Source organism: Brienomyrus brachyistius, unplaced genomic scaffold (assembly GCF_023856365.1).
Source record: "Brienomyrus brachyistius isolate T26 unplaced genomic scaffold, BBRACH_0.4 scaffold100, whole genome shotgun sequence".
Classification (NCBI taxonomy): Eukaryota; Metazoa; Chordata; class Actinopteri; order Osteoglossiformes; family Mormyridae; genus Brienomyrus; species Brienomyrus brachyistius.
In genome coordinates, this window is record NW_026042375.1 from 27796 (window position 1) to 170898 (window position 143103).

At 43.3% G+C, this 143103-nt stretch overlaps 7 protein-coding genes and 1 long non-coding RNA gene across 35 annotated transcripts; 6 read left to right on the forward strand and 2 right to left on the reverse strand.

Annotated features, from left to right (window-relative positions):
* The first annotated feature begins 6322 nt into the window (after positions 1–6322).
* Positions 6323–32620, forward strand: LOC125727508 (protein kinase C-binding protein 1-like). 13 transcript variants are annotated; one of them, XM_049004296.1, is made up of 21 exons: positions 6328–6939; positions 8418–8483; positions 12194–12264; positions 12802–12953; positions 16268–16486; positions 17530–17643; positions 17939–18034; positions 18132–18219; positions 18351–18406; positions 19202–19279; positions 19787–19902; positions 21589–22067; positions 22487–22594; positions 22993–23148; positions 24911–25474; positions 26734–27156; positions 27484–27686; positions 28209–28289; positions 29551–29629; positions 30065–30304; positions 30520–32620. In XM_049004296.1, exons 3-21 carry the CDS (start codon positions 12240–12242, stop codon positions 30702–30704), a joined length of 3462 nt encoding a protein of 1153 aa, XP_048860253.1. In that variant the 5' UTR covers positions 6328–6939; positions 8418–8483; positions 12194–12239; the 3' UTR covers positions 30705–32620. The 13 variants fall into 13 exon arrangements, 12 of the variants coding, with proteins under 12 accessions (XP_048860257.1, XP_048860250.1, XP_048860251.1 ...); XM_049004300.1 differs by lacking the exon at positions 8418–8483 and having other exon boundaries at positions 6323–6939; positions 16343–16486; positions 17942–18034; XM_049004293.1 differs by lacking the exon at positions 8418–8483 and having other exon boundaries at positions 6324–6939.
* Positions 32621–36369: 3749 nt separating this feature from the next.
* Positions 36370–68159, forward strand: LOC125727505 (death-inducer obliterator 1-like). 8 transcript variants are annotated; one of them, XM_049004282.1, is made up of 17 exons: positions 36370–36504; positions 41961–42109; positions 50595–50699; positions 50923–51736; positions 51881–52199; positions 52287–52493; positions 53246–53477; positions 57808–58402; positions 58545–58704; positions 58969–59085; positions 59229–59381; positions 59934–60144; positions 60558–61065; positions 61183–61336; positions 61533–61622; positions 61738–61933; positions 63997–68159. In XM_049004282.1, exons 3-17 carry the CDS (start codon positions 50624–50626, stop codon positions 67512–67514), a joined length of 7350 nt encoding a protein of 2449 aa, XP_048860239.1. In that variant the 5' UTR covers positions 36370–36504; positions 41961–42109; positions 50595–50623; the 3' UTR covers positions 67515–68159. The 8 variants fall into 8 exon arrangements, with proteins under 8 accessions (XP_048860239.1, XP_048860242.1, XP_048860241.1 ...); XM_049004285.1 differs by having other exon boundaries at positions 50926–51736; XM_049004284.1 differs by having other exon boundaries at positions 41961–42062.
* Positions 42117–49305, forward strand: LOC125727506 (uncharacterized). Its single transcript, XR_007388786.1, has 2 exons — positions 42117–47609; positions 48279–49305. It is a non-coding gene; the product is annotated as an uncharacterized LOC125727506 (long non-coding RNA).
* A 1112-nt stretch (positions 68160–69271) lies between the features above and the next one.
* On the forward strand, positions 69272–74017 carry LOC125727516 (transcription factor-like 5 protein). The gene is given in 7 exon segments (XM_049004312.1): positions 69272–70019; positions 70021–70390; positions 70467–70605; positions 71085–71220; positions 71339–71543; positions 71902–72043; positions 72201–74017. Coding segments are annotated over 7 exon segments (1353 nt in total). The 5' UTR covers positions 69272–69781; the 3' UTR covers positions 72324–74017.
* Positions 74018–76308: 2291 nt separating this feature from the next.
* Positions 76309–98083, reverse strand: LOC125727514 (opioid growth factor receptor-like protein 1). 3 transcript variants are annotated; one of them, XM_049004307.1, is made up of 9 exons: positions 97964–98083; positions 82180–82879; positions 80254–80322; positions 79431–79454; positions 79275–79326; positions 79109–79187; positions 78769–78835; positions 78538–78686; positions 76309–77911 (listed from the first exon to the last, which is right to left on the reverse strand). In XM_049004307.1, exons 2-9 carry the CDS (start codon positions 82429–82431, stop codon positions 76678–76680), a joined length of 1926 nt encoding a protein of 641 aa, XP_048860264.1. In that variant the 5' UTR covers positions 82432–82879; positions 97964–98083; the 3' UTR covers positions 76309–76677. The 3 variants fall into 3 exon arrangements, with proteins under 3 accessions (XP_048860264.1, XP_048860265.1, XP_048860267.1); XM_049004310.1 differs by lacking the exon at positions 78538–78686 and having other exon boundaries at positions 77773–77911; XM_049004308.1 differs by lacking the exons at positions 78538–78686; positions 79275–79326; positions 79431–79454; ... (1 more) ...; positions 82180–82879; positions 97964–98083 and having other exon boundaries at positions 79109–79152.
* On the forward strand, positions 97503–101270 carry LOC125727515 (potassium channel subfamily K member 15-like). The gene is made up of 3 exons (XM_049004311.1): positions 97503–97724; positions 97867–98192; positions 98835–101270. Exons 2-3 carry the CDS (start codon positions 97910–97912, stop codon positions 99773–99775), a joined length of 1224 nt encoding a protein of 407 aa, XP_048860268.1. The 5' UTR covers positions 97503–97724; positions 97867–97909; the 3' UTR covers positions 99776–101270.
* A 9353-nt stretch (positions 101271–110623) lies between these two features.
* On the forward strand, positions 110624–123418 carry LOC125727527 (acidic mammalian chitinase-like). 7 transcript variants are annotated; one of them, XM_049004326.1, is made up of 11 exons: positions 112144–112246; positions 112457–112486; positions 112643–112844; positions 113044–113100; positions 113201–113366; positions 113529–113653; positions 113746–113869; positions 113989–114171; positions 114260–114382; positions 114594–114732; positions 123069–123418. In XM_049004326.1, exons 1-11 carry the CDS (start codon positions 112222–112224, stop codon positions 123374–123376), a joined length of 1482 nt encoding a protein of 493 aa, XP_048860283.1. In that variant the 5' UTR covers positions 112144–112221; the 3' UTR covers positions 123377–123418. The 7 variants fall into 7 exon arrangements, with proteins under 7 accessions (XP_048860287.1, XP_048860286.1, XP_048860285.1 ...); XM_049004325.1 differs by lacking the exons at positions 113044–113100; positions 113201–113366; positions 113529–113653; ... (2 more) ...; positions 114260–114382; positions 114594–114732 and adding exons at positions 121286–121342; positions 121443–121608; positions 121771–121895; ... (2 more) ...; positions 122502–122624; positions 122836–122974; XM_049004324.1 differs by lacking the exon at positions 123069–123418 and adding an exon at positions 114827–115149.
* Positions 123419–133036: 9618 nt separating this feature from the next.
* Positions 133037–142506, reverse strand: slc6a14 (solute carrier family 6 member 14). The gene is made up of 14 exons (XM_049004277.1): positions 142355–142506; positions 140280–140503; positions 139419–139550; positions 139143–139304; positions 138894–139005; positions 137698–137830; positions 136825–136965; positions 135958–136186; positions 135403–135528; positions 134902–135020; positions 134624–134723; positions 134433–134542; positions 134010–134177; positions 133037–133386 (listed from the first exon to the last, which is right to left on the reverse strand). Exons 1-14 carry the CDS (start codon positions 142504–142506, stop codon positions 133195–133197), a joined length of 2100 nt encoding a protein of 699 aa, XP_048860234.1. The 3' UTR covers positions 133037–133194.
* Positions 142507–143103: the final 597 nt, after the last annotated feature.

A 143103-nucleotide genomic window follows, 5' to 3' on the forward strand; every position in this document is an offset into this window, starting at 1 on the left:
CACAGCTAAATTGAACATGAATAAACACAGCACACGACAAATGATTTTCCTCATCAAAAACCAAAGGCAGCACTTGAACAATGCGAAATAACTTCAAATACAAAGGTATAAATTCTATCTTAAAATTTGAATTTAACAAAAAGCTACATTTCTCACCATCACGGCATAACCTAAACCAAGGTTTGACGCTGCCTAGTCTATCTCAGGATGATGTCTAGCAGCATGTTCCCTTATGCTCGCCGTATTGCCACAATACCTAACTTTCGCAGGACAAAGATTGCATACAATATGGCTCACGTCCGACTCCTCTTTATCATTTATATTTTGAAAGCCAGAGTTCTTCCATACGACTGTGCAGAAGCAGCATGAATCTCTGCTATGTTCTCCGCCATTCCTGTTATTGCTAAACAAAGCCAGAAAATAATTGACTCCTACTACATGGGTTGCCTGTCAGTGTGGGAATAGCACGGCACCTGTAGGATTATAGAGGACCTGCAACGTTTCTCCACCTCGAATCCAAACATCCATCCATCCGTTTTCCAAACCACTTATCCTACTGGGTCGCAGGGGGTCCGGAGCCTATCCCGGAATCAATGGGCACGAGGCAGGGAACAACCCAGGATGGGGGGCCAGCCCATCGCAAGGCACACTCACTCACCAGTCACTCACACATGCACACCTACGGGCAATTTAGCAACTCCAATTAGCCTCAGCATGTTTTCTAACTGTGGGGGGAAGCCAGAGTACCCTGAGGAAACCCCACAACGACATGGGGAGAACATGCAAACTCCGCACACATGTGACCCAGGCAGAGACTCGAACCTGGGTCCCTGAGGTGTGAGGCAACAGTGCTAACCACTGCACCACCATGCCGCCCCGCCGCAAATCCAAACATATATAAATTTTTTAAAAATCGGGTTAGTGTGGCGATGCATAAATTGCCACACAGAAGAATCGAGATACATAAATGAATCGATTTTTACCGCCATCTCTATTGGCCACTGCGGCATTAACCATGTTTGTGTGACACCAATGACACTTGGGGGCCCCCTATTGGCCCGAAACAGTCACTGCACTTTTATACATTTTTGCATTGCATGCAGTCAGGTCAAGCAGCCATGTGCGCAGACAGCAGCGGCTCTCCATCGCAGGTGGCACCACGCTGGTCCTGCTGCTGCAGCTCTGATTCCAAGTAGAGCTTTTTACAAACAGAAGATCACAGAAAGGCCAAATTCAGCAGCAGGATTCATGAATTTTATGATTTCTAGTGCAGGGGAACATTTGCAGAAGGCCGTGCTACGGTAACACTGAGATAATATCATCTGAATGATAAAAACATTTTGCATTGTGCCAGAATTAGGTGATTCAGTGTTTAAGATTTGATTTAATGTAACTTGATGGGAGTTTTTTCAGAAACCGGGTTAACTAAACTAAAAAATCCTTGCCAAGATATGTGTAATACATGTATGTATCAACCACGATACAACAGCATGCAGAGGCGTTCATGTAATATGGATGACTTCCTTAAAATGACAATCATTTCCTTAACTCCAGAGCAGAAATATGATCAGTCTGCACCAATGCAGTCTTTATAGTTGTTTTAATCCACTTGGTTCAGATTTAATTGTAAGACAGCTAGGCTCCACGATGACAATCTCAAATGACAGGCTCTTTCTGCAGCAGAGGCCCCAGGATTGGCCCCCTGAGGGCCCCATGCTGTGTTGACATGCTCTCAAGCTTCTAATTGCTTTACCGGAGAAACAGGGGTCTCAGGTCTGACTCCTACAGAATGCAGTCTGTCCTACTACAGGCAGTTCACTGGTTAAGAACGTCCGACTCACAGACAACTCTTACTTATAAACAGACTACCATAAAGTCAATTATATTAAAAATTCAGGTTTCATGTAATGGAAAAAAGGTTCATTTTATTAAGTATACTTCTTGGGACTAAATTGGCCCACTTTTAGTTTATTAAAGTATATATTTTAAGTGTATTTATTTAGTAATATTAGTTATTTGTAATTTTATACTTGAAATTGCTACAGACGGCACAGTAGTGATATGACTACATGTAGATTACACTAATAAAAATCTGCAAAACATACTTACAGATCTCATTGATTACCTGAGGGCTGCCTGTGGGCTATCTTCCTCACCCATGTGGGGGCTATTTTATGAGGATGTGAATATGCCATTGTAGTTCTTACAGGTTTTTTTGTGTTATAGATAGATATACTTTTTATATACTAAGTGAGAAATGTTTATTTCACTAGTGTGTATGAATTAGGCAGATTAATACTGCAGCAGTATAAGGTGACTGTGCTCAGGGCTGGTGTTGAGTCCATCTCCTGGTGACATGGAGCTTGATTCACTCACATCAGCAGCCAAGGAAGTACTGGTGACAAGCATGCAGCACACAGGCAAAACAGCTGCTAAATTCTGGCCCTTCATTCGCTCTGACTGGTCATGGGCACGTCGTGGGGTTTATGGAATGACTGTGTTATCAAAACGTGTTTCCATAAAATACCATAAAAGCAATCCCAGTATCTAACTATTAAAGAAATCAGTAACTGAGATCAGATCATATGGTGGTATGCTAGTACAGTTCAAGTTACTTAACCCTCGGCAAGACCTTGTGCTAACCCGGATGGGGACGCCAGGTACAGATTACCATAAACGCTTTGTGATGTCTATCTCTGGATTTGATTTTGTTTTGATGTCTGGTTTTGCACACGGGCTTTGGATTTCAGCCAAGTCACCAGCATTGCTCTGCATGGCACACAGAACAGCGCCGGGCCCCTTGAAAGAACGAGCCCAGTAAAGCCTACCTATCTTTAAACATCGCATACATTTTTACAATGCATAATAAGCAAAAACGCAGTATTAATTAAGAAAGGGTTTCAAAAAGAGCCAATCAAATATTTCAGTACCATCTCCGGAGTATTACCGTTAAAAACCCAGAAACCGTGGTAATAATACTTATCTCACGTAATAAATTGCAGTGTCACCCTGCTTTACTCCAGCTGATTTACCTGCTATTTATTATTTTGCGGCACTTTATCTTTCGCTTTTAAAAAAATCAAAGGCTTGCAATAAACCAGGAGCCCATTTTTCTATGCCATCTCACTTGATATCGCAGGAGATGCAGAAGTTTGTTATACCGCTATAAGGTTAAAATAACCAACAGACGATATCGCATGCTGGACTTCATTAGTCACGTCAGATGCCGGTCCCAGGCAGGGTACCGGGCCAACATAGCATCGCTGATTTTGGGTCGCGGACTCGTAACTTGACACCAGTCGGAATTTTTTTTTTTTTTAACAAAATACACATTTACTATCAAACACATGCCTGCATATCAGATACTGTGAATCTTGATTGCCATGTGACCAATTGTTTTTTAATTGTCTTTACAGCTTTCTGATTAACAAACGGCTGAATTAACAGAACACTCAATCCGGTTTTGGAAACATACAAAGTTTTTTTTTTGCCTGAGAATTTGCATCTGTCAATGTACAGAGTATCGGTTTTCACAAAGTTTGCTGCTGTCAAAAGGCTTTTATTGACATCCCCACATATGAATGGTCTCAGGAAGCTTTACTGTTGGCATGACACAGGGCTGATGGTAGTGCTCACCTTTTCTTCTCCAGACAATCTTTCTTCCGGATGCCCCAAACAATCGGAAAGGGGTCCTTCATCGAAAATGGCTTTACCCCAGTCCTCAGAAGTCCAGTCCCTGTACCTTTTGCAGAATATCAGTCTGCCCCTGATGTTTTTCTTGGATAGAAGTGGCTTCTTTGCCGCCCTTCTTGACACCAGGCCGACCTCCAAAAGCCTTCGCCTCATTGTGCCTGCAGATGCAGTCACACCTGCCTGCTGCCATTCCTTACCAAGCTCTGCACTGGTGGTGCCCTGGGCTGGAGTTTTGAGTAATTTGAGAAATTAAATTAGAAATATCTTGCCCAAACTGTTTAACAACTGTACAACAACAAAACAGATGGACGATTGTTTCAGGGCCACGTTCACAAAAGGGACAGCTAACAGCAACGTTTGATTTGAATTTTGTAAGGTAATCTCTTACAGGATATATTCTGTGCATTAATTTAAAGGATACTTACTTAATCTTGTTTGTGACAAAGCATTTATATGGTATAGGCCCGGGGGGGGGGGCTATATCATTTACCTCGGGCTTGTCTCTTGTCTATTTTTTCAAGGAAGATTGGCATGGGGCTAAAATACTTGGGACTAAAGCCACAAGTGATCGGACCTAATGACACCCATGGGTCAGACCTTTTTCCATACAATACCATCTACAATTAGATTCCAATGCGATATTACTTATGGTAATGTTTAGGGCAGTAGCCATGATTAGCGAGGTCCAACGTGTAGGTGTGCCTGCAATGGATTGTGGTTAATGGAGTTGCCGAAAAAATACTGAAGCCTTGACCTCAGTGTCCTCAGTGGTGGGTAGGGGCATGGTAACTTTACACCTTCCAACATAACATAAGAGTGAAACAGAGTAACAAGGAGGTGATTGTTGAAAATGGACTCTTGATTGCTACCTGTATGACAAAGTTTAGGAATATTGCACTAAAGACTTTAGTATAATCCCACCCTTTGGCCAAACAATCCTTACAGATGTAGAGGAAACTGGTGATGATTATAACATGGGTTACTTGTAACAAAGTCTATTTCTTAAATCAGGAGTAAGGTATAAATCACACAATTCACTCTGCACACGCTCAGTTTAGTCTTTATTTCACTTGTGAAGAAGGAGCGTCCTGTAACAAACACACTCAGATTTGTAAGGAAAAAGAAATTTGGCGTAAGTACGTACTTTTTACTTAATTTATTTTCGTGATAGCACTGCAAACTTTGCACTTACATTTTTAATATGTACCTATGTAAGTATCTTTTATACAAGTTGTCGGTGCTAATATCGTTTCTCTTTTTACATTATTTATAATATTTCATCTAATCCGGGGCCGTGTTACAACTATCACTGACTTTGCCATAAATTGTAACATTGTTTGAGGCTAAAGCATCCATTGTCTGTTTGTGATACAGAGATAAAAGCTGTGCTGGTTTGATCACATGCCGGTTGTTTGTAACAAATCTTGAATGCAAATCCGAAATACAGGTGAAAATGTAAAAGATGATACAAAATGACTTTCTGACCTTCTGGAAGGTGAATCAATAGGTTGTTGCAAAATAGCAGACCTAAGTTATACTGTACAGGCTATTAGATAATGTGACTTCATTACGGATTATTATTCATACATACAAAGAGGCATCCAAAAATCTCTCAAGAATCAAATCTAACAAAATCAGTATGTAATAAATTTCAAGGCTTCTGATATATTAGCATATACAGAGCTGGCCTGGGACCCACTGTTACAGACCCCACACGCTGACTCTTTGCAACTCTTGATTCATCCTCTAGATGTCTCCATTACTCTTAAAATCTGTATTAGTGAAAGACGCCTTGAAACGTCTTTAGTTGGCCGGTTAACTGCAGACAATCGCGTGAAAAGGTCTGTTTGCAAAATTCTAGTATCATCACGGTATGGTAATGAGTCGAAAAAGTGATGTGACTGAGGAGGGTCCCCACACGTTAGAGCACTGACCCTTGACCCTGGGAAATACTATTTTTGGTGGCAGCAGTATTATACTGCTTTAGTGTCGTAATGTTATTAAGCCAACCTTGAAGCAGTGTCTTTTATCTGAGACGTCGACAGCAAGCATGTATATTGAAGCAAAATTGCAGTAAAGTAAAAACATTTTTAGAACAAAGTGAGTTGCTGATTTATGGGGTTTCATTTTTATCTCAAAACATCTTCTAAAAAAATATGATTGTTCTAAACATTTATTTGACGCTGGTTTGCTGTACGATGAAAGCAGAACAATGTTTTAAACATGTTTAAAAATATTTTTATTTGAAATATATCGTGTCAATAAGTGGACATTTTACGTCAGAGTTAAATATAAAAATTTGTCCTAATTAACCTTTTAATAATTTATGTTTCATTTAACCCTTGTAAGATAAATTGCAAAGTGTGCTACCCTTGTGTAAAAGAGTAGCATAAAAAGATAAATCTCATTTGGATTAATGTGTTAATATATGTCAGGATGAAGGCAAAATAGTATGAGCATGAAAATAGCATTGTTACTAGAACAACACAAGGAATATATGTTAAAATTGTGCAGTTCTTAAAATATTGCACAAAGAAGCTTTTTAAAATATGCATGATACATTTATTTGACAATTGTAATTTTTTGTAGTAACATTTATATATGTATTTTGCGTATCATTCTTAGATTTATTTGATGTTAAGATCAGCCAGCAAAGGGCACCGATAGAAACTGAAAGATGTGGAAGGTGCTTTTATCTAGTCGCTGGTCACTTTTTCTTTTGTCCGGTTTTACTTGTTTGTGAGAATGATCATCTGTGGACAGCTGACAGACAGGGAGGGATTTCTGAAACAAAGGCCTTTCCCTCGGCAAGAGGGCTGCGAGCCAGACAGCCATGTTTTTATGCCCTTTTAAAAGAAAACCCCTGGACGAATATCACGTAAAACACGTGTTGTGAGCTTATGCTGAGGTTTTATTGCGTTCTGCGCATTCATCCGAGTGCAGGAACGCTTTAAAGTGTGTATTTTGTGGCTCGGGCCTAGCTCCTTTTTGTGTGTCCATAGAGCTGCTCCTGCCTGACTGCGCTGAACAAAGATAATCACTCAGGAAATGTCTCAGCCAATCGGGTGCACCCTTACATCCTGCCTGTGAAAGGAGGCCACTCAGGATCCGGCTTCTATCAGACAGCCCCGATCGCCAAGCCTGGAGTGCCGAGCCCTGCTCAGTCTGTGGACTGTGAGGCCGTCCTCCATGTTTTTTTTTCTATAAGCATTGACATAACACTGTGCTAGCCATGCATCCACAGAGGTAAGCTTGATTTCTATTTCCTTTTCTTGCTATTCATGTGTTGCTTGTCTGCTGCAGAGATACAGTCTGATACTTGTGGAGGAGATGGCAGGAGTAGCCAGCAAGGCCCACAGCTGAGTGGCAGGCCCGGCCAGGGCTGGGCCAGAGACAGAGGCAGAGGCAGAGGAAGGTTCTCTCTCCTGCTGGAAGCCTGTTCCTCTGATCACATGGGGGCTCAGACCGTCTCCATATTGAGTTGCAGGTGTGGCCTTAGCAGATCCATTAAAAATATATTTTAAATTATGGCTGGGGGGGAGTTCTTTAAGAACACTAATGTGTTTAACATGTTGACCATTACTGGTTTGACCTTTTTTTTTTTTATTACTGGGGGTTGGGAAATTTGAGGGGTGGTACAGATGGGGGTGGGGTAGGAGTTTGGGGTGGCTCACATAGTCCACTGTGTTGTGGACCTGTGTTACAGTGTGGGAGCAGCCCCCCCCTCCCCCTCTCCCCCACCCCGCCCCCCTCCGGGGAAAGGAGGCCTAACTTATCACTGCTTCCCACAATGCCACTTCAGCGAGGGGCTAGGGTGGGGGTGCAGCAGGAATGTGGGGGGGTGGGGCATCTTCAACTAATAGTCAAAAAAGCAATTTGATACTTTTTCTTATGTAATGACATGAAAATAAAAACCATTAAGCGTATTTAAGAATATAGGAATCTTTCAGCTGAGGGTGCTGGGCTGTCCTGGTGCCGACTCTCCTGCTAGCGGCCTCTGCTCTTACAGAATGTACCTCCACTTTCGCTCTGACAGCTCCCCAGCGTGTAACGCTCATTCCTGTAACAACACGCGACCGCTCAGACTGTGACCTAAGGCCTCATTTCGGCCGCACACAAGACGGCAGCTGGCACAGGGGGCTGTGGTGGGGCATGGTGAGCCGGCACTCGCCCCGGGACTCCTGCACACGCACACGCAGGCCGTCCTGGGTGTGAGCGGCTTGTCCTTTTCAACGTCAGACGCTGGTTTTTCATCTCAGAGGGACTCGACCGTGTAAGGAGCCTGCAGTGGCAGCCATTTCTGTTTTCAGTAGCTGCAGTGTGGTACCGCCCCAGCAGCTTCTACCCAGCCGCGATCCGTAACCTCTAGCTGGCCGTAGCGAGGTTCTGGGAGCTCAGGGACCTTCTTAGGTCTCCCTCGCACAGGGATCAGTCCCTCTTAGTGCTTCTGAATGTCTGTCCTCTGTCACAAACTGTTCGCTTGCGTTACAGTTACTTACAGATCTGCTCCTTCCCGGCTACACCTTATGCATTATGAACGACCATCTTTGTTCTTTGATTGGCTGCTGTGTTGGAGCTGTGCCAAGTCACCGTGCTGACAAGTCGGCCATTTGCTTGAATTTAGAGATTTCATCTGCAGTTTTGTCCGTCTGGAGGGGAGGCTCCCATGCTCGTCCTGCCAGGACGGGTTATTTGTTCTCTGAATTGTTGTTTTTTTTTTGTAGCTGAGATTCTTGACACCCTGTGCCTTGACAGTACATTGCCAGTTGAGCCCTTCAGACCAGGCGAAGGTAACCATTTCCACGCATACGGAGTGTGACGGTACGGCGGTGCTAATGACTTTGTTTTGAACCCAGTGGCCTAACACTGCCATCAGGCTACTTTCATTTTTAATCACTTTCATGGCACGGAGGGGGAGGAAGGCAGCGAGTGCTGTGTCCTTTCAGCGTCTGCAGCACATTGTTCTCACTCCCGGCCGCGGTTTCTGCTGAGGAAGACCTGGCAGCCGGTCGAGGCGGCCTTAAGCGGCTGTGCGAGCCACCGCAGTCGCTGCTGGACGAGATTGCTGCATAGATGGCCGCCAGCATTTACGCAGCCCTTCCCCTGCAAGCTCTTACTGCAGCACCGGTCCTCGCATGTTTTTATTCTTTATTTTCACTTTGGCTGTGAGGATTTTTGTGTTTTTATTTATTTTTTTTTATGTCCTGGGGAGAAATCCCCCTGCACTGCAGCAAAATGCCTGAGAGGGAGTTGGGTTAGAGGGGAGCAATGTGGCACAGCTCGGTCGGCCAATCAGATGTGTCCGTGTGGCGTCTGGGCCAATCGCAGCCACAGCCGAGGTTAAAGATTGACAATTGCAGTGGAGCAGCCGGGAGAGCAAGGCCCTTCTGGAAAATTCCGCACCCATCTTTGTCTCATCCTAGGCTGCCCTAAAATTTTAACGGTCCACGGCTGAAGAATTTGTCGTATATGTTCTGTGCTTTAAGATAAGGTATGCTGCTACGTGTTGTTTTATGTGCGGTGAAGGGTTTGTTAGCTGAGGAACAGGAAGGGAGAGAAGGGATAATAGTAATGGCTTCTTCATTTTTTTTCCTGTAAATGGCAGGGTTTGTGGGGTACACAGTCTGGCATGTGCACTGAAGCTTCGTAGCTCTCTTTACCTGTTGTCAGATGGGGGGATTCGCTGTGTTTACAGGCTGAAGGACGGGGGGGGGGGGGGGGGGGGAGGCCTTGTGGCAGGGTGCGTCGGTGTTGCTGCCCTCTCTCACGGACACAGCCTCCCCATGGCTGGGCCCGGCGGTTGGGGGTAATCGCCTAGGGGGGGCTGAGAGCGCGAAGGTATTTCGGGGGGGGGTCCGGGGCCTTCTCGAGCTACCAGGTGGAGATGAAACTATGGCCTCCAGGCCGGAGCGTGGGTGGGGGGGGCGTCGACCTGCGATCACGCTGCGTGGGTTCGCACGGCAAGCCACATTTCAGTGGGAGGGGGGTGTGGGGTAGGGACCTGTTTGTCAACTTTTAAAGCACGCAGGCTTCCTTATTGGAAAGTCCCTCTGAGAAGGCAGCACAGCGGGCTGTAGCGTCAGCAGGGGTGGGGCGAGGGCGGGGGCAGGGGAGGCCCGGCTGAAAAGGCCTGCATTCCTGCCTGCGGGGCAATCTGCTGCATTTTTTCCTTGTTCTTTTTTTTTGTTGCTGCAATGGGCATGGTGACCTTGCGGTTGCCATGGCAGCGGGGCTGCGGGAGGAGTCGGCCGCGTTTACCCTCGTCCCCTGGGCCCTGCTGTCCCCGTTCTGCCCCCGCTGGAGCCCTGGTATTGTTTGTGCGCGTGGTGGCAGTGGGTGCGCGTGCCTGTGTGTTGGGGGTGGTGATGGGGGGGTGCGCATCGGCTGAGGGGGTCATGTTTCCCCCCGCAGCTGAACCCCGGCGCAGATGGGGGTGGGGGGGCTTCCTCGGCCTTGGGGCCTTGGCACAGCGCTTCAGCAAAGCAGGCTCATAAAAATAGTTTGGCCTAAAAAAACGCCCTGAAGTGCTCTGAGTTCGTTTGGATCTGTGCACTCAACACTTTCGTGGAATAAGAGCAGGTGAGGTGCCCCCCAATGCGAGTGAGTATAACTGTGGCAGTCAGAGGTTTATTCCTTATAAACTTGGTTGTGTTTCATGGAGGAATCACCAACTGTACATTCCAGTGAGTGAGGCTTCGAGTGTTGAGCGTGGCTGTGTTTACGCAAGCTTTTCCCCTGCAAAGGCCTGGCTGCCGCAATAACACAGAGTAATAAGAAACAGGCGTTTTTTCAAGCACACTCGAGATGAGAAGCTGCCATGCAGGGAAGCCCCTTCCTGTGAGTTATTACATTTAGTTATTTGTATTTCAGAGACCTTGTATTGCAATTTAAGTAAAATTTGTATTTTAAAGACATGAAGTACATTTTCGGACTTTCAGTTATAAACCCTTTTATAGTACTTGGTGGTTTACGTGGGTGGTCCAGTGGGTAGCACTGTGGCTTTGTGCCTTGAGGTTGGGGGTTCAAACCCTGCCTGTGTTGTATGCGTGGACTTTGCAGGCTCTCCCGGTGCTATTTGTGGCTCCTGCAGATATTCAGCTCTCCTCCTCGGGCTCAGAATGAACCGTTGGTTTTTGACACAAAACGTTGAATCCCCCATTCGCACTGAATGTGCTTTGAAGTGTGAAGTTAAGCTGTAGTTTTGCTTGGTCAGTGTCGGAGGGTGAAGTGCAGGGTTCCGAAACCTCTCCCAAGTATGCCATTGAAGTTTCCATAGGAGCAGTTTCCATAGAAACACGTTACCAGAGAAACCAAGTTAGCTATGTATAATCTTTCACACGTTGGTTTGCTTTTTAGAGTTCTGCGCTGTCAAATGTTTCCCAGCCAACACAAGCTCTTGTCTTATGTTGTAACAGATATGTTCCAACCTGATGGGAAGTGAAATTCAGCATTTTTTCAGCAAATTTAGTGATGACCAAAAACAACATATCTAGGTTATAATTTCAAAGTTGTTTGGTTGCTTGGATCTCTATACCGACGCCATCCAGGATGCTGCTTCCTTCAGAGCTCTTCTTGCTGACCTCGTGTGAAAGGACAGCGTCCTTGGGGACAAGCCCTTCCAGGGGACAGACTCAGCTAGCACTGATGCGAGGCTCTAACAGATCACTGTTAATCTGAAACACTAAGCTTCTCTATGGAAAGCGGACAAGTGCGTTTCTCTTTCCAAGCACGTTTGCTGAAAAAAAATGTGTGGACAAGATTTACTGTTAGTCAGATTAATTACAAAACAAAAATACAATAAAAAAATTATCTTCACATAAGATTTTAAAATATAATTTTATAAATGTTACTTCAAGTATAGGATGAGTATAAATGAGTATATCCGTGCATGTTTATGCTGAAGAAACACCAACTCAAAATGACGTTATATTGTATGTGTGTTATATGCTGAAAAATCAGGTGAAAAGTTCTTTTTATTCTCAGTTTATATCTTTTTCACAGGAAGCGCTAAAAAAAGGGATCTGAAAAAAATGTTCTGTGAACAAATTTTACGTTCTGGGCCAGCGTCTGTGGGAAAGTGATGTTATAATGTTCAGCTCTGAATATCAAAGCCGGGCCTCGTCTCCATGCCAGAGGGATGTTCAGTGCATTGCTATGGAGATCACTCATGACTCTGGCACTTAGTCATCTGCGGGCACTTGCGATACCTGATGGGCGTTGATGGGAGTTGAATGTTCTGAGGGACCGCAGATGGACAGAGCGGCTCGCATCCGTTAGCACGCAGTTAGCACCGTTAGGTGAGGGTCGCAGTGAATGTTGACGCAGCTGTGAATCGGCATGGAAACGGTTAAGTGCGGAGGTAGACCCAGACGCAGTGCTCCCCCGGGACTCGCCGTGCTGCTGTCGTCACAGCCGTTTACAGTAGAGCAGTAGGGCAGTTTGCTGCCCCACCACCCCCAGCCCCAGCCCCACCCCCACCACTCTTTCTTGTCTGTGACAGCTTGGCTGAGGAGGAGATTAAAACGGAGTCTGATGTGGTCGAGGGGATGGACATTTCCACACGGTCCAAAGGTAAGGAGTGCAGTGGCACCTCTGCAGGCTCCGGTGCTTCTCCGTGGACTGTGCCGTTTTGGACAGGGTGTCGTTCTGGGTTGACAAGCTTTATGGCTCATTTTTATTGTTAGTGCCAGGATTCCGGACAGGCGATAAGAACTTAAAATGCCTGAGCTGCAGAGGACCTAAGTGATTCAACAAAAAAAAAAACAATTCAATCTTCTGAGCTAAAAAAATAACTGCAGCCGATAACAGTGGGGTACACACTCTATAGTTTGCTGTGTGTTGTTTCCCACCACAGCCAAGCCCATCGGTACTTAAGCTTCTGTTGAGACACACTGGTAGGAAAAAAATGTTCCTTGGTTTGCTCATTCTTTTAGAAACTGGAACTATACATAGAATGACCTAAGGTGGTGGAAAGCCTATTTCCTCCCATGTGACCTCACCATTCTATTCTGGATCAGTCTCACCAATGCTCGGCTTGTGTGCATGGATGGATGCATTATGTGATCCTGTCAGCACAGACATGACGCTTCTTCCGATTTGTCTATACAGTCTCAGATCCCGTGTCAGCTGAGCGGGCTGCTCAGAAGCGGAAACTACCTAGTCCTCCCCACTCTTCCAATGGACACTCCCCCTCTGAGGCCTCTCCAAGCCCTGTGAAGAAGAAGAAGAAACCAGGCCTGGTGAACAGCAGCAAAGAGCAGGTATGTCCCCTCACACAGTTACACCGTCAGGGATACTGGCAAACTATACAACACACAGCAAGGCCACCAGGGATACAGGTAAACTACCCCACACACAGCAAGACCATGAGAGACACAGGCAAACTACCCAACACATAGCAAGACCATCAGGGATACAGGTAAACTACCCCTCACACAACTACACCATCAGAGATACAGGTAAACTACCCCTCACACAACTACACCATCAGGGATACAGGTAAACTACCCCTCACACAACTACACCATCAGGGATACAGGTAAACTACCCTTCACACAACTACACCATCAGAGATACAGGTAAGCTACCCCTCACACAACTACACCATCAGAGATACAGGTAAACTACCCCTCACACAACTACACCATCAGGGATACAAGTAAACTACCCCTCACACAACTACACCATCAGGGATACAGGTAAACTACCCCTCACACAACTACACCATCAGGGATACAGGTAAACTACCCTTCACACAACTATACCATCAGTGATATAGGTAAACTACACATCTCACAGATATATTGTCTGGGATACAGGTAAATTAACCCTCACACAGCTACAGGGATACAGGCACTCTCCTTTCCTTACACTCAGGGTAACTGCACTGATTGCTCCCTACTGTAGACCTGTTTTACTGTTTTTAAATTCTTCTGCTACCTGATGCCTTTCTTTTGTGCAGACCTACCTGATTTTGTAAGCACATAAAAATGTGAGCATATCTGTTTTGAATTAAATATAGGAGGACTAAATGCTCAGCTTTTTTAACATGTCAGCAACAATTTATACAGAGCTGTGCGAAAGTCTTAGGAAGTCAAAAAATGTTTAAAGCTAATTATCTGGGTAGTAAGTGTACATTTGCTTTGAAAAAAAACTATTTAACATTAGGATATATGCAAATTAAGAGTAACACAATGAAAACTAGTAAAAACCCCATGAGTTTGTTAAATTTCACCACCAGTTAGCTTAATGAATTAACTTACTAAAAAAGTAAAAAAGATAAGAGCTGTACGAGGTGTATAGTGGTTGAGTCAAAAAATACATGGCTGCACTGGACAGCTGCTGTAAATACTGGGTGATTTCAGCAGAAGTTTTGAAATGGCTAAGCTGACACACCTCGACAGACATAATAGCATAATTTTACACCAAAATGAAGAATTAAGCATCACTTTCATTTGCTGCCTAAGACTTTTGCACAGTCCTATAACTACATCATTGTGCCAGATTTAAAAAAATGTTGATCAGCTACTTGCAACAAAAACTCTACATTTGCAAGAATTATTTATTGTTATCCATAACAATAGCACATATTTTCTTCACATTCAGTCACTGTTCTGTGTCTAGACTCTAACTGACTCTACAGTCTTTGGCCTCATCCGGTCACCTGACACGCAGATCTATCGTGTGCTGGTAACCCCATGACAGAGCAGGAGGCCCCATTAGGCTTGTCCAAAAAAACATAACGTTCTTGAACCAAACAATTTTTTTTTCGCCCTGCTACTAAGTGTTCTAGGTCTAAAATCAATTTCTGTCATTTTTGTTGGTGTTCATTCTGAGGTCCCTCAAAGACAATTTTCAGTGATACCCCTTTACAATTTAAATTGAGGTCAGTCTTGGGATGAATATGCATTCTAAAATTTTTGTTACATTAAATTTAATGCATAAATGTATAAGATCCGTTCTTACTCAGTTTCATATGTTACACATTAAAAGAGAGAGCTAAGGATCATGCACTGATTACAGTGTGTAAGGATCATGCACTGATTACAGTGTGTAAGGATCATGCACTGATTACAGTGTGTAAGGATCATGCACTGATTACAGTGTGTAAGGATCATGCACTGATTACAGTGGGTTGCCACACCCACCACACAGCAAACCACCTCAGGGATGAGAACCTGAGTGCAGCCCTGTGGCTGGTGATACCTCAGCACCACACTAGTCCGAATGGACCAGTGTGAGTTTTTTTCCAGTGGCTGGAGTGCCAATCCTGCCACCAACCCCCAACTTAATCCCTGTAAGTTGGAGGACCTCCTTATAGAGTTGGATGTAGGTTACCGTCATACCCAGGATGAAGCAGTTGCAGGTTAAGGGCCTTGCTCCAGGGCCCAATAGAATAGAATCACTCTGGGCATTTACAGGATTCGAACCTGCTGGCACAGATCCGTAGCTTCAGAGCCACCACTCTGTGCTAACTGTGTTAAAATCTTCAAATTTAAGGTAGAAAACAAGACTTATCATGGTAATGTCATAACAAAACCAAGCCTGATCGACCAAACCTGCACTTTAACATAGTCACAGGTGAATATGTTACTGTTGAATTACACTGAATTTTATTAGTGTGAAGCACCGCGGCTTATGAGTCATCGCCGTGCCTTTGTTCAGGTTCTTCTGTAATAGTCATGTCAATTTTCTGTTCTAATTCAAAATCTTGCACATTTTTCTGCCAATTACATGTCAAATCTGATCAAACTGAGTAAGAATACATCTTACAAAGTCAGAAAAAGACACAAACATTAAATGTCGACGTAACAAACATTTTAGAATGTTTAGAATCCCTAGACTGGGCTCCACTTGAATTGTAATGGCGTTACCAAAGAAAACCGTCTTTGAGGGACTTCAGAACGAACAGCAAAAAATGTAAAAATATATATTTTTAGACCATGCACACTTAATAGGATGGAAAAAAATCAATTTGGTTGGTTTCAAGAACTTTGTATATTTTTTGGACAACTCTAGGGCCCCATACACACAGATACACACCCCTGCTGTGAGAGTGCACGTGACCTGGGTCTGTTTGCTCCACTGTTAATAGATTAGTGAATATGCCCCCTGCTGGGATGCTGTACTCCCTGCCCATTGTTTTTCACTAGTGTTTTCAGTGTCATTATCGGTGATGCCTTAGACTGTCCTGAGCTGATGTGCAGCTGGCACAGAACAGCCACCTCAGTCTGCGCAGTCGAACACGAGCTGGCTAATGGTCACATGATCCGGTCAGGCTGCTGCCAAACAGCTCTGGGGTGAGCTGAGCAGCCTGGCTTTTCCACCCACCCACCCCCCCTCCCCCGCCCTGCTCTGGTTAATTATGTAATCATCTGGCGTGACCTTTTGATGCTGAGGGTCATGCAGGAATTTCTGATTCTGTTTTTTTTTTCCGTTCCTTTTCGGATGCAGCGGATCCCAAGTTTGGGTCGCGTCCCGCTAAGTGCTTTGCTGCCCTGAACACCATGCTTTGTCTCACCCTGTGTGTCTCTGTTCCCCCCCCCCCCTCTCTGTTCCTCTCCCTGCACTCCAGCCTGGCCTCAGACATGGCCCATTTTACTATGCCAAGCAGCCACTCACCACAGACCCTGTTGATGTTGTGCCGCAGGACGGCCGGAATGATTTCTACTGCTGGCTGTGCCACCGGGAGGGCCAGGTGCTGTGCTGCGAGCTTTGCCCGCGGGTCTACCATGCCCGCTGCCTGCGGCTGGCCGCCGAGCCCGAGGGTGACTGGTTCTGCCCCGAGTGCGAGGTACCCGGTGCCCCTGCTCTGGCCCTGGGCCACGGGGGGTGGGGTGGGGAGGGGGGCGGTTGGCACAGAAGGACACGTGGTGGGGTAGCAGCTAGGATAGACTACGCTTTAGTGTGTAAAAGGTCAGTCTCTGCCATCGCTCTGCCACAAAGGAGAGTCACCATTGAGAGTCTGATACCGTACAAAAACGAGTGTGATTCGGGCAGCATCAGTGGCGTGACGACGGGTTCCTCAGAACGGCCAGTCCCGTCCCGACAGCCTCGGGTATGTCGACAAGCGCTATTCTCGCTAACGGTAGACAGCGTCGCTTTTTTATATGGACGTTGTAATGCACGTTTAAGTAGGGCACCGGCTAGCAACATAAAACATGATTAATTACAAAAAAAATGAAAACAGCGATCATTCCGGAACGTGTAAGTTAAAGATGGTTTCGTGACCACCTGCAGCCATCTGTGAACGCCGCCCTGTGATGCAGGAAGCTGCATCTGTGCCACATTCCAAACAGAATCTCGCGTTTTCGGTTCTGCTTTTATCAGGGTCACCTGCTTATCATTCAATGTTCGTTCCAGAGCTCTGCTGATGGAGACACTAACCTGAGCTTGGTGAGGCAAATTGGCTGGAAGTGCAAAATGCGAGTTATTTTGGATAATGTGTCATTCTAGTTTAGTCTAGCACTACTGGACTCAAGTTAAGTGAGCGTTATTCTTATAAACAGCAAGTGACAAAGGGAGGGTTATCACACTTTTTAAAGTGCAAAACACAGGACCGTGTGAAACGGGGGACTGGACACAAGGGTTTATATACATACATTACAGTTTATATATATCATGATTGCAATGTGCATGTCAACAATAAACAGTACAGCAGCAGCTCAACGGGGATGAATAAACATAGTAGCTAAAAGCTAATGATGAATAGCTAAATAATATAGAGTGAGCAGTGCCAGTCTGGGGGGGGCTTGGCTTGACCATTAGCATTTTAGCATTAGCTGAGGCCTACCCGGTGTGAAGCGGCAGCTCCGTGGCGTCTGGTCTCGCCTGCAGAAAATCACAGTGGCCGAGTGCATCGAGACCCAGAGCAAGGCCATGACCATGTTGACCACGGAGCAGCTCTCCTACCTGCTCAAGTTCGCGTTGCAGAAGATGAAGCAGCCAGGGGTGAGTGCATGAGGGGAGCCCCTCAGGGAAGCCCCGACGCCCGGGTGCGATTGTGGGGAGAGGCTGGGCTGGACCTCGAGATGTGTGCTGTGTAGAGAAGAGCACCTTTTATTGACCTTCTGTATGCTTAACCAGAGCAGTAACTCTAACCCCAACCACAAAGGCAGAATGTCGGCCTTCTTAGTGACGTGGCCCGTGCCTCTTGCTCGGGCTGTATCTGCCCAAAGATCATACTGGGTAACCAGGGGTTTCGCCTGCCTCGGCTGAAATCCACTCTGTCCTCTCGTCCCTGGAGCAGACCGAGCCGTTTCAGAAGCCCGTGTCCCTGGAGCAGCACCCGGACTATGCCGAGTACATCTTCCACCCGATGGACCTCTGCACGCTAGAGAAGGTAGGCAGGAGCGGGCCGGGCTGTTCATTGGGCATTCTAGAGCCGTTTGATGATCACATGACAGGTGTTATATGATGGTGGACTTTCCATTTGGCAGAACGTCAAAAAGAAAATGTACGGGTGTACAGAGGCATTCCTGGCTGATGTTAAATGGATCCTGCATAACTGTATCATTTACAATGGCGGTGAGTCGATCCGAGGTGTCCAGGCGGCTTGGGTGTCATCATTCTCAGTGTCATTGCTATTATTATCTGCTTCATATTATTGTCGGGCTCAATTTCATTCATTTGATTGATTAAAATTGCCCTCATCCTAGGTAACCACAAACTGACGGCCACAGCGAAAGTCATAGTGAAAATCTGTGAACATGAAGTAAGCATCCTCACGCTCTGCAGGTCTTTATGTGAGCCCATCACTGCTGACCGCGCTGCCTAGTAAAGGTTTCCTTGTTGAGCTGTTTCATGGTCAAGAGCAGTCAGGAGGTCATTACAATGGTCCGGTCAATTTACAATGGTAAATGCATGCATTGTTTTCTCTAGGTCTTACTTAGGACCACAGCCTCTGACTATTTTCATACATATTTTCAAGATGATAAAATGGTACCTTAGTTATGATTTTGACAGGGTTGCTGAAGATAAGGTCATCGTCCATTATTACAAGATTTGTAACTTGACCTGTTCTCTGTAGAGCCTTAGTGCCCAGCGAAGCATTGAGTCCAGTCTACCAAAAAGCATCATTTCAGTCTCACCTGTTATACCTTAGCCATGCATATAACAAAAAAACTATTAATTGAGTTTGGATTTTACAAGATCAGACTCATGCATAAATGACTGATAAATGTTCATATTTATCCAACCCAACTAATATCTTTAGCTCTTCTCGTTGTGTATCCTGGATGCTCCTCTCGGCCTTTGGTTGAGTAGCTCTCTAGTTAGCTTCTTGCTATGCCGTAGCCTGCTGTCCGGCTATCGCTACGCTAACTGTCACACGTAACCGCTCTCACTGGAATCTCAGCCTAGACTTATGCTTAAGCTAGCTCCTTGTCAGCTATGTGCTTGTGATGTAATATCCGCCTCACTCCTTTGTCACTTTGGACAAAACTGCTTGCTAAATAGATGTATGTAACATAATTTTTCATACTGTTGAGTAGCCCGTCTCTATCCACAGATGAATGAAATCGAAGTTTGTCCGGAGTGTTACCTGTCGGCTTGCCAGAAAAGGGACAACTGGTTTTGTGAGCCATGTGTAAGCTTTCCCGGCCGACACCTGCCGCGCCGTGCGAGTTCAGCCAAAGGGGTCACCGCAGCTGCCAGGGCTTTCCCATCTGTGTCTCACCCCTACCTGCTTCCCCGGGGATGCTGTCAGATCATCCTTTACAACTTTAGGGTCCTTTACGTGTTTAGAGTTAAGATAAGATACTTTATTGTCACTGCACACAAAGCAGTGAAATGTCATTCAGCAGCTCACCAGGCAGAAGGACAGCATATACAGACAAGGACAGTAGATATATCCACACATGGACTCAGAAATACACAATGCTCAAAGAACTATGAAGCCGGAAATATGCAAACAGCAGGAAGAATTAACTGGATCCATGGATTCTATTACATATTGGTGTGAGGGACGCATGTCATTACAGAGACAACTGGTAATGTTTACAAAGACAGGAGATGACTACTCTTGCTAATAGCATTGCATGTGACACGTTATCTAAGCCGTGCTCTAATCCTGACAATGTGCCATGTCTTTTAGAGTAACCCACACCCACTGGTCTGGGCCAAGCTGAAGGGCTTCCCCTTTTGGCCAGCAAAGGCACTGCGGGACAAAGATGGACAAGTGGACGCCCGATTCTTTGGACAGCATGACAGGTGAACAGCTACACGTCCTGTTGGTTCACAGCTTCACGTCCTGTTGGTTCACAGCCTCACATCCTGTTGGTTCGGATTGGCACGCCACTTGCCATGTGATCTTTGAGTAATATAAACATCATGCACAGCTGGATCACGGCATGATCTTCTCTGATACATTTCATGTTTATCATTTCTGCCAGTCTCTTTAGGCTTAAGGTCTGCCTCCTGACCTGACACAGTAATCCAGCAGTGTCCTAACAGGCTCACCCCCTAGAGGGATTCTCCTCTGTAATCCTAAACAAGCTACCTTATCTCAATCCCTGCTGTAGGTTAAATGGAACGTATAAATGTATATGTGGTACCAATTGCAGTTCAAATAGAGTAAGTATCATATTTACTATGATATTAGACCTTTTCAACATATAACAGAACCAAGCACATCCATCCATCCTCCATGCATTTTCCAACTATTTATCTATTGGAGGGTCATTCGGAGGCCTGCAGGCTTTCCCACCAGCACAGAACACAAGGCTGGGGTACAGCCTGGACAACATGTCAGTAGAACCAAATTAATATTAAATCGAATTAGGGTACAATCATTTAGTAAATAGGGGATTTATTGTAGTTTTGGCCTAACCCTGTAATTTGCCCTTCTTTATGATCTGTTAGACAGTATAATGGATTTTTCCAATAATCCATAAAATTTACATAAATTCCATTAGGATGAAGTACGGCCAAGCAAAGGTCATTTTTGTGAGTGAGCGAAAACAGAGATAAACCTTATTCTGTGTGACCAAGAAGCAGAAGCAGCACTACCGCTGTTTATCTAATATGCTCGGCCGTTTACTTTCCACAGCCTGGCGTTAATGCCTTTCAGTTTAATGAGATACACATTCAGGAGAATATGGTTTGTGTCACACAGTGGACCTTTCCATGTGACCGGGGGGGAGGGCTGGAATAACCGCGTAAAATTTTTTGGTTCCCTTGGCGAGCGGAGTGTAGCATTTCAGATTTTAGTAGAGTTTAGGGCGCTAAAATGGCACAGAAAAAAAGATACGAGAACCGTGAGATATACAAAGATCACTGCGAGTGGTTGCCTTAAACATGCATGGTGTCTGCCATGGAGGTACTGTACATATACTTTATGCATTTATGAGCTACTAAACTTTTTCTGTATTTGTGACTTTTGCAAAACTCCCAAAAGATTCCCATTTAATTTAGTTTTTGTTTGACTGATTAGTTGTCATTGTTGACATGTCACAGCACACAATGCACAACAATGAAATGCGTCCTCTGCATTTAACCCATATGAGACATCATTACATAGCAGGGGGCAGCTATTATTTAGCACCTGGGGAGCAGTACATTCCTTAGGGTACCTCCGTGGTTGGGGATTTCAACCAGCATCCTTTTGATCAGAAGCATGCTTCCCTAACCATTAGGCCACCACTGCCTCAAAATTGAGGCGCCCAACGTGGGGCTTGAGCCTACAACCTCGAGATGAAGGATCTATGCTTTACTGACTGAGCTAGCCAGGTTGTGGAAGGGTTGACTGTATATCTTAAGATAAGTAATAAGGCCATAGAGATGGCTGTGGCATCGGTGTGTAAATAAAATGTGATCTGTCTGAATATTAAGTGGTGTGTGATCTCTGCGGTCTTCCGACAGTGAGCTTCATACATCGTTTCCCTGTCCTCCTTTCAGGGCCTGGGTCCCCATTAACAACTGCTACCTCATGTCTAAGGAGATCCCTTTTTCTGTGAAGAAGACCAAGAGCATCTTCAACAGCGCCATGCAGGAGATGGAGATCTACGTGGAGACCTTCCGCAAGAAGTTTGGTGTCTTCAACTATGCCCCCTTCAGGACGCCCTACACTCCTGACAACCAATTTCAGATGCTGCTGGACCCCTCGAACCCGGCAGCAGGCTCGGTGCGACCTGAGCGGCAAGAGAAGATCAAGCTCAGCTTCGACATGAGTGCTTCCCCCAAGGTGCTCCCGGGTCGAGCCACGGCGCCCGCATCGGCAGGGCGTCGGGTCTCGCCCACCGATGCGCCACGTTCACCTGCGAGCACCAACTCATCTGCCCACACTGGCTCAGATGGGGAACAGGAGGTGCCAGAGAAGTGTAGCAGGGGCCCCTCCGGCCTGTACAGCACTGGCGAGGAGAGCATGGACTGCTCAGGTAGATACCAATCTCATACCTCGCAATCACAGCCCTGTCTGTCCTCCCATCCACCCATCCATCTACCATCTTATTATTTACTCATTTTTTATTAATTAAAAACACTGAATTTTATCAGACACTTACAGGATTTACAGCATTGTTTTGTGTAGAAGATACTTTATTCCCCAGAGCAGGAAAAAAAAGAATGTCATTTTTTAATTGGCATTTTACCTGCTTAGACACTTGCATCCTGGAAGGCATCTCACCATCTGGCTACAGTGTGACTTGGAAACAGATGATGTTAAATTAGAACTGGAAACCAGCGATAAAGTCAGGAAATTGTGTGATTGCAAATAAGTGGTACAACATCCCCACCCGACCGCCCAGGTCAGCTTATTCTCAGTTTCATGTCATATTTTTTGTCTTTAATGCCACAGCATCTCCAGCTGCAACTAAATCCTTCTCACCGCATGGTCCCCCGATGCCCACGGCCTCCAAACCGGAGAGGATCTCAGCCGCGGGGAGTATACTGAACCTCAACCTGGGTGAGCCTCCAGCCCTCAACCCAACCTGATGACTCTTGCCTCACCCTCAACATGCCCTTTCTCTACACCATCACTCCTCCATCACATCATTGCCATAAACTTCTTCTCATGCCATTATTGCTACAAGATAGCGGACTCTCACTGACTCCTGACAGTCTTCTGTCCAGAGGAACCTGCATAGCTTTCTGTGCCTAATCTGCAGGGCAGCTGCACTGAATTACTTTGGGTTCAGTGCCTTTGATGCAGGAGAAGGCTTCCATTTGGTACCAGAACCAGCAGCCTGTTGATCTCCTTAAAACTTAAGCCTACATGAGGGTCTGCCTGACCTCTTCCAGCCAGCTTGAGATGGGATGGTGCACTTCTGGTCTGAAGCCACCGTGGGCCGGGGTGTTTTGCAGATCGCAGTAAGGCCGAGATGGACCTGAAAGAGCTGAGTGAGACGGTGCAGCAGCAGCAATCCCTACCAGTAGTCCTGACCTCTCCGAAGAGGCAAATCAGGAGTCGCTTCCAGCTGAACCTGGACAAGACCATTGAGAGCTGCAAAGCACAACTGGGTTTGTATGGGACCAAGCAGATTTGACATCCTCACTGTTATTATCGTTCGCTGGTAACCATATACACACATAGACATTTCTCCAGGCTTCCCAATGGCATGTTCGTTGTAATGATGCCTTTTTACAAGCTGTATGATCTTCTCCGATGCACTCGATCTTTTTTTATTATATGTGAAGTAATGTAGCTTCAACCTGGCCTTTTTGCTTCAGGGAAGTTCAGTTTAGGGTTAGGAATCGAGTTGTTTGTTTTCCTAGAGATCAATACTCTTCCTGTCCTGGTTCCTCGCAGCCATAAAGAGTCAGAGAAAATACCATATTCTGAACAATTCCGATCTTTGGTCATAGAGATACCCCAGTATTTTTAAGGATGTTTTTCTAGGTTAAAGTTGCAGTCTTCAAAGTGTTTCTTGACTGCTGGACCCTTTATGATTGATGGCTGTTCCAATACCTGTCTATGACATCAAGGTCCTCATCATGAACGCTAAAGTTAGCTGTGGTTCCTGTGATTACAACCTGTTTCCCTCACGTTCAGCCATACTCCCATCTCTTTAGTCTATTCTTTAACCTTCTTCTTAAGCATTTGCAGATTGTCTTCTTGATAAGTGTAGTGTACCGTCCACAGTTCCAGTAAAGCTTCTCTCATTATATGTTCTGTGTTCTGGTGCAATAGGTATTGTGATAGTATATAACTAATTTGTTGATCTGTTGATCTTGATTTGTTGAACCAGTCAGTGTCTTGCTACTCCATTGTCCAGTGCAGAGTGTAGGAAATGCTCTGGTTGACTGATTTAATAGAAAAAAGTTACATTCTCTGATAAAATGTACAGCATAAAGGTCTTTTCTCATGCTTATAGTTGACTACTTATGCTAATAGAGCTGGAGTATTGCTGTTACACTGTACTTATACTAACAGAGCTGGACCATTGCCAGTACAATGTACTAATGCTAATAGAACTGGAGTATTGCCATTCTACTGTACTCATTCTAATAGAGCTAGAGTATGGATGTTACCATGTACTCATACTAACATAGCTGGAACATTGCCATTACAAGGTAATAATGCTAATAGAAATGGAGTACTGCCATTATACTGTACTCATGCTGACAGAGTTGGAGTATTGCTGTTACATTGTACCCATACTAACCGAGCTGGAGCATTGCCATTACAATGTAATAATGCTAATAGAACTGGAGTATTGCCATTATACTGTACTCATGCTAATCCAGGTGAAATATTGCTATTAAACGCTACTCATGCTAACAGAGTTAGAGCATTGTACTCGTGCTAATAGATTTGGAGTATTGCTACTGCACTGTACTCATGCTCATAGGGGTGGAGTATTGCTGTTACACTGTACTCATGCTAACACAGCAGGAGTATTACTGTTACACTCTACTCAAGATGAGCTAGAGTATTGCTGTTACACTGTATTCATGCTAATACAGCTGCTGTATTGCTATAACACCATACTTATGCTAATAGAGCAGGTGTATTCGTGTCACATTGTATTCATGCTAAAAGAGTTGGAGTATTACTGCTACACTGTACTTATGTTAATAGAGCTGGAGTATTGTCGTTACACTGTACTCATGCTGAGCTGGAGAATTGCTGCTACATTGTACTCTACTTTAATAGAACTGGATACTATAGTGTTTCAGGCTAAGGACCTACTTCAGTGGTTTATCTGTATTCATATTATAAGTGTAGGGCTCTTTTCCTGCACCTGTTCACTGGCTTAATCATCCTCCTGTTTCTCTTCAGGAATAGACGAGATCTCCGAGGATGTGTACAAAGGTGTGGACCACAGTGACTCGGAAGACTCAGAGAATTCCGATTCCAGTGACCCCGAGGATGGGAGTGACGAGGACCAGAAAGCAAAAGATGGCCGGGACGAGGCTGAAGACAAGGACGGAGATGGAAGAGATGGCAAACGGAAGGCTAGGGTACCGTCGGCGAGTGAAGAGAAAGAGAGCAGCACAGATGCCAAGGCGGGATTGACTGCGGGTGAGAAGGTGGCAGGTGCGGCCGGCACTGCCGAGCCTCCAGGGAAGGAGCTGCCGGGCACCGACACCGATAAGGAGCCTCTGGAGAAGTGCGGGTCGGTGTCGGGCACGGCCACACCCCCGTCGAAGGACAAGCCTCGGGTAAAAGAGGAAGGCAAGCAGCCTACAACCCCCAACCCAGAACCAGAGCCCGACTCGGACTCGGAGCAAGAGCTGGTTATTGACCTCGGGGATGAGCAGGCTGGTGGGGAGCGCAAGAAGAACAGGAAGGAGCCCGGGACCACCTCCACACCCAAGGAACCCAGCGCACCTCCTCCAGAGAGTAAGGCTCCTCTCCAGTCACTCTCCACATTGGCCTAAGCTGTAGACATTTACATTACATTTATTTTATTTAGCAGACACTCTTGTCCAAAGCAACACACGAGAGGGGCAAATAGCACACTGCAAACATACAGCTGTCAAGGAGTCTACATTAGTGCAGCTAGACTTAGCTTCTAAAGAATGTCCCGGTACAAGTGTAAGAAGTACTGGAGCAGGAGCTATACAACTATCTTCCAAACAAAGCAAGAACTTATTAACACCCAGAAAAGCTGTAGAACTGCAGGGAGTACCTGGATTGTAATCTTTATTGTGCATCATCCATTATTCTTTGTGGGAGACCAGCTCAATGGACTGAGCCATCAAAACACGGAACCCAGGCTGAAACGTGTCCCCAGGGCCATCTCTGCTAGTCATTTTATTTGAGTGTGGATATGCTCCAGGTCCTGTGTCCCACAGGTACATTTTTGAGTCTGGCCTTTTATGCAGGTGGTATCGGGGCGTACGGTCTGTACTTCCTCAGGAATGGCTCCGGACCATTTCCCTGATTGGATAAGTGGACGTTGAAGCTGGATCCAAGAGTACTTTATGTTGTTCTCTGCCCATTTATGTAACTCAGCCTATTCCTTACAGCAGGGGGCAGGTTTTTGAGAACCAGTTTTAAATTAGCACCTCTGACAGATGACACTTTAGGTCAGGTGACTTTCATCCCTTCACCCATCGTCCATTCTACATATCAGATACAGAATTACAGTGAGCGTGGACCCTATTCCGGGAAGCACGGGGCACAATGGCCAGGGGCACAATGGCAGGTTGGGTTCCAGTCCATAATAGGGCACACACTCCCACACTACAGCTAATTTTAGTAACACTAATTTGCCTAAATGCACGCTTTTTGGATTGTGAAAGGAAACCGGAGTATTGGAGAGGAAACCCATGCAAACCCGGATAGAACATGCAAACTTGACATTGACACAGCTGGCTGCAGGCCCCCCAACCCCCCAGAGGTGCAAAGCTGCCCTCTGAGTCACCCTGCAATGCAAAAGAGTGACCCGCTGTTCTGCCGTGCCACCCACTGAGCCGCTGTGCCACCCAATGAGCTGCCATGCTGCCCAAAGAGCTGCTGTGGCACCCAATGAGTTGCCCAATTAGCCACCGTGTCGCCCAATAAGCTGACCGCGGAGCTAATGAAATGTTAATTAGAAGGAACTGTCGATGGCTGTTGGCCACGGCCAATTTACAGTGTTGATGTTCTGATTTTAGGTAAATCTACAGCGCCTTCCAGTGTGACTGCTCCTCCTCCATCCGACTCCACCCCTTCGACACCCAGCGTGAAGGACCCTGCTCAATCACCGGTCGCTGTCCCACTCAGCATGGTCTCCTTCACTCCGGGACCGGCAGCACCCCCACTGCCCGCACCCAGCACGACGCCCACAACCACCGCCGCGCCTGTTAAGAAGCAGCGCCCCCTGCTGCCCCGCGAGACCGCCCCCGTGGTGCAGCGTGCTGTGGTCTGGAACGCCCCTAGCAAGTTCCAGACATCCTCACAGAAATGGCACATGCAGAGGGTACAGAGGCAGCAGCAGAGCCAGCAACCGGCTGCTCAGACGCAGGCGCAGAGCCCGTCATCAGTGCTACAGCCATCTTCTGCAAGCACGAGATACCAGACTCGGCAGGCCGTGAAAGGTGTGTCCCCCTAGGTGGATGTTTGCGGCGGTTGTCAGTGAGGTGCACTAAAACTTTCAGTCTCACACCTAGGTTAAGAGGACTGCATACTGACCCTGCGGGCCAGGGGGGGGTCAAGTTACCTTAGAGACTCTGTCCCATGTGCTGTAGTCAGCATGGTGCAGTAACACTGACCATAAGCGACCCATAAATAACAATGCACTATAACCAGCCGACTTTCCATCCCACAGCTGAAACACTGGAGTGATTGTTTGAATGTCCGATCCCCTTTGCCACAGTGGCCATGAGTACTCTCTAATTGTTGGGTTTTTTTGATAATGCTGCCAGCTGTCCAGCAGAAGGACTCCCCCCAAGGCACGTCCAGCTCAGTGGTGCCCCTAGTGACGGCAGCTCCAGCCGTCCCTGCAAGCGCAGCCCCCGCTGTCTCTGCTAGCAGCCCCTCGTCGCTCTCGTCCTCGACCACTGGAGACTTCCAGATCGCCACTACCTCGGCCGATATAGCAGCTGACATAGCCAAGTATACCACCAAGGTGAGTGGCTTCCGATCATGATAGGAAGAGAGGTAAGGAGCAATGCACTGATTACAGTGGGCTGCTGCACCCACCACACGACAAACCACTTTAGGGATGAGATTCTGAGTGCAGCCCTGTGGCTGGTGATACCTCAGCACCACATTAGTCCAATGGAACAGTGCGAGGTTTTTTCCAGTGGCTGGAGTGCCAATCCTTCCACCAACCCCCAAGTTAATCCCTATAAGTTGGAGGACTTCCTTATAGAGTTGGATGTAGATTGATGTCATACCCAGGACGAAGCAATTGCAGGTTAAGGGTCTTGCTCAAGGGCCCAACAGAATAGAATCACTATGGGCATTTACAGGATTTGAACCAGTAACCTTCCAGTTGCTAGCACAGATCCCTAACCTCAGAGCCACCACTCCGTCCCAGGATCATTCTGATCATGGACGTGACAAATATTCAGCCGCCTGCTTTCCTAACCACTGCGTACCATAGTGCCGAGCTACAAATCTCTGACATCAGAAATCTGCTTTTCAGATAATGGACGCCATTAAAGGGACAATGACGGAGATGTACAACGACCTGTCGAAAAGCACATCAGGAAACACTATCGCTGAGGTGAGCGTCAGCAGCAGCACTGTTTATCACCACACACGTTGGTGAGGGCCCCCTATTGGCCACAAACAGTCACTGCACTGCATATTAAACACATTCTTTAGTAGATGGTAAAGCGTCATGTTTTGCTAACCAGCTAGCTAGCTGTAATCTAACTCTACTCACTTGCTAGCTAGCTAACTGAAATGTTACAAGCAACCAGAGGTCTGCGCGGGATGGAATTTTAAATCCCACTCCCACCCGTATCTTATAAGTCCCATCTCACCGCAAAGGAAAAATATGTTTTCTTTCACTGTGTTTCATTTCAGTTTAAGGATAAAAACAAATATACTTTCCTTTCTGGCTGCTGTGCCAGCAAGGTGCTGTGTTCATGGGACCACCGGGACATGGACAAGTGTCAAAAGGTGGTAGATCAGCACAAACAAAATCCACGCATTTGTGTGTTGTTTCACTTTTTAGTGCAGTTATCACTTTTGATTCAGTTGCACTTGGCACTTGGCATGAATATCATGGATGTCAGTGCAGTCTGCCTCTTCCCTTCAATACTCAATGCACATGCCATTTTAGCCCTGAAGCGCCAGACTTGTTCTCAGTCTACAGTAACACTTTGTTGCATTTGTCACAATGGGCAAAAGGCGTGGTTGCCATTATCATCACTGACAAATATCCAATTTCCCCTTAATTGGATTAATAGTTTGATAATTACCTTTCCTTAAACTGCAATTTACATCCTTAGGCACTAAAATTTTGTGTCCTAGGTCTGCCATCATTAGCCGACCGCCAAGAGTGTGATGAGGGACTTCTTTACGGAAGTGCCAGGATAGGCCGACTGTGTAAAACCTAAACATAAATTAGACGGATTAGTCTATTTTGGTTTTATTCAGTGAATGTTTAAGTGTAACTTTCTGTACACTCACAAAAATGAATAACAATAGTAATTTAACACAAAAAAATATCTGCGCAATACTTATTTATTTAAATTAAATTCGTCGCGAGTCATTTCAATTGTCCCACTCCCGCAGTCAGAAATGAAAATCTGTCTCGCGGGCCCCTCTATTGCTGCGGGTCCCGCGGGAGTGCAGACCTCTACATGCAGCAATGAAGTGATCATATCCCCAAAGTGACTTTCCGATTGGGGCCCCACCAGTGACAAATCCGTCCCTAAGTGTCAGGTCAGTGGGAATCTGGCCCCTGAACTTCGTGTGCCGTTTTAATGCATGACTCCGACTGAACTGCTCCTGCTCCAATCTAATCCTATCTACAGATCCGGCGCTTAAGGATCGAAATAGAAAAATTACAGTGGTTACATCAGCAGGAGCTGTCCGAGATGAAGCATAACCTCGGTACGTCACTTTCTACAGTTCTTAGCAGTTCTTAAGAATAAAATAGATCACAGGTTTCTTGTTAAAAGACCATCTGTGTGTGTGTGTGTGTCTGTGTGCATGTATAATTAAATTATGTGGACCAAGTGTCCCCACAATGTGATTAAAAACTTATTTTGACCTTTTGGGGACATTTTTTCAGTCCCTACAAGGGGAAACTCGATTTAATGAAAATTTTATTTAATGTGACTGCAGTAAAAAAAAAAAACTAAAAATGCCAAAAATCTATTTTGTTTGATTACTTATGGTTAAGGTTAGCACTGGGTAGAGTTTAAGGTTGTCATTGTTGGGATTAGGGTTATGCCCAAAGAAATGAATGCACGGTCGCCGCAATGATATGAATACAAACGTGTGCGTGTGTGTGTGTGTGTGTGTGTGTGTGTGTGTGCACACCAGAGCTCACCATGGCTGAGATGCGGCAGAGCCTGGAGCAGGAGCGCGAGCGCCTCATAGCGGAGGTGAAGAAGCAGATGGAGCTGGAGAGACAGCAGGCCGTGGATGAGACCAAGAAGAAGCAGTGGTGTGCCAGCTGCAAGAAGGAGGCCATCTTCTACTGCTGCTGGAACACCAGCTACTGCGACTACCCCTGCCAGCAGGCTCACTGGCCGGAGCACATGAAGTCCTGCACGCAATCAGGTACAGTCCACTGCGATTTTAATACTTTAACGTTAATGTTATCACACAAACAGCCATTAGAATGACAGCAAAGCATTCTGTAGCTTTGTACAGTTGCACAGTCAGTATGACACACACTTTCATGTGCATAAACCCCCCGTTGGTGAGTCAGTGACTCTCCGCTGTGTCTCTATGACTCTGGCCCTGTTTCTAACCTTCAGCTTCCTCTTCCTCAGCGGCGGCCTCGCAACAGGAATCGGAGCCGGAGGTGGCGGCAGATGGAGGTGGCAAGGCATCCGTCCAGGCGGCCAGCGGGCAGGCGTCTCCGGGGGAGGGCGGGGCAGCGGCGCCCCCCCTGCCAGACAAGGACTCAAGCACAGAGCGGGGGAAAGACAGTGGCACCCCTGTCGCAGGTTCATAACCCGCAGGAGGGGCCAACTCCGGTGTGACGTGGCCTGTCTGTGATTTCGTCACAAAAGCATTACACGTGGACGGTCCCCGCACACGCTGGGGTGGGGTGGCACTTTTTAAATGTAAGTATTAAGAACTATTGAATCCTTCCACGGCTCCTCCCCCGTTACCAGCATTTTGGGACACACCCACATTCCCACGTATCCTCACACAAGCACACGTGTGGTGGACACCGCTCAATCAGGCCTCAACATTCTCCCGAGGAAGGACGAGGCCCTTGGCTAGACACCACAGCGGACACCGAGGGCCACAGCACGTCTCAGCGGTTTTCTGGAAGGAGATGGAAGCTTCTTCGGCTCTGTTCCCCTTGACGACAGTTTAACGAATGCTTACCACCATCTCATCCCCAGCAATAACTTCAGTATTTCAGGAAGAAAAAAAAACCTTCAAAAGGAAACTTCCCCGGTTCCTTAAATGTTCTTCAGTTTTGTATAAAAGTCTTTTTCTCTCATGTGGTATTGTTAACTTGCTGGAATAGTGAAAACTGAAGTCTGTGATTTGTTAATATCCCCGAAGACCACTCCCCTCCCCCGCTCTATCGCATTACTGAATGACCCACGCGGGTGACAGGGACTGTGCAGTTATCAGTGACAGTGTGGAAAGTCGGGGTGTCTTTATGGAGACGATCCCACTCTTGTCAGTCTCTCTCTCTCTGAAAAATAAGCTATCTATGGGTGAATGCATTTGACGTGCATGGCAGGTTCTGTGTTTATGTAGCAAAGATCAGTCCCACAAATTCATTTGCTTCACAGGACCGGGAATCAAGTTGTGATGAGATGCTACAACAGCCAAGGAGGGAAAACCAGTTTCCAGGGGACTTACCCACACTGTCATCCACCACAGACATCATTCGATAAAACACAACAAGAAAAGAGGACAAGAGAGATAAATGTATAACATATACCGATGACTGTACAGATACACAAACCTCATGTTTACTCATTAGATCTTTTTAATTTATATGGGAAAGAGGCACATGTTAAAATATCTCTGGGTATTGTTATCATGTAAAAATTCCTTCTGCATAGGAAATGCTGAAGTGGTAACTAACATATACACAAGGAAATGAGAGGGGATGCTGTACGCCATTTTGAGGTTTACAACATGCTTACCTGATTCCAACTCTTTTGTATTATTACTTCCATATATATATAATTGTCTTTCATTCATATCCTCATTTCATATGATTTAGTAGAGATATGTTTGGAACTATATCTTAAATTACACATAGAGTATAAAAGACTTTAAAGTGTACAAATAACTACAAGCCTTTCAAAGAGAAAGTGAACAATTATTATTCTTATCGTGTTTTTTCATTGCATAAAACACGAGTCTGCCTTTAAACTGGACGTAAAAACTGCATTTTAAGTGCTGGAACAAGGATTCTCGTGTTACTAACATTTTTCTAGGCAAACCTGTCGATGGCGCTGTCTAGCCACGGAGAACATGATTAGACAGACCATCGGGTGGACATCGGATGGGTTGCCTCCAGCGTGGCACCAGGAAAGGACAGGGAATCCAGACTTACTCTGGAAGCCTCTATATCAATGGTTAACACTGTGCTTTGTCTCATTTAGCCTCTCAGCTGTATCATTAAGGAAGACCTTACATACGTGCAAAGGTATGACTCCTATAGAGATAATCGCAATCGAGAAGGAAGAAGAGAGACTGTGTCACTTGTGAGCAAGTTTGTCTCACGGTTTGTTGTTTACATACTGTAAATAAATACCCGGGATTTAGAAAGTGTCAGTCTGACTACCACAGCCTTTTTCTAACTACCGTGAATCTTTATTATACATGTAAGTTTGCACTTTCATGTTAAATTGCCTGGAGCTCGTTGACGTATAAAGCATATTGTAAAATTTTCATGGACAATCGTTTGTGTTTTTGTCACTATGACATGCATCATATTATCTCAGTTATAACTGTTTTAAATTCATGTTGACAACACATAACATAAAAAGTAAAGCAACTAGCCGCTTGACACAATTGCATGTACAGCGTAATCAGGAGGTCATTCTGTTCCTGCACCAAATGCTGCGAAGGCGGGCGAGGTTTTGTGACAGATAATCGTTTATGAGTCAAACAAAAGACTCTATATGAATTTACCAATATAGCTAAATGCGTAGCATCCCGTGAATATTTGGGCCAACAGCCCTCCGGTTGAAGCCTCCCCAACAATTACAATGCATGCTCAGGCAAACTATACCAGTCTCCAGTTCCAGTAAATATAGGTCATGGTCCTAAAAATAACTGACAATAGCTAATATCTCGCAGAATCATGCCGCTTGTCAACTAAATAACAAGCCCTTCGCAATTCCACCTTTATTCAATTCTGTGATATTAGGAATGGAATTTTTGTTAAAAGATAAAAAAACAGGTCGAACTATACACGAAATCTGTTCTTCCCGAGACTGGCAGCCGGAAGCTCGCGCAGAGTTTTGCTGCTGCTTAAGCTGGACATACTGTATCAGCTGGAAATTATAAAGAAGCGTGCATTTATGTTCGTGATCGCCTTTATTTCTTTGTCTCTACTATTTGTGAGACATGCATATCACTTAGGGGTGCAGTATAAACAAGAAACCTGACGCCCCGACCACTTTGGGCTTGAAACCTAACGCTTTTTCTATGTCGGCAGAAAGACCCACGCTGTCTGAACAAAGGCCTTGCACTGCCATCTGCAGGTACAGAGATAGGGACTCCCTCACGTTCAGTTCAATCTTTCATGTATTACTACATACCTATATACAGGTATTTCTCTGTAGCAGTCTATTGCGTTTATTGTGAATTGTGAATGAAAGCTTGACTGAAGCAGAATCATTACGCAAAATGCGCCGATGTGACGCTAATATACCCCACACATACATAAGCGATGCATGTAAGATTTGTTACGTATCCGTCGACAGATATTAAGTATTAATCCCAGTTCATGATAAAATAATAGCATCCATTAATACCAGCACTCAATGGAACTGCACTGCCGCGTGCCTCTGCAATGATGTTTGGATATTTTCGTGACTTTTCAAGAAAATAAGATTAAGCCGATTTTACGTAGCGTTTAGTAGCGACATTAGGACATGTTCTTTCGGTTGGCCATAAAGCCCAGCGTAACGGGCCAGTGTTATGGCGCAAAGTCACGCTTATTGTCTTGAAAGTACTGTGGACGTTCGGGTGATTTTAAATCTATATAACGTGCACCACACAATTTCCACGAAACCTAGCCTCTTATCTCATTGGTTCAAGTTACAATTGTTAATTATATTATTTACACGAGGATTTTCTAGCGCTACTTTGTAATTATACACAATCATGATATGAAAAAAAAACTTTTTATTTATTGTTATCATGTATTAGTACCGTCACTTCTGTTAATGTCAATGACATCTATTGCAGGGGTAGGCAGCCCTGATCCTGGAGTGCTGGTATCCAGCATGATTTGCATCGTACCTGGTTTTTGATTAACCACAATTGATCTCAGGCGGATAGTAACGTAACTATCAGGTAGGATAGAAAACCTGCTCGATACTGGCAGTCCAGGTAAGTTCCCTTTTGTAGGCAACAGTAAGCTGGCTGCGATGGACAGCCACCTGTTGCGGCGCCCAGGGAACTGGGGGTTAAGGGCCTTGCTCAAGGCCCCGCAGACGTGCTGAAGCTGGGTTCGAACTGGTGACCTTCTGATCACAAAAATAAAAAAATGTTAATATAACTGGTACGCAAGCACCTTTAAAAGCAATACTGCGGCAATCGATTAACGTAACAGCGCAAATACGTATTTTATGACCATTAGCGCAGATATGACAAGAAGTTACCATGTATTTTAACCTCTATACCGCAAATGAATTATGCATTGGCATATAAAGGTTATAATGCACGATGATTTGCACATAAACTTGCGTTCCAGTTATGTCCATCCATCTGTTCATTTTCCAAACTGCTTATCCGTCAGGGTCACAGGGAGTCCGGAGCCTATCCCGGGAACTATGGGCACAAGGCAGGGAACAACCCAGGACACCAGTTATGTCAATCCCTGTGTGTGTGTGTGTATGTATATACAAATAAAAAACACACACACTACATTGCCAAAACCATTGGGACACCTGTCTTTACACACACATGAACTTTAATGACATCCCATTCTTTAAACATAGGCTTTAAAATGGAGTTGGCCCAGCCTTTGCAGCTATAACAGCTTCAACTGCATTTGAGGTCATGCACTGCTGTTGGACAAGAAGGCCTAGGTTGCAGTTTCCACTCTATCTCCTCCCAAAGGTGTTCTATCGGGTTGAGGTCAGGGCTCTATGCAGGCCAGTCAAGTTCCTCCACACCAGACTCACTCATGCTTGTTCTTATGGACCTTGCTTTGTGCACTGGTCATGTTGGAACAGGAAGGGGCCATCCCCAAACTGTTCCCACAAAGCTAAGAGCATGAAATTGTCCAAAATGGCTCCAAATGCTACAGCATTAAGAATTTCTTTCACTGGAACCAAGGGGCCAAGCCCAGCCCCTAAAAAACAACCCCACAACATAATCCCCCCGCCCCCCAAACTTTACACTTGCCAGTCAGGCAAGTACCATTCTTCTGGCAACCACCAAACCCAGACTGGTCCATCGGATTACCAGACAGATAAGCACGAATCATTCTAGAGAATACATCTCCACTGTTCTAGAGTGCAGTAGTGGCACGCTTTACACCACTGCATCCGAAGCGCTTTGCATTGCACTTGATGTAAGGCTTGGATACAGCTGCTCGGCCATGAAAACCCATTCCATGAAGTTCTCTACGTACCGTTTCTGAGCTAATCTGAAGGCCACGTGAAGTTCGGAGGTCTGTAACTATTGACTCTGCAGACAGTTGGCAACTTCTACACACCGTGCACCTCAGCATGTGCTGTCCCCGTTATTTTACACAGCGTACCACTTCATGGCGGAGTTGATATTGTTCCCAAGTGCTTCCACTTTGTTATAATACAACTAACAGTTGACCGAGAAATATTTAGTAGCAAGGAAATTCCACGAATGAACAGATGGCATCCTACCACAGTACCAGGCTTTAATTCACTGAACTCCTGAGAGCAACCTACTCTTTTGCAAATGTCTGTAGAAGCAGTCTGCATGCCTAAATGCTTGATTTTATACACCTGTGGCTATGGAAGTATTTGGAACACCTGAATTCAATTATTTGGATGGGTGTCCCAATAATTTTGGCAATATAATGTATATGTAATATATCGTGAAACAAAATTAGTACCACAGAAAACCCAATGAATGTTTTGGTACAATTGACCGATTTACTGTGAATTCTAGGCACATTTAGCACGTGGCTTTAAACTGCAAATTAAAATACACATTCAATATCCAAAATATGAACACAAAATGCGATGTATTACACAAGACACTATTTTTCCTCTTGTTGTGTGTTTTGGACAGTATTCTTAAACGTATTATTTGTAAAGAGAGACACTGTGAAATTGTACCGTCCTTTGCCTGAAGTTTTTTACTTCTTTATTTCTTTAATTCTTGAGGTAGCACGCTCAAGCCAATTGCTCTCCCCCAGGTTATATGCATGCCTGTGTGAGTTAAAACGTACACAAAACACACCTGTATTTCCCACCTCCGGTCGGGGGTGGCGCTGTAGCCCGCCACAGTATTTCACGTCTCCTCATGCCACCCAATGCTTTCGCCATCATTCCCGTCGCGGAAAATGGAGGACTGAATGGAGATCGTCTTAGATTGTAAAACGAGCATATCAAGTGAGTCGGCTGCGTTTCAATTTGCAATTGGACTTGAAGGACGAGGGCGACAGACGCCAGACTTGCTAAAGTTAGGAAAAAGCGCGGGTTATTGTAGTGAGCTGATCCGCATTCTTCGTTTGCTGCGCGTGGCGTGGTTACTCGAGAGTATGGCGGCTTGTGTCGTAGCTAGGGAAAAACCGATTATCTAAAATGTACACGGCGTCCGTACGCGCGGTCAGCCGGTAACTCACTAGCTGGGACAGCTTTTGAAATGTTTAATATTTGAACGGCAGTTTGTTTCGGGTTACGTGTCTAGCGTGCTGTTTTAAGCCATTCGTCTGCTGACCTTAGCTGGTTGATCCCAAACAAGGCCAGTTAGTCTAACGATAGCTCCCCGGGCCGTTCGTCGGGGTGAGACACTGAAAACCGTATTAAACAGCATTCTGTCGATATGTTCCCGGCCTTAACTGTTTCTAATCATCCGGGTGATGTTTTATGTAAATTATGGAGCTTGTAATTTATAACGGTCGTTGAACTGAAATTCCTGTGTTGGAGACGTTATACCATAGGAACCGTGGTTAGCAAGGGGCGCTTCATGCAGTTTTAAGGTTATAAGTGGCGCCGATTCGCACCGTTTCGCCAGATCTGCTTCTGAAAATTGGTAATTCATTAGAAAACACGCATGAAGTGAGGAGTTGTGTGGCGAGTTACCGGCTAATGAAGTTTATACGTCGTAATATCTCATAATAGTTTGGAGGGGGCGAGACTGACGCGAGAGGGCGGCCCGCGTGATTCCCGTGTTTTCATCTTTTCTGTGCTACTCGGCTAACTAGCTGCTGATCTCATATTTTAAACGGCTTTGAAGTTACTCAATAAGATTACGTTAATGTGGCTCTTCTGCGAATTCCTGAAGTAGCGGCAGCTGGCATTTCATAGTGTTTTCTAGGACACGCGGCTTGGTGGGAGCGCCAGCACTACAGGTTACCGCGGAGGCCTCCGTCAGAATGACTGCACACGCTGTCGTAGCTTAAGTTATATTCGCGACCGTTAAAACAAAAATGTTCCTGTCTGGCGCAAAATAACTTTGCACATTACTTGTTTCCGTGTGTCGGTCTAGGTAATACTGGTCATATAAATAGTTGTCATTTAACTTAATTCCAAATAGTTTAATTCATAATTATCAAATTGACCCCGTTTATTTGCTTGCGGTATGGGTTTTTAGAGCCATCGAACCGAAAAATATAAAATTAGCCAGAGCAACCTTTTTCGATTTTCTTAGATTTACCTGCTCATTTGGCAGTTTCGCCTTGTGTGTACGGTTCTGCAGTGTAGTTCTGCACTGCTTGTGGATGTGATATAACCTCAAGTCTGATCTCGTGTGCTTTTAAGTATCTGCGTAAACAAGGCCAGTAATAAAAATAATGTAACTACTTAGAATTGATAGTTAGTGTAGTGGGATCATTAACAGAGGGAATCTTGCCCTTCGGGGTGCAGGATTATGCCACAATCCTGGGGGTGTTCCCATGAGATTTCTTTGTTTGGCGAATATTAATATTGTTTTATATGCATTTACACAACTTCTTATGTTCGTGAGGTTGTAAATAATGCAGCAGTAGGAAACCTTGTAATTAATCGCCAGTCCTTTATTGTAATTACTGCAGTGTTGAAGTTGTCCGATATATTGATACAGAACCTGGTGGAGTTGCGTTTTGATAAATGGATGAATTTGTTTTACAAATTGACCAAGAAATTCGTCAAGTATTACACAATTCTCGGGTCTGTAGACGGAAAACTGTCTTTTTGTGTTCGCAGATAACAGCGCTGCGAGCTCTTAAAATGGAGGCAAGTGTCAATACAATAGAGCCGTAATGTCCAGTGTGCCATCTAGTGGTCAGTCATGGCAACTTCACCGCTATTCTCTGCATCACAAGCTTCTATCACATGCCTCCATTCTTGAGTGAATTTATACTTTGCTAGGTAAAGTGTTACCATGGTAATGTAGTTTGCTGAATCGGGGGAATGGTGCAAAACTGTAACACACCATGTGCTTTTTGTCCGTCGTTTTTATGCATGTGAACTATTAGCTTATTGAAAGGTTCATTCTTTCCTTCTGAAATGTAGCTTGCATAACGAACGCATCCAGTTTAACTTTGATTATGAAAAAACCATGAACACTTTATTTGGAGGGTCAATTTTGGTGACATTTGTTCTTTGGGCTCATGGTCATTTTTGTCATTTTCCTTCAGTTTTCTTGACCTGTTAGTTCCGTTGTATGAGATTCTGTTACTTTACCTGCATTGTCCATAGTAGAAGTAAACCATTCATTCACGTTCTCGAAGGGTTACAATGTGTATCTGCTGAAGAATTGCTTTAGGTCGTTGCTTCCGCATTTAATAATGGGGGGCATCAGCTCTGTTCGGTTTGCTAGGTTATTCATGGTGTGACATGTTTATGGTTTGCCACGGTGCGCATTGTGTTAGTTGTGTAAATTTTAATGATCAGCAATATGTTATGAACAGGCTGCATGGCCTCTGTTCCAGCTTGGCAGCTTTTTGTACACTTTAATGATTTTCCCCCCCATCACATTCACAAGTTAGATTTTGCTAAATTTTAATTCCCGTGAGAAAAATATGTTGGTGGTCTACATTATCAAATACAATTTGTCACCAAAATTTTCTACCTAAAAGTTTTTTTTCTGAATTTTACTTTCTGCTTAGTTCACATTAAATACAAGGTGGTAACCAGTTCCTATAAAATGTCAGCAGCAAAAAAAAAAAAAAAGTCTAGACTTCAAATACATAGGTATTTGCCTTAATGGTCTTGAGCGTTATTTTGATAATTAAAGCCTTTGGTCTTTGCTTATGGAACAGTCTGTCTAGTTTCTGACATCGACCAGCACTTTTTCCTCCTCATTCACAAGAAAAGGAAAATGCTGTAGACTGCCATTAGTTATGGTGGAATATATTTAGTACTCTGAATTCATTAAGCAACCATACGCTTATGGCTGGGATATGAGGCCAAAATCAGGGTCTTCTCAGTTGTCTTGTCTTTCTGTCATAATACATAAATGCCTAAATTTGGTATATAACAATTAGTCAGTGTCTGTCGGAGGTTGCTCCTGCTCTGTAGTAGTGGAGGGAATTAAGGATTCTGTCCATTTGTTCAGTTTCTGGCTTTGTTGCATTGAGTTAAGACCAATCACATTATTAAACATTGTTGTGCACATACCAACCCTGAATATGGCACAGTTGACAGACTGGACACAAGTCTTACAGTGCAGGTTGTCTTCATGTGGTGCAGTCAGAGTTTGGGTAGCTATTTTGTTCTTGGAGCATCTACAGCAAACCCATTTTTTCCCTGTTCAATGTGTCATTTCAACCTGGTTGCAGAGGTTTAAGAAATGATTGCATAGTGTTAGAAGTCCTATTAACATTTGATTTCTGTGCTAGTAGTTTTTATTACTGATTTTGTGGTATAGAATATCCAAAGTGTTCAAAAAATAATTCAGAATTGCGACTCTAATCCTATATTTTAATATGTGGGAATTGATTAAATTGGAAAAGACAAATTGATCTTGGAATCAGCATTTTTAAAAGTTTGGGGTTGTGATTTGACATTTCAGATGAATCTAGTAAGTGATTTTTTAAAATCTTTGGCTTATCTGAGATTATGGATTATTTGGGAAATGCATTTTCTCTAATGTTTGCAAAGAACTCTTGGATTAATCTCTGGACATCACTGTCTAATACTAAAAATATTTGTCAGCTTTTTCTTTAACGATCTGTGTCCAGTTCAGATGCATTCTTCTAAAGCTTATTAGATTATTATAGATAAAGATTATTAGAACTCATCCTACTTTGTATCTGCCATTAGCCAAAAGGCTTTATACTCTGTACCATGTATTTGGAGGATGCTAAACAAGAGATGGATCCTCACAGGAGGATGGTGTAAACCAAGTGACCAGTCTGAGTGGTTGCAAAAATAAAAGCCCTGTATTTCAGATGAACATTGTTCTAAATCTAGTTGCATAGCTTTACAGGGAGTGAATTTAAGTGAATGTGAGTATTTTAAAGGTGGTTCATATTAAGGAGTAGTTGTTATCCTTTGGCAAATATAATTTCTTTTCAGAAATTTTGGACACGGGCTAGATCAGATGTGGTCTTTGTACTTTCATAATTTGTGATTTCCAACATAAGAATTAATTTTGCATTCAGCATTTTATTTTGTTCCTTTTTCTTGTAAAGCTCAGTAGTAAAGCACACATTTATTTCTTGTGATAGCCTTGCAGATATTAAGATGTAATATCATTTTCATGAATGAAAGTAAATTGAGTTACTGCTGTAGGTAAAAGATGAGTTTCAGTGGTGGGTTTGTTCTTGGAATTCATGAAATGGGTAGGTGATTGGGTCTGTTTCAATAATTAATCATTTTAACTTGCTTCCTATTAACTGCTGTACATTGATGACTGGAAATGCACTAATTTAATGTTTGGGAAATGGTAAATGCCATAGAGATTTGTCCAGCAGATTGACATAATTTTCATTTCCTTAAAAAAAACATGTTTCTGAACATAAACCCATCTAGATGCAGGGATAGGATCCAAATCACCATGCTGAAGTTGAAGTTGGATATCCTCTACAATTCATTTTTAGTTACGTAGTTATTTTATTGGTGCAACCAGCATGTAGAGCAGCAAGAAAGCACTTTTATGATTGTTATAATGGTGGTTGTATTCCCATGTGACTTGCCTCACATGCGGCATGATGAGCATTGTTCCAACTTGTGAGGGTGTGAGGTAATTTCATTGCTAATTTTACTGTTAATTTTACTGGATGTACTTAATTTGACTTTTCTGGAATAAACTGAACACTGCCGAAGTGAGTTGCTGTTGATGGTGTAAGTTTCAGGCCAACTACACTACCTTGCTGCTTATGTTAAAGGAATACCCTCTCTGCAATTTGTACTATTCCGCGTATCTTCGCTAGTCTGAATGCATTGCAGGATTGGTTAAATATTTTAAATGCCTTTGAAATTTGTCTTTTTTTCTCCTGTAGGTGTAGTCTTTGCTAATTATCGTTTTCTTGTCACTCCATTTCATGGCATTTCTCGCCATTGATCTTAATATGTAAAAGGGAGGGGCTAATTCAGCCTGCACATTGTTTTGGAAATGAAAGTAGGCACGAGTCCACAATTTGCTTTTGTATGTTGGGTCCACCTTTTGATTACTTTATTTCCCCCCTGGCTCTGGTTGTGAAGAACCAGATGCCCGCCTTGTTATGGTCTAGAACAGTGTTTTCTAACAAAGTCCTTTTGGGGGGGGGGGGGGCAAACAATCCACATTCAAGCACATCAATACCTGGGATTCGTTGTTGCTGATTGGGAGGGAGCAGAAATGTGGACTGTTTGGCCATCCCCAAGGACTTCACCGGTGTATGAGGTGCTCACATGCTGACTGCCTCTGTTTCCTCCTCTAGCTCCACGCTTAGCCTCTCCTGTATCAGGCAATGTGCTGCCAGCAGGACCAGCTTTAAGGGGAGCCTGAACATTACAGCCTGAGGACTGCAGGACTGACCTAGGTCAGCTGTGAATCTCTCCTCCTCACAGTGCACACACTTTGCAGCAGGTATGGCTTGGCCCCGCCCATCGAGTCACGCCGTGCTTTAGAGACAGGCGAAACAGCCACTATGTAGTTGGTGGCATTTATTCATATTCAAGTTCAGCTGTGGTCTTGGGCGACTGTCTCTTAAAGCTTGGTTCATACTCTAGTCCATGTGCGCTTTTGGTCAGCGGATGGCAGAGCATTTGGTATCTTATATTAATACTACATTTGCCCGTGGCCCCAGAAGGTCATGGTCAGTGCATGCATACAGCAGTGGCATTCCACCAGACCTGGAGAGGGCATATGTATTGCAAAAATACAAGCAGTGTAATGAAATGGGTAAACTTATGAAGTTTTAAAGTAGTATGGCACACTGTGGTATTTTGACATCTTTGACACAATTAACCCCCTCCACCCAGTGTGACAAATTTTATCAGCATGATTATAAAATGTTGTGTTTTTTGAAAATACCGTATACCGTGATATAATGTCTGGACAGTATTAAAAATTAGAAATGCAGATACCTCTGTACCCCCCCTGCAGCTTTTCATCTACTCTTTGTTAACCTCAGCTCTGTCAAAGTCAGTGTTGCCACCTATTGGAAAAACTAGTAAATTTCCTGGCAAATTTGCAGTCGGCGCACACTGGCGTGTATGATTTTCACCAGACATAAAAATTTGACTGCACACATGCCATCTGGCACAGAACCTTGATTACATTTACATCACGTACGCTGTGCGTAGACCAGAAGTGCGGATGGAAAAGTGAAATATCAATTGTCCACAAGTCCCAAGCTCATTAAAATCCAGTCTCTCACATTGTCTAACGAATGGTCTGCTGTCATGGACAGTGAAACTTGTAGCTGCACTGATTCTGATTAGCATTACTATAAAGAACATAACCATACTTTGCCAGCACCTATAATTAAAATGTGAAGGGCTGACATCTTCTGGTTTTGCTGCTGGCTTCTGTGGACATCGCTAAATGATCAGCATTGTAATTTGCCTTCCTATATCATGTTCTGAATCTTTAAATTTTCTTAAATGGCCCAGTGGTTAACATACGCTGTCAGAGAAGCAGCCTGCAAAAATGTTTTTTAGGCCACATTTTCGAAACCTTGATGGTCTTTGTGGCTGCTGTAAAGTATATCTTAACATGTCTTAAAGCACTGTTCATTACTTTCAATGGTCAAGACACATCAGCTGTAATATACATCAACAAACATTTCAATCATATGTTGTGTATTAAAGCTGTTAATGTATGTTAGGATGGTAATGAATGCTTGTTCCTTCTGAATACACTATGAATGCATTCAGTGTTTCCCTTAGGTTTAGAGCTTTTTTTTGGGGGGGGGGGGGTGCAGATGGACACCGACAGGATTCATGGTGTTCATTTGTTTCTTTTAATGACAGCAGTCAATATAACAATTGAACTAAACATCAGAACATATCCTCAAAGTGTGCAGCTTAAGTCACTGCAGTGCATCTTTCTGGGCTTCTGGAAAAAAATTTCTAGAGCCTCTTGATATGTGAAGTCAGAAATGTCTGGCCCGTTTATTGAGATCCGCATGCAGGCTGCAAGATGATCTCCTTGCCTATTGCAGATGTTTATCTTGACCTGCGAATGCATTAACTGTTAGACTAAAATATTGTAGCTGATAGCTTAAAATAGTGATAGTTTAAAGCGCAAAAAAAAAACAAACTCCGGCTGCTTCTCGCAGGAGAGCGAGTGTTGCCATGTTCACCAACCTGGGAGCGTTTACAAAAACGCAGATATTTTTGCCTGCTTTTCAGGTAGTTGACACGGCATATTTTCCGATGCGCGCTCTCTATCTGCTGGTGGGAGTGTGCTCACCTGTGTGTACACGTGCATGAGTCTGTCCGGAACTCCATCATGCGTGATACAGAGAGCAAAGGAGAATTGTAAACACACGGCCATGCAGAGACAAAAATTATAAGCTGATGTTTAAATAAGATAAATAAGGCTATTTAGTTTTACTAAAAGGACAATGTATAGACCTGTTCTATAGGAAAGGTAATCTTAAATGGCTTATGTTGTGATCTGGAGCTATATAGAAAATAAAATTAAATAAAATTAACAGCGGGAGGTGCCGTTGGGGGGGTGGGGCACCCCCCTGATATAATGGTGGTGGAAACACAGGCATTGAAAAGGTGCACTGAATGTTCTCTGAAGGTATTATAGAAGCTTCATGATGGTTCAGTTAATTTAAAACATTACTAATTCATATTAATATTTAATTTGTGCTTTTACTAAACGTTACTCTTATCGCTAACATCAGTGGTTTCGACAGAAAATTATTATTCTGAATTTATGCTTGTAATAGCTATCATTTTGTTCATTGCCAGTCTTAATGTACAAGTTTGTAACTGCATACATTTTTTGTGGTTCATACACATTGAAATTAATCTGTACATTTGACATGGGCACAACAAAAATTCATAATTTTATGTTCAATACAGAAAACAATGCTAATTTGGGCTGTGAGTTGGTTATGGTTAGTGCTAGAGACCTCAGACACAGTCTCATCACTTTAATCAGTAGTTTGGGAATATTTTGGTTTCCCAATAATTTACACCGACACTGGAGAAAAAGTAGTTTAAGTCCCAGACTCTGGCCTGTTATACCAAACTTGGATTTGTTACTGGAGATGCAACATGCTAACTCATGAGATGACATCATCTGAGTGTGCGTGCAATGGGAGCAAGGCAGATATAGCCTCTGCAAGTTAGTCCCCCTGTGGCGTTTAAGGTGCTTTTGCCAGGAAATGCAGATCAGGCTAAAATAGTATGGCTGTAGGGTTGTCTACTGCCACAGATCTGTGACCATTATCCGTTCCCGAGATTTAGTTAAGATTGGCGTTTTTTTTTTAATTCATTTTGCAATTTTTTTTTTTCATTTTTTATAAGCATCATAGTATTCAGACATGCTGACAGCTGCATTGCCTTTCATTTAACTGTTCCTAATTATATTTTGTTTTATTAATAATTTCAAAACAAATCTTTCTCCCTGCTGTTCTGAAATTGCACTGAACCCTAAACACAAAAGTAAGGTTTGTACCGAACAGTGAACTCTGTTTAACCATCATTGGGGTTTAATAGTAGCTGGGGCATATGAAAGAACATCACTCTGTCTTGGGGAATAGTAATATGGTGTGTGTATGTATGTACCCACATGGCCCCTGTTTACTCTGATTTTAAAATGAGTCTTGAGTGATCGGATCACAAGTAGACGGCTGTTTACGCCAGTGTTTATCATGTCTTCAAGGTGTCCAGCTTACCGTTTGTGCTGAGATTCCATTACTGCTCTGCTCAGTTATTGTGATGTCCTCATAGGGGATGTATCAGGAAGTATTGGTTTTTACACTACGGAAGATGCGTGATGAAATGTGCCCCAGACCATCTCAACAAGTGGTTTGAGTGATTGCTTCACGATGTGTCCTGGTGGTCGTTTCGCCGTCTCATCTAGAACTGTCCGCTTACTATTTGATCACCCAAGATGCATCTTAAAACCAAGTGTAAACAGGGCCATGAATGGCTGAACAGTAATGTGGTGTACCTACTAGGATTGTGTACTTTGGTATTCGTAATTGACCATAATTGGTGTCGGAATCTGACTGACCAGCAGTTATTGCCTTTATTTGGGATGTAGGCTTAGGCTACACACACAGCATAAGATTTATGATGTGGCTTTCAGGACAGCCTTGTAGCCTACGTTTCTGCCTTTTCTGTAAACGTATATTTCTTTAATCCTTCAGACTTCCAGCAGTCTTAAAGTTTGTGTTAAGTTTTATTTCAGGCTGTTTTAGATCACAAATTTGTCTTGCCGATCTTTCTTTCCTCTTCCCTGCAGAAACTTAAAAAATAGTCCCTCCACTCTGGTCAGCAAGATTTAATGCCAGCGGATTGGATTATCTGTATATTGTTTTTTTTTCTCTCCTGTCTTTACACTTTTGACAAAATTTATAGTGCATGCCTGTATGTGTGTTGGTTGGGGGGTGTTGAATTATCATCAGTCATCTGTTTATATATCTCATTATTTTTGACGTCGCCCCACCCTAGCATATCAGCTGTAATGTAGTGTATGTACTCTCAGGCAGTCGTTTTAACATTTTTGAGGGGTTCACACTGTGAATGCAACCTCACTCTTAGCCTCTGTCATCCGCTCCTAGTCTCCCTTTTTGTCCTTTTCATTTTTCTTGTCACAAGTGCTTTTGCTGATGCCCTGTGTCTTTGCAGTCAAATTAAGTGGGCCAAACGATGATAAACCTTTAAAGCTCCCCATTAGATTTTAATGTGAGGACAAGCAATTTCCACGTGTTGATAGTAGTGTTTCAGTGGACTTTTATTCATTAATTGCCTTTAACTGGACAGAACATTTTTGATTTTATCTGGCGAAATCAGATGCTGTCCCAGTCGGGGGGTAACATTGTACAAGTCTGTTTGGTACACACCTCCTGTTTTGGGCTCAAGGTTTGGTGCAATTGTAATAGAGCAGGAAAACAATGAATGATGTTTTGAAATTATTACAACATGCTAAAGCCATTAAGAACATTTGTAAACCAAATGTTTGTCGACATCTGAATAAAAAACCTAAGATGCTCACTTGCACCCTAAAAATTGAGAAAGCATCTTATAGCACCATGTATGTTTGCATATTTGCATATACACCCGTAATCCTGGCAAAAGTTATGGTGCTTTTCCACTGGCATACAGGAACAGTTTCGTACCCGAGATGCACTGCTGGTATTCAGTAACTGCACTGCAAAGAGACACTAGTTGGAGCATGGTTCCAACTCTTTGATTTTCCACTTAAGAAGGGTTGGCTTTGCCCGGGTTTTGTGTTGCGTGGGTTCGAAGAGTGACAGTGAAGTGAAACAAGAGATGCTTATTTACAGTCCACATGTTCACACAGTGTACATCATGATTTACTATCTGCTAATTTCCACTAGCAAGTCTGAGAATTGCTGTCTTGTTAGCATCAAACTTAAGCAGAATTCGTTACGTTGACCTGCCATTACAAATTCATTGTGTTCGGCTGTTCTAAATAGGTGATTTGGAGTTTTCAAGTTCCGAGTTATTAGTAATGCATCAAAAAATCTCAATGTGTGATGATACTAACAAATATGCTAGGGTTGGGCAATTAATTGAAAATGAATCAAATATTCCAAACCCTTAATCAATGTAATCTTGCCCTTGTCGGTTACATCAATTTTAAAATTCTGTTAATTCTTAAAAAAAAAAAAATAAATCTGTTAAATACACCCTGAGGAAAGTATTATGTACTGTCCCCTTAAAAACAAAGTACCTTGTGTGTTGTCACATAGCTCCGCCCTGTCTAGTCTGTAACATGGGGAACTGAAACACAGAGCTGACTGACCGACTCGAGCAGCTTGTACCAAAGACAAATTCTGTGTCCTTCATTTGGACACATTGTAGCTTTAGTGAAGACGACACCGAACAAATAGAAGATGTTAATGATGTGGAAAAAGTTTCTGCTACCAATGGTAATGCCACCAATCGGTTTCAGCACTAGCAATATTTAAAATAAAGTGATTATTTTAAATTCGCTTAGTGATCATGGTTTTAGTGATCAACCGCTTATATGGATCCGAATGCTTGGGACAATCAGTCCTGTACGTATACTGTAATTTGCTTGTAGTAATCAAGTAGGCTGCGTAGCGTGTTTACTGTGTTCAGGCTATACATAACGTGGAAAATTTAAAATAAGGTTTTTTTTTAACTTGTTTACTTTTAATGCCCTGCGGTAACCTGCTTCTGGTTAGCTACCTGGAGCTAATGCCGCGTGCACAGAAAACAAAACAGGAAAGTCATTTTGTCTGTGACACTCATCAAAGCTAATCATAAACGGCCAGAAACGAGTCATCGAGATGCAGTAGCAAAACTACAGTATGCTGTGTTTCATGTACAGTGCCGTTGTAGTGTATTGGAATTCTGCACAGTTCAGTAATTTGTTCAGTACAAATTTGAAAAGCGTTTGAAACGGCTGTACTGTATTTTGAGTCAAATTTCAGTAAATAGCGATGCTGTCCAGTGTTTCCCCTAGGTTTACAGGTTTGGGGGGGGGCAGACGGACACAGACAGGATTCATGGTGTTCATGTGTTTCTTTTAATGACAGCAGTCAAAAAAATGCAGGTTTTTGTCTGCTTTTCAGGTGGTTGATGCGACATTTTCGACGCATACTCTGTTCGCCGGTGGGAGTGTGCTCACCTGTGTGCGTGCACGTATGTGCACACACATCAGGGCGGAGCTGGACCTTGTGTGATACAGAGAGCAGAGGAGAATTGTAAACGCATGACTGTAGACAAAAATGGCAAGTGGATGTGTAAAGATATATAGCATGAGGCTATTTAGCTTGTTTAATGAAAGGACAATGTATAGACCTTTTCCATAGGAAAGGTAACTTTAAATGACTTGTTGTGATCTCGCGCTATATAGAAAATGAAATAAAATGAACTTCAAGGGGGGGCAGGAGGTGCTGTTGGGGGGGCGGGGTGCCCCCCTAATATAATGGTAGGGGAAACACTGCTGTCTTATTGTCTTATCGTGTGAAAATGTGTACATGTCAACTAGATGGTAATTTGCCAACCAATTGGTTATAATGATCATCCGCTTATAGCAATCAATTCATCCAGACAGATGTGATCACAAAGTACTTTCCACTGTAATTTTGTTTGCAAGAAATGCAAACTCTGTTCTACTTTTTAAAAGAATTTTTTGCATTGCAAATGTAAATATGGCTTTTTCATTAGACATTTTAATTTCAAGCGATTTATGCTTTTGAGTTCAGTTGTTCAAAATATTCAATGGTTCATCAGAGTGTTTCTGTTTAATTTATTTTAAAATATCCCAGCTTCAATAGTTAAGCATATTTACAGTACAAACCTTGCCAGTGAAATGAGGACAAAAAAGTTGTTCATTAATCGCAATCGAGGCAATTGTTATTGATTTGAAGTGCACGGCCCAGCCCTAGAATGTGCCCTTTTTCCTTCGGATAATCCATACACGTTATTGCAGATCACTGCTATCTCCCTGCATTTCACCAATCAGATGATGGGGATGCAGCCAGCTCTCGTTGGTCACACTTTCAGCTCTGCTAATAAACAGGGCTGTGTTCATGTGGGTACGGCTCAGAATTTACAATGGAAAACCGTCAGTTCACGGCTCAGTTTTTCATAAAAGTGGAAAAGACCCATATGATTGCAGGAGAAAACTAACATGCAGAGGCTGTTTATGCTTTGCTCCGGTAGTATAGGGACTTGAATGATGTCGTCCAATGGGTTGGCATGTTTTGTTTCCAACAGCATATGAGTTCTGTGTGACAGCTGACAGTCTTGGTCTTAACTATTGTCTCCCCGGTGTTGGTGTAGTTTTATTGGGAAACCAAAATGTTCCCCAGGCTACTGATGTAAGTAATGTGGGAGGGTCTTTGAGCTCTCCAGTATTAGTCATACCTGACTCGGCCACAATTGGCATTTCTTCTGCGTTAAATATCTACTTATGAATTTGGGTGTTTCCTATGTTCAGAAATGTGTCCATTTCTTTCATTGTGTGTACTGAACTGATAATGATGTAATTTATACACGTGCCTTTACAGACCTAATGCCAGGGATCTGACTGCATGTCTTAAAGCAGGAACTGGCTGCGTTTACTAAAGTCAGGCTTAGCTTTGGGTTTCTTTGAGTAGGTCCCTGTGTCAGGTTTTGGGTTGGAGTTTTGCTTTCAGTTCAGTTTGGTGATGCTTTCTAATTTTTTTGTGGGAATTCCAAATACTATAATACGGTAAATTTGTGTTGTGCACAGAAGTACAGTAGTAGCATAACTGTATTCCACCAAAGGCCATTTTATTGTATTTTATGGTAAAATGTGCCTAACATTAATAGAAATTGTGATCATGGATATAAATTTACAGATCCAATGGTGATTTTCTTTCTTTTTTTTTTTTTTAATAAATATGAAATGAAACATTAGTTTTATTATTATAGTACCATTTAAAAAAAAAAACGTCCTCCCCCGCAATTGCTGGTATTAGCTGCTTCAGTTTTGGTGCTAAAATTAACGTTGTGTTGCTTTGACAAGAGCGCAGCAGTATGCCTTCAGTTTTCCAAATAAGTATAAATAGATGGAAAATCCCTGTCCAGAGGCTTTGTACCTTGTGTAGGCTACTCCCATTATGACTTGGCTAATTTTCTTACACAAATGTTTTATAACCTGAGCTGAGCCCTTTGGAATTGCTTTCCAAGAAGCTCTTTGTTTTAGGGCACTGGTCACCTTTGCTTACTGTTATCTCTATAAAGAATGATTAATGAATGGCAGTCAAGATGGAAGCTTTTAAACGCTTCATTCGACTCTGGCTTTTAACTGTTAGACTTATAACGGATTTCCTGTATGCCTATCTTAAGCAGGCATTTTTCTCTGCTGTGGAAAGGAGCTGATTACCATCCTCTAATTTGATTCTTTTGAATTGTAGATATTCAGCTTGAAAATACTGTTCCTGCTATGGAGGGCAATGGGAGCCTGGACACCTCTGCTGCTCCAGAGCCAGACAAGGATCCTGTGGATGTCAGCTCCCAAGGTACCATACTTGCTTTGCAACTGTGAGGAAAGGCTTGAAAGGGGGAACTTCTGTGCTTTCTTTTGCAACGTGTACCTAGTTTGCTTGTGTTTCCTGTGCTTCTTCGTGTTTTCTTCCAAAGCTGTATAACTATTTGTCTCAGACATGTTCAAGGCTGTGAGTTAAATTATATAACCATGTTTATATGCACATATTATCGCTGTCTTTCAAACTACTTCAACAGCAGATGAAAAAGAGGAGGTGACCAATGAGGATGCAGAGAAGATGGATGACCCTGGGAAACCAGCCAAGGCGAGTGAATTTAAGAAGACCTGGGGCTTTCGACGAACCACTATCGCCAAGCGAGAGATGCCGGCTGAAACAGAGAGCCAGGACAGCAGGAGTGCCCCGGTCCGCCGCAGCGGCCGGCAGGCCAAGCGCACCGACAAGCTGGAGGAGTTCCTCTCTACAGCCAAGCGGGGGCGTGGTGGTCGCAGGAGTGCCCCGGGCCACCTAGAGACCTGGGACACGCCCTCCCAGACACCTACCGACGTGGAGACTGCGTCAGAGGCCAGCTTTGACGGCAACGCGGCAACTGACGAGCGGAAACCCGACAGTAAGGCAGTGGGCAGGAAGGACGCGAAAGGCGGCTCTGTCAGTGACGACGGCAGCTCGGAGAACGAGGACAACGCAGAGACTGTTCCCCCAAAAGCAGAGGAGCCTGAGGAACACGGCATGGGAGGCCCTGAGGCTGATGCACAGGAGCCTGTGTCACATGTAAGCACTGAGGAGGATGGGAAAAAGGCAGGGGAGGATGAGGCCTCGGAGCAGACTACTGCGGGCACTCCGGCAGCCAGCAAGGACTCCACTCCAGGCAAAAAGGCCTCTAAACCTAGACGGAGAGCAAAGGGCAGTAAGGACAACAAAGACGAGGAGGAGGATGATGATGATGATGATGATGACGACGACGATGAGGAAGAGTCGTCGGGTAAATCTGACAACGAGGGATATGACCCCAATGCACTCTATTGTATCTGCCGGCAGAAGCACAATAAAAGGTTTGATCTTTACGATCCTTTTCTTTATAATACGTGACATTATCTGCCTTGCCAGTCCTTGTGTCACTTGGCCTGTTATTGGTGTCTGTTATGACATTACCTGGGTTTTCTGTCAGTCAACTTATGCCATTCATCTGCGTGTAGGTTCATGATTTGCTGTGACCGCTGTGAGGAGTGGTTTCACGGCGACTGTGTGGGTATCACTGAGGCACGTGGCCGTCTAATGGAGCGCAACGGAGAAGATTACATCTGCCCAAATTGCTCTGCCCGCAAGAGCCAGGCGGCCTCCCCCGCCGACAGTGGGAAGCGGACAGCCCGCAGGACCCGGCAGAGCTCTCCTGCAGATCGGACAGCGCCTTCTGCTGGTTCGGAGGACAAAGCCAGTGAGGACTTGGGGATCAAAGGCAGGATAGAGAAAGCTACCAATCCAAGTGGAAAAAAGAAAATTAAGATATTTCAGCCGGTAAGTATATCTGCCCTTCTTCCCCCATCTGAATGTCTTTTCTTTGGAAGGCCTTTAATTGGTTTTGGGGGTATTTTTTGGCCTCAGGCTGTCGAAACAGCATCCCTGCCAAAGTGCATCGGTCCTGGCTGCGAGAAGGCTGCCCTGCCGGACTCTGTGTACTGTGGCAATGACTGCATCCTCAGGCACGCAGCGGCCGCCATGAAGTCCATCACGGATGTAAAGGAGTCCAAACCGAAGGAAAAGGCTAAGGTCAAATCTCAGAAGAAGCCCACGGCTAGAGCAGCTCCCAAGGTGTGGGATGTTTGTGTTAAAATCTAAGGCATTATTAAAATCCAGCAGTTATCTTAGTATCTTGACTTTGACTACGTCAACTTGAGGTGTAAAGTCATAGCCTTAAGAGCAATACATTTGATTATGTGCAGTAGCAGGGTATATGGTGCTCTGATTCATTATTATAGTCCGATTCGTAGAACATTAAACGTTTAAGACTGTCCCATAAGCTATGGGAATACTAATCTCCACAGTTCAGATTATCAATTTATTACAAATTAGTATCTGAAACCTGATTCAAGGCACATTTGTTTTTGGTGGGCAGACTTCATGAGACATTTCGACAAATTGTAACTTGGGGGGGAGTCACATGAACGTCATTAGTCGAGTGCTAGTATTTGTTCGCTGAGGTGTTGGTGCTTCCATGAAGTGTGATGGGCCCCACTCTTCATTTGCATTCTGCCTTTAGAAGTGATGTCCACTGATTTATAAGTGTAGTAGAGCCATATATTTAGTTCAACATGAATATTTAGTGTTTATAAAGCTCATCGTGCGAGTCACATTTTACGCCAGCTCGTGTACTTTTGAGTGCTGCCATCAGTCCGTTCTGCTTGAAGTTCAATACTGCTGATCAAATTCCGTTTCCTTATCTACCCATGATGCAACATTTCCTGCTTTCAGCTACTTCGTGACTGACCTTTAACACTAACGCTTAACACGTTAACCTGTCGGTTTAGACCTAGACTATGATCTCCATGTCTCCCTTTGTTCAGAAGAAATCATCTTCGGAAAGGAGAAATTCGGGCAGAATGTCCACGGAATCATCCGGCAAGGCCGAAGATGATGCATCGGACAGCGAGGACGAGGATGATGACGACGACAACGAAGACCCGAGGCCAATCGAGCAGGAGCCGCCAGTGTCTTCCTGGTCCAGCGACCATAATTACAATGCTGTCACGCCAGAAAGGGCAGCACCTGTAGCGTCCTCTGTGTATAACAAATCGTGTATGTATCACTTGAAGGTTTGCCACACTTCACCCTTACATTATTTGCCCCTGTGTTAAGGATTCGTTTGTGTTTTTCCTAAGGGACCATGACATGTCTCCGTAACCAAAAAAAAAAATCACAAATGTTTCTGAAGCACACTCCCATCACCTCAGCTGGCCGTTGGGGGGGGGGGGGGGGGGATTGGGTGGTTTATTTCTGTGGTGTGTGTGACGCGCCGTGGAACGCTTTGCCAGCGAGATGGTGGGAATGGGCGCCACGAGGTAAGTAAATGACACTAACAGCTCTGGTATGGTATTTGGGTAAGTATGTGTCTCATGCAGGACTCCAGGAGCACCTGGTACCGGCCCTCATCAGGTCTTTTTTACCCTGCTTTAGTCTTGGGAAGCATGTGTGTCTCCACGGTTTTACCTTCTGTATATGGAGAAAAATGATCAGTATTGTAGTGCACAAGTGAGGGTGTATGACCCTTGCAAATGCAGAAGTGAACTAGGAAATGAGTGAAATTCAAAGTTAAGTTAAGGATAAATCTCATTCTAAATTCCTTCTACTATATACAGTAATCATTATTTCCAGAACCCTTCCTTTTTTCATGTTGCCTTCCCTCTGGGTGTGGATGGGTGGGATTTTGTCCTAATTTTCTAAAATTGCCTTTTAACGTGACCAAGACGACGATCACCACGGTCACTGGCAGGTAGGTTTTACTCGTAAGCTTTTACTCGCGTACCCATGTCTGCATCATTTAATGCAGGAAGGGTTCCGGCTCACTGGTTTGGGCCGAGCTGCTGCCTTGTGCAGGTTTATCCTGGCTGTGTGGATCTACGATTTTAGCATTACAGCTCTGTTCATGTTTTACTCTTCTACATGGATTTGTTTCAGTAACATTTAGGATAAAATGCTTATAAAATAAAGACCAGTTTCACATTCTTTACATTTTAGCTTATTTATTAAAAGGCCTCGACCCATGCTTGTGGCCGGGGTACTGGGCTGGGTCAGGTTCGCATGGGGACACCTACCAACCCCTCAGCCTTGAGTCAGCATTGACATAGCCCCCTACCCCACCTCGTGCGGATCAGATCAGTCCGCAGATAGCGGGCAGAAGCCTGGAACCGGCTCGGTCAGGAGACCCGAGAAGGCCCGGCTGCTGTGGTGCCTGAGAACCACGAGGGAGAATGTGGACGAGGCGGCGGAGTGGACCTCAGGAAGACGCAGATGCAGTGGGGCCGGCGATTAGGGATATGGCACGCTACGCTACGCCACACCGTTTAAAGTCACTGATTACATTATGCTTGCACAAACGTCAGTCTGCTCTACTGACATTCAAACCCATACTAATAATTTTGCATATTTATACAGTGGAGTAATTCAGGTTAAGCGCTGTGCTCAAGAACCTTATAGGAGCCTCTTATGAAGTGAACCTGTAAATTCTTGGATTCTATGTGATTTAATGTGTGGCAACTTTAGTGAAAAGGGCAATATTGTTCTCTTGCAAGCAACTTACCGAAGTGGTTTTGAAATGACTGATGAATTAGACATCGGGAAGTTTAAAACGAAGAGGAGGAAGCTGGTCTGAATGCCATGGTAACATGCAGCAGGTAAAAAGCCTTCGGACATGTCTGCTGCCCATGGCAGTCCAATGGGCCATGGAGAGGGATGGCTAAAGAGAAGCACAGTAGTCTAGGCCTCCGCCTCTGGGGCATAAGAGAACTTCAGATTAGCCCTTGGAATATTGCCTAAGAAGCTCTGATTTCCCAAGACGTGCTGTGGGATGTTTGAAGGTTAAGGTCGAGTCGCCATGTGACGTTAGCTGTGTTTAGGCATTTCACAGTCCACTTGGCAGTATCCTGAACCTGCACCCTGTCCTAAGCAGTCATTTTTTGCGTTGCCTGTAAAAATCACACATGATGCCGATTGTGTCTCAATGCCGTTATGATCTTTGACTAGCTTATTGCACCCTATAGCTGAACTTGATGTAGTGTTAATCCAAGGCACACTTGATCTTTGAGAAACTTGAAGTTAGAACACAAGACAAACTGCCTGCTGAAAGCGGTCTGGTTTTTAAATATGTTTTGGTAGACAAGGCAATTATGCTATACTTGAAGAACCTCTGAGATTTTTCTGGTAATGTTATGTAGCATACTGATTCTTTTAGTAGGTGTGAGGGGAAGATAGAGCAACTGTTACAAATTTAAAACATTGTAAGCTGCCGTGAAACAAAAATTTGTAAGTAGTAATGAAATTGAACCCCGGGTTTGTTGCTGTTCTGTTTTTAATATTGCACTTACGTTTTCAGTGTTTGTTTTAGGCCACAGACTCATCTAAGCGGTACAAATGATAGGATCGACACGCATGTATTACTTAAGGGGTGAAACAAAAAGAATGCAGACACTGATATTTCCAAAGACCTGTCTTCTGTGATGAGCAGTGATTCCGTGTGTAGTTGGTGTTATGAAGGTTCGAAACATGGAGCACCCTTCATGGTAGCCCCTGAGGAGAGGACTGCATCGCTGCTCTGGGCTTTCATACTAAAACACTCTTCAACTTAAGGGCAGAACTTCAGATCATTGTGAGAGCAGGGTGACCTGGTGCTGTGGGCCTGTGGTACCATGGGCAATGCTGTCAGGTAGCAGCACTGCATCCTCCCAGTGACACTCACCTGTCAGGCTGTGAGGTCTTTTAGAAAACCCAAGCAAAATAAGTATTTTCACAGTACATGGCCTTAAGATGGTTTTCAGAGTGTTGTGTGTTTATGTCCTTTGGGATCTAGGCACTGAGGTTGTAAGCACTTCACTGAAAGTATTGGGGAACCCTTTTCACTAAAGGAAGGGGTTTTGACCCTAAACCTCCTGATTACTCAAAGGGTGAGTGCTGACCCAGATTAGATCTTGCTGTTTCTTAAATGGCTGTCTTAATATGTCTGATAATGTTGCACATTATCTTGTATATGTACTATGCCGCCAGTTGCCTCTGTTGTATCGTGGTGTACAGATTCATGTACACACACTTAACTCTTGAAAGGGGATTTTGGTCAGTACTTATCCAAAGTAAGTGGTATCGTTGTCATCCTCTTCTGTTGTTAATTTGGTTGTGTTGCCTCAACATGCAGCTGGTTTAGTTATTCGGTGGTCATCTTGCACCATCGTGTCTTGACAGTAGTGCACATCTTCTCACGATGAAAGGCCTATCTACTTTATCCACAGGGAGACCCGTTTATAATCATTTTTTTGTAGTGTTGCAGATGCATCGCATGGAATTAGTCCCTTTTATGATTATGGTTTGGTCTTTTCCCTTCATTCCCATGGGTACTGAGGTGCCTTTGTGCCCACAGGAAAATGTATTTGCAGCGTGTCGCAGTTTGTTTCTCCTTTCACTAAGGCATCTTGTTTTCCATGGTGCAGAGTTGATTTCTAGTGACAGTGATTGCAGAGGATGAAAGAATCCAGTTCCCATTGCGCAGCATACTTTATTATTGCATTGTTTCTTGTTAGTCAGTTTATTCATATAAAACACAAATCTGACTCGGAACTCTTGAGTATGGAAATTCTTTTGTAATTGACCAATTCACAGCTTTAATCATTGCTAATTGAAGTTTCCATAATTTTAGCTAATGTCCCAGTTCATAGAATTAAACAAAATTATGGAAGTGATTCCAAGCAGTATATAGGTATTTATGCTGACAGCCCTGAGTGCTCTCAGCACGTTGTTCACTTTTGTCTTGGAGGCTTTGAAAATAAAAAATAACATCCTGAAATTTGGTGTGTGTCATATCTAAACAACATTTGTGCATGTTTGGCAAATTAAAGTGTGTTCATCTGCATTGGAAATGAACTAATCCTTTCCAACACACAGCAATACCATGCAGTTTTTTTTTTCTTCAAGCAAATCATTTTAAATCTGTGTTCCAATATATTTTTGGTGAGCCTTTCAGTAATTTACCTGTACAGTATTTTGTTCGGGCGGATAACTTGTCATGTTCACCTTCTCTCCATCTCAGTGTCTACTTGTCTCAATTTCTTAGTCACCTTTATGATGTTTTATAGTAGTATGGAAAAAATGTTTGTTTACCGAGATTGTGATGTGGAAACGGCCATTCTTCATCTTTGCACCTTCACGTGAAGACAAATGTTGCTGCTCCTGTGTAGCCCTGGGGCGTGTCGTGGGAGACTTGTACACATTGTGTGTTCTATGTGATGTGGTGACGGCAAAGCCATGCCTTAAAAATGTTCCGTCTCAGGGATGCTGACATGGAGCCGTTGGGAGGGAAGTTTGATATCTCATGTCAGAAGGTGCTCACCATCTCTGCATTTTTCCCCCCTCTCATTTTAAAAAGCTGGGAAGGAGAGCGATGAAGCAGACAGCGAGAAGGAGACTGCCCCCGTGCGGAGGTCATCTGCAAGTTCCTCTGCCTCCCCCAAAGGGGGCAAGCGGTCCCCTGGGTCAGGAGTCCCTAAGATAGCCGCCAAGGGCAAGAAACACATCCTGCTACCTGCCAGCGGGTCTAAGGCATCCAAGAAACATGCCCTAGCCTTTGGAAAATCTCATAAATTGCAGAAATCCAGTCCTGCTCCACTTTCTGCTGCTGGTCAAGGACAAGGTGCAGGACCTGCCCCCACTGTATTGCCTCCGGTCATTGGTCCACCTGCTTCCCGGCACCATGTCACGGGGGCCTTGAGGGTCACCAAAACAACCTTCACTATCCCCAAGAAGCAGCCCAAACCTCAGGAGCCCCCACAGACCCTGGGCTCGGGGCCCTCATCGGCCCCCACCAGGCCGCTGCCAGCGTCGTCTACGCCCTCCATCTCATCCTCGGCACCCAGCAGCAGAGCCCCTCCGGCGGCCCCTGCACAACCTCCAGCTCAACCACAGCCCAATAACCAGATCAGGCAGAATATCCGGCGCTCCCTTACTGAGATCCTGTACAAGAGGTGAGAGCAGCTTGACTCAGACTGCAGCCAAACTCTGCATCTGTAAATCTGCACGCTTTGTGTGACTTATTCAAATGATGATATAGCTCACAACTCCATATTAGTTTATTTTTCATTTGTGGCTTAAAATGGCTGTTTACAGGGTGAGTGACAGTGACGACCTGACCATATCGGAAAATGAAGTTGGAAAACTCGCCGTCAACATTGAGAAGGAAATGTTTAACTTATTTCTCAACACGGACAACAGATATAAGAACAAATACAGGTCAATCATGTTCAACCTGAAAGATCCTAAAAACAAGGTTAGTCATTTCCTGAGATTATTTTCCATTATCTTGCAGTAGATTTTTAAGCATGTTGATATTTTCATTTCAAATCATTTTGACGTCCGTTTCTTTCCATGGACATGAACATACTAAAACAAAAGTACAAAGTCATTTCTAAAGCCAAACTGAAGCAGTCTTGTGTATTGAACTGGTGATTTGTTAGTACTGTGGATGCTCTATTTGCCCTGTACTCCAACATAAATCCCAACCATATGGATAATATGTTTGGGTCCTCTCCAGGGTTTGTTCTACCGCGTTGTCGGGGGTGAAGTTACGCCCTTTAGGCTTGTAAGGCTGAGCCCGGAGGAACTCTTGTCCAGGGAGATCGCCGAGTGGAGACGGCGGGAGAGCACAGAGGTGATCACTGTGGCGCACAGTCAGCCCTCCGCTTTCCGCTACAGAGAGTCTCTGAGCTTCATTGCGTTTGGCACCCAACCATATGCTTTGGGAAACTGGCGTGAATCCTTTCTGCCAACCACCTTATTGGGTGTTTCCTGCAGGTGCTGGAGCCCAGACCCCAGCCCGGGCATCCCAAGCCAGGAGCCAAGGCAGAGACAGCCCCCGACGTGGACATGGAGGAGTCTCCTCCCGTGTCTGATGGAGACGTATGTACCGCCGCCACCTCCCCGTCTCCTCGCATGGCTTCTGCGGCAGTAAGTGGTGCCTCTTTCTTGCTCTTCAACTTTCCACCTTTTCTTACTCATACTCACCCATTCACCTTCTTTCCCATTTCATGCTAACTCTCCCTCGCCGTGACTTTGGTTCACAGCCTTGGCTCTTTCAGTCTGGTTTTCTCTCGGCCCCTGCCTTCCACTCGGCTCTAGTTGATTTTTCCTTCCATGGGCCTAGTGAGTGATGTATGCCTGACCTTTCCCCGGTAACTGGAGAGGCTGAACTAAAGGGACCAAAAAGGTGGCTGCTCTTGGCCATTCTGATTGAGTGCAGTGTGGATTGACTCCCCTTTCATGTGATTCCTGTATAAATGGACTTCTGACACATCATACCAAGCCTCTCATCAGTAGTACTTGAGTGGATCCATTCATTAATGAGATGTTTTTTGGCATAATTACCTTTTATAGAAACTCTGCATTAGTTTATCCACCTCCATAATTTTTTATTCATCCATAAAACCCAGTTTTAAGTAATGTGCATGTAATGATCCTTTGCCGCATAGGGAGTTAAGTTTGTGATAATAAACCCTTTAGGACCAGGAAGAAATCAAACAGGCTGCCAGTTCGGCCCCAGCCGTGGCCCCTCCGTCGGCCCCCGCCCTTGCTTCTGCTCCGGTTTCTGCAGTGAAAGCCAGCCAGGAGGCTGCCAGTGCCCCGGTGCCTGACATCTTCAGCAGCATGCTGAAAGACACCACAGCAGAGCACAGGGCACACCTGTTTGACCTTAACTGCAAGATTTGTACTGGTAAGCACTGCATCTTTACCAATTGAGTCATACGAGTTGATCGTCTCATTCTGATATACTGAGTTTAAATGAAATTGCTTGCCCTGGCTAGTAAATCTATATGCTGTATTCTGTGCTTTTTTTCTTCAGTTAACAGCATCTCAATTTTTCACTGTAACTTGTTTTTTTTCTGGATTTTCTTTTCATTCTGATTTTCCAGTGATCATTTGGGTATATGCTGCTGTATAAATAGCTGAAGAACCCACAAGGTTGTTCTGAGTATAACGCCTGTGGAAAGATTCTGAAGAAACACGTCCTTAATGCTTTAATGTGGATGATGTCTGTGTGCCTGAGTCGGTGATTTTGTAAAGAAACATATGAAAAATCGTGACGTTTGTTGGGGTGCTGTGTTTCTGGTGTTCGATGCCCTGTAGGTCAGAAGTCCGCTGACGAAGAGCCTGCCCCAAAGAGGCCGAAGCTTTCATCATCCTCTGTCACCAAGAAGAATGAGGCTAGAGGGAAGCAGGAACCACGACCACTCAAAGCAGGTGCTTCATCTGGTGACGGAAACCCAACCATGGTCACCCTTCAGGACGGCGAAACGCCTCTCATAGACTCGCCAGCCTCCCCAGAGGACAGTGCAGCTTTGCCAGCCTCTTCTACGTACTCGTCCCTCGTTGCCCCTGTCACCATCCCTGCAGTGTCCTCTGTCACTATCACACGCCGGGACCCACGCACCGCAGGATACCGCCCCCTCTCGGGGACAACTGCACCAACCCCCACACCTGCCCTGCCAAATACCACTTCAGAATCGTCTGTGACGGAAAGCAAGCCAACTACAGTGCTGCTGCCTCCGCCTCCACCTCCTTCTGCTCCAAAGTCCATCCTGTTAAAGCCTGCTGCTTCACCAGACACCCGGTTCTTCAGTCCACCTGGTACCAGGTATGTCGAGGTCCCCATGAAGTCATCCAGACTGCCTGCCTCAGAAGGAATGATGCACAAGCATGAGCTACAATAAGTGATTCCAGGATTTCTGATCCAAACTGTGTTGTATTGCAGCTTGACGGAATCGCACTCCTCACCGGAGAGCGAAACTGCCGTCTTCCTGTCCCAGCAAGAGATGATGTGGAAGGGTTTCATCAACATGCATACCGTAGCAAAGTTTGTTACCAAAGCCTACCTGGTCTCTGGGTCTTTCGAGTACCTGAAGGAGGTTAGATCCTAGTCAACATACTGCCCCTTTTTGCCCAGCCTCGGTATTTTCCTTATAAATGAGGGTTTGTAAATAACCGGGATGACACTTTTTTTTTTTTATGTAATTCCAAGTGTATGCACATTAAACAAAGTAGAACCTTTTGGTTGCGTTCCATCAATTGATAACTCGCTGGTGATGTGTCAATCCTGTTCAGGATTTGCCTGATACTATCCACATTGGCGGTCGAATCTCCCCCCACACTGTGTGGGACTACGTGGGAAAACTGAAGACTTCCTTATCTAAGGTAACTTGAGCATGAGTTTTCTGTGTATTGCGGTCGTGTACCACTTACTGTTCTCAGTAAGATGCTCTAGAAATCGGCTAACTTAATTTTATAATGCCACTACCCCGTCCCCCAGGAGCTGTGCCTGATCCGCTTCCACCCAGCGACGGAGGAGGAGGAGGTGGCCTATGTCTCCCTCTTCTCTTATTTCAGCAGTCGGCGCCGCTTTGGTGTGGTGGCCAACAACAACCGCCGTATCAAGGACCTGTACCTCATCCCACTTAGTGCGAAGGACCCCCTCCCGTCCAAACTCTTGCCCTTTGATGGGCCAGGTAAGCATCACCATGGAGATGTGCCAGAGGCCTCTACACCATCTTTCTGATGCCTCTGGAATTTGTTTCCAGTGTAATCTAGGGAAAAGTGGAAAATACAATTGGGTTATGGTGTGTGTTCCTCTATATCATGCGCGGTGATTCAGATACGATGGTAAGTATGGTGAGTTATGGTAACATCAAACTGGTGGCCTCAGCTGGTGTCTCCTAATAAATGAGAGCTTGTTTCTAAATGCCTTGGTCTTGTTAGATGTTAAGGGGTGCCTACATGCTTTTACTTGCCCCCACTGGTACATCCCATTGAGTTAATCTGTATGGCTTGTTTTCTCACTCTGTATATTTCCCTGTATCACTCTCCCTTTCTTAAATAAAGAGTGTTATACATTCACAGGCTGTTGCAGTGTTGCAATGTGTCACTTTCAGAGGTCGGTCTCTTAGGGTCACTTCCCGTATGACACATAACAAAGCAAGGTGGGAGGATGTGGGGCCCTCTGGCTGCTGTGTTGACCGCACAGTACGCAAGAATATAACCCTCAGCTTGTTTGGGCTCTGGAAATGCGTAAAAGCAGATATTTCGCCCTCTCGGCGACGTCTATCTCACCATCTGAACTGGCAAAACGCAGTGGGTCGTGAAGCTTGTTGAATTGAGATAAAACCACACATACAGCCAAAATTGCTGGCATTGTCTGCCCTTCCTGGCTGGACTCTGACACTCTGGTCCAGGTTTACTGCCCTACGGGACTTGTTGGGGACCTGTGGTAAGTTCAGCTTGGGAAGCGAGTGAGACGTTACATATGACGCACATAGAGGACAATTGCGAAGCCATGGATTCTTCCAGTTACAGCAGGAGAAGGAGGAATTTTCCTGGAGGCCCAGTGGGATTTGCTGTCTTGACAGAAACGCCACACTTTTAAGTAACTCTAGCCCACATAATTGCTTTTGCCTGGCAGACACTTTCATACTAGGTGATTTTATGTATATAGTTTAACCATTTATAGTTTTACTGAATACTTACACAATTCTAAACTAATTAAGTACCATCAACTAGAAGAACGTCAGGAGCACTGCCTCAGGGACACTTCTGGTCCAGTTGCCATGCAACCATCTACTGACCAGTCTTGTAACATAACAGTACCATATCTATGTTCAACGGAAGACCTGTTAATCTGCCAGAATGCAAAAAATGTAAACAGATTATCTGGGGAAGTGTGCACACACATATATGTAACTATTTTAAATCAGCTATGTATATTTTAAAGCTCTGCATTTTTTTTTGTATCAAATCAAAGCATATGCACCGTCATAAGAATCTAAACTAGTACACAAGTACTTTCAAAGTGCAGAAATTACTGCATAACATGACTTGGTGTGTTCATAAATGCTTTAAGAGCTATCTCTGACCAGTCACCTGGCCTTCAGCTGCTTGGAGCTTCTGCTGTGGCTTTGGACATTGACAAGAAGTTTATGGACTGCTGAACTTTGGATTCCTACAGCTGGCTCAAGACTCTGAAAGGAGCTGTGCTGCTTTTACAGGCTGCTGTTCACACAACAAAAGATCCACAGGAAAGGCTGCAATAAAGTCTTTGCTCGCTTATTGAGGGTTGCTTCATTTATTGTTGATTGTAGTACTGATGGATGGTTATGCCTCTCATGACATTTAAAAAAAATTAATGTAAATCATCTGTATTGATTTCAGTTTATCCTCTAATAGAAATTTCCACTGTAGTTGTAACAATCACTGTACCCCTTCATTGTTGGTACAGACATGAAAATTCAAAACTTTTCAAATAGTTAAAGGGGAAAGGCCTCAAGATCAGTCTTTCTTTTGGTTGTAATGATTTTTCAATGTGAAATTGAATTATCTACATGTGAAATTTGTGTTGTTTTTGTTTTAAGCCAAATTTGCAGTCGGTTGAAACAAGCTCTTATTTATGAGACCAGTGTCCGTATGCATATATGTTTAATGTATATTTCCTGGGTTGCCATATTAGGTATTTTTCTTCACAATATATGTTTCTGAAGTTATAACTGAAATTCATGCCTATTTCTGTGCTGTCATGTAGGCCTGGAACCAGCTCGTCCCAATCTTCTTCTTGGCCTAGTTATTTGCCAGAAAGAGAAGAAGCGCACAGGCATACCTCTGGAAAGTGAAGACAAGCGAGCCAAAATTCAGACCCGAGACCCTGATGACACGGGCCTTCCCAAGCCACCTCCTCTTCCCAAGAGTGATGTCAAACCAGAAAAGGTTCAGCGGATTAACCCAGAGATACCTATGAGCACAACTCCTCCAGGTTCTCCTCCTCCCCTTAGCTCTTCTGAGTCGTCTTCAGGTGTTCTTCCAGCTCCATCCATGCTCTCTCTCATTTCCACTGCCAAGCCCCCAGTCTCTGTTCCCTCTGGTAAAGATTCACCATCTTCTACATCCACCACTGATGTTACCACCACTCCCCTCCAAACCATCCTGAAGACCCTATTTGGCAAGAAGAAACAAGACACTGATGTCTCTCTTTCTCCTTCAGAGCAGAGGTCTGTTGATGTTACAGTGCCTCCAGCCCCATTACTTGATCCAATTGTTCAGCAATTTGGACAGATATACCCAAAAGAGGTGGAGGAAGATGAGGATGACCGCCCATATGATCCAGAGGAAGAGTATGACCCAGAAAAGGGCTATGGCACAAAGACATCGACTGCTCCAGATAACGTTTTTGTAGCCACTAAAGTACCTGAGCCCACATCTGCTGAGGTTGATGATGTAGCTTATGATCCAGAAGATGAAACAATCTTTGATGAAGTAAAAGGTGGTGTTGGTGACCTCCCTGGAGAGTCAAAGGCAAAAACCTCAGCTGAGTGCAGCAGCACTGCTCTTGGTGGTGGCACTTCTACACTGACTGAACAACAGAAAATGCTAGAAGAGCTGAACATGCAAATTGAAGAGCAGAAACGCCAGCTGGAAGAACAGGAAGAATCCATTCGTCAACAGAGGGCAACAGCTGGGGTTTCCCACTTAATTCCTGATACCCTGATGCCCCAGCCCTCTAAATCATTGTTAGCAAACAGTCAGTTGCTACAGCTTGGCAAAAAGGTGGATGAAATGGCTGCAAAGACTTCAGCTGCACCAGTCATAAATCAGAGAAGAGACCCACGACAAAGTAGGGACCCCCGGCAGGCTGCAGCTAATCGTAGATTAACGAGCGACGCAACGGAAAAGGAAACTTCCACTGAAGTTCCCACTACAGAAATAGCTTCAACACAGCCAGACTCTTCCCAACCAGAAACAATACAGGTGCCAGCAGAAACACAACCTGAGCTGGTGCCTTTCTTGGAAGCTGAGAACACGGAAATATCTATCCCCCTACTGGGAGAGAAAATAGAACCTGAAATGGACGACAACACATTTGTTGAGCTGCCTGAAAAAAACAGCCAAGATAACTCCAAGCCAGAAATTGAAAGTAACCCTTATACTACTTGGCCAAATTCTGCAAGCATTTTGAAAGCTAAAGAGCTAAACCTTGAACCGCCCCAAGATTTACCTGCACTAGAGTCATCTCAGACTTCATATTACAGTGGATCCATGAATGCAGCGCCCTCAGGTCCTTTCCCTGGGATCTCCCAGGACATGGCACAGAGTAACTCATCTCTAGTGGATGTTCAGACTCCTCATATGCCACATATGGGTATTATAAACCCTGAGTTTGGGAGCTCTCAGGAAATTCCACCTCATATACCTTTCCAACATCCACCTGGGCCTCCCCCAATGCAGGTGCCTCCTCCATTGCAAGGTGAGGGTGACCAGTCTCAGTACCGAGATCCATCCCAATACGCCCCACCAGGTCCTTATCCACCATATCAAAATCAGTGGGGGGGCTCTCAACAGCAGTTTGAGGGACCTCGAGGACCACCACCCCAGCCTATGATGGGACCAAGAGGTCCTCCTCCATTCCAGCCCCTTAGTCAAAGGGGACCACCACCTCAGATATTTGATAATTCTATGAACTCTATACCCCCCCAGCACATGGGACCGAGGGGCCCACCTCCATCGCAGTTCGAGGGTCATTGTCCTCCCCCCCCTTCATTTGATGGGCAAAATGGTTCTCTCCAGCCTAGATTTAATAGACCCCCACCACCATTCAATTTTCCAGGACCCAGAGGCCCCCCACCACCATTTTCTGGGCCACCACCTGTCCACTTTGACAATAGAACTCCCCCACCTGCTCACTTTCCTGGCCCAAGAGGCCCACCCCCTCCTCATCAGTTTGGAGAACATGTTCCTCAAAAGCCACTACTGGATACACCAAGAGGTCCCGATGAGCAGCCATATGATAACAGTGGTAATACGTATCAGCAGAGTATCGAACCACACCAGGGTGAAACACCACCACTGATATATAGAGAGAACCAGACGTTGGCACAGGCGCCCCCATTCCGGGGTCCCCCACACAACCAATTTGATGGCCGGAGAGGTCCATCTGCTGATATGGGGGGACAACGTTATCCACCCCCGAACCGATTCAGTGGACCAGGAGCCCCTACTCATCTTCACAACCAGAGAATGCCTTCACCTCCTCATAGAGGCTCTTTTGAGGACCCAAGGGGCCCTCATCCTCCTGAGTTTCAAGGTCCAAGAGGACCTCCAGCAGTGCCGTTTGCAGGGCCCCGAGTTCCCCCACCTGGTCATTTTCCAGAGAGCAGAGGAGGACAGCCGCGATTCCGTTTTGAAGGTCCCCATCACCCACCAGAAATACGGCCTCTGCGTCATTCTGGGCCGCTACTCCCTACTCCTCCTGAAGGACCCATTCAGTTGCCAAACCGAGTAGGCCACAGCCCTGATTCCCACCGGGAGGACCACTGGAGGCATTCTCCTGAGATGAGGAGACGCAGTAGCAGAGAGGACTCCGAGCAGCGCAACAATGGGGACAGGGCAGGCAGATTTGAAGGCACACACCGTGATAGGGAGGGTGCCCAAGGGCCCACACGGGTCTCAGAGGAAAGGCAAAGGGAGGTATCTGAGGACAGGAGAAGGGATCGGGACAGCGGTCATTCTGCTAGACAATGGGACAGGAACTCTGGAAAACCCTGGAGCCGAGAACGGGACTGGGACAGGAGCAGAGAGAGAGACTGGGATAGAGACCGGGAGAGAGACCGTAGCAGAGGAAGAGAAGCAGATAGGCACAGAGAGGGAGACAGCGATAAGAGGAGGGACAGGGACCGCGACAGAGACCGAGACAGAGAAAGGGAACGAGGTAGGGATAGAGACTCTGACAGGAGAGACCATGACCGTGACAGAGGAAGAAACCGTGACCGGGATCGTGACAGAGACCGAGACAGAGAGAGAGATCGAGACCGCGACAGGGACAGCAGGGATAGACGCCGTGACCGATCAAGGAGCAGAGACCGAGGAAAAGATAGAGACAGAGATCGTGGAAGAGACAGAGATCGGGATCGGGATAGAGAAAGAGACCGAGACAGAAAAGAGAGGAGTAAGAGCAAAGAAAAGGGGAAAGAAAACAAATCTGAAACCCCAAAGGAAAGTGAAAAAACTTCAGAAACAGAGACTGCTGCTAGCAAAAATGCAACATCCTGATTTCTTTCTTTTCTGGACTTCATGCTGACATCTAATTGTCATTCTTTCATTAGATGACCATATTAAAGGTGTTCCTTGGACTGACTTAAATGTAAATACAAGGAAAAGAGACTTGATATGGGTGGAGAGTACTACTTAACGGTGCTACTGTAGTTTGTATTAAATTTTGATAATTCTTTCCTCCATATTTTATCAGTTGTACCATCTGAAGTTGTATTTCAAAGTCATTTGAGTTCAGTGTGTGTGTCAGGCAAATTTTGTGATACCATGCTATCTTGTATTTGAGTATACTGTTCCCTCTTTCAGGAGTGGGGACTTTTTTTAAAAAAAAAAAGACTTACGTGCATAACTAATTACATGGAACACCACAAAAATGTAAATATTTATGTATAATTATGTATATAGGTATGTTTTTTTAATCACGTTTTCTAAGTAGAAAATCATAAGCCATATAGTTTGAATGGATACATGAAAACTCAGATGACAGTGTGAGGATTCCAGTTTGCAGTCCGTGTACGTGCTTGTATGTTAAATAATTTTAGTACACAGCGGTTGTAGCTCTACAGTAATGCTCATCACCGGCAGTTGTGTTTGAAGCCGGTCCTGTTTTGTTTAAAAATAACCAATTAAACCTCTAAATCTCTATTCTCTTGTCTTATTGTCCCATTTACACTTGCTTTTTCTGCATTACTTTTGTCAGTTCTAGGTTTGGGTTAAAATAATAACATGTTTCGTTATTTTATCTTTTTTAACTAATGCGGGGTTCCCAGCTTTGGTCAGTGAAATTTCACTTCGTCTGCACACGCATTTCTTTGTAACAGTTTGCAAACCCAACAGACTATACTAAGTCAAAGTACTACGCTTTTGATGTAGCTAATTTTGGTATTGTGATGGAATAATATAGATTTGCCGGAAGATTTCTTGCTTGAGAGTCTCAAAGCATTATTGTCACGCAAGATGTGTGAAAGTTGGTACCTTGCCAAGTACTGTGTTTTAATTTCGAAAAATTGTTATCCGCAATATCAGAAATGTCGTAAGACTGACAGATTTGCCGCAGAAGTACTTCTTGTCTATAATGTTTTACAGTAAATGCATGGCTTTAGTAAATATGATGGTCTTTGGCGGAACACGCCAAATACCTTCATAAACATTTATATTTCATCCCTACGAACATTGATTTCAAATCGTTATCCTTTGTCATAATTACGGTCGTAGCTTGGTGCCACTACAGAGGATTTATTTTAGCGCCAATTAGATTTCCGCATCCACGCTGACAGTAACCGATCTCTGTGTAAGACATTACTTTTTTATTTTAAGTTAACGATATCAGTACGGTCAGTTCATAGCTGTATTACAATGACAAATTAACTAATTAATCGAAAATTGCAATTAAACATTACACCGTCGAAGGAAAAATAGATGAGTAATGAATGAACGTTCTTGCTTGTTTGATCCGCAACGGGAAACCCTACATTATGAAACATGGGAACTACGATATACGTGTTTGTGTAGGGGATTTAAAGAGCTGCAATAGAAACCCCTTTATTTTGGATCAATAGGCAAGTAGTTTAACTTTGTTCAGTGTTCATACAGCATTTCAAACAGCACACCCGCTGCTCCGGGTCCCCCACCTCAGTGAGCGGAAATTGTGCAGAGAAAAGGAGGCGTCAACGTCACCGCAATGAGCTTGCGGCTCACTGGCCGGCTGTAGCTGGCTTGCCGATAATGACCAATCATCTTCTTTTCTCATTAATCTTTTTGGAAACGTTCATTCTACTTCCCAGTGCCATCATATTTATGCATTAAAATATTTCTTCGTAGAAAAGGCTGCGTTATTTTAATGTACTTAAGGTTTTACGCTTGTAATGCACCGCGTAAGCTCTGCCGGGCATCTGGTTCTGACCATCCTTCTTTTGTCAGTCTACGGAAGAACGATAATGCGCTTTGGCGCTGCAGACTGTCAGCAGGGACTTTACTGTGATTCCCGGCGACGCTCGCGGCGCTGCCTCGCGACTCCGCGAGGACGTCTCTGACTAGAGCGCGAAACGTTGAGCGCCGCGCGGACGCTAGTCTCTCAACCCTCACGTTTTTATTACTATCGTTTTATCTGTACTTAAAAGTATTTGCGTATTAGTTCAGCCAATCATATTTTAACATAATATTAAATTTGACACAGACGATCTGTCAGCTAAGACGTTGGTTTCTTAACTTCGGTTCATTTTCTTTTTATTTGTGTTACAGCTGGCAAGCCTCGAATTAAAGCCGTAATGTCTTCATCGAGTGACGCGCACCCAGCTTCCTCGGCTTCGGGGGAGTGCTGCTCGGCCTCAGCTGAGGTGACTTTAGGACCCGCCGTTAACGGCCATGGTCTGGCCGACTTTAGTCTGGTGGAGATGACCGAGGTGGAGTACACACACCTCCAGCACATCATTTACTCACACATGGAGGCGGCAGAGCAGAGTGAACCGGGGGACGCGGGTCTGGACATAGACTGTGCCGTCTCCTGTCCGGCTGTCCACGCAGTGCAGCCCGGTACCCCCCACCTCTATTGAAGGTGATCATGCAGCGGCTCAAACGCTGTGCCCGGCAGCACCTCGCAGCGGGCGCACGCCATCCCCCCACGGGCACAACCCGGACTTTCCGGAAATCATAACGATCCCTGCTGGCGATCCGGCCAATGAGAGGACCCCAAATGGCAGCGGAGTGGTCCCTGAGCCTATCTTAGCTAGGGCCCAGGGTAGAAGCGTGGTGGCCAGAGGGGCTCCAGGGGTGCCGTCCGAGACCCGCCCCAGCCCCACGGCCCGGGTGTGTCTGGAGAAGCGCTTCGAGATGCCGCACATGCAGGCCTCTCATGAGCAGGGGACAACGCTGAGCAGGTGAGGCAGACCCAGCGCCGGTCTGAGTTGCCGGTATTAACAGCCTGGCATCTGAGGTCCCTTGTCCCTGTTTCAGCTTCCTGTCTATGCTGCACCATCCCTCAGAGCTTCTGGGAGGTACTGCGGCCTCCGAGCCGATCAAGTGCCTTAAGATGGGCCAGGGGAGACTGCCCCCCCCCGGGGCCACGGAGGGATCCTTATCGTCACACGGCCAGGTGGGCAAACTGGGGAGAGGTGGTTGTATTAAAAGGCCTGAAGAGAGCTGGTTGTGTGAACTGCTTGTACTTATTATACACACAGAGAGATGTGCAGGGATTCAGCATATAAAAGCTTCAGGACACTGATCTAGACTCAATAGGGCACACTGTGAACTGTCCAGATAGATCAATGTTTCCCAATCCAGTTCTCATGGATCTTCAGACCAGGGGTGGCCAGTCTTATCCGCAAAGGGCCGGTGTGTATGCTCCAGACAGTCCACATTTTTTCTCCCTCCCAGCTCCCAGCCAATCAAGAACACCAAGTGCCTGGTACAGGTGTGCTGGGAGCTGGGAGGGAACAGAAACGTGGGCTGTCTGGAAGTCCCCAAGGACACTGAGATGGTGGACAAGCATTTGGTCACTTGTAAATCACTGCAGTGCCTGAACAAAAGCTGAAGCTGGGTGGGACCTGTAGCCTCATTTTCCATGTACCTCAGAGTCTGACAGCCGTGCGCCACACAGTGGGTCCTGCCAAGTATCCCAGGAACTTCAGCTTCCAGCAGGACTCGCAGCCCCCGAAGGTGGGATTTTGCAAGTCTGTTGCTGGATCTGAAGTTTGGGTTAAGCTGGAGGGTGAGTGTTCTTTAATATTTATTGTTATGTTTATTTGTTCTGTTAAATATCGTGTATTGAATTTCCCAAAGCCATGTACATCCCTGCATGCATTTAGACTTTCCCTTGTGTCTTGCAGCAGACAAGGCTCCGCACAAGCCAGCACTGCCCGTGAGGCGTGCTCGGGCAAACTTGCGTCCAGGGTGCCTCGAGCGTCACACCCTAAGTGATATCCAGAATGCAGTCAGGGCGGAAGATGGGGCAACCGGCATTCGCAAGGCCAGTGTGACGGGAGAGAGCTTGCAGCGAAGAGAGAAGCACAACAGCATGGAGCGAGACCGTCGGTAAGGGCTGTCCTATCTGAGCACTTCTCAACCAGCTGGGCATTTGATTGCTGGGGTTTGGTGGTATTTATAACTCAGGAGGGGCTCTGTCTTGTGTCTTTTGCTAAATTAGCAGAATAACGAACTATGTTCAAGTCACTTTAATTGAACAACTCACTATTCAGCAATTAAACTTTCAAGTCTAATAAGAAATTAATATTATGCAACACTAGCATACACCATTTATACAGTATGATACTTATTAAGGATGGGTACATACCTGGCATAGTTTTTCTGGTGTTTTAAACTGTGACTAAGTTAAAATGTTTACAGATAATGTATTTATACTCTTTCTCCTCTTTCTTTGCTGCTGCTGCAGTCGGAGGATTCGAATTTGCTGCGATGAGCTGAACAAGCTCGTACCCTTCTGCAGCTTTGACACAGACAAGGCCACCACATTGCAGTGGACCACTGCCTTCCTCAAGTATCTCAAGGAGATCTACGGTGACAGCCTCAAGCAGGTATGTGGCCCCTGGGGCAAATCACACCTGCAGATATTTGGGACTTGGGTGCCAGGGTATGGAGAAAAAAATAGCCAACACTTGTGAAAATCTGTTTTAAATGTGCCTGATCTTTTTTCTGTTTTCTGTTTTTTCTGATCTTGTCTTCTCCTTACAGGAGTTTCAAAACGTCTTTTGTGGCCAAACCGGAAAGCGCATAAAGCTGGGCCGTGTGTCTGACCCGGCAGTGCCATATAGTGATCCCAGCAGCCCACATGCCATTCCAGACAAGCAGAATTGAGTCCCTAGTTCACACATCTGGGTAATATGCAATGAGCCTGTACAGCTTATATGTACATAGTCAATCGCCCCTGTTATTGCCATCAGTATTGTTTACGTCACTAACATTGAAACAGTAGCAGGTTTAAAACATGTCTGTTCATCCTTCATTTGCATTCTTGGCAAAGGTTTTTCCAAACTGTTGCTCTGTCTCTAAATGTTTTGTATTGAGGGCCATTTTTATTGCATATTCTTATGAGCAATACAGAAGGGGTAGTCTGTGTACCATTAAAAAATGTCATTGTACCCCAGAGGGTACTCTAGATTTGCATATTTTCTCTCCACACAAAAACTCTTTGTCATATTTTTTGTGTGTTATCCTAGTAAAACAGTGTAACACAGATCACTGGATCCAAAAGAGGTCAGACTTGAATTAAACATTTTAAGTTGCTTTATAGTAACATTCCTGTAATTAAACACACACACTTCAGAATTGAGCAGAAAATGAACATCGACAAATTGTTTAATGAATAATCACCAAAAGGTGGCACTGTTACTCTATGATAGTGTAGTACTTGATAATAGTAAGTTGTAATTTATTTCTGTTTTAATTCTTTTTAAGTAACAGTTACTTGTAACATGAAAACGAACAGTTTGTTAAAAGCTTAAAAATCGCTAACAAGTAAATAGTATTTCCTGCTCTGTATTTCTCAAGCAAGACTATGTTGCATAGAATGAAGTGTGCTCAAATGAGGTGAGTAACCTGTCATTATTGTGAAGCTTTTTCCTTTCTTTTTGGAATGGAAAAGGCACTGTCTGGGTGTCCTTTTGTGGCAATTAAATGTTTCAGAAATGTTTATTAGATTTATAAGGGAAGTGAGTTATTACTGAAAAGCGTTTTTAATTCTTAAAACAAAGTATACTACTTCTTCATACATGTCAGTTGTACTGCACCAATTCTTGTTAGTCTTTAAAGCATGTGCAAATATTGTAATTGTTTTATTTCCAAGTCAGTATATTAAATTACCTTTACTTAAAACTTTACTTTCATTTTCAGAATACTGTGAAAAGGCTAAGACCATGCAGTCTTCTCTGCATGACTTTCCATGCTGTTTTCATTCTGTGCCTCTTCTGACAAAGCATCTCCAACTAGTTTGGTTTTCCCTTTAGTTACTAGCTTTAAAATTCAGGACATGGTCTGATCTGTATAATTTTGTCACCTACAGCCACATAATAGCCTTTGTCTTACAATGCAGTTGACAGTGATGCCATCTCCCCATGAACACTGTCACTTCCCAGCTGTTCACCTAAAGTATTGTAACTCTCTAAACCTTCCCTTTTAAGGGGAGATGATACTCTGTATAATCATTAATCTTCCTTAAGCGCTCAGCATCTTAAGTCACAATTTTTTACATGTTGTATCTGTTGCATCTTTATATAAATGTACACTGCTAGTGAAATTTTTTTGCAACCACTGAGATTTTCTATATTTGCATGTTACTCAATATTTACTAAAATACACTCACTATTCTTTGCTAACAAATAACAACCATGTTCACCATTTGAGTACCTTTATTAGCAAGAAAATGTCTTGTTTTTGATTCATCAATGTAACCACCTCTAACAGTTATAACAGCAGAGAAAACTGAGACAAGGGACAATAAATACTGCTCTGTTTCATAGGACAAATCAGTTGACTAGTGCATTCAAAGTTAAAGGACAGCCGAGTATTTGACTATGCTATCTCCTGGGTATGACGTTAAACTGCATCCAGCCAGCAAGGGTCAATCCATATAGCAGGGAGAGACTTTGCACTCCAGCCACCATAAAAACACTTTACTGTACAACAGTAAACAGGCACGATACCCTTCTTCTATCCTTGGAAGTAGCTCTACTGCAGCCGCCCACAGGAAAGCTGCACGAAGGGGATGGGGAAAGTATTCAGGAGCCTCTTCCCATGGAGGGAGAACCTCTCCTTCCCAGTTGATGTTTGGGTTTGCCAGGGGTGTGTTCTTGTTTCTACTCTGTTCAATGCTTGTATGTACTGGGTGTTGAGCAGAGTCGTGGGGTCCAGCAGTTGTGGGGCATCTGTTGGTGAAAAAAGGTGTACTGATCTTGACATCCTGACGATGCTGTGATCTTTGTGGTGTCAATGGAGACTCTGATTGGGGCTCTCAAGAGACTGAGCAGAGTCTGAGTGTCTTGGATTGCGGGTGTCCTGGATAAAAACCAAGATCCAGGCCTTTAATGACCCCTTTAGGCACATCCATCAGAAATGTGTCTGTTTGCAGGGAGAATGTCAACCTTATCGAGGGAGTCACCTCAGCAGTGACATTCATGTCTGGTGAGTTTTACTATGAAGTCAGCAAATGGATTGGGAGAGCATGGGGGGTCATGAGGTCGCTGGAAAGGGGTGTGTGAAGCTCCCGATATCTTTGCAAGAGGATGAAGATCCAAGTCTTTAGAGTCCTGGTGCTCCTTGTCTTGCTGTATGGCTGTGAGACGAAGACTGGACTCCTTTGTTACTGTGTCTCTGTGGAGAGTCCTGGGGTACCGCTGGTTTGACTTTGTGTGGGAGGTTGCTAGAGGAATCTCGTATGAGGCACATTATCTGCATTGTGAGGGAGCCTCTGTTGCGGCACTACAGCCATGTGGTGTGCTGCCCTGAGGGTGATCTGGCTCGCATGATCCTCATTGCTAAGGACCTGAAAAGCTGGAGCAGTCAGAGGGGACTCCCACGTAACACCTGGCTGCGAAAGATGGACGGCTATTTCCGGAGGGTGGAACTAGACCGTGTGTCTGCCTGGGGGGGGTCGCCAGCCGGGATCCTAAGGCATTTCATCATGTGGTGGGTGTGGCAATGTGCTGCATCAGTGCATGCCACCCAACCTGACCTGACCCGATCAACACAACCACTTAATAGGATGTCAGACATGCTCTGTTACATACTCTTTCCATGATATATAGGAAACTTCTTTTATTTGACTTATATTTTCATTTATAGTTAATCACTCAACATTCTAATGCTTAATAAGAATATAAATCTGTTAAAAACCTGTGGTGTGCAAAATCTTTTGACTGGTAGTGTATTTTATTGACTTTTTTTTTACTTTGAAGTTTATTTACTTTCAATACAATTTAAATGACAGCTTTTGTGTGAACTTTCTGTGAACGTCGTATTTGTTTCTCCAGTTCACTGTATCGCTTGAAATCTTTAATTACGGCTTTACCTCTATCTGCTCCGGATACCCTTTTGGTAGCCGTGCTGGTGGCCGCCTCAGAGCCAACAGGACACTGCGTGCATTAGGGCTTTGGCTTCCAGAGAGCGGCAGCTGCTGAACTTGGGTAGGGGTCATCCCTCCAGCGTGTGATAATGTGTGCTGGGAGGAGCCGTTCCTTATTTTCGCCAGATGACTACATGATTTCACTGATGTCACTGCCTCAGATGGAGAGGGTCAGTGAAGCTGGCGAATGCTGTGTCAAAGTGATATAGGAATCTATATTGGCCAACTGTACAGGTGGTAGGCCTGTACATGTCTACCAAAGGAATATATGTCAAATAAATGTAAACCATTCGCAGCAGTTTCTAAAAGCAATGCAACATGAAGGGTTTCTAGGCATCCACCTGGATGGGGTTTTCACCCTGCATTTGACTCTGACTTCATATTCTAATCGCAGCAGAAGTTTCACCCACTTCTTCCACAGGGTTATGATGCGTCTTGAGGAGGCCAAACTCTAGAATACTCCCTTCTCCTACTTGAGCTCCCCCTGATCTCGGTGAACCCAATAATGTCTGTGTAAACCTGAAGGAGAAAGCTTCATTTTACTTTTTTGAGCTGTCTTAAGAAAAACCATCTCTGCTGGGCCTTTTTGGCAATGTGGTGCGTGTTGATGTTCCTTTCCGGTGTATTGCTGATGTGAGTGACACGAAATCCTAGGATTTCTAAGAAAAACTAACATTGAACTAAGTTCAAATGGCATTAAAATTATAACAAATGGCACAGACCTTAAAATCACAGCCTTTATTTCTCAACTTACAGGAAAGGACTGAATGGGAGGCGTGGAGGTGAGAAGCCAGTGTGATACATGGTGACTTCAGTGCTAGGTGGAGCTTTAAACACACGTTTCAACAGTACTATAAACAAACAAAAAAACAAAATTCAGAAAATTTATCTCCCAGACCAGATCAATCCATATCAGTTACATGGCAATCTTGTTTTGATTTAAACAAATTACAATAAGCCAGGTTCTTAGTAATATCCATACACTGTTCACCTTCTTTGTTATTTCCATTAATTCTCTCATACTTAGGTGACTGGATTAGAATAATCATTTTATCAATGTGCACTGACTCATCTCATCTCCCCATCTGGCTCTCACTCTGTTTTAGGCTCCATACTATAACCAACACTTTGACACTCTGCTTCTTCATTTAAATCACAGGGAATCCTATCTTTACCAAGAGAGCAGTGACTCTCTACTTTTTCCACTCTATGAATTGCATCTTCACTCAGAGAGCTGTGAATCGCTACTTTTTCACTTAAAGAACCGGGAATCTCATCTATACCCGGATAGCTGTGACTCTCTGCTTTTTCATTTAAAGCCCTGGGAATCCCATCTTTACTCAAAGAGCTGTGACCCTCTACTGTGTCACTTAAAGCATTGGGAATCCCATTTTCACCCAGAGAGCTCTTGCTGCCCTCTTGATCAGCTGGAGCGCTGAAACTCCTTTTTTCTGTGGCTGGAGTGACGTGACTCCATGTCATCTCCTCATGGACATTCCCACTCCCCAGTTGTTCATTTAAAATAATGTGAGTCTTTGACACTTCAACTGTAAGACCCTGACTCTCCAAATCGTCATTTAAATTAGTATGACACACAACCTGATCACCAACCACTTTAGGACTCTCTGTATTTTCACATACAGTTTCTCGACTTACTGCATCCGTTTTACTGCGATTTGTCACATCATTATTAAGATCCATTGAGTTTTCTATTAGATTAATCGGTTTGTTAAGTCCCTGCCCCACTTGCTTAACTGGTGAAATTGGCTCATCTGTTTTCTTTGCAGTCTGCTCTGTCTCCTGAATATTGAGCTCCTTGTCAGTTAGTTCTTTTGCAGCTGTTTTGGTCGCATTGTCTGCACTTTCAACATGATAATTGTCTGTTTCTCTTTCTTTGTCTACAATGTCTGTCTGTGAGGGGCCAGAAGTTTCCATGCATTTTTTCATCGGGGCTGCCACAACAGCTGGGTATCTTTCAGACATGTGAGGACTGCAATCCGCACGTTGACATGGATGTTTTCCCTCTGCATACCTTTTCTGATCCTCTTTCTGCTTAAACCGCCTCTGTATCCTGCTCGGACACCACACAAACTCTTCTCGGGGTTGGTAGTGCTGGAATGCAAATTCAAGCAGTTCCTGCCGCTTCTGCTTATTGCGGATGGAGAAGATGAAGTACTCCATCACGCTTTGCTTCACATTCTCAAGGTTTCCCTCAACGAGAGTCTCGTGTAGGAAGAAGCGAACCAGCGGTGCCTGGTATTGCTGGTAGCCCAAGTCCCCCAGGCACTTTAGAATACGGGTGATGCGCAGGTTGTTGTGTGTGTTTCTACCAGCAATAATAATAAAAAAAAAAAAAAAACATAAATATTCAGCATGAAACAGTACAGTACTGTGGAAAAGTCTCTAGCAGTAAAAGACAATGACGTTTAGATGATCTGCATGGTATGGTATGTCAAAGTGTCAGGGTAGTCAGATTTAAAATCACCAGTGTTTGCAACAACCTTCCAATACACCAGTGTGTTTTTTTTGCCTCGGCCACTACCCCACCTTGTGTGGCAAATCAGTACCTCATTGAGTTATTTAACTAATTAAGTTACTAACTAATTACTGGTAGTGAATGGCTGGGTGCCTCTGTGGGGAGGTTTGGCAACCAAACTGCCATTTAACTAGCCATCCAAATACTACCCCGATAAAGAGCTTTAAACATTTCTACGCCTAAGACTCCTGCACAGTACTGTCTATGAAGTGCACTGCCACACAGAGGCAAAACCCATAACTGCATATTTTATCAAAACTGGATTTTGACATATACGACATTACTGAATATCTAATACAGGAAGATAGCATTTTTCCTACAGTAATCTTTCTATAAAAATCACATAACTTTCCTTTCATTGATCCTCTCAAAGGATCTGAAGCACAGATTTCTTGAGGAATTAACTTTTCACTAACCTGTTAAGATTTTTAAATCGTTCCTCCCAATTTTTTGCACGTTGTACCTCTCCTGAATTCTCATTGACCAGCTTTATGCCATAGAAGTCCAACATGAGCTTGTATGACCGCTTAAGATTCTTCATTGCATCTTTATTGTCGCAGAAGTCCTTATTGGCCAAGAAATGTGATATTTGCATTACACTGTGTCAGTATGAGTGAATTTGTATACTGCCCACTCTTGCAACGTACCTTAATCTCCTCCTTGGTTAGTTCATAAGCAAGATAATTCATTCCTGCTTCTTGCAATGGAAACAACCTGTAAAATATTCATTTTATATGTAAGATGTTCATTTGTTATTTAAACTTAAATACAATTTGTGCAGCTTTGCATACAGCATATTTGTATTGTCAATACACCAAAATTTAACTTCAAATTCATATCAAAGATATCAGTCAGTCAAGGAATTACTCTTGATCCTTACAGGATTTGTTCGATCTGGGTAATAGCGTGATTGCAAACCAGTAGCGTGTTCTCATTGTGTAGTTCCTGCACGTTTTAAAATCTTTACAGAAATACTGTATTTCTTACCACTGAATGTAGGAATGAACATACTCAAGTCTTTCATAGTCTCCCAACCACTCTCTGTGAAAATCCTGAATCACAAAACCTGTAACAGCACAATCAAGGGAGATTCGGCGTCAGTTTTAATCAAGGAAGGGCTGCACTTAACAATGTAGTATTTATAGTGACGTACCATCGGGAGAGCTGCGTATTTGGCCGAGGTAGAATTTTAAATTCCTCTTGTCCTGGAGAGGAAACACACTGTGAGACATGAAGCCCCCATGTCGCTTCAGGTTCATCGCTGTCTTGGTTTTAACTTACGGTCATGCATCAGAGAACAAGTACTCACCCTATTTGTTCTTTGGCAAGGCTTCTGGAAATAAAAAGGTAAAAAACTGGATGCTTCATTTTGCCTTTTGCATAAGTAAGAATAGAGGTAGTTCTTTAGTTTTCGCATATCTCATCCAAGGTAGTTTTAGTATTTAAATACAAAAAAGCCCTCAAATGACAACACACAGCACAAGTATTAACAATAATGGTATAGCTTTAATACACATTTTAAGTCCTAGACCACAATAATAATAATAAAAAAAACTGACATGTCTCTCATTTGCCTTGTAGCAGTGTCCATCTGTTCCCGGAGCAGACTGTTAACTATTAGTGACCAGCATTTTGAACTTGCCCTGTTGCCCGCATTTCTGATCCTTAGTTGGTCATTGTGTTTGTTCGCTGTTTTGTTGTGTGTATTTGTTTCCTGTGTCTTTTCCCTGCTTTGTTCATTGTTTTCTATCCACCTGCCCGTGTTTTATCCTCCTTCTGGTTCCTTGGTCCTTCACCAAAGACCCTAACCCACTAAACCACACACCACCCCGCCTTCTGAATTTGACTTCTGGATTACAGAAATAATAATGAGGTTTATATCTGTGCAATAACTACTTATTCGCAGTTTATAAAGTCACTCTTAAAGCTGTTACAAGCTCATGGTGTCCCTAACATGCAGAAAAGTGATATCATTTATAATTAAACATGTATTTATTCCTACACCTGTGTGGGACAAAAATAACAACAGCAGCTTTTAACTTGCTGTTTTTTTCATAAATATCTCCGATGTCCTACTCGATATGTGACTGGATTGACATTCTATTTCTCTTTGTTGCCAATGTCAAACTTACTGGGTAGTCATGCCTGTAGTTCTGCATGTCCCTCGCCGCAGATATATTTCTCATGTAGCGACAAGGCCTCTGAAAAGCAAAGCAGAAACGAAAAGGTTTCTTGAACTTCGGTGTGCATAACGTTAAAGAACAACTAAAGGCTGCATTGTGCATATTCATAACATAAAATGGATACAATAACTCTACTACAGCAACTCCAATGCCTCCCTAAATGATTTGGGCCTTATCATAGTGGCTAGGAAGCTCATTGGACAGGGGAAGTATCTCCTGATATATAGAAACATGTATGTTGCATGTTAAACAGACAAGGTCAGTTCTCATCATGCACCTCAGCTGCTCTGCAATGGGCAACATTGTAATACAAAATATGCAGATTAATGACCGACCGATAAATCTGCGTACTAATATAATTGGTCGATATGATCTATTTGCAGTATATGGCAATTAAAAAGTAACGGGAGAATGATACGCCATGTTAGGAGTGTTGTCGTTGCGTACTTTGTCCATCAGAGGGCACACTGCAACCCCCTGTCGCCAACACATGTTTTTTTTTTTTTTTTTATACATTTGACCATTATTTATCACTACTTTCATTTATTTTGTTGTACTTCAGTTCAAACAACAGTAAAGCGATTTTTAAATCCTTAAATACGAGAATCAGTATCAATACTGAGAAAATCCTGTACTGGTGGAGTTCTGTGTATATATGTATATGTTTAGCTGCGTTTGTCTGTGCGTATGTTCGGCTGCGTTTGTCTGTGTGTATGTTTGGCTGCGTGTGTCTGTGTGTATGTTTGCCTGCGTGTGTCTGTGTGTAAGTTTGCCTGCGTGTGTCTGTGTGTATGTTTGCCTGCATGTGTCTGTGTGTATGTGGGTGGCCCCCATGTTACAGTAGCATCCCATCCAAGGTGTTGCGCTGCGCTTCCTGGGACAGACTCCATTACCATCACATTGCTTTACTGAATAATCAGTTATGGAAGATGAATCGGTGGATGTTACTAGGCAAAGGGTTTATTCTGACCACTAGGCAAACAGTCCATGGTGCTAGACTGCTGCAGGATGTGAGCATGACTGGGAATGGGGGTTAAAAACGTTTCACATAAGCCGAGCCAATAATACCGAATATGCTGGCCACAGGTCGGCATTGTGGGGGTCATTTCTAGGGCTATGCACTCCCAAAGAGTCATTGCTACCCCCACCCCCCACCCCCCAGCGCAACCTACCAAGGACACCATGTTTTTTTTTATATTCTAATTTTATTTGTTATTTAAGGTGCTCACCATAATAGCTATAAATAAGCTCTGGGGCCACTGCCTGTCTGCCCACTGACTGCTCAGCACTCCAGGGGGGCTCCAGGGGGGCTCCAGAGCAGTGCTGGGGGCGATGTCTTAATCGGACAGAATGAGACACTTTAATTTCCATTACCACCAGACAAACCCTTTTGGGGGCCGCCAGAAGCGATAAAGATACTTCACCAAACTTAGAGACCTTTTCATATTTAGTCACCAACTGTAGGTCAAAAAATGTTATACTCTTATTGATGTTAAAGTGAAACAACTGGATGAATATTTCAATCAATGAAATAAACTAGTAAAAGCACAAGAACTGAACTAATCAGCCAAGCACAGGAGCCTCGATCAGTTTTAAAGTAGTTTGTAAAACCTGAAGTAGCTTATAGTGTCTCCCCTGACATGGATTAGGTGGTCACCCTATCTGCATCTAGTCGTCTCATTCTTATTTATGCGTCTACACGTTAATTTGTTTATATTAACATTTCGTCTACCTCTGTTTTTCATTTTTATTCTATTTACTATTTTGGTATTGTTGTTCTGACGGTATGTTTCATAGTGCCCTTCGTGCCAGCACCTGCATCAAAACAAATTAAATAAAAGGATTCGGATTCTGGCTCATTAGGCGGCTACACACCCTGGCGGTGTCACTCCTCGCTGTCTCCTTTTCCTCGGCTTGTTCGTCTCCGCTGTCGCCGGATTCCTCCTCCCAGGTCGAATCGTACTCGTACTCCAGCTCGTCCTCCACATCCGACCGGCGGTGCATTTTCGAGCAGATGGCCGCAACGCCTTTTCGTAGATGGCGAATTGAGTGACGGATAGGGAATAAAAAGTACTGAACCCAGAGGGACAGCAGCCTGAAAAGGAACGTACCCCACCCTGATCTCATGATTCAGAACAGAAACCGAAAGTGGAATCCCGGCGGCAGAAATGAAAGTAAAAACCACTGTTTATGACCAAGTCCAAACAGAAAAACACGGAATATTTTGATCAAAATGGTGCTTTTTTGTTTATTCAGAATTATTTTGTACTTTTGAAGATATAGATTTTAATTAGTAAAAATTTACATTGCAGGCATTTAAAAATTTGCCGTCGTTGAGGTGCGGTTTACATTAGGGTTGTTGTTTAAGAGGAAGGCCATGTTGTGACGTCGTAGACCACTATAAAGTTCAGTTCCTCTTTCTGGATGCCATGGATGGAGTTTCGGGGGAGGGACAAGGAGGGGCAGTGCCCCCCCCAATTGCTTGAGTCGTAATTGCAGTTAATTGGCAAGACCAATTGCACTGTTCTGCCGTATGCTGGCACTTCTTACTTTGCATGAGCAGTTTGTTGGTACCCTGTAGGTAGACAAAACAATAGGTTATGCTTGCATCAGATACTGCGTTAACACATAAGGTGAGCAGGATGCATGTTGTTTGCTCCTCCAAGTTCAAACATCAAACTCCGTCTATGACTTAAATGTACATTAATAGGTTGGTTAGTGTTCGGTATTCAGCTGAACCAGTTGTTCCTGTTGTTCTGTATCATTTCGCTCCTCGATTTCCTCCTTAAAGACACTGTCAATGCACACGCCTTCCTTTTTGAACCATGAGAGTCTATATTAACAAACTTGACTGTAATAAAAACACTCCCATGCTTACTCATTACCCAGAATCCCTCAGTGTATCACTCAGAAGTCATGTTGTCACAAGTTTTGCTGTTATACGATATATCCTTAAACTAATCCCTGAGTTTTTTTTTTTTCTTTTTTGAGTTTTTCACAGTTTTTCACCACTCTATGGTGGTTTTACTGCAACCCATTTTCATTATTTCGTGACTGTGCTTTAATATATCATCCCAGATATCATATCTGTGTGCTCCAGGAGCTGCCATTTTGCCTTGGATCCTTTGTATCACAGCATGCATGTTTCTAAACTTGTTTATTCTAGGGTTATGCTCACATAATAACAGTAATGATTTTCCATTTATTCATAATAAAATTGAGAAATACCTATTCATCTTGAAGTACACAGTGCTAATGGTCAGCTGTTTGTTGCAGTGCATTTGCTTCTTATGCAAGTGCTCACTGGAATTACAGTGTTACTTTTCAGTGCATCTGTCTCTCAGTGGCAGAGGTTTAAAATCTTTCTCATCCATTAAATTCATGTTCCGTGTAGACTGGATATAAAGAATATATAAACCTAGATAAGGGGGCTTCTACGTGATGGCCAGTGCAGAAGGACAGCATGTTTTAAAACAGCTACTTTTAAAATTGCAGCATAAATGCAAGGCAGCAGGCACACTGGAGACGAGCGGATTTTGGTCCCGAGCAACACAGGCAATGACACTGCATTCTTTATGGAGAATGTGCACTATGTGACTGGTCCGGGTGAGAAGTGAGCTGTGCTGCCTCATTGTACCGCAGGAACCTCAGCTGCACTTATCTCATGCTAAGCCTAAGGGTCTCAGTAGGTAGCAAAAATCTGGACTGTCTGGCAGGGTGCTGGCAGGAAGCAAAAACATTGGACCATCTGTGAGTCCCCGAGGACCAGGTTGGGAAACAGTGCAATCTAAAGACAAAAAAGTGCAAATTCAAAGTGTTTCTCTGCTTGGGGGTAACCCCCCCGAGCCCTAAACGGCTAAGCAACCCTCTTCTACATATTACACCATTCTGCAAAGCATCTGAAATAGTTTGTCCACAGTAACATAGAAAAGACTTGCAGTGTGTTTGATTCACATTACATCGGCCTAGATTTGAAATGAAAAACTGTGGTGTCAGGTGCATGTAGCATTTTGTAAGATATTATCAATTATATAACTATAAATATCATTGTTTATTTTAAAGTTATAATTGATTTTACGCCACTGCTTGCATGAGCTGTGAATGTCACTGGGTGTCCTCTGTCTACTCTGGACCAGAGCTTTAGTAACAGTGGTGAGATATAGTGTCATGTGAAGTACGTCTCCAGGACATCGTATTATTGTTGTAAACTTGATCTTTTTACAGGCATCAATACAGAATACACAATGTACAGTCTTTCGGAAGCGTATAACTGCCTAATTCAAGATCAGAAACTCACCATTTGGTTACAACTACACAAGTCCCTAAGCTATGTGCTCTCTGCTGGAGATATTCTACTCCTAGAAGCCTTTATCTGAAGATTTGTCCCTCACACAAAGTGGTATATTCTGACTGTAAAAAAACTGAAAAATAAAATTACCTCTTTTACACAAATGTTGCACATTTTTCCCCAAATAGTAATGGTACACAGTGATGCATATGTATCTTTGCTTCATTAAGGTTTTCAAGAATCTGGGTTATTTTCTTTCCTGAGCTGGTTAGAGCACGATATCATGGTGTAACCGTGGACAGGTCTAGTGGCACAACTGAGGATATGGCTGACGTCAATGCAAGGCCAGGGAAATTATTGTATTTGGGCTTGCAGGAGTGCAGAGTATTTCATTAGTGTGCCCTGTCTCATTTCCAAATAAGGGGGTATTGAAGTGGAAAGGTGACCTGTACAGGCTATAAGCAGAAATCTGATGGAAAGGAGCCTCTCTTTAACAGAGTACTCCTGCCACATCGATGGAAAGTTCTAGAACCTTTAGTAGCATTCCTTATTTGGTGCCACCTACAATTGTTGGTCTGGTGGTTAATAATTGACCATCTGAAACATTTTTGCTGTAGGGAATTTTAATTAAGCAGGTTGTTAAGCAGGACAGAGTTATGTAGATGCTGTAATGATGTCTAGTGCTTCATGTAGAGTGACACTGTTGTCTAGCATTTCCAGGGTGTTTGTGAATACTGTCGAATGACCAAAAGAGACCCCCAGCTCTTAGAAAGTTCCTTCCCTTAATGATTTGTAATCTGAAAGGGGAACTTGAGTGGTACTAGTTACAAATACATACATGAACCTCAGCCTGTGTAGCGGTTTAAGTTCTGATCAGCCTCAGAACACCCTCAGATTCCCTCTCAGAAGGGACTCAAACTGCAGAACTCCCCCAACGGCACTTCATCTGCCTCCAGGTTACATCATGGTTCAGAGGAGCTCTCGCTGGTTCCAGAATTCACCATGAGTTTATATAATAGATCTCATCTGCTTCCTTCAGCTAACCTCATGTCTGCAGTGTGCTTATGTATCTTTACCTACTGCTGTTGGGTGCTGTTTCTCTACTGAGGATTTGATGTTTCCTATAATTATTAATGTGATGTGAACATTGTTCATATTGTTAGCTTACACATGAGAACTTTTTTCAACACACTGGATGAAAAATGTAGAGGAAAGTAATACAAGATACCTGATAATTAACAATAGAAAATGCTCATGAGTAGGAAGATATATTTCCAGTATTCGGAATTTGCAAGCATGGTATGATATACGAATGTCTAATCTTTCAAATATGACCTGTCATTCTTCAAAAGATATCAGTTAAGTTTTTATTTAAGCTTAGACTTCCCAGTTTTGGGGAGAGGGGTGGAATCTGCAAGAATCTGCATTATCTGCAGTGTTCTGAACATCTCACAGTAAAGGTGCATTTCAATGACGGATAAATAAATCATATCCTATTGCACGGTGTGCTTCTTTTATTGCCTTGTCCTTCCATCTTTCACCCCCCCCCCCCCCCCCCCCCCGAAGCAGAACAGTCTAGAACCTGCTGAGTGCAGATAATACACGTAGCAGAATGTTCTGGAGGAAATGCAAGGTGCGGTTTTGCCACATGGGGTTATTCAACCGAATAAGGGGCAATGGCTTTGCTCTGGCTGTTCACTGCCTTTCTTATGATACAGTGTTAAGCTGATGATAGCCAGACACCATTGTCTGTGGTTTCAACATTTCAGAGGATGGGAACTCAATTCTTCTGGCATCTGGGAGCGTTGTTATCTTGAATCCCCCCCCCCCCTCCCCAATTTCCAGACTGCTATTTTTGTCTCGGTTACCCTGGAAACTAAGGGGATGCAACCGCCTGCGGCTTTCAGAGATGATTTCATTTCCACATCTGGTCCAATGGCTCCCTCACGTTGATCCCAATTATGATCTATAATTAACCCCTGAGATCTTTCTGTTCCTGTAGTTTCACAGTCCAGAGACACATTGCAGGACACAGTTACTTAGTGGAGGTCAAAGCACATCTGTCAACATCCGGTTTCATGGTTCATTTAATTTTTTAATTCTGTAGATTCTTCTTTTATATATTGATAAACGTGTTTTTATTTGGTGGAAGTGAAGAGATGAGAAGCATTTGTGGTATTTCGGCTTGGGATTAAATTACTTAAAATACTTAAAATCAATATCTAAAGTTAGAATATCCAGGAAACTCACAGTCCTCCTTCCAGAAGCTGCAGGCATCAGGTGAGGTTTGCAATGGGTGCTAATTACACTTACTGACATTTTAAGAAAGTATTTCATTCAAATGAAATAGTGCCAGTCGTGCGTAAAGAGCCTAATCTTTCATTGTCTGCAGTGAACAGCAGTGTCTGATCACAGAGATGAAAATGATTAAATATTACAAATCAAGATAATATTCCAGGGTGTGATTTAGCTAACAAATTGAATTTGCAACCAAGCTGATGGACACTCTGTTGTCTTGTATCCAGTCATCTTTTAACTATCCTATTCAGTACAGTACAGTAAGCCTATCGACTTCAGTACAGTACAATAAATCTACCAACTTCAGTACAGTACCCCTAACCATTTAAGTACAGCAGAGTAACCTTAGCCCATTCAGTACAGTACAGTAACCATAAACATTTAAGTACAGCAGAGTAACCTTAGCCAATTCAGTACTATACAGCACCCTTAACCAATTCAGTACAGTACAATAACCCTAACCATTTAAGTACAGCAGATTAACTTTAACCAATTCAGTACAGTAGAGTAACCCAAATCACTTCAGTTCAGTACAGTAACCCTAGACCATTTGATGCATTTTAATCATTATCATTATTACTTAGTGTCATTAAGTCGATATGTCAGCCCCTGGTGAAGTGGAGTGGGTCTGGCTCTGTGAGTTAGGGCTCTGTGAGTTAGGGCTCTGTGAGTTAGGGCTCTGTGCCTATGATCATAAGGTTGCTGCTTCAAATCCTCTGCTTGGAAGAGTGATGCCACCCTTGGGCTCCTGAGTAAGGCCCTTAATCCCCAGTTGCTCCAGGGACCGGTTGTCCCTGCTTTTACAAGAAAATGTACATCACTTCAGATAAGAGCAAACTAATTGTCTAAGAAATGGGCAAACCTCACAGTGGTGGGAGGATTTGAACCCTTAACCCTGGAGGCTGCCATACTGCTCACTGAGCTCCTGCGCCACCTTGTTCCTGTGCTGTTACAACATGATGTCATCTTAATGCTTTGGAATGTCATCCAGAAAAGTGCCTGTCATTTTGGTTTCCTTTCCCTATAGTCTATTTTTCACTCTGTTAAATGTCCTCAAATTAGATCCGTAATTTACAGACGGTCATCTGCTTTCACAAGTTTTTTTGAGTATCTAATGGGTCTGACAGATTCAGGGCCCGAATCTGTACAGCGGGGACGTCTGATGCCCCCCGGGTGCGGGGATGCGTCCTGACACATTCGCTTGCCGTCGCAGCTGTTATCACACCAGATCTCCAGAGTAACTGTGAAAATTTCCTAACGCCTCACTCTGAGCTGCGGCAGCAGCAGTCATTTAGCGTGTGGTGGGTTTGGCTCAACCCACCTCACATCCTGCGCCACGTGTGAGCAGTGGAAGGGCCTCCACAAGCCACGCCTCTTCGGGCTAAACCAGGCCAGTTTTAATGCCGCCCAGTGATTCGATTCCACCAGACATGGAATTTCAGGCCGACCCCCTCCTGTCCCTGTGAAGCGTTCCTGCTGCCCCCCCCCCCCCCCCCCGAGAGTCCTGCAAAAACAGTTCTGGCATGATTTTCTCTCTTTGGCTTACTGCTTGTTAGAGAGATATTCCTTGCGGCGTCTCTTCCGATTACCAGGAAGCTCTATGGAGTGCTCAGGCTTTTCATAAAGTTTTAAAGTCGATTAACATTGTCCTAGACATCATATTTATGGCTCTTTATTATTGACTTATGCCAATGAAACATCTGCTGGAAACACATCCCCAATGTAACATCAGCCTCAGCAGAAGTATGTGGGGGGTGAAGGCAGACTCCATCTCCATGACAACACGTAGGCGTGGAAACTGAGGGTGGCTGGCAGAGGGGTGGGGGTGGCCGGGAGATAAGAGATGTGTGGGGGGGCGGGCGGGGGGAGTTATATCTGCAGATCTGAGCTCTCCGATGGGTCAAAATGATTAAACATCTAAACAAACATGATGCTCCTCAGATCTTCTGCAGTCAAACAGAGGGCACTGCAGTTGCTTATCAGACGAGAAGCTGGCATTGACCTCCCAGGTCTAAGATCTTTAAAGGGTTAAAATGGGACTTTTTTATTCCTCCATTGTTCCTTATGCAGAGACTCAGAGTCCACACAACACCTTTTCAAGATGCTGAGATGGACATAAATCAACCAGACTCTCTCACTTTGACACACCTGGCCTGATAACCACTCAGAAGCTTGGGCAGTCCGCTGAACCTCCTCCACGTGCATCTTGACACCTGTTACATACCCGATATACGAGTGAACATGCAGCATAGTAACACTCCATCTTGTCTTGGTGACGAAACTCTGCCTTCCCTGGCTCAGTTGTGTGACGTTTCCCAGATGGACAGTGTAGGGGCAAAGCCATACCAACATCATCCGATTCTTCCCTGCTATGTATGTATGAAGTTTAAATTCTTAACCATTTCTGTGCACTTCCAATGAACCTGTCTGTATCTCTAGGTCATAGCGATCCACCATGACTATAAATAGACCAACAGTTCACTCAAAGGTTTATTTGTAAACTGTTCTGCAGCTTTCTGCTTAGCTTAGCAAAGCATAGAAGGTTTATATTAATTTTATTTGCTGCAGATGGCATTTTTTTAAAAATGTTTCTGTTTGGGGGAATATGGAACAGGGTCCGCTCTGCGATGGGCTGGCCCCCCATCCTGGGTTGTTCCCTGCCTCGTGCCCATTGCTTCCGGGATAGGCTCCAGACCGCCCCGACCCAGTAGGATAAGCGGTTTGGAAGATGGATGGATGGAACAGGGTCTCTTTATTAGCACAGGAGGTGAAAGTGCTTAGACCGAGGCATATAGAAACATGTGTCAATATGAGGCTAATAATCACTTGGTAAATCCATACTCAGCACAGTGTTAGGGAGGATCAGTAGCAACTAGAGAGGGGACAAGACCACCTACAGTATATCGAGTCCAATTGAAGACCAATACCTTGAAGGGTAGTCTAAGTCAAGACCAAGACCAAGAGTTTGACAGAGCTGAGACAAACACCAGAAAAAATCTAGTCCATATTTGGAGGCCACAGTTTTACCTCTGTTAATAATCAAAAGTAAAATTGTATTATTTAAGCACAGTCGTAAACATCAACAAGAGATACATTACTTCTGATATGCTGATGGACATAGACATGATGCTAGCTGCTGCAGTGATCAATGTTTTGCAGAACTTGCATTCGAAGCTATTTTTTCTTTACATTTGTTTTGCAGATATGCTTTTTGTGGTTAGGGTTGCCACTTTCAATTTGAAGGGCAAAGGAACACCAGCCACGGGGGATTGACACTGCACAGTCTGGATTAAACTGTATTTCAGTCCACGTATGATAATGCGAGGCAAATTGCACAATCTGATATATTGTCAGTTTTGGAGGGATTTCCAAGATGGCGTTACACTCTGTGACTGCATTTTCAAAAGTAAATAAATTTGACTAACATTATTATATAGCTAATACAATAAAGGTGAATAACAGATCCGTTTTATTTTTATAAATTGCGTTTTATTTTATGAACTGTATCATTATTTCGAGAGGAGTAGGAGAAATGAAATGTGCTGAAAAGAGTCTCGCTTCTCCCACTGAAATGACAATTCCAGACCAAACAGAAACGCTTTCAATCCCAAGACTAGACTGAGTACGCGAGAAAGTGGAATAGAATCAGTAGAGAGAGCACCAGACGCATAAGTACTAATGACATGTGAAACAGGTATTAACACACACAAGTGACAGTGGTTGAGTTTAAACTGTGTGAGACAGCTCTGTGAGACAGGGTACGATGGGTACAGAGGAGAACAGTGAGCTCTGTGAGACAGGGTACGATGGGTACAGAGGAGAACAGCAAGCTCTGTGAGACAGGGTACAATGGGTACAGAGGAGAACAGTGAGCTCTGTGAGACAGGGTACGATGGGTACAGAGGAGAACAGTGAGCTCTGTGAGACAGGGTACGATGGGTACAGAGGAGAACAGTGAGCTCTGTGAGACAGGGCACGATGGGTACAGAGGAGAACAGCGAGCTCTGTGAGACAGGGTACGATGGGTACAGAGGAGAACAGCGAGCTCTGTGAGATGATCAAAGGCATGTTCGGTAAAGAGTAGATCAGTCACTTCCAGGCGTGCCAGTTTGCACTCTGTGGTTATCAGATGTGACTCAGCATAACACATGTGTTTCTGTACCTGCCGGGCACTCTAGCCTTAGTTATGTGCACTTTGTAACATCAAGACGAAGGGTCTCAAAGAAGCAGAGCAACCATGTGTTTTTGCAGCCCTGAGTTCTTTGTGTGATAACCGCCGCAGCGTGTTTAAGGAGCTGCAGGCTGGAGGTTGGTTCCTTTTCCTTGCAAGGAAGGTGCTGCAGGGATAAGATCAGGTACAGCTTTTATCTACCTGCATCTTGAATATAAAATCTCTCAGTTAGCATGAATACTACAGAATACATTCATCACAGAATACAGAAGTACATCCCCTTAGGAATATTAAGTTACCACATTCTTTTTTTTTTACCTTCAAATATTTTTTGACTTAAAAATATACCACATCTTTATTTCTTCCATCTTTACTTGTATTTTTATTCTGTTTATTATTTTGTTCTTGATGGTATGTTTAATTGTACACTTTATGCCACCACCTGCACCGAAACAAATTTCTAATTCTTTTTGTTCCTGGTGAATAAAAGGATTCTGATTCTGGTTTTGATTTTTAGAGTCTGTCAGAGGACCCATGTGCCTGGGGAGGAACAGAAACTACTAAATTACAGCGACTAGAAACATGATTCCTACCTAACCAGACACCAGTGATTGTGCTCTGAACAGACACACTGGAGAAAGCACAGAATCTATTTTTAGGCTTAATTGGTAACCGATATAGTGGGGATATCTTTGAGCTCCGAAACCCCCACCTGACTGTAACTAAGGACTTGACAGTCAGGCCTTCGGCTGAATCAAAAATAGCCTCCTAATCTGAAAAAACCGTCAATCCAACCCTATCTAACAAAGTGCTAATCCTTCCTTTGGGGTCCATGAATCCTCATCTCCAGCTCTATTATAATGAAACACTCTTTGGAGCTTAAAGTGCTATATCATGCTGGCTGAACATTTTATACTGTATCCACTGAACTACACTGTCTCCTCTTGGTACGTGTGTGATTATCCTTTTTCCCAGAGCTCACAGACATGACATCATTTGAAAACAGTGAAATTTATTGTGTCAGTGTTTGTTCGTTGGTGTTGTGCTGGCGATAAAGGGCAGCTTCTCACAAAGAAATAAAACAGGAAATACAGCACATGATATAATGTATAGGTGTAAATAACATTGAACTGTAAACAGTAATATAGAAAATATGCGCTCTGCTCTCTCAGGAAATTGAAGCAGGCTGTTGTTGCCTGTCTCTGCAGTCCTCAGGCCCAGCACAAACTTGCTTTATAAAGATGCCTAGTGATTACGAGGGGATGGGTGGGGGAAAGGCCCCCTCTCCCTCTCACTTCTTCTGTAACGTCCACAACCTCCCTGCACCTAGCAGCCAGAGAGCTGGCACTGAGCTTCACTGTCTCCCTGCGCTCCTCAAGCTCACTGTGTAACAGCAGGATGGAATCACTTGCTGCTTCTGAGACAGTTTTCTCTAACAGAATGGATCACCAGATGTCCTTTTTGAACTGCACTTAATTTTCTGTTAAAGCCCCATAAAGCCTTATGAAAAGAGATGAATATGATATGAGAGGTAGGAAATGATAGGTTTCAGTCTCACAGCCCGACCTCTAAGAGGTTTCTGCACTGAACATAGCAGGGATGTTTGAAATCAGCGGATTTACGAACCAATCAAGCTCAGCTTCATGCTGACCACTGCCGTATGCAAGTCCACAACAAGATGGTGGTGGGTAAGCCCCATAAAGCTGTTTGGTCAGAACATGGGTCCGGATTGATTCTAAAGAGCGATTCTTAATCCTGTTAGCAGAGCACCCCTACAGTAGCACCCTACTGCGTCTTTGCTTTCCCGTGTAGCCATGGCGATGACCTTTACCCGTCAGGTTGTGTGTAATCGCCAAGACATCTGTAAGCATACACTGAGCCCAGCAACACAGACCCGAGGCAAGAACATCCGAGGAAGCGCAGACATCCCCGAACGGGAGAATCTGTGTCTACCTGACTACTGGGCTTGATATATATGCCCTTGATATATATGCCCTTGATATATATGCCCTTGATATATATACCCGAAACACATGGTGGATTAAGGCCTTTCAGAATATATCATTACGTTTTAATCACACCTGATTGGAGTCTCTCAGACAGCTGAATTTGTAGTGCTACGCAGGGTACTTGATCTGTGTGTATCTATCTATCTATCTATCTATCTATCTATCTATCTATCTGTTTATCTATCTATCTGTCTGTCTGTCTGTCTGTCTATTATTTATGTATTTTTTGACTTACATTCATCTATTGCTGGCATACTCCTTTATAATTTTATTTAGAATTTAGTATTTTTGCTTTGCATGTGTTGTTTAATACACTTTTTAACCTCTTAATTAAAAATATTACAGAGTTTAAAAGTATTATGGAGTTTTTAGAGCTGGTGCTTAATGTGACATGTATTTCGTATGATAACCAGCATTTGAATTTTAATGTCATCATGGTGGAGAGACTGAGGAAGGTTTATCAAATGCATTCGGCAGAGCAGCACGGCCAGTTATGACGCTTTATATGTGAGCTGCAGAGATTACAGCACCCGGGGGCCAATTACTTTTAAATTCTGAGCTTTTATAAATGAACCCTCACTGATTTCAGGAGGAGCCTCCTTCCATCACAGGTTGATACATGCCAGGTGTTCACAGATAGATCTGTTTATTTTGTTGATTTTCTTATTTTCATTCCCTTTTGGGGGTGGTGTGTGGTTCAGTGCGTTTGAATGTTGTGCCCATGATTGCAAGGTCCCAGATTCAGATCCTGGAATTGGTAGTCGATGTCATTGTTGGGTCCTTGACTAAGCCTCCCCCCCCCCCCCCCCAATTGCTCCAGCGACTTGCTGGCCCTGCTTTATCAGAAATGTGCATCCTTTGGATAAAGACACAAAATAAATATATGTGAAGTAAACTTTCACATTCTTATTCTGTGGGACTTTACAGTGCACACTGGCGTGTTTCTGGCCAAATATTCCACACATTAAAAAGTTACTTTTATTTCCTGGGCTGGTATGTATACTGAGGGCCTGGGTCTGCAATTTCAGGGCCCTAAACTGTGGAAGTGACCGCAGGAACAGGGACAGGACCTTTTCTGTAAATGTAGTAAGTCAAGTCATCTCAAGTGGGCTGTCACACCATCCATATACAGGTATACAGTGGCATAAAATAAGGCTCCCCCAGGACTGCAGTGTGACATACAGACAGTGAGTGACAGGGGGAAGGTTTTCACAGGATTTAAAGTGCAAAACACTGGACAGTGTAAAACAGGAGGGCTGGAAACAGGAGTTCCTGTTCATGGGTTGGACTATGAAACTGAAACACTGGGTCAATAGTGTTTGAGGTTTGACGCTTATATATGCGTGGCCTGGTGGTCAATCTTCACTGATTGTTCATTCCATTAGTAAGAGCAGAGTGTGAAGGTTGAATTAGCAGAGCAGTAGCACAGCTGTACAAAATAATATCGCAATCCACACATTACAGGAGACATATAAGAGTTCAAAAGAGTACATGTTTTGGATTTGTTGCTGCGTGTCTCACTGGTGCATCTGTAACCAGGACAGCAAGTCTTTGTGGTGCATCGAGAGCCTTGGTATCCAGAGTAATGTTGGCATACCACCACGAAGGATGAACCATGTCCAATGGGAATAACTGTGGACGCAAGAGGAAGCTGACTGAAAGGGATATCTGGGTACTAACCCAGATTCTAACCAAAAAACATCAAACCACAACTGCCCAACTCACTGCACCTTGACTCTCCTGTTTCCACCAAAACTGTTCATCAGGAGCTCCACAGGGTCAATATTCATAGTCGGGCTGCTATAGCCAAACCCTTGGTCACTTGTGTCAATGCCAAACGTTGGTTTCAATGATGCCAGCAGCACAAATCTGTGGCTGTGGACAATATGAAACATGTATTGTTCTCTGATGAGTCAACCTTCACTATCTGTCCGAGTCCTTTGTGTCTTCTCCCCGTTTGGCCAGCAGGTGTTGCTGGCCATCCTGTCCTCCCTGTTGTCAGTCCTTAGTGTTTCCCCAGCTCCCCAGACAGCTGCATAGCTCAATGAGCTGAGCATGTAGCTACCTGTAATCTCCTCAGTTGTGTGTTCAAATTTTGCCTCCTCTGTTTTGTTCCCTGTGTTTCATGTGTATCAGTTTTCTAGTTCCTGTGTTTTGTGACTTGTATTCGGTTTTGCTCTTTGCTTTGTGCCCATGGTTGTGTGTTACCTGTCTGTTATTCCCCTAATGTTAGATTCTGTTTCCTAGTTTGAGTTTCATGATTTTAGTTTTATTAGTTTCACTTGTTGCCTGTTACCAGCCCTTGTTAATTGTTCTCACCTGTCCTGATTACTCCTGTTTTTGTATTTAAGTTCCTGCTCCTGTTCTATTCCTCCTGGAGTCATTGTTGATGTTGTTGAACTTTTTGTCGACTGTATTAATTTTTTTTTGTTGTTGCGTAGACCTTTGTAGTCAGTCTTTGCTTTTCCTCTTTTGCTTTTTGAACATCGGTGGTCTGTTTTTGTTTTGTGGTATTTCCTGGTCGTCTCTGTTTTAAACCCTGTTCCTGGAGCTGCCAGTGGGTCGTCCACCTTCCTTCCTGCCTGCACCACGTCTCGCTGACACGCGGGAGAGTTACGGTGTGGAGAGCCCCAAAGACTGTTGTGTACCCAGCGTGCAGCAGGGGGTGAATCAGTGATAAGGGCTGCAATATCATGACATTCCCTAGAACCACTACTTCTAGATTTAGATGGGCGCATCACTGCCAAAGACCACCGAACCATTCAGAGGGACCATGTTCACCGAATGGTTCGAACATTGTACCCCGAAGGTTGTGCTCAATTGTCTGACGCACTCCACTAGAAAGACCCTCTCTAATGTAATAATGTGACAAATTCCTTGGTTGTTGCATGCATAGTAAAAGTAGAAAGAATTGCATGTATGGACATTGGTCAGCATTAAAAATCTCTTAATGTTAAAGCAGTACTGAGTCTCTCCACAGGCGTGATGCTAAGACAGGGAAATGACAATTTAACAACCAAAAGAAACCATGTCTTTGCATTTGATGTCATGCTAACAGAATCTTAATGTAATTTACCATCCAGCCAGTGATGTTTGATCATATCATTCAATTAACCAAACAGTTACCCAAAGGAGAAAATATTAAAAACTATAAATGGAACATGAGTTTTCATCTCGCGCTCTAAACAATTAAGATGGTTAAGGTTCTTAACGATTAATCTTCAACGGGGAATAAACACACAGAGATGCTGCAAAAATAGAATGAGTGAAACTCTCTAAAGAAGAGCATGTAACATTGCAGTAAAAAAAAGAAAAAACACGATAAAAGGAGGAGCAGGGCAGTCCAGGGGCAGTGATGCCCCCCCGATGGACACAGTGATCTCCAGGGCAGAGTACAGGCCCAAACACTCCAGGCAGAACTATGATTCAGCTAATAACATTACAGCGGAATGTGCCAGGCATGAATTTTCTGTGCGATGTGTACAGAACACGTCCAAAAAAAAGCTGCAAGCCTGAAATACTACACTACTCACATCTCCTTGTGGGTAACCTTTTGTAGAATCTTACTAATTCCAGTGTTATCTGTTATTTCTAGCACCAGCTGAATCTATATTATTTATTTAGCATTAAAAAGCAACATACAACTGAGAAGGCAGGGTCAGACTGTCCCTGTAACAGCTGATGTTAAGGGCCTCACTCGCGGGCTCAATGGAGAATTTACTTTGCTACCCCAAGGATTTGGACCACAGAGCTACTCATTACAAACACAGCATTCTAACCCACAGAGCTACTCCCCCCAGTATGACTGATGATGGACTGTTGGATCAGTGGATGATGCTCCTAGTGTAACTACGTTGTTAATTGTCTATTTAAATTATTCCTTTGCAGTATTTTTCAAGCATTAATCCAGTGCAGGGTTGTGCTTAACCCGAAGCCTATTGGCAAAAGCAAGAATCACATGAAATTTATAGTTTGCTGCAAAATATTTGGTCATTAAAATTAAGCCACCTGGTTCAGCAACTCCTGGTGCTGTTTTGTTGTTACAGTACAATGAATACCATACCCCCCCGCGACCCAGTAGGATAAGCGGTTTGGAAAATGGATGGATGGATGGATGGATGAATACCATAATGTAATATTCTATATCAGGAAATAGGAGTGCTTTATCTAACGAGTTGTAAGAAATGGATTATTGTGCGTTCGCTGTAATTTGTGTATGTTTTCCGAAATTATTTAACTGTTTCTTCACGTATTAAAAATTAACATTTTTAAAAAAGATGGACTGACTCCACCTGTGCTGGGCAGTGACAGACCTTCCTGTGGTCTGAATCAGCATCTTACACGCAGAACTCCTTAATTACTGAATAGATCCTCACTGACAAGCCCCAAGCAAACAATGAGCTGTGATGTAATCGGTCGTAGTGTACGTTGTACAAGAGTTAAGTAAAACGCCAATAAACCAATAAAATTCAGTAAGACGGAGCATCGGCTGTATATACTTCAGTGTCAGAGAGGTATGTCTGGCATCTCTGGATAACAGATGATCGCATGCGGATGCACAGGTTGCACACTAAGAAAAAAAAGTCTGAATTTGCAGAGGCGTGGATTTTTGAAGAATCGCCGAGACACCGCTGGTCAAACGTCGGGAAAGGAGGTAAAATCTCATTTCTGAGCTTTTGTACTAGGTTCATGTATTAACACACGTACATATATATTGGATCATGCGAACAGAATATACGTGGATTTGCGAGGTGTTTCCCCCCACGTTTCCTTGAGTTTTTTCCGCGGTTCCTCAGCCATCCCCCAGATGAGCCGGGAGGCGCAGCTTCTCCAGCGACCATGAGGAGGCAGGACGCCCGGACGCTGTCGCTCATCCTCTGCATGCTTTCCTACCTGCTGGTGGGCGCCGCGGTCTTCGACGCGCTGGAGTCCGAGGCGGAGAGCTCCAGAAAGCGGCTGCTGGAGCGCAAGCGCGACGACATGAAGCGCAGATACGGCTTCACGGAGCAAGACTACGGGGAGCTGGAACGCGTGGTTCTGCAAGCGGAGCCGCACCGGGCTGGCAGGCAGTGGAAATTCGCCGGCTCTTTTTACTTTGCCATCACTGTTATCACCACCATAGGCAAGTGGGCTGGTGCCAGGCAGCGGGCACCCACGTACTATGCCGCCGGAGCGGCGCCGTGCCAGGGTGGCGTGCGCTTTCAGAATTCAGTGATTCGGAGAACTTGTTAGATACCGGGAATTAAATCGCTTTTTCTGAATGTTGCTGATAGTTGATGCTCTACTTAAAATAAGAATCTTTACTGTCACAGTACAGAGCCATTTTAGTACGTATTTGTAGTGTAATTTACATATAGTATTTACTTAATACTGCAAAAATTGGGAAAGCACTGATGCGCATAAATATGCCTTGCGGTGAGTTTTGCTATAAGACAAGAGGGTATAGGATATGGATGGATGGATGGGCTTTGCCGGTGTATCTTTATGTGAGGTGTTTTTACTATAACTGATTAAGTTAAATATCTAACTGTAAAATGCGTCAAATTGATAGAAAATTTGATAGAAAAAAATTGTCTTCAGAGGCTACAGAAGTAACATTTAAAATTACAATATACTGCACACTGAACGCAAATGCTCTCCATTTCGGTTAAAAACAGGCACATCCATACGGAGATGTGTAAACTAGAATTAAAATTCGCAGTGAAAAAAAGGTGCCAAAGTGAGGCTATGTTAGCATCAGCTGTGCCGTGCTGTGGTTGTGCAGGATATGGCCACGCTGCACCTGGAACGGACGCCGGCAAGGTGTTCTGCATGTTCTACGCGGTGCTGGGCATCCCGCTGACGCTGGTGATGTTCCAGAGCCTGGGGGAGCGGATGAACACCATCATGCGCTGCCTACTCCGGAGGCTGAAGGCCTGCCTGGGGCTGAGGAACACCAACGTCTCCATGGGCAACATGGTGCTGGTGGGCTTCCTGTCCTGCCTCGGGACCCTATGCGTGGGGGCTGCTGCCTTCTCTCACTTTGAGGGCTGGACCTTCTTCCACGCTTACTACTACTGTTTCATTACCCTCACCACCATCGGCTTTGGAGACTTCGTGGCTCTCCAGAAGAAGGAGGACCTGCAGGAGAAGACGCCGTATGTAGCCTTTAGCTTCCTGTACATCCTGGTGGGCCTGACGGTAATCGGGGCTTTCCTGAACTTGGTAGTTCTCCGCTTCCTTACCGTGAGTTCGGAGGACGCAAGCCGTGCCGATGGCTCCAGGGGGAGGGGGCAGCTGTCTGATAGGAAGGGAGGTGGGGGTGGTGCCCTGGGTGTGGCCGAGGATGGACGCAGTAGCAGCAACCTCTTTCTGCCCATGGAGGAAGGTATCAGCCGCCTCAACCTACTGCTCCCCTCACCAACCGAGGACCTGGAGAGCCCTAGCGTCCCCCGGCCCTACAACCCCGGGTCTGCAACTCCGGGCCTCTGCTCCCTCTGCCCGTGCATGTGTACCCAGCTAGGTGCATGTGACAGCCCCACCCCCTCATGCCATGGCCACCAGGGCGGCGCTGTCTACTACAACTCAGTGGCCTACCGGATGGAAAGTGCCGGTTCCTGGAGCTCCCGGGAACCTACAGCTCAGTCATCACCCATCAGTGGCACAATCTCCCCAGGGCAGGGCAGCTGCCAAAGGCTGCACCGGTCACGGCGGAAGTCAGTATAACCCGATAGGTTCACATTCATATTTTCACAGTTGTGTGTTTAGATTTGCATGAAGACTTGCAGATGGAATTGTGTGTTGTACATCTTACCCTATTAGTTGCATGTGATGCATCACTCATCATTTTGTATTTCTGTACGTTTAATTCAAATATAGTTGAAGGATAATGCTCCTTATATATTTTTCTTCACGATGATACGTAGGTTCATAGGATCAGAGAGAGATTTTTGTATTTCCTCTTTATAAAAGCAATTTTATACCCATAATAAATTAACCTCAAAGATATTTTAAAAGACACACAGAATGCGCTTAGATACAAATAAGTGCACCAATATATGTAATTCACATAAATCAGAGCATTCAATCAAGAATGCTTCACTGTTCTCATCACAGTATTTGAGATTCATTTAAAGTGTCCCCTAGAAATCGGATCTTAGTTAGCAGCACATTGTAATTTGAAGTGTACAGATTATTCTGCTGACGCTGCATTCTCTTCTTACACGATATTCCCATTGGTTGTAGCCTTTTATATTTAAAACCCCTCAGAAGAGTCAGATTCCGCCATGAGCTTGACAGCATGTTGCAGAAGTAAAATATGCTTCTTCAAAACCTCAGAGTTTGGTGTCAGTTCCGCTTTAATTAAAGCAGCCTGTTCCTTTGTTTTTTGCATGCATGAAGTCTTAACCAAAAGTGTCTTTGTTCAGATTTTAGAGAGATTTTACTTACACCTTTCATTGGTTCATCAGTACACCAAAGAGAGTCATTTTTCCAGTGTCCTCTGCACACAGCAGCCTCTCTTCGCTGAACTGCCCGCTGGGCTCATGCTTGGGTTACAGTACTTTAGCCAGGTGCCTTTTTGCACAGTGAATTATCTGAATGACGTGCAGGTTTGGTGTTTTTGTGTCTGTGAGGGTCTGGGGGAGACCAGCATGCAGTGCTTATGAGTAATCTGTGTTCGGCAGTAGCATCTTGAAGATTAATGTGCAAGTACCAGGTTGCTATTAATCAATATAACTGATAGGACTGCTTGTCGTACCTTTTTTAAACTGATGGTGTATGACATACGGGAGATAATTAGCAAGTGGCCAGTTTGTAACTACTGATTTGTAAAGACTTGATTTGTAACGATAAAAAAGAAAAGACAGGTGCCCGCAGACACAACATTGTAAATGTGCTAGAATTCTGCCTTGTAGGGAAATGATGTCATTTCCCATTAAAGAAATAAGCACGCAGGAAAATATACTGTGTTGGCCATGTTTAAATGCATGTTTTACAGAAATATTTTGTTGTTTTTTTATAAACAGTAAAACCATGCATTGGAAATGTGTGCATGCAAATCAGTTCCTGATTCAAAATCATATTTTCATACCTGTAGCAACTATTGTAAACGGAGTTGAAATTGTTCTGCTTTTTATAGCTGCTTATTTACACTCTGGTTTACTGAATTGATTTGTACGACAGGGGTCGAATTACAGTGTCATGCCTGTAACATTTATAAATAAATGAATGCAACTTTTATCTTTAAGAGGGTTCGCATATTGGTTTATAATACTGTTGTGTGTCCTTCCAGAGAAAAACATAAGAAATAAGAACATAAGAAATTTACAAACGAGAGGAGGCCATTCGGCCCATCAAGCTCGTTTGGGGAGAACTTAACTAATAGTTCAGAGTTGTTAAAATCTTATCTAGCTCTGATTTAAAGGAACCCAGGGTTTTAGCCTGCAGTACTTGAACAGGAAGACTATTCCATACTCTAACTACACGCTGTGTAAAGAAGTGTTTTCTCAAATTCAGTTTAAAATGTTCTCCTAATTTCCACTTATGGCCACGAGTTCTAGTATTTAAACTAATATTGAAATAACCATTTGGCTGAACAGCATCCAGACCTGTTAGAATCTTATATACAGTACATGGATCATGTCCCCCCTTAGTCTCCTTAGCTCGAGGCTAAACAGATTCAACTCAGCTAACCTCTTCTCATAAGACATTCCTCTAAGACCAGGAATCATTCTCGTAGCTCTATGTTGCACCCTTTCCAAGGCAGCTATGTCCTTCTTAAGGTATGGTGACCAAACCTGCACACAATATTCTACCTGGGATCTTACCAAGGAATATAATCGTAGCATCACCTCCCCTGACTTAAACTCCACACACCTAGAGATGTAACCCAACATCCTACTGGCCTTTTTAATTGCTTCCCGACACTGGCGAGAGTGGGACATGGAAGCATCAACAGACACACCGAGGTCTTTCTCATAATCAGCTAACTTTATTTCAGTGGAACCCATAAAATATCTGTACTTTATATTTCTGCTCCCTGCATGCGTTACCTTACATGTATCTACGTTAAATTTCATCTGCCAGGTATCAGCCCAGTCGCTAATTAAATCAAGATCCTGTTGTAGCCTCTGCTAGTTTAATATCTGCTACACCACCCACCTTGGTGTCGTCTGCAAATTTAACCAGTTTACTGTATATATTGGTGTCAATATTTGGTATAAATATTGGTGTAAATTAGGAACAACAGTGGTCCTAAAATTGAACCCTGCGGTACCCCACTGTGAACGCAGGCCCACTGAAATTGTGCCTCTAATAACTACCCGCTGCCTCCTGTCTGTTAACCTGTTTTCAATCCAAACTGCTACAGTTCCTAAAATCCCTGCAGCTTTGAGCTTAAGCAAGAGCCATTTGTGGGGGACAACATCAATAGCCTTCTGGAAATCTAAGTAGATCACATCGTAGGTGTTTTTTTGATCAATTTCTCTTATAGCTTCCTAAAAGAACTCAAGTAGATTAATTAAACAGGACCTACCTCTCCTAAACCCATGTTGGATATCCTTCAGAATGTTATTTGCATCCAGGTAATCTACCATTTTCACTTGGATTATAGCTTCCATTAACTTGCATAACTGGAAAAGTAAACTGATTGGCCTATAGTTTGCTGGATTACTTCTCTCCCCTTATTTGAATATGGGCTTAATATTAGCATGCTCCCAATCAGAAGGTACCACACCAGTAGATAAGGATTTCTGAAATAGTAAAGTTAGAGGTTGGCTAATAATATCCCTCATCTCTTTTAAAATTATAAGTAAGATTTCATCAGGGTCCAGCGATTTATTTATTTTGAGCTTAGCTAGGCTTTGTACCACATCAGCATCAGTTATACATATATTGATCATAGACAATGCTGCATTTGCACTAAATGGTGGCAAGTTAGTTGTGTCCTTTACTGTGAACACCCATATAAAATAATCATTAAACTCTTTTACTATATCTGGGGGATGTTGCTTGCAGAAGTATTTCACCTTTTGAATGTTTTTCAACATCTTTATTTTATTATGTTTAAAGCTCCCACTGTGATACAGATATTACTCCATCTTACCTCAATTACCTACATCTGTGTGATATAAACAAGGCAGTGGTGTGTTTTGCCTTGAAAAATAACACAATGGAGAGGCTCCTTGTTCTTCTGTCCTCAAGTAAAATATGCAGATTTCTCACATACTCTTTTTATCTTCTCTTCAGACAGAGAGGCACCCTCTAGTGTCCATCTCTTTTTACAACATAGTATGTTGCACGTTCTGTATTTCAGCGAACATGGACCATTTTCAGTAATAATAGTCCAGTCCGAGCTGTCATCCCGGTAATAACCTAGCAAACATGAGATGTCTGCCAGACATGTAGCTTGTTTCTATATTGCAGCGGTTGGTCAAAGACCATATCTGTATGATGTGCAAATCAGGTTAAGTATCTGGACATCTGACTATGACTCCTCTTGGAGGTATATATGTTATTAAATATTTGAACTTCTGGCTTTTGGATGCCTGTGGACATGCAAGACAGGGGCAGGACCCAATATTGGACATTCAGAAGATGTCAAATATATGTCATAAAAACTTTCATTCTGGCGTTTACTATGGGATGCGAGGATGGTTCTCAATACCAAGAATGTAAAGATCATACTTGCATTCTTGAGAAGCCTGGTCTTGCTTACCTGTCTCAAGAACAGACTTGTATCATGGAATTGGTCTTGTTTGGTGAAGATGCAACCGATGCTACCTTTTTATTGGGGGGGGGCAAGAACGCCATCTGGGGATTTTTACCATTCTCTGTATTTGTAATTTCTCTGTTCTTATAATATTATACTATTCTCGAGTATTGGAACTGGTCTTCGGGAATGGAAGATGATGTAAAATGGATACAAAAGAAAACAAGTACAGTCAAGTACGCATATTGAGAAACACCCCCTTAATCAGCTATGGATGCGAGCTGCGCATGTGCCAGTGCAGAAAGCCAAACGCAAAAGCTAAAAATTAACTAACTAAAAAAGTACCTGAAAGTGACAAATAACTAAAAGCATGTATGTCCAGTTCCCATGAGAGGCTTTGCTAGTGTCAAAATAAACCATTAAAGGTTATCAGACATTTTATCAAAATCTATGCAATCAGATGGGCCTTAACGTTCTATAATTGCTAAGAGTGAAGGTTTGGCAGATGGTCTAAAGTCCTTTATTACTATAATAGTTTAATATGCATGTGCGACTCAAATCCACAGCTGATTCAGGCCCTGTAATGACATTGGCTCCTTAGTGTTACGATGGGGCAAGGGGAAGGGACAGAAATGGAGAAATGATCCAAGGAGAGGCTCCAATAAAATAGGCTTGTTAATGAGCAACAAAGGGGAAACCACAAAATAAAAGGACCACGAGGGGTCAAAAATAAATGGGAAAAATAAAGAAGGAACCATAAAATGAACACACTAGGGAACAGAGCAAAAACTGGGAGCAGACTGGGAAACAAGCACAGCTATAAACAAGCAGGTACAGCTACAAACAAGCAGTAACATCTACAATGATAGACTAAAGAAAAGAATGAGGGCAGGCACCTAAATCTACACAGATAACAGGCCTAACAAGGGGCAGGTGTGGAACAACTGATTGTGTAAAATCACCCGTGATGTCATGTATGCGACGCAGCCCGGAAGCAGCAGGTGAAAGGTTAAGTGCCCTGCTGAAACGATTCAGTGGAGATGCCACAAGAAACCGTATTTTGCACATCAATGGTTGACTTTGGGTTATGCTTATGTGTATGTAATAGCTTAGGGCTCTTTTCTTGTTTGTTTAAAGGTTTTCCACCTAATTAATTCACTTAGTGGCAGATGGTTTAACTTGCTGATGTCCAAATAAAGGAAAATAAGGACAAAAAGTAACGGTTTTATTGCCTGGTCGTTTGAGTGGAATCCAGTTAAACCTGCAAGTAGTTGTTGGGACTCATTTTCAAGTTGGGGATATTGCACAATAAAGGACAATTTGACACAGGCTGTCATTGGAAATAAAGTGTTCTTAATGCTTTGCCTGGTAAAATAAAGGTTAATGAATGACACAGCAGGCCAGGCAGTAGAGGAACACACCAGGGACTGATGAGCTACAAGATAGAGAGGGGAAACAGGATGGCCAGAGACACCTGCTGGCCACAACAGGACAAGACACATAGAAGAGGGTCAGATGGGCACCAACCCTAACATTCAGGAGACGTCTTTTCAATGTCCAACAAGCCTTTTAAAAGGTCTATTTTGCTCATTTGGGAAGGTCATGTCTATAAACGGCACGCCAGTTTTTATTTGTAATGCAGCAATGACATTTATATGCTAAAAACTGAGCTTGAATGTTTTCCACTCAAGCCACACCTACAGTCTCTTCTGCGACAGAGTTTTCACTAGATGTATAGCAGTAAAACACTACCGAGTACATTTATTTGCAAGACTCTGTATGGTTGGAAGAAAAATGTTCAGTTTCTATGTTCAGTGTTTGATTCGTATGTTAAAGAGATTTGTCACCAAAGAATGAAAATTCTGCTTCCATTTGCTTTCTAGACTTGCTAACTTTGATGTGAACATCAATGGACAGGATTCGATTTACCTCCAATATCTCAGGTAATTTGGCGAAATTACACACGTTTCTTATCTCGTTCAAATCGGCAAGAAAAATCGGTTAACAACCTAGTTGCAAAACCTTCCTAGGTAAAACTAATCTTGCTCAAATAGGGATATTGAAATGTACTATTTTAGAAATGCAGATACTATTAAGAGTCATCTAAACAAACATTCCACGGAAATGAGTAGCCGATTTAGCAACACTTACTTTGAAGGGGCACAAATACTTAGTTATAGCTCAATTACTACTGAAGTACAAACCATGAACAAATATAGTAGCTACTTGAGATAAAAAATGCATCATGATTCATTAATGATGAACAAATATGAGATCAGTATTTCATATGTATTATTAATTATTTGTTCCTTCAGTAGTTCGCAAAGGTTTACAGCAGGGATAAACAGCCCTGATCCTGGCGTGCTACTATCTAGCAAGTTTTATATCCTACCTTCTGAATCGGCCTGAGATCATGTGTGGTTCATCAGAGACCAGGTAGGATAGAAAACCTGATATAGTAACAAATATAGTAATTGCTTAATATAAAAGATGTGTGACAATTCATTAATGATTAATGAACATGAGATCGGTATATAATTGAGACCAAGATTGTGGTTACGTGTTAATGCATAAGTAATAGCATAATACAAAATACATATAAATTATTTGTGCCCTGTCAAGTAAAGGGTCAGAGAATGAGAGCAGATGAGATGGTATGGTGCTTATTGGCCGAAACAATATATATATATATATATATATATATATATATATATATATATATATATATATATATATATATATATATATATATAAAAAATGGTGAATCATTATTATGTTTGTTTATTTTTTTATGTAAAACACTGTGAAGTGCAGATTGGAGCACCACCTGCTGGTGTTCTGGTGCTAATGCACTTACCGTATGTGGGTTTTGTCTATTACTTTTGTGTCCACATTTTCAATATACTTTTTGATACTGTCACGTGCGACGAAGGACTCAAAGGCAGTCAGCTGGCAAACAAAAAGGGGTTTTATTTAACTGACCGGAGGCAGGAAAACAAACGAGACTCAAGGGATCAAAACGAGAAGGCTAGTATGAGGAAGGACGCAAGAGCGACGTCAGTGACCGGACTGGGGCTGATAAGGCACTAGGAGTTGGGCGCGATTAAAAATCTAATTAATTAGAAGCTTTGTAATGAATTAATCGAAATTAATCACATTTTAATCACATTTCAATATATGACAAGAGAAATAAGATATTTAAGTTTGGTTGATGAATGAATCAATATACATAAGCTTAAACTTCAGAATTTTGTTTATTTTTCCATCAGTCTACTACACAGACCAATAGATAAGTTCAGAAAACACAGCGGAAACTTTTCAGAACACTGGAAATTTTGATCAAAAATGCCAAATTACTGATTGACAACTTCTCCCATTTTCAAACATCGTGTATGAAAAACCGGAAAAACCAAACAATTCCATTTCAGTGAAAAACTCCTTACAAAAGTATCCCTGGCCAAAAATAAACAGTCCAACAGTTCAAGATGAAGTGCTATGTCTACCATCTAAAATGGTATAATTACTTACCTTAAATACGTACCTGATAAGCTGGTAAGTGGTTCACGATCTGTGAAAAAGGTAATATAAACACTGAAGTGCTAATCGGGCTAACGTGCCAATGGGATTTACAATGTTATATTGGCATCCCGCTAGTCGCTAGTTAATTTAACGGCTTGTAAGTGCAAAGTTTTATTGTGTATTGTTTGAGTTGTAATTTTTGTATTGTGTGTTCAGTTTCACGGTGCCTCTTTTAGTAAACATCTCAAACTGCAAGATTTGTTTCCCGGATGTTTATTGGAGGAGCCTGTTAGGTAGCTGTCAAGCTAAAAACTCCGCATTCACATTAGCAAGGACAGAATAGTGTGAATTAGACTCGTTAATTTTTTTAATTCGTTATTTTTTTCCGTAATTAATTAATCGAAATTAACGCGTTAAAGTCCCAGCCCTATTAAATACAAAGACTAATTAGGGGCATCAAGCAACAGGTGTGGCTCATCAGGGCCAATAGAGGGAGGAGACAGGAGGGTCATGCAGACATGACGTAACAGATACATTATTTTTATGTTATTAGATTTCCTGAAGCAACCAAAAACTCCCCTATGTTAATCTCAGGCTATACTGATTTTAAAATCATTAAAATTAATTAAAGTATGTCTACAGTTAACACTTCGGACTCAATCCATACCTGAGAACACAATACCTGTCCATCCATCCATCCATCCATCCATCCATCCATCCATCCATTCATCCATCCATCTTCTATCCATTTTCTATCCACATGTCTCTTTCAGGGATGTGGGGGTGCTGGAGTCTGCCCCTGGCAGCACAGAGCATAAAGCTGGGGTCCAATTTGGATGGGATGCCAGTCCTTCTCAGGAAAGACACACACACACACGCACACACACACGCACACACACACACACACACACACACACAGAACATGAAAGCTTCACTTAGTACATACAGAGTGCGGGTGGCATCTGAGCCCGTAGACTTGGGAAACATTAGTACTCACATTGTACTCTTGTTTGTACATGTATTGCTGTGCTATAGTAACAAGAGGCACTGAGTGTAAAAAACATCTAAGATTTGAAGTGTTATACAACTGACATTCACTGTCACGTAGAGTTTTTTTGGATTAAATAAATATATGATTGAAGTTAATGATATAACAAAGTAGGTAAATCCTTACATAACAGTGAACCACCTTCGCAGGTTTGCCAGCAACCGAAATAAAAGAAGACATTTAATCAAGTTTTTGGTTATTTTCTGTGTATGCAAAGTTACCATTAAAGGGAAAAAAAGTTAAAATTTAAAGCACAACATGTATACTGAAAAGTTTTGGAACGTTAATATAAGGGTTATTTACTGTCATTGCCTGTTGGATTATATTTCTGTACAATGTATTCCAGCTGTATTCGTCAATCCAAAAGTCATGCATTTAATCTTCATGTGTTACCAGTTGCTATGAATGAACTCTAAAATAGACTCTTTACAAATATATCAATCTGCAGTAAACCAAACCCAAATAAAAACTGAAATGATTTTTAGTGACATGGAAGAAGAGATGGTGCCAAAAATCACATATTGGTCAAAAATGACCTGAGATTCTTCCTATGATAATAGTGATATTATTATTTTCATGGCTTTGGAATAATCGATAAATGAATGCATTACTGACCACAGCTCATTAGAATGATCAGATAGACCTTCTCCCTTACATAAGCTGACATTTTCTATATAATTTACTTGTGTAATTCATCGGAAAATGACTTCCCTCCATTGTTGAGTGCTTTTCCTGCTATCCAGCTGATATGTGTTACCTGCCCTGCTTTAGAAACAACCTTCTTCTTACATAACTAAAGTCATTGCTGTTGAAATTTTCCAGATACTTACTCAGACCGTGCTGCCCTTTGTCAGCAAAATCTGGACCATGAGTCATGTGTTGTGAAGTATGGTCTGCAAAATTATGTTGTTTAATGAATGATATTAATCTGCTTATCATACCTTTAGCAGAGCCTTTCACTGAATGGTGGAAATGAAAGCAATTTAACCTCTTAAGTCACAGAAACGTTTTGAAGTTTGAGGTTTTTACAGCTTGTGTAGGTAAAGCAAAGAAGTCAAAACAAATGTCAAAATAATTTACTGGTGTCTAATCGATGCAATAAAACAAAATATGGGTTAATTCAGGGAAAGGATTTAAAATAATTAAAACACAATAATTTCAGGGACATGCAAATACAAAACCCAAAATAGGATACAACAGGTGAAGCAGTTAATGTCAATGTATCGTCACTTTTCCATGTGACACCAAAAAAGTGTGGCAGTTAAAAAAATGTCTGACACGGAACTTCTGTCTATCTATCCATTTTCAATAACCGGTTTGTCCTTTGCAGAGTCTTGGGGGTCTGGAGCCCATACTGGAAGTTGTGGCTGCAGGAAAGGGAATAACAGTCATTAAGCAACTTAAATTCACTTATCTGCCAATCTTCCTTGTGGTCAAGGCATGGAAATACTGTAAAGGAATAATTTGCTTTGTAAATACTGTCTCTTTTAACGAAAGCTTATTATGTGTATATATTGTAAATAAGAACATACTTTCTTGTTCAAATTTATTTTATTGTGGCAAAGGAACATATCAGTGCAGTCATGCAGTTAAGTCTTTTGGCAAATGTGAGGATTAGAGTTGGTGCATTGAAAAATAAAATGCTGTCTCCCACTTTGAACCAATATGGAATGCGAAAATGTCACCATCGTTGACTGGGGGAAGTGTCCCGTTAGTGGTTGGTGGTGGAGGGGGCACCTTCAGTGAAGTTGCTTATTTCTTCAGATTGAAAGTGGCAGCCCTAGTGAGGACTGATATTTTGATGGTGTGTGTATGTGTGCTTCCTGAGGACTGACATCCTGTCCAGATCAGTGTTCGAACTCAGGGGGATCTGGAGGGTTCTGGATCTCTCATAAGATCCCCCATAAGATCCCCCATAATACGATATGAACGGTCAGGACACACCTACTAAAAATACTTAGGTGCAGGAGTCAACTTGCGGGTCCCAATCTCTTTGTTAAGCGTAAGTGGCATACTGTAAAGAGGAATGTTTCTGTTGGGGACATTGTGTGGTTATGTGACCAGAATGCATTGCGGGGTAGTTCAAGCTTTGTATTGTTGTCGGCGCTAGTCTAGACTACAAGGGCGTTGTGAGGGACACTGATATCAAAGTCTTTCCAAGCTACTGTGTTCCTGTGACTAAAGCTCTAAAGGTAAAAGCAAGGCATCCAAACATTGATGGACAAAAGCAGAAGATCCAGTCCACAGTTCTCCACAGGGATGTCCGGCATTTGGTGGTCCTCCTGCCTGTTGAAGAACAAGTGAACCAATCCGGTTAGAGTTTGACTTTGAAGTGGTGATCTCCCCAGAGTGTCCACAGAGAAGATCAAGTGGGAGGTGTTCAGTCAAACAACATGAATCATTACTGTCCAATAAGTGTACAATCACCCGTGATGTCATGTATGCGACGCTGCCCGGAAGCAGCAGGTGAAAGGTTAAGTGCCCTGCTGAAACGATTCAGTGGAGATGCCACAAGAAACCGTATTTTGCACAATAATGGTTGACTTTGGGTTATGCTTATGTGTATGTAATAGCTTAGGGCTCTTTTCTTGTTTGTTTAAAGGTTTTCCACCTAATTAATTCACTTAGTAGCAGACAGTTTAACTTGCTGATGTCCAAATAAAGGAAAATAAGGACAAAAAGTAACGGTTTTATTACCTGGTCGTTTGAGTGGAAACCAGTTAACCCTGCAAGTAGATGTTGGGACTCAAGTTGGGGATATTGCACAATAAAGGACAACTTGACACAGGCTGTCATTGGAAATAAAAAACCATTCTTAATGCTTTGCCTTCAATTGCCTTGAAGCCTTTTACTGTAAGGCGAATAACAGCTAAAACAGAGACAAATGCACTAAAACAGACTATTTTCTGCAGGTTTCAGTAGTTTACAGAACTCGGGTAACTGAATGGCTAATTTATTTTAATGAAAAACATGCAAACATGGGAAAACTAATAGTAAGACTTCAATGGAATTTAACATGGAAGTAACTGAATCACATTTTACAAAAAACACAGTTATAATGGTGAATCATATTAGCTAGAATGATAATATGCTAGAAGAGTCAGCTATGATTCAGGTCTGATGCTCAGCACTGCGATAGCTGAGATTTCAATGGAATGTGAAGCAAGTAGCAGATCTTTGGAGAACAGTTGCAGGGAGGCCAAAGAACCAGTCACCAAATTGCAGGTGCCTTGTTCACAAAATCAGTAAAAGGTCACAAAAATCACGGTAACGTATCATATGTGGACAAGCTGCCTCGGTTTCAGAGAAGCATGTGAAGTAGCCAACTCCCTCAAAGGACTAGTGGCGTTCCTTCTTGAAGAACGGTTCAAAATCCCACTGCCCACAGGAGTCACATGGCAGCATTCCACGTGGTATCAAAGCTGTTCTAAAGACAAAGTCTGCTCCTGCTCGCCATTACATCCCTGATATGGATATATGTGACCCATCACCACGAAATGAGTCTTATGGGTGCAGTTCTGCCAGTGCGACTTAAGACTCATTCCATGGCGACAGGTCACATATGTTTAGCTGCTTCCATTTGTTTTTGTCTGCCTCTTGTACATCATGGGTATGCGGGTAGTTTGAGTCACCTTCAGTGTTGGTGTTATTTTCGCAGTGTCAACCTCTTGCATTCCTCTGAAGGGCATACGTACTAAAATTCTGGGTACGACAAAGGGGCAACGGTAAACATCATCCACATCAAACACTTCTGCTGTTTTGCAAAGTTTCACAGTAAGTATAAAATTGTGCCACGGCCAAAATAAACATCAAACCTGAAAAACTAGAAGATAACATGGCCGATGGGGAGTATTTAAGGAGAAGGGCACCATCGCTTGCTGTACAGAGGCAAACATGGCCAAGCTACTGGGATTCGCCGGTAAGTAGCTATAAGCAGGTGCTCTCTCAGCTTTCCAATGATTCCAATGTTTAGTAATTACTTGCTACAGCTTTTATATACTCATTGCATATACATGTATGTTTATTAGATAATGTAAAAATATGGATGGACTATAATCTTTACGTAAAAGACCAAGCTTAATAAAACTGTCTGATTCATAAAACCAACACTTTGTATTTCTTTATACAGCACTAGCTCTCCTGCTGCAGGTGCAGCTGGGTAAGACTTGCATGCTCTGATGTGTTTCTCCTACAATGAACACCATATCCGGCACAGTACATCACTGACTGTGATAGAAACATTTACTTTTGATTTTAGGACTTGTTTGTTTTTGACCATGCTTTTGACATTCTCTCCCTCACCACCTGGCCTCAGGATCCTCCTACATCCTGTCCTGTTACTTCACCAACTGGGCACAGTACAGACCGGGAGCTGGCAAGGTCTTCCCCAACCAAGTGGACCCATGTCTCTGTGACCACCTGATCTACGCCTTCGCCAACATGAACGACAACGAGATCGCCCCTTACGAGTGGGATGACGTGAAGCTCTACAATGAGTTTGCGGCCCTGAAGAACAAGTGAGTGTCACTGGAGAAAGATCCTGAAATATGAGAACTTAAAAGCAGCATTATGAAATTCTGCATACAACAGAATTCATAAGTCATACTGTATTAATGCGTGATATGATTAGTAAGTGACTACAAGATTGACCTTGTTGAAGAGAGGTTCTGTGATGTCTTGTGGATCACTTTATGACTCATCTTATGTTGCCAACAGGAACAGCCAGCTGAAGAACCTCTTGGCTATTGGTGGCTGGAACTTTGGAACGGCAAAGTAAGTTTGAGCATCACTGACAATCTTTCTCCCACAAGCAGGTTAATGAGTATGACCCCCCCATCACTCATGGGAATCTAACCCTCTCCCCCCCTTTCAGGTTCCATGCCATGGTGGCCAGTGCTGCTAACCGCCAGACCTTCATCAACTCTGTGATTGTATTCCTGAGGCAGTACGAATTTGATGGCATTGACATTGACTGGGAGTACCCCGGATCTAGAGGAAGCCCTCCTGAGGACAAGGGGCTCTTCACCACTCTGGTCCAGGTATGACAGTGGCTTCAAGCATGGAGCTACAGACATTTACATAGTAATGAAAAACATGTATTCACCATGTGTTCTCGTTCTTTATAAGGTCAGGAAGATATGATGTTCTGATTGCTAATGAACATATTGATAACATTCCGTTGACCATCTTGCCCCTGTCAGGAAATGTTGGCTGCCTTTGAGGCTGAAGGTCAGAAGACCAACCAACCCCGTCTCATGTTGACTGCTGCTGTGTCTGCTGGCAAGAGCACCATCGACAGTGGATACGAGATCGCCGAGATTGGAAAGTAAGTTCTCTCCGAAGGTACTAAAATCATTTGGATGTCAGCTGGTTTCGTATCAGGCCTCACAAACCCTTGCACTCTTAATTATTTCACAGGGTTCTGGATTACTTCCATGTGATGACCTATGACTTCCATGGATCATGGGAGCAACAAACTGGTGAGAACAGCCCCCTCTACAAGGGACCTGCTGACCAAGGTTCTTACATCTACTTCAATATGGTAAGTGTCCATTTAGCCGAGTTTATGAAGACTTCTTCCAGGATTTCCAACCAGTGGCAAATGTAAAGTGAAGTAAGGAAATGCAGCTCCAGATGTCTCATGATGCAGTATCTTTACAGGACTATGCCATGAACTACTGGAAGAGCCAGGGTGCCCCTGCTTCCAAGCTTCTGGTTGGCTTCGCCACCTATGGCCACACCTTCAGGCTGACAAGCTCTCAAACTGGAGTTGGTGCCCCTGCGAGCGGCCCTGGACCTGCTGGACCCTACAGCAGACAGAGTGGTTTCCTGGCCTATTATGAGGTGTGACTGATCACTCAATCGTGTTGTTCCCCTTCATCCATAGGCACTGGCTGTAACCCTACTGCTGTTTACTTTTGACTCTCCCCAGATCTGCACCTTCCTGAAGCAGGGAGCCACTGAGGCCTGGGATGCACCCCAGGAGGTCCCATACGCCTACAACACCCAGAACATCTGGGTTGGCTACGACAATGTGAAGAGCTTCAACATCAAGGTTTGTGTCGCAAAAGAATCAAGCAGCAGTTCTTCGATGGCCACATTCCAAGCTGCAAGAAAACTGTACTTTAACGTAGATAAAAAGATTTAACAAATGATCTCTGTGCTGGTAGAGAAAACGTATGAGTTAATAAATGACGTGTATCAAAATTACAAAATGATGATTACATATACAATTCCATTTCCTCTGTCTCCCTTGTTCTTCAAAGATTGACTGGCTGAAGCAGAACCAGTTTGCAGGTGCCATGGTGTGGACTGTTGATCTGGATGACTTCAGTGGCACTTTCTGCGGCCAGGGCAAATACCCCCTGATCACCTCCCTGAGGACTGGCCTTGGCACCGCCCAGAGTGAGGGTTACATTCAACTTAACAGTTGTCATAATGAGGGGTTTTGGTCCACATAACCATCAACATCTTCCATCTTCTTCTATTGACTTTCCAGGCTGCACACCCCGTAAGGTCCCCCTGCCCCCTGTTTCCAAGGCTCCCCCTACAGTCCCCCAGGTCCCAGGAGGTGGTGGAAGCAGCAGTGGAGGAAGTAGCAGTGGTGGAAGTAGCAGTGGCGGAAGTAGCAGTGGTGGAAGTAGCAGTGGCGGAAGTAGCAGTGGAGGAAGCGGCTTCTGTGCTGGAAAGGCCAGCGGACTCTACCCCAACCCCACCAATAAGAACCAATTCTATGAATGTAGCCAGGGCCGGACTTACCTAGAGAGCTGTGCTGCTGGTCTGGTCTTTGACACCAGCTGCTCCTGCTGCAACTGGTCCTAAGTTCCAAATCTTTCCTGCATGCATGTTCTATCTGTCAGATCAGGGTCTTCCAAAAATGCTAAATAAATGATAAAACGGCAAATTCATTTGGTCAATGAGTCTCTTTGTGGTCTTACTGTTGTCTGATCAATGGACAAGATTCCAGTGACAAAGACAAGATTGTTATTATTTTTTTTTAAATATAAAATATTAATCAAACAACACATTTTAAGTAACAACATCAAAATGTACAATATTTACAACATCGCTAAATATATCATCATACTTGGGTTTGGGTTGGAGGTACCATGCATGAAATTGCCAGTCTCTAGCCAGCTAAGCATCTGTGGTCTGATTCCTCCCATGATGAGTGCTATTGGGTAATCTCTTAAAGCCCTCCCAATGGGCGACCCCATATTCTCCCTTACTTACTCTTCAACAATCACATGTGTCCCAGCTGAACCATTGATGCCATTGATTTGGACCCCTAATGCAGTACCAATGATCTCCAACTGACAATGGAGCACAGGGCTCCCAGCTAGACCATGAATGACCCTGACAAAAACCCATTTAAGAGAAAAGGAGCTTCAGATACTCTGAGCATTAGTCCAGAACTGTTTTCCATTTAGTGTATTGTTATGACCATGGAAGATCAAAACTAAAATAATACTGCACTACTGAAACTACTGAAATGAAACCACTCCGTTAGTGAGATACACTTCAACCTTCCATTTGAGTCCTCGGGGGCAGGACAAAGCAAGGCAATGCAATATCAAAGAGTACTCAACAATCTCAGCTGATGTCGTGATGTTCAGCCCCGTCCCTGCAGGAATCGACAAATCTTTCCAAATTAATGCCTTATTGTTCTGCCTTTATGTGCTATGGACCAGGGTAGGCAGATCTTGTAGCTGTACTTGTGTTAATTTTTGCAAACCATTTTCCATTAACCAGATACTATTAAATAGTTAATAAATGCATCCATTGTTAGGTAAGTTACTTAAAAAAAAAAAAAAATTATTCCCTTTGTCCTGTCCGACAGCTTTAGCAAGCAGAATCATGGTTTGAATGCACTGCTGTGCCAAACATGTTTGCTTTACCATGAGGGGCTCTATAAGCTCTGTATAGGCCCCTCATGTTGATCGATTTGTTTTTATTTTAATTTTATTTATTTATTTAATTTCTCACACATGTAAAAACATTACAGTGGGTGAGCTGGCTGAAGAAGAGGGACATATTAGGAGGGGATAAAAAAAGAAGGAAAAGGAAAGAAAAGGAGAAAAAAAGACAGAAAAAAGAAAAAAAAGGAGTGAATAGATTCAGAAAGGAATAAACAAAATTAAAGCGTGAAGAAAGTAACACAGCTATACATGCATATAAAATCTTAGTGTGTGTGTTGTTAGGTAAGTTCAATGGGCTAGTGAATTTTGGATCTGCAGATTTTCCACTGATAGATTCAAGCAAAATAATCGGTTGTTCCTTCCACCCATTTTCCAACCTCTTATATTATCCACTACACTCACAAAAAGGGTCAAATTTTGTACCTTTGTCACTGGGTCTGTATCCCTGTAATTGTACCTTTATAGGTACAGAAATGGACACTGAGGAACATCCCAAAGGTACAAACAGCATTAATGTACCATGAACGGTACAGAAATGCTCCTCAGCGTCCATTTCTGCATCTTCAAAGGTACAATTACCTACAGCTAAGGGTACAATTGGCAGACCCTCAAGGGTACAGCCCCACAGACAAGCAAAGGTACAATTTTTTACCCCTTTTTCTGAGAGTATACAAGCCTGTGTTGAACTTACAGCCTAGCCAGGCAGCATAGGACACAAGGCGTTGGCCTACTGCTGATGGGATGCCAGGCCATCACAGGGCCTATGCACACTCTGCAATTTGGAGATTCACCTAAACACTGGAGAAAACAAGGGTATCAGAAGGAAACACACACAGCACTTGGAGGACATGCAAACCCTACAAAAGCAAAAACTGGGAGTGGGATTCAAACCATTATTCCCCATGGCCATATCCACCTCCACATGATCCTAGTGTATAATCGTGCACATGGTACTTAAACTCATTCTGATCTATGTCTCCTCGCTCAGTCTAAAAGTCTGGGTTTACCTACTTGGTTTTAGTGGGCTGATCTTTTGGACTGGCTGTTTAAATCTGTTTTTGATCTCTTGGTACTCTGATCTTGTTTAGTCCTCTGGTTTTGCTCGGAGTCTTGGTTCCTGTTTGTCGAGCGTCTGACTTTCTTAGCTCTATAACCTTGTCTTTTGGCTGCCCCATTTCTACCTCATAGTCAGCAGCCCAAGTTCTGTCAGCACTGGGTACTTGGAGACTCTTCTGCCAACAAAAAGCACTAACAGGCAGAAAGGCTGCCCATGTGATTGTGTGCAGTTCAAGGTGTGTCCTTTTGCCTGAGACAGCATACCAGGCTCAGGGCCTCGTTAAGTCATACTTTCTATAACAATGTCTTATTGATCTGATGCTATGGGTCTCAAGCTGTTGTCAGGACTTCTATCAACACAAGAAGTTACACTTGCACAGGCGGCCAGATTGTCTCCCAACACCTCAACTCCTGTGTCTGCTTCAATTACATGATTACGAGCCGCTTGGCTGTATTGGCAAAGGGTTAAGATGAGATAAGACGAACTTCATTGATCCCAGGGGGAAATTCTGTTGCATACAGCAGTAATGTACATAAAGTGCAGACAAACTTACCATACAAAACCAGACAAAGTGCAAAGACAGCACATACAGTGCTAAAACAAAAGTATATCAAGGAAATGAATAAATATTGCAATTATTTGTGCAAGTATATCATATGGTAATTCAGTCTGTGATCTGAACTCAAAGGCCCAGCTGGTACCTAAGAAGAAGCACTGCTCCAACTGCTCTGCAGGGCTACAAAAGACTGAGGCTGCTCTGCTCCAACTGCTCTGCAGAGCTACAAAAGGCTGAAGCTGCACTGTTCCATATGCTCTGCAGAGCCATGAAAAACTTAAGCTGCACTGTTCCATATGCTCTGCAGAGCCATGAAAGACTGAAGCTGCTCTGCTCCATCTGCTCTGCAGAGCCATGAAAGACTGAAGCTGCACTGCTCCATCTACTCTGCAGAGCCATGACAGACTGAAGCTGTACTGCTCCATCTACTCTGCAGAGCCATGACAGACTGAAGCTGCACTGCTCCATCTACTCTGCAGAGCCATGAAAGACTGAAGCTGCACTGCTCCATCTACTCTGCAGAGCCATGACAGACTGAAGCTGCACTGCCCCATCTGCTCTGCAGAGCCACAATGGACTGAAACTGGGCAAACTGTCAAGACCATTTCATTCTCTGAATCTGCTTACTCAGTCTTCTGCATGATGCAAAATCAGAATTTACAGATTGATCAGTAGTAAATATCAAAGGGTTATCCCTGTGACCTTTCAGAGGAATCATGTCCCTGCTGGGTCCTGAGCAAGGCTCTTAATCCCACACTCTCTATGGGGCAGGGGACACTTGTTGACCTTTCATTCTGACTCCATAACCACCAGTATGTATATATATATATATATATATGTGTATCTGTGTTTCCCATGGAGACCAAGATAGGGAATGTGAAAACTACCAAATTTCCCCATGGCGATGAATAACATACTTTAGATTCTAAACACTAGGTTTGCCAAATTGTGACATAACAAGTCTATAATTAATGGAAAATGTCCTACAAAGATTATAAGTAATGTTTGCATTTTTATAATTTATCCCGCAATGAGATAATGAAATTTGTTTTGCTTTTGTTGTGCCAAGTTTTCATTTTAAGAAATATACATTATTAATTTGCAAAATTAATGTTTAAATGTTTATTTCTTTCATTGTTTTTCAATGATCAATTTTTGAAAATCTATATTTACACTTTAAATGAATTTTCAGACAAAATAATGCCAAGGTCACAGATAATAGACAAACATTTTGCTAATCTAAATCCAGATTAAACTCTATCTAAATCAAAAATGATGTAATATGTCACTTTTTTGCAGTAGCTCGACTAATGACCAGAAGTAGAAATAAAGATAAAACCAGGGACAAAGAGTATAAAAGGGAAGAGGCCCCTACATTTGTCGTACAGAAGCAAGCATGGCCAAGATACTGGGTTTTCTCGGTAAGTAGCACTTCTCAACTTCCCAGCTTTCTTTTTCTAAATAGCATTAAATGTCATCACACACTTTATTATATACATATTATATTACCTTTACTATTTGGAATAAACAGCCATCAGATCTGTTAGCCATCACAATGAAATAAAAACATTGAGTAGACCAGGGTGATGTAATAGATAAATGCCTGTTGGACTATATAGCTTCTGTTTAGAAATGTGTAGTATTATATATTGTAACAAATGTCTAATTAAGTTTGTATCCAGCAGTGTAAGGATCATATCATTATAGTTATAATATAGCAATGTCATTAAAAACCTGTGTATGATGATCTATAAATAATATACACAAATACTGAAACATTTAATAATATACTAGGACCATGTAAATCACATTTACATTTAGCATATTTAACAGATGCTTAACAGATGTGCAATTAGGAGACAATTAGGCATAAGTGGAACTAGGCGGAGCTGAAGACAATGTGGATTATTCCTTAGCAGTACTTTGCTATATTTAATGCAGTAAAGTCAGTGTGATTTTCCCCATTTCTTCCCTCTCAGCCCTGGCTTTCCTGCTGCAGGTGCAGCTGGGTAAGTCTTGTCATTTTGGTCATGGTGGTAGGATTTGTTAATGTTATTCTAGACTTTTTACACACTAACAATATTCTTCCAGGAAATTAAAATAATATTCTTTAGTTCACTAATGACATTGAGATGGAAGCTAAAACTGTGCATAGAACTATTTTGGGTAACATAGATTTTCTGATCTTCATCATAAACTGGGTGATATAATGTGTCACAAACTTTTCTAGTGGAAACAATATGTAGCTAATACAAGCAGGTGAAGTCCAACAAATGTTGTACAAAACTATGACAGAAATTCTCACCTTCTCTCCCTCACCACCTGGCCTCAGGATCCTCCTACATTCTGTCCTGTTACTTCACCAACTGGGCACAGTACAGACCGGGAGCTGGCAAGGTCTTCCCCAACCAAGTGGACCCATGTCTCTGTGACCACCTGATCTACGCCTTTGCCAACATGAACGACAACGAGATCGCCCCTTACGAGTGGGATGATGTGAAGCTCTACAATGAGTTTGCGGCCCTGAAGAACAAGTGAGTGTCACTGGAAAAAGATCCTGAAATATGAGAACTTAAAAGCAGCATTATGAAATTCTGCATACAACAGAATTCATAAGTCATACTGTATTAATGCGTGATATGATTAGTAAGTGACTACAAGATTGACCTTGTTGAAGAGAGGTTCTGTGATTGTTAAGTTCCACTCTAGTTCTGCTTATCAAGTTCTGCTTCATTATCCGCCGCCTTGACGTCAGCCTCCAGTCCGATCCTGTAGTCCTCATTAGAATCAAGCACTGATCTGAACCGGTCTGAAAGTTTTCCAAATTCCTCCTTTAATTCGGCTCTCAGCATAGTGTTTGCTCCCCTTGAAATGAAGTTGGCCAGTTTGGTGAAGCTGCTCTTTGCAATGGTCCTCTCCTGCTTCAGTAGTTTGACAGTCTTCCCCAAGACCTCTTCTGCCATCTTTATTTCCTTTTTCCGTCCACAGCTTATCTGGTATGAAGCCCTTTATCTTCCACTCCAGGCTGCTCCGATGGTTATCAACTGTTAAGTTCCACTCTAGTTCCACTCCAAAAGGACACACCGGGACAACTCTTGATTCACCTTTCGTTGAGTTTTATTTACCAACTTAGACTTGTTGGTTTCAAGTTAATCAACCAATGCTTGAACCGTCAGGTTGATAACCATTGGTGTCTTTGGAGTAAACTCTTGAGTAGAGCTTGCTGTGCTGTTCCTTGGCTTGTTTGAAGACTGAGCTACCATTCCTGTTCAGGTGTTTTCATTTGTGATCAGCAGCCATTTTGTTGGTGCATTATGGGAAATGTAGTTTGACGGTGGTGGCAACCTTAGACCTTCAATTGTTCAGTTATAACCCAACAGTGATGTCTTGTGGATCACTTTATGACTCATCTTATGTTGCCAACAGGAACAGCCAGCTGAAGAACCTCTTGGCTATTGGTGGCTGGAACTTTGGAACGGCAAAGTAAGTTTGAGCATCACTGACAATCTTTCTCCCACAAGCAGGTTAATGAGTATGACCCCCCCATCACTCATGGGAATCTAACCCTCTCCCCCCCTTTCAGGTTCCATGCCATGGTGGCCAGTGCTGCTAACCGCCAGACCTTCATCAACTCTGTGATTGTATTCCTGAGGCAGTACGAATTTGATGGCATTGACATTGACTGGGAGTACCCCGGATCAAGAGGAAGCCCTCCTGAGGACAAGGGGCTCTTCACCACTCTGGTCCAGGTATGACAGTGGCTTCAAGCATGGAGCTACAGACATTTACATAGTAATGAAAAACATGTATTCACCATGCGTTCTCGTTCTTTATAAGGTCAGGAAGATATGATGTTCTGATTGCTAATGAACATATTGATAACATTCCGTTGACCATCTTGCCCCTGTCAGGAAATGTTGGCTGCCTTTGAGGCCGAAGGTCAGAAGACCAACCAACCCCGTCTCATGTTGACTGCTGCTGTGTCTGCTGGCAAGAGCACCATCGACAGTGGATACGAGATCGCCGAGATTGGAAAGTGAGTTCTCTCTGAAGGTACTAAAATCACTTGGATGTCAGCTGATTTCGTATCAGGCCTCACAAACCCTTGCACTCTTAATTATTTCACAGGGTTCTGGATTACTTCCATGTGATGACCTATGACTTCCATGGATCATGGGAGCAACAAACTGGTGAGAACAGCCCCCTCTACAAGGGACCTGCTGACCAAGGTTCTTACATCTACTTCAATATGGTAAGTGTCCATTTAGCCGAGTTTATGAAGACTTCTTCCAGGATTTCCAACCAGTGGCAAATGTAGAATGAAGTAAGGAAATGCAGCTTCAGATGTCTCATGATGCAGTATCTTTACAGGACTATGCCATGAACTACTGGAAGAGCCAGGGTGCCCCTGCTTCCAAGCTTCTGGTTGGCTTCGCCACCTATGGCCACACCTTCAGGCTGACAAGCTCTCAAACTGGAGTTGGTGCCCCTGCGAGCGGCCCTGGACCTGCTGGACCCTACAGCAGACAGAGTGGTTTCCTGGCCTATTATGAGGTGTGACTGATCACTCAATAGTGTTGTTCCCCTTCATCCATAGGCACTGGCTGTAACCCTACTGCTGTTTACTTTTGACTCTCCCCAGATCTGCACCTTCCTGAAGCAGGGAGCCACTGAGGCCTGGGATGCACCCCAGGAGGTCCCATACGCCTACAACACCCAGAACATCTGGGTTGGCTACGACAATGTGAAGAGCTTCAACATCAAGGTTTGTGTCGCAAAAGAATCAAGCAGCAGTTCTTCGATGGCCACATTCCAAGCTGCAAGAAAACTGTACTTTAATGTAGATAAAAAGATTTAACAAATGATCTCTGTGCTGGTAGAGAATAAATACGAGTTAATAAATGACGTGTATCAAAATTACAAAATGATGATTACATATACAATTCCATTTCCTCTGTCTCCCTTGTTCTTCAAAGGTTGACTGGCTGAAGCAGAACCAGTTTGCAGGTGCCATGGTGTGGACTGTTGATCTGGATGACTTCAGTGGCACCTTCTGCGGCCAGGGCAAATACCCCCTGATCACCTCCCTGAGGACTGGCCTTGGCACCGCCCAGAGTGAGGGTTACATTCAACTTAACAGTTGTCATAATGAGGGGTTTTGGTCCACATAACCATCAACATCTTCCATCTTCTTCTATTGACTTTCCAGGCTGCACACCCCGTAAGGTCCCCCTGCCCCCTGTTTCCAAGGCTCCCCCTACAGTCCCCCAGGTCCCAGGAGGCGGCGGCAGCAGCAGCGGTGGAAGCAGCAGTGGAGGAAGTAGCAGTGGAGGAAGTAGCAGTGGCGGAAGTAGCAGTGGAGGAAGCGGCTTCTGTGCTGGAAAGAGCAACGGATTCTTCCCTGATCCCACCAACAAGAATGCGTTCTATGAATGCAGCCAGGGCCAGACTTACCTAATGCACTGCGCTTCTGGTCTGGTGTTTGACACCAGCTGCTCCTGCTGCAACTGGTCCTAAGTCTATACACTTGCTTTCTGTGACCTTTAGGTCTTACTCAACATCTGGACCTTTTGCAAATAAAAAATGAATAAATTTGCAAAGCAAAAATGTTTAAAGGACTACTGTCTGATCATTTGAGAATATATTAGTTTAATTCAAGTATACAGGTGAAACATTTATATATATGTATATAATGTCACTGATGAGGGGGCGGCATGGTGGTGCAGTGGTTAGCACTGTTGCCTCACACCTCTGGGACGCGGGTTCGAGTCTCCGCCTTGGTCACATGTGTGTGGAGTTTGCATGTTCTCCCCATGTCGTCGTGGGGTTTCCTCCGGGTACTCGGGTTTCCTTCGGGTACTCCAGTTTCCCCCCACAGTCCAAAAACATGCTGAGGCTGATTGGAGTTGCTAAATTGCCCATAGGTGTGCATGTGTGAGTGAATGGTGTGTGAGTGTGCCCTGCGATGGGCTGGCTCCCCATCCTGGGTTGTTCCCTGCCTCATGCCCATTGCTTCCAGGATAGGCTCCAAACCCCCCACGACCCAGTAGGATAAGCAGTTTGGAAAATGGATGGATGGACTTTAACTGAAATATTATAACTTGACCATTCTTGCTAAAACCTGTAGGGGTTGAGACATGTTCAACTCTACCAATTCGGACTTTGAATGGGTCGGTCGAGAAAAATCTAGCCACAACTCGACCGAAAACTCGAAATATGACAAAACAAAACAGACCTGCTAAAACTTCTACGGATCCAAACAATAATCCCCCATCCCTCCCCCTCTTCACCTGCCACCTCCAGTATGCCATCAGCTCACCTCAATACAGGCAAAGTGCTCAGACATGGTCATTTATTTCACGTTTGTTGCTTTTGTATCTGTGCTTTTTCACATGTTTTTTAGATTTAAAATGATTGTTAATGCTTTTTGTCATTAGGTAGGTTGGTGGGTAGGTTTAAATAGGCAATCGTTTGGGATTCTGGAACAGATTAAATTCATTTACATTTTTTCTTACGGGGAAATTTGACTTGGACCTCGACCAAATCACAACTCGACCAGCCTTCTGGAACGAATTAAGTGTTCCAAGGTACCAGCATATGACACATTTTCACTCTACTGCCCAAGTCACGGCACCACACCACCAAAACTGCCAAAAACACAGTGGCAGTGAGCTTGGGGTCACAGCACTGGGCCAGCTGTCATGCAGCACCCATGAAGCTGGAGGTTCAGGACCTTGCTTAAGGGTGCATGGACATGTGACCATTCTGCTCAGCCCGGGGCTTGAAGCGGCAGTTTTCTGAGAACAGGCACAATGGCTTATTCCTTTTAGTTATTAGCCGTAGACTTTAAATGCCATGCTGTAACACAACAAATTACTAAGGAAACCTACAAAGGCAGTTCCTCCTGTTTTCACCTGAATGCAATTTAGTAGCTATTCTCAGTATTGCCCACACCTAAATACACATTGAATTGAAAACAATCAGCTAATTCCAGAGTAGCTCTGAGGGACTTTAAGTGCTCCCTGAAATCACGTTGATTGCAGGAGGTTAGTGACTGAAAGGACCAGTGCGCCTGAGCTCAGCTGAAGCACTGAGCTGTTTCACTGTCTGTGAAATGCAAACTTGACAGTGATCCAGGAACAGAGATGCAAATGTAAATCCTTAATTGTAGGCTGGTCTGAAGTGGTCCACATACATATTTATGGAAGTAAAGTTACTCAGAAGCGGGAAAATGCACTTTCCAAAGAACTGACATTTAAATATTTTTAACACTGAGCCAAGGTTTATGTTCTACCAAAATTTGATTGCTTGCATGCAAGCAATCATTACCATCAAATACGACATTACAATCCACAGTCCCTGTCCTATACATTGTTATTAGCCAGTTTTATGGTCCTTCACATAAAGGTATGAGTCTGATATGCATAAAGGTAATGGGAGAACAGTGAGTGGAGACACAAGTGCTCGGCTTGCTGTGCATATGTGCAGTGGCAGTGTTCACCAGGACTCAGTGCATATGTGCAGTGGCAGTGTTCACCACCGCTCAGTGCATATGTGCAGTGGCAGTGTTCACCAGTACTCAGTGCATATGTGCAGTGGCAGTGTTCACCAGCACTCAGTGCATATGTGCAGTGGCAGTGTTCACCAGGACTCAGTGTATATGTGCAGTGGCAGTGTTCACCAGGACTCAGTGCATATGTGCAGTGGCAGTGTTCACCAGGACTCAGTGTATATATGCAGTGGCAGTGTTCACCACCGCTTAGGGCATATGTGCAGTGGCAGTGTTCACCAGGACTCAGTGCATATGTGCAGTGGCAGTGTTCACCAGGACTCAGTGCATATGTGCAGTGGCAGTGTTCACCACCGCTCAGTGCATGTGCAGTGACAGAGTTCACCACCACTCAAGCCACACATGTGCCCCTGTTGGCCACAAACAGTCACTACATTAAATAATAAATAAACATGTTCCTTACTTCTGAGATGCTGAAGCAGCATGTTCTGCTAACCAGCTAGCTATGACCTTCTGACTCTACTCTTAGTTTTTGAAACATCTGTCGGTGTTGGAGCCAGAAACAAAAACCCCGGCCCTGCTCACGTGAGCCGCTGTGAAATGTTCTGGAAATGTACATTCCTTCTGTACGCCTTTCGTAGATATGGCCATAATCTCTCCTGCATATATTTGCTTTTAACCTATAGCCTATCAGGCACCCTAGACTTTATAAGCATATTCATAACACTGTTTGTCTGAGATTAGACAGACTTTTTTAGCTAAAATTCAGCAGATATTACATGCATTACTAATATTATATATGCAGAAGAAAACACCAGGGGGCGACACAGTGGTAAGGACTGTCGCCTCACACTTCTGGGTTCAATTCTCCACGAAGGTTCTGTGTGTGGAGTTTCCCCCCACAGTCCAAATACTGCGGTTAACTGGAGTTACAAGATTGCCCATAGGTGTGCATATGTGAGTGAATGGTGTGTGAGTGTGCCCTGTGATGGGCTCGTGGGTGGTTCCCTGCCTTGTGCCCAAAGGCTCTGGGCCCCTCGTAACCCAACACAGGGCAAACAGTTAGATAAAATGGATGGATGGAAGACAATACCATGCTTTAAGGTAAATCCATGAAATAACTTCATAAACTTTCACTTCCATTCTTGATTGCCATTGTTATAGAACTTCCAGAACATTAAGCCAAGCTGTAAGGGGACAACTGGTCAGGATAGTTTGTCAAAAAAAAGCGTGCATGACATCATGCAGGGGGTGTGCTCATCCTAACGGGGGGCGGGGTCAGGTGACCTGCCCATTCATTCACCTCACCTTTTTATTATCATTATCAGATGCAAGTCAATGTCAGCTCCGGGAAAGATGATGATACAGTATGAATGATACAGAAGATATTTCTCCAAAATGTTCTGTCTTCAGTCTATGTCTATGTCTATGTCCTCTCAGTTCACAAGGCTCTGTGACTGTGACACATTATTCTCAGCAAGTCGGTTGAAACAAAATCCTTCTTACTTTCTGGACCTGAACTATCCAACTAATACATAATACATAAACTCAGGATATCTTGCCTATATAAATCCCGCAGTTATAGGTCTATGCCTAAATATTAATTTTACCGACAAGACTTTACTCGAGGGGGCACAAATAATGCAATTATGTAATAGTAATGTAATTACTTAATGTATTAATTAACTAGTGTTAGTTACATACTGAACCCATGTTTGTACATCATTAATCAATCATAATCATTCATGTACAGTATTTCATGCAGTTACTATATTTCTTCATAATTTGTACTTGAGTAGTGACTGAGTTACTAAGCTACTTGTGCCCCCTCAAGTAAAATGTTACCATTTCACCATTTCCTTTATATTACAGATAATTAAACTAAAATGCATACATACACTTCACAGACGCATTAACATGCAGGGGAGCATCCTGTAACAGCAATGCAAATTAACTGAGGAATTGAGCAGAAATGCAACCTTATTAGGAAAATGTGTTTCATTTTCTAGGGACCAGGTATGAATAAAACTGACATCACCGGTAACCAGAAAATAAAGGTCTCACTGAATCAAGGTCAGACACCCTGATGCTCAGACTGGCTCTGGGCTTCAGCCTAAGTTTGACGGAGGCTGAAATGGGACAGACTTCATAGCCCCATGCATGAATGACTCACAGACCCGAAAGGGACAGCTCCCCACAGGCCCTGCATCACGACGCTTCCACCGCACAAGCAGGCTGCCGCAAACAAACCGCTTACAAACACAAACGAGCTGCGTTAATTAAGGTGTTATGAAACTATTGGGCACATAAGAATTTAACACGACGTTTAAAAAGCCAGTGATCGGTGATTTGAGCTCTAGCTGCACTTAGAGTAACTCAAAGTCAACTTATCAAGCATGTGCACAATGACGTGAGGTACACAAATTCCATATTAGATATTATGAAGTAAAGGAATTTGAATAGGAAAATCCAGTTACAGGCATTTTATTGTCAGATTGCAAATCTCTGTCCTGAATGTTATTTTTAAGTTGGTCAGCAATAAGTATCAAGGCCTTCACCAGACAATGACTTAAACCAGGGCTACACGCAGATTTTTTTGAGGACCAGGTGCCAGGTGCACATGCACCCACAACCCCCCGCCCAGTACGTGCCTGAACTGAACCACTGGAAAAGAACATTGTGTCAACAATATCATTTAAAAGGGTTAAACTGATAAGAACACACTTAGACTTTGATAATATATGTTCAGTTGGTAATTCATAATAGTTTAAATACAAAGAAGTAGCCTGATTCGAATAAATTGGTTCCTTTTTTAACATGCTGATTTTGTATCAGTACCAATGGGCATTATCTGATAAAATAATATGATACCTGGCTTGCTTTGTATCAACCAGCGTGGGGTTTTACTAACACAAACTGTAATTATTAGACTTGTCTTTAAAACTTGTGACATAAAAGGCTTTTAATCAATGGCAAGGAACCTTCAAAAATGTTTGATGAATGTTTGCATTTTAATATGTCATCCTCTAACGAGATAAAAGACATCCCACGTCTTCTTGCTGCCTTAAATCTTCTTTTCGATACTTGTGTTCCTAGTATATTACTGCTGTTTATGGTCCAAATGTATTTCACTGCTGCTCTCTTCAAAATGAAACCAACTTAGAGTAGATGCTTTTATTATTTTAATAAACAATGTTTGAAAACCCACATATACTCTTATAATGAGGTTATTTCGAGCTGAAGGACGTGCCAAGTTCATAAGTATCAAAGACTTGGATAATCGTAATGTCGAGTAAAACAGGTCTGTACAATATGACTAACACTCAACTAGGAAGAATAAATATCAAAAGTGGGAAGCAAGCTTGATAAGAGAGATAAAACCAGAGATGGGGAGGATTTAAGGAGAGAGGCACCACCCCATGCTGTACAGCAGCGAACATGGCCAAGCTACTGGGTTTCGTCTGTAAGTTTCTCATACCTTTTCAAATCTTTTTCAGTACAGACGCTCCTCTACTTACGAACTTTCAACTTACGAACTTTCAGACACACAAACGAAAAGGACCGTAAGTCCAGATTGTGTTCATTGGGCTCCCGTTTCCTGTCCACAACATCAATTTTTTTTTTTCTGCATGCCATTTCCATCGAGCGCGACTTCTGGCCGCTACTCCCCCTGTGCAGCGTAGCGTGCGTAATCTCAGCATCCTAGTTCTTTGTACTTCCATATACCCTTAAAATGATGTCGAATAACGACTTATGAACATTTCAAGTTACAAACGGCTGTTCGGAACGTATCTCATTCGTAAGTAGAGGAGCGTCTGTATGTTGCTGCCACATCATAGGTAAAATGAGCTTATTTTTTTTATCAGACGGTCTGATTAACTCTCTGTTTCACCTCCGTCAGCCCTGGCTCTCCTGCTGCACATGCAGCTGGTTAAGGCTTCCTTCCTCTGTCACATATTTGCTGGGTGATCATACTGCTTAACATACTACCAGTTAGTACATACTAACAATTAATATAGAATTGCATTGATTATACATTCTATATTCTATATATATTTCATTATTGATTCAATGACTAGAGTAAGAGGGAGCGGCATGGTGGTGCAGTGGTTATGACTGTTGCCTCACACCTCTGGGACCCGAGTTCGAGTCTCTGCCTGGGTTACATGTGTGTGGAGTTTGCATGTTCTCCCCATGTCGTCGTGGGGTTTCCTCCGGGTACTCCAGTTTCCCTCCACAGCCCAAAAAAACATGCAGAGGCTAATTGGAGTTGCTAAATTGCCCGTAGGAGTGCATGTGTGAGTGAATGGTGTGTGAGTGTGCCCTGCGATGGGCTGGCCCCCCGTCCTGGATTGTTCCCTGCCTCGTGCCCATTGCTTACGGGATAGGCTCTGGACCCCCCGCGACCCAGTTGGATAAGCGGTTTGGAAAATGGATGGATGGCTGGACTAGAGTAAGACACACACTACTATATGAGCTAAAGGCTACTTTACAAAACAGTATAATATAGTTTATAATGGCATTTCGTTAAACTGAAGAACATTATTATAAAATCTTATGAGAAAATGCTTCTAGTTAAAAAAACAGAGAGATTACTGTTAGGACAATTATGTACAAAGTGAATAACAGTTGAAGAAAACTCACAGGACAGTTCTGGTTCCTTTTCAATAAAAATGAAATGGTAACATACATCTTCAGCCCAATCTGGCAGGATCCTCCTACATCCTGTCCTGTTACTTCACCAACTGGGCACAGTACAGACCGGGAGCTGGGAAGTGTACTTCCCCAACCAAGTGGACCCATGTCTCTGTGACCACCTGATCTACGCCTTGGCCAACATGAAGGACAATGAGATTGCGACCTATGAATGGGATGATGTGAAGCTCTACAAGGAATTTGCAGCCCTGAAAAACCAGTGAGGGCTGCATTTAACAGCATTGCTGTAACAAAAAAAATGAATTATACATCCTAGATGGTGTAGAGGTTTTTAAGCATGAACACCCCTGTAATTAGCACATATTACGAATTAATCACAATCTTTGACCTGATATCTTTTTGCATCTCCAACAGGAGCAGCAACCTGAAGACCCTCTTGGCTATTGGTGGCTGGAACTTTGGGACAAAAATATTAATAACGTACCAATGTAATACTCAAAATATCAGTGTAATACTAAAAAATTAAGTGAAATATTTGCTATTCTGCATAACTCGTGGGGTCAATGTCTGCTTTAACCTGTGAGACAGATTTTTGTGACATTTTAACATCAGAAAATTTAAAACTGAATAAATCCACCAAGCGTAGTGACATTAGGTCAGCCTGAACTCATCCCAGTTCCATCCATCCATCCATCCATCCATCCATCTAGCCATCACCATAACCGCTTAATCCCAACTGAGGTCGCGGGGAGGGCTGGAGCCTATCCTGGGAACTTATTTTTTATAATAGAAATAAAGTATATCTTTACTGAAATGTGACCCTCCAGCACAAAACTGTACACTTGGATCAAAAATTAGAAATTAGGATTATGGTATCAAATGAAAGAGCACAAAAAAATCCTCAAAAAATCTTTAAAATACGGCCATGCGACTTCCGTACGGTTTTGTGCTGGAGGGTCACAAATAAACTTCAGGTAAATGTTGATATACACTCGGTGACAAAAAAAGTTAAGCACCAATAAGTAATGGTCCAGTCTGGATATAATTGGCTATGTGTTTGGCTCTACCAGACCGGTCTGGAATTTCCCCCCCCCACCCCTCCATCTGGTTCAACTCACTACCAGTTGACGGCTTGGCTCCTCTCTTCACCTGAGTATCCAAGAGATACAGTCACAGATCTGATGATACAACTACAAGATCAATTAATGATCTAAGGTGTAAGGTGTCCTAATTCCTAATGCCAGATGCCTTATGAACAGCCTTGTGTTAAACATGGTGCTTGATATGCTGTGAACTATAGCTATCACAGAAGTCCAGTAACAGGGCACCACATGGGTTCAGACTGGGCTCTCCGTGCTTCCTAATCAAACCCCTCCAAATATCATTCTTATTACCCATATTAGCATTGACCCTCTGAGGTCGAGGGGTGGGGAACACACTTCCACTGACTGGGGCGTGGTCACACATTTCATTCAGTATCATAAACTTAATTCACGGCAAATAAATTATTTCTTATATATTTGTTTTGGCATTAAACTCATCAAAATCTTAGTGTACTGTGTAAATATGTGATTTATATGAAGTTTGTAATTTGACTTCATAGTATAGACATTGCAAAATGCAGTTTGGAACACTTGCGGAGACATTATAAAAGTACATAGTAAGCAATGGTGGAAGTTTGTTTTGATCCCAGATATCTGATCACCGACGTCTTGGCTACATGAAGAGGACTAAATGGTGTAGTTGCAACATTCAGTTGGATAAATAAATAAGAAAAATCGAATTCATTGAATATGTGGTAACTTTCATATGCATGCATGAGCCATTCACACCTGGCCACATCCACCCCCCCCCCCCCCCCCTTTTATAGTGCTGATGGGGATGTATCTGGATCGCGGTTCACCATTGTGCTGTTGATCAAATTACCATGTGAATGACATTTGAATATGCGGTAATGTGGCTATTTATAATATGAATAGCGATCTTCAAATGAGGTACTACACGCCCCCGATGCAGGTAAAATAAAGGTGACATGGTTTACTTTTTTGCCGATTTAACCTAATTTAAAAAACTTTAATAATTCCGACAATGGATGTTTTGAAAAGAAGGCAGATTACAGATTTAGTCAGCATTTTTTTCAGGTTTCTACAATAAGATTTCAGCGAGTTATGAACTGAACTACATGAGAAAGACACGCAGCATCGCCGACGATGCCGTCGACTCCAGAGGGTTAAATTCCCCCAGTAGAAGAATGGAGACCCGAGAAGGGGCCCTTATAGAAATCCCACCCAAACTCTCCAAGTAGGTCAGATACTCTGAACTGACGTTCATTGCACCACAGTCAGAGCATATTTCTAGGCTCAAAGTGGAAGAAAGGTGGCCTTGTTTACCGGGGTGAGATCCAAAATACTGGCACTTAACCAGTGGTTTATAGGCTCTGCACATGTCACCCAGAACTCCAGAGTGGAACAGAGTCCAGCTCCTCCCCAGGAATTTAGTTCCTGACTGTATCTAGCTCAGGCTTCTTTCCCATCTGAGAGGTTATGTTTCACGTTCATAAAGCGAACTTTGAGGACTAGATTGGTCCAGCAAAGCCCCTGCCTTTGACTGCCACCTGATCCACATAGCACTGGACCCCCAAAGCCCACCCTGTTGGTGGTGGTCCCACAGGAGGGGGGGGCACATATAAATTTATAATGTTAATAAGTACAAATGAAATATTTTTAATAGGCCAAGCAAATTATTCAGTGGCCATAACATTAAAATTGCTCTAGCAGATATATAGTTTGAAACATTTATAAAAACAATGTTTTCACATAGTTAAGAGCCCATATTTTTATACAATATACACTGAATAGTTTATGTACAAGTCATTTGTTCCTATTTTGCTTTCATCAATTGCAACAAGACCTAAAGGTACAGAACAACTGTGGCATCATTCCATTGAGGGAGGGAGGGTGTAAATGAGTAAGGGGGTCATTGCAGGCTGCTGGAAAAAGTCATTTGTTTTTGTGAGTTGCAGGGACTATGAGGCCAGTGGGATGAACTTTGGATAGGTGAACTTAAGCAGCAAGCTTCAGCTGCCCTCTGCTACCACACATGGAAACATCTGGTAATGGAAACATCCAAGTTATCAGGGGAGCGACAGCGGTGGACGAGAGAAAAAAAATCAAAATAATGTGCTGTAGTTCACAGGCTCTGATGTGTGAGTGGCCAGGCCACAGCTGGTGCCGCTGCCACTAGAGGGAGCTGACATCTCCATGCTGGGGCTCATTTGCAGGGACTGTGCATAGCGCTCAGTCCGGTGGATCTCCAGGTAGGGCCCCCACTTCTCCGTCGGAGTACAAACCACTTTACAGCGCTACAAAACACAAAGCATTCACCTGCTCAATGCATACAGATGACAGTCTGATTTATTACAATAGGTTAGTCTATAGAAAGTATTTCATATTTTTGGTTGTTTTCATATGATTCGTTTGTTTTAAAACATCCATCCATCCATCCATCCATCCATCCATCCATCCATCCATCCATCCATCCATCCATTCATCCATCCATTCATCCATCCATCATCTAACCATGTATCCAGTATAAGTCCATGGTTGGGGCTCATTCAAGACAGGACTGGGCACCAGGAAGAGGAACACCTTAGATATGATGCTAGGAGTCCATAACAGAAGATGCAAACTCCACACACAAACCGAGTAAGATATAAACTGCCATCTCACAAGGCCTTACCTACTGAGCCACTGGGCTGACATGCATTACCATGCTTAACCCATGGTTAAGATCTTTAGCCACTAACAAAATCAGCTGAGGAACACCTTTAAAAAAGTCATTAAAGATAAATTGATAAAGTGCATAGTAATTTTATTTTGTTTTCTTCTTCTACGCCTGAGAAAAGTTTGTCCCATCCCTGCAGAGTTCATCATCTTGGTACAACCCAACCATAATGTCATAAAAAAAAAACATACAGTATCTTACCTGCCAAAGGCTACCCTCAGCCTTCCACAGCTTCCACATAGATACAACGGGAATCCAAATAAGGCAGAATGTAAGGAGGCACCACCCAAGGGACAAGCCCCATCTGGGATAAACCACTGAGCCGTAGGTCGGGGGGGTGAAGCTGGACAATGACCAAACCAGAATCACCTGGGGAAGCCCGTACAGAATTGTATGAGGGAGGGCATTTAGAAAGAAAACAAGCCAGATCATTGTGACTAAGTGGGGGTTTATATTTCAGAGGCTGCACTAGAAAAGTCACTTTGTGACTATTTGTTTTGGTCCCAAGCAAATCTGTGATTTAAGTGGCAGTAAACACCGCCATTGATTCAAAAAGCCCTGTGTTTACTTGTTTAATAATAATGAAAAAGACAACACATATAGCCATGAAAATGGTTAACTCACTGAAAGCACGCATGGAGTGATGAATAACCAGCAGGCTCTCCACCACAGCCAGAAGAGGGCGCTCCTAGTCCCTATCATCATCTCAATGTCTTTGATAAACCGGTTTGCCCCTACAGAAATGATTGGGATTAGACACGGAGCAGAAAACATGGAAGATACTTGCGTTTCATTTAAAAATCAAGGAAATTCACCGTAGATGTAGGACAATCCAATGAGCTCCAGCAATGCAGTGACCAGCAGTATCCAGCCAGCACAGAAATGGTCTAGCAGTTTCACCCAGTATATTCCTGCCTAAAAGATCCAGTATATGCTCAAATTAGACATCTGCTGTAATTATTGGGACCTATCGATAAAATGTACACATACATAGCATTTCATTACTGTGATTGCTGATGTTATTGTTTCTGCTAGGAAAAACCATGCAACTGATGCGGAATAACAGCCAACCCATAATTTTTGCTCTACCTACTCTGGTGACACAAGGCAGACCAATCAGGAAAAGGATGGCACAGGTTGCTACGGTGATGTGGAACCTCTTTGACCTGAAGAGCCTGGGAAAAGCGTCTTGAATGGAAGTTGTAATAGTTTCTGTGGAACACATGACACAGTTATTTTAAACACATTCCCTAGTGAGCTCATGTCCGTTTTTATTTACTGTTTTAAAGCTTAATTTAAAAAACGCAATTAATGAATAGTTCAGTGTATAAATATAATCCCAATAATTTGTTTTGGTATTCCTTAACTCAAATAGAACAATCCATTTATGCCATAAATTACGTACAAAAATGTTGTACAATTATGCTCCATAAGATAAGATTTTTCAAAGGCCTGATACATTTGAGGTTTAATTAAATTAATGCATGGTTAACTTGTTGATCTTTGCAAAGGTCTGCTACAATGACCATTGATCAATTAGTGAATGTAGCAAGAGATGATGCCGACGTAGCGATGCGGACGCCGTAAAACTCACCTATGCTAGCAAACTGTGAGTCCAAACCAAGGGTGAGCAGCATAAAGAAGAAGAGGATGGACCATAATGGAGATACGGGGAGCTTTGAGAGGGCTTCTGGGTAGGCGACAAAAGCCAAGGCAAAGCCTGCACGCACAAAAAGAGCAGCTGCTTCAATACACTGAAACTGAGAGTAAAACAAAACACACACAGACATAAATTATCACCCATTTATCTGACTAACAAGCATTTGTGGGGAGACTTCTGACTGGAGGTTGGATCCTGAGCGACTGAGCCTCTGTAAGGTAAGGAAGAAGCCACAGGGAGAAAGAAAGCAGATAGTTCCAGTAAGAGGGACAGGCTGAGGGGCAGAGCATCACCATCGAAAAGAAGGAGAACATGGGGGGACCATCTGGCCATCATGAGATGTCACTTCCGATCGCATTCTGGTGTGAAAAGGAATCAAGAGCAAAAGACCATATTTACTAAACATATCAGTCAACTGAGGATTGTGGTGGGCTGTGTTAAAATAAAGAGCCTAATATATAGTAAGAGCGCATGTCTTGATGGGCTCACCTGACTCAACAACTTCAGGTACTGGCTTCTCGTACACATGGGCCATGTGGCCCAGTATGGAGAAGATAGCAAAACCAGCAAAGATGCTGGTGCCGCAGTTTGTAAGGCAGACGACGATGCAGTCCTTGTAACAGTTGTTCTTGAACTTGTTGTAGGAAGAAAGGGCCGTCAGTCCTCCCCAGGCAACTGAGAGAGAGTAGAAGATCTGAGTCGCGGCATCTCTCCACACCTGGAGCAGAAAAAACACTCAGCCTGCTTCGGCACACTCTGCGGCTACAGCCAGAAAAACGGGGCCATTCCTTTAGCCTGGTTACTCATATTCTTACAGACTGTACTCCTGCTCAGTTGATTGTCACACTTACAGTCAAATTTGTTTGATTCCTTGCTTGTTTTGGTTATTGCTTCTGCAAATTGCAGTTTTTCAGTTGACTACATCATGATTTCACTCCCTCCTTACAGAGTTCCAACTTTGGTCAGCCGGCTGGCGTGAGATTATCAATTTAAGACAGGTCTGCACACGCATTTATATGTATGCAACAGCTTTATTACCTTGTAAATAGTCTGTAGGGTCGGCAAAATACACCGACGATTTGGATGTAGCTAGTTAAAGGTTTATAATGGGATAATGACAATTTGCCATAAGATTTCTTGTGCGAGAGTGAGAGTCTGAAAGCTTGAGTTTCACTCTAGATGGGTCACAGTTGGCGACCCTGTCTTTAAGGGGTCTGCATATGGTTTTTACACATAACAAGCATAAAAACAACATAAGCAGACATTAAGCACATATTTTTAAATTAAATTCAATTAATAAATCTCATAGATGAACATTAAAGTTGTGTCAGACAGGATACATGAATGTTCTCTGACCTCCGCTTCCATTAGCTTGGTCAGATTGGACTGGGAGCCAATATAGTACTGAATGCCGTCTCTGGCTCCCTCCAGAGTCAGTCCCCTCACCAAAAGTACGAAGAGAACCACATAGGGAAAGGTTGCAGTGAAATACACCACCTGTAAGGTAGCAAAGATGAGGGAGAATTTGACTGTACAGATTTAATGCCAACCAATTGTAAAGTTCATCCTCAAACTATGTTCTTGTAACCTTCTAAAGTTGTTGGAGGTCTGGGCAGCATTTGAAACCAGCATAGATTCCATCATCTAACATTAGCATCATAATAATGTATTAAATAATGATCTTGTAACTCATATCTAATGTTGGATGATAATGTTAAGTTTATAAAGTTGTCCCAGCCGCCGTGTGAAACTTTCTTTGCATCCATGCCTTCGGTGAGGAAGTCTCGGTGACCTGTGAGTTTGCTTAAAAAGATCATGGATTTGAGGATCTCTTTTTTTCCCAAAAATGTTTTCATAGCGATCGGACTTTCTATGGCAACGGTGGCCTAATGGTGGGGGCATGCATTTGTACTTGAAAGATTACTGGTTCGAATCCCTGACCAGCAAGGTACCTCCCCCAAGAACTGCACCCTGGGCGCTGAATTAGCTGCCCCCTGCTGTGTCATGATGTCATATATGAGTTAATTCAGAGGACACATTTTCTTGTTGTGCTGTGTTGTGTCAACAATGACTAATCACCTCACCACCCTGTTTTGTAATGGAAAAGTACAGCAAGTGTAATTTGTTTGTAGTAATCGTCAACATTTACTCTCATATGGGGATTAGCCCAGGCGTCATCCAACAATGATTCTGTCGGTATTTGCAAAGTGTCCCATGTAAAATACTCACTTTCCCAGAGGACTTAATGCCTTTGTAAAGGGCTCCGCCAATAAGCACCCAGGCAAGCAAGAGGCAGAGTCCCAGGGGCCTCAAGATCTCTCCAGTCTCACCCAGGCCCCCGGAACGCTGGAGCACCACCTCACTGCAGGGGCAAAGTGTTTTTATAATGCCGTCACGACCCACATGTGTCTGGGGGGGCCATGCTGTAAACATAAAGCTGCCGAATGAATATCCTGCCTGCACAATTACTTCATAATGTTAATACCAGAAACCTCAACCACAAGTGATTTCAGGGTGAGGTAGGGCCAGGAACAGCACGACTAACAAGAGAAGTGAACAAACTACCCTATATAAAGTAAATACAAACCTCCCTAACTCCCTCCCTGGCCAAACATGGGGAAAAGTGTTAGACAATAAAGTGTGTGTCACCTCTGCATGTTATAAAACTAAAGCAAAATACAGTGATACAAAATTCAAATGGCAAAAACACCGAAACAAATCAAATCAAGTTTGTAACAACATCATAAACAAAATCCTTAAAACCCGAGCTTAAATCCAAAGCTAAAACCAAGTCCGCACCAAAACAGTTCTCCAGTATGACATTAACACCCTGCTAAACCTGCTGTTTCCGCTTCATTTGGAGAAGCGGCCAAGCCCTTCCTTGATTAGGTGGGACTTTCTTCATGTGGGCAAATAAGAAATTCAAAGAATTTCAAAGGCCAGAAGTTAGTGTGATGTGAAAGGTTTGTCCAACCAAGGTCTCTGTGACTGGGGTGGTAACGTTACGAAAAAGAGTCTCATTCATGGCTGGACCCGCTTTAACAGGAACAGTTACAGAACCAGTTATTAGGGGTTCAACTCAAGGCTGTGGCTGCATTTATATGTTGCATGTGGTGACTGCACACTTACCAAATGCAATTACAAAGATAGATAACCCGCTTTTTATAACATTATATCATTTCAACAACGCATAGACGCAAAGTAAACATAGCAATTGGGTAAGTAGTTATATAAAGTGGATGGGAGGATGGATGGATGGTTTTAAAGTCAGCAGTAGCCACCAGGAATTCGTCAAAGTGTGACTTTACAGCTCCCATCAAAAAGAGCTGTAATTTCAAAACTGGGGCTATATAAGTGGATCTGGTTACAACACACCCTGCAGCCGAATCCCACAAAACCACTACGGCAGGATAATTGGCACTTACTTCCAGTATCGTTCACTGGGGTTTTGCGCTGGTGCACTGCTGATATTTGCTCCTGGGAAGGTGGTGTTCTGCTCAGTCGTCCACATCGTGTTCACCACACTGCTGCCGTTATCTGAGGTTGTGTTGTGCATGAATAGGGGTTAATAAAACATCTGGGGTCTCTGCTGAGGGCCAGGAGCACAGGATCAAATGCCAAAGCACTGGCCATATGTCACTGTCTTATGCAGTTGGTGTCATTTGTAGGTTTACCTCTAGGGGTCAGGCTGCAGTTCTTATCTGACCAAATGGCATAGTTGCTCCAGGGTAACGGTGATTGGAAGGATGCAAACATGTAATAGATGCTGTAGGCTATAATGACATTGTAGTAAATTGCTACTAAACTGCTCACCAGCACCATCGTGATCCCCACACCTGTAAAAAAAAAATGTTAATTACAGAATGCCACACTGCAATTAAGAAAATATTATATAAACCACACCAAGACGGCAGGACACTTTGATGACATGGTTCAGTCACATCACCCGCCTTGCATTATGGGTACGGCCATCCAGACGTTGATAGGCCCCTGGCTGCAGAACTGGCCGAGGGAGCACTCCATGAGGAAGACGGGCAGTCCGGCCACCATCAGCATGATGAAGTAGGGGATGAGGAAGGCGCCTACAGGGACACATGTGCTGAGAAGGACTTTTAACAGACTTTGTAGTTTAATGGACTGCAATCAATCTTTTTTTTCAGTTCAATTCAATTCAAATGTATTGTCATGGTGGTACACAAAGGTACATTAATAATGAGTGTATTGTGAGTCCTTGACCTGATCTAACAAATTAATAACAGAACAACAGAATAACATAGAACAATGGTAGAATAAAAAATAAAATAACAGAATAACATTATAATTAAATATATATATATATATATTTTAAGTAAAGTTTTTGATATAAAACAGACAATCATGTATATCTTCAAGTATGAAAGTGGAAATGCACAAGTGCAGTAAAACCTTAACAGTAAAACAAATATAGAAATATGGCAAGGAATAAACGTTGAGTTCTGTAAACAATCATAACGGGTAATGAATATATCAGCAAACATGTATATAAGGAGGGCAGTATAGTACAGTATTGACAGTGAATTGCAATATCAAGGTGCACTAGAGACAGCAAGCAGCTAAATCCTAAAATAAAGTAATTATCCTGAAAACCTCGAAGGAACAAATATGTTACTCTGTCAGATGACATAGCAAAAAAGTAATAATAAAATGCGTTTGTTTCAATAAATTGTCATCCATCCATCCCTCCCTCCATCCATCCATCCATCCATCCATCTCCCAGTCATTAATCCTGGTCATATTCTGATACCAAAGATGATCACTTGACGGAGCTTTACCTCCCCCGTTTCTGTAAGCCAGGTAGGGGAACCTCCAGACGTTGCCGAGGCCGACCGCGTAGCCGATCATGGACAGGATGTACTCCCGCTTGCTCGCCCAGTTTCCTCTCTCCACATTCTCGTCTCGGCTGCTGCTGTCGTCCTTCTGCTGACAGACGCCATTCTGAACACCAGGGTGCTGATTTGGAATACAGAAGTTCAGAGGCAGTTTTTGGCAGTTTGAACTGGTGCGTGAGAGATGGGGGAATCACAGTATATTTACACTATACCAACATAGTGAAACAGATATGAAACATTAAGAGCATAGATTCGTAGCTGGCATGAATGGATAACCATTAAAAAAAACTCAGACAATGTTATGGATGCAGTATTATTTATCATAGAATAATATTAGTAAACAACATCGACCGGATAGCAGTCCGTTGCAGGACACATTTACATGCAGACATTTAAACACTCATATACCATTGAAAATTTATACAAAAAAAAAAAATGAAAACATATAATACATTATAGCAAATATAGTTGCACATTAAAGTGGTTCTTTGTGTTGTTTGACTCTCCACCTGTTTTATTCATTAAAACAAAATAAAGAGTGAACATCCTTACCTGCTCTATGTCGGGATTTTTAAATATCAGGTATGAGAAGTAGTTCAGGCCCCTCTTCGTCATTGCGGACGGTCACTGTAGTCTCTCAGGACACTTGCTAAAGGAAACTCTTTTTAAGGCACCTGCTCCACCCAGCAGAATCACAGCACTGCTGTCACAGGACGAGAACTGAAGACCTTTTCATCAGAAGCCTCATTAACATGACTCATTATGGAGATTCGATATATACTGTATATATAAAATGCAGGGCTGATTTTTATCACCAAATCATCTACAGGCCCAGTTTAAAAATTTCTTTAGTTGTTCCAAATCATAATAAAGTTAAACTGAATATAATATCTTATCATGACTACATCAGATTGTCTGTTGTCAAAGCATGTTTCGCTTACATGGGAAGTGCGTATTTTAGGCTTGCTGGTTAGGAAAATGTGGTTGATGACAACGCAAGAAGAATATGTCACGGTATTTAAAATAATGCGGACGAAGCCCATTGCTCATATTTAATGATTAGATGAGCATTTTCTGAGGGTACAGGTGGGGGATAAAGACTCGTATCAACAGGAGGTTTAAGAGAAATGAAAAGACTTTACTGTATCCCCATACATATCGCAAAATGGACAGCAACCGCTAAATGTTAATCCTGAATGGATGTAAAAAATACGGAAGTCTGTAGAGGACATGAATAATTTTTTTTCCTTTTCGTTATCTCGAGATCACGACTTAATTTTCTCGTGATCTTTTACTTTACTGTGCAATATACACTTTTACTTTTCCTGTAACTTTAGGACAAAGGTACTTTATATTCCTGTACAGAGATTTTCTATTTTATTTATTAAATAAATAATTTATTTATTAAAATGTTTAACAGTGCCGTAATTTGTTTTACACTTAATTCCTATTTTTATACTTGTACTGTTCTTGTCTTCGTGTTTATATATGATTGTGCAGTCGCATGTGAGCAATTTCCTCCGGGATTAATAAAGTCTTTTGATTATGATTCTGATTGGGACATCCATGCACGATCAAAATAAAATCTGATGCATTCGTCCATGAGGATAATACTAAACCTCGAGATCATGGGAAAGTGACATTATGACGTTATGTCGAAATCACAAGAAAAATAAGTCGCGATCTCGAGATAACGAAAATAATAATAAAAAAAAGTTTATGCATGTGCTCTACAGACTTCTTATTCTACAGACTTCCGTAAAAAATAATGAAATATGGATCATTTTATTTTCTAAGCAGGACCAAAGAGGCACGGTGCAACACGGCCACCCCTACACATATAAATGACCCCGGATTACCATTACAATCAAATTTTCTGCAGGCGCCTCCGTCTTTAACTCCTTAGCACCGACATTTCTGCCGAATATCGCTGAGCCGCAGCCACTTGCCCGCGCTAGCACATTAAAAACACGGAGGGACATGTCATTTTGACACCGGTTTGAATAGCAGAAGATGACTTCGCACCTACACCTCCAACCGCAAACGATTCGCCCTCGTCGCCTTTTTGCAGCAACACCGCCTCGCTTTCCCTGAATATGAGTCGCTGCTCATTCAGCACCACGCGCTGCACCTTCTCCGGATCCACAGATAAACATGTGCAAGCATGCATGTTTGGCTACGGCGTAATTGCTATCTTATAACAATCAGCATTGTTTTATGTGAGTTTCCACTGTTCTTGTAACACAGACGCGAGCTAGCTAGTTAGCAACCTGTGCCACTGAAATGTTTTTTCATGTGAAAGGGAGGGAGCAGTAGAATCTCACCGATAATCTCACTCGATCACAGCCATCACTATTCAGATATTTGGTACTAACACATTTTCAGTTTACCTGCCTCTTCATTTTAAAGTTTGCTTTTTTTGTCATTATGAGCACAATTCCCATAAGTCAGAAACGAGTAATTCTGAGCAAAACCTAAGTGTCAGATACGTGCACTGAGTGCATTTCAGGATTATAAAATGGCTTAGAGGTCAGAGGCTCTGAAAACCACTGGCAACAAAGATGTGTGAGTGAGTATTTTTATTCAGGAAAGGTGCAAAAGTGAATCAGGAATAATCATCCCAGCAGGCTGTGTCTTGTCGATCCTGCACCAGTAACAGCACAACTCTCCCAGTAAAGGCCTCCACAGGCTGTTTATAGACTTGAGCCCCACCCATTGGACCAAGTGACCCAACAAGCAATTAACACTCTTAATATGAAGGCGTATT

Coding starts and splice junctions, on each gene's coding strand:
- LOC125727508 (XM_049004288.1), top strand. CDS start 6,975: ATGTGTTGCTTGTCTGCTGCAGAGATACAGTCTGATACTTGTGGAGGA. Junction 27,687..28,208: donor TAGCCAAGTATACCACCAAG/GTGAGTGGCTTC, acceptor TCTGCTTTTCAG/ATAATGGACGCCATTAAAGG. Junction 29,630..30,064: donor CGAGATGAAGCATAACCTCG/GTACGTCACTTT, acceptor TGTGCACACCAG/AGCTCACCATGGCTGAGATG.
- LOC125727527 (XM_049004324.1), top strand. CDS start 112,222: ATGGCCAAGCTACTGGGATTCGCCG. Junction 112,845..113,043: donor TTTGCGGCCCTGAAGAACAA/GTGAGTGTCACT, acceptor TGTTGCCAACAG/GAACAGCCAGCTGAAGAACC. Junction 113,367..113,528: donor TCTTCACCACTCTGGTCCAG/GTATGACAGTGG, acceptor TGCCCCTGTCAG/GAAATGTTGGCTGCCTTTGA.
- slc6a14 (XM_049004277.1), bottom strand. CDS start 142,506: ATGCATGCTTGCACATGTTTATCTGTGGATCCGGAGAAGGTGCAGCGC. Junction 139,006..139,142: donor CTGCAGCCTGACCCCTAGAG/GTAAACCTACAA, acceptor ACACAACCTCAG/ATAACGGCAGCAGTGTGGTG. Junction 135,529..135,957: donor ACCTGAAGTTGTTGAGTCAG/GTGAGCCCATCA, acceptor TTGTGCGTGCAG/GCTTTGCCTTGGCTTTTGTC.
- LOC125727505 (XM_049004278.1), top strand. CDS start 36,468: ATGGAGATCGTCTTAGATTGTAAAACGAGCATATCAA. Junction 52,494..53,245: donor CGGCTAGAGCAGCTCCCAAG/GTGTGGGATGTT, acceptor CCCTTTGTTCAG/AAGAAATCATCTTCGGAAAG. Junction 60,145..60,557: donor TAACTGCAAGATTTGTACTG/GTAAGCACTGCA, acceptor GATGCCCTGTAG/GTCAGAAGTCCGCTGACGAA.
- LOC125727515 (XM_049004311.1), top strand. CDS start 97,910: ATGAGGAGGCAGGACGCCCGGACGCTGTCGCTCATCCTCTGCATGCTT. Junction 98,193..98,834: donor CACTGTTATCACCACCATAG/GCAAGTGGGCTG, acceptor GTGGTTGTGCAG/GATATGGCCACGCTGCACCT.
- LOC125727514 (XM_049004307.1), bottom strand. CDS start 82,431: ATGAGATCAGGGTGGGGTACGTTCCTTTTCAGGCTGCTGTCCCTCTGG. Junction 79,455..80,253: donor ACTACAGGCATGACTACCCA/GTAAGTTTGACA, acceptor TTTTATTTCCAG/AAGCCTTGCCAAAGAACAAA. Junction 78,836..79,108: donor GTTCATTCCTACATTCAGTG/GTAAGAAATACA, acceptor AATATTTTACAG/GTTGTTTCCATTGCAAGAAG.